General features: G+C 39.8%; 4 protein-coding genes and 1 long non-coding RNA gene across 6 annotated transcripts; 3 read left to right on the top strand and 2 right to left on the bottom strand.

The window, feature by feature from the left end:
• Positions 1–3,485: 3,485 nt before the first annotated feature.
• On the bottom strand, positions 3,486–14,478 carry LOC146371864 (single-minded homolog 1-like). The gene is made up of 12 exons (XM_084954205.1): positions 14,265–14,478; positions 13,124–13,598; positions 11,441–11,523; positions 11,232–11,321; positions 10,942–11,050; positions 10,560–10,645; positions 9,963–10,162; positions 9,609–9,715; positions 9,252–9,399; positions 6,711–6,867; positions 6,230–6,617; positions 3,486–5,855 (listed from the first exon to the last, which is right to left on the bottom strand). Exons 2-12 carry the CDS (start codon positions 13,296–13,298, stop codon positions 5,113–5,115), a joined length of 2,286 nt encoding a protein of 761 aa, XP_084810331.1. The 5' UTR covers positions 13,299–13,598; positions 14,265–14,478; the 3' UTR covers positions 3,486–5,112.
• A 4,876-nt stretch (positions 14,479–19,354) lies between these two features.
• Positions 19,355–47,509, top strand: LOC146371863 (uncharacterized). The gene is made up of 3 exons (XM_084953368.1): positions 19,355–19,487; positions 46,427–46,707; positions 46,841–47,509. Exons 1-3 carry the CDS (start codon positions 19,355–19,357, stop codon positions 47,507–47,509), a joined length of 1,083 nt encoding a protein of 360 aa, XP_084809494.1.
• Positions 47,510–57,626: 10,117 nt separating this feature from the next.
• Positions 57,627–64,758, top strand: muc5.7 (mucin5.7). The gene is made up of 9 exons (XM_084953367.1): positions 57,627–57,638; positions 58,571–58,604; positions 59,375–59,431; positions 60,707–60,757; positions 60,887–60,943; positions 62,541–62,712; positions 63,068–63,180; positions 63,337–63,505; positions 64,300–64,758. The coding sequence occupies exons 1-9, from the start codon at positions 57,627–57,629 to the stop codon at positions 64,397–64,399; spliced, it is 765 nt and encodes a 254-aa protein (XP_084809493.1). The 3' UTR covers positions 64,400–64,758.
• An 11,749-nt stretch (positions 64,759–76,507) lies between these two features.
• Positions 76,508–141,233, top strand: LOC146371860 (glutamate receptor ionotropic, kainate 2-like). Of its 2 annotated transcripts, none has more exons than XM_084954187.1 (16): positions 76,508–77,138; positions 97,448–97,615; positions 98,599–98,862; positions 101,289–101,470; positions 102,406–102,459; positions 103,922–104,095; positions 120,673–120,816; positions 121,659–121,766; positions 123,111–123,224; positions 123,348–123,554; positions 125,791–126,014; positions 129,406–129,524; positions 130,485–130,702; positions 132,405–132,630; positions 136,091–136,341; positions 140,962–141,233. In XM_084954187.1, the coding sequence occupies exons 1-16, from the start codon at positions 77,015–77,017 to the stop codon at positions 141,124–141,126; spliced, it is 2,742 nt and encodes a 913-aa protein (XP_084810313.1). In that variant the 5' UTR covers positions 76,508–77,014; the 3' UTR covers positions 141,127–141,233. The 2 variants fall into 2 exon arrangements, with proteins under 2 accessions (XP_084810313.1, XP_084810314.1); XM_084954188.1 differs by having other exon boundaries at positions 76,509–77,138; positions 98,599–98,856.
• LOC146371861 (uncharacterized) lies at positions 95,107–114,533 on the bottom strand. Its single transcript, XR_014802798.1, has 3 exons — positions 114,421–114,533; positions 113,360–113,424; positions 95,107–95,189 (listed from the first exon to the last, which is right to left on the bottom strand). It is a non-coding gene; the product is annotated as an uncharacterized LOC146371861 (long non-coding RNA).
• Positions 141,234–144,179: the final 2,946 nt, after the last annotated feature.

The following is a 144,179-nucleotide window of genomic DNA, read 5'->3' as shown; positions in this document are numbered from 1 at the left end:
CAAGATATTGTACTTGTAGTCTTTTTAATAGCCTCATTGCCGAGAGATTAGTGGGTTTTAAATTAAGAGTGAATTTTTTTGTTTTTGTTTTTATGACTTTCACATTCCTCTTTTTGTGTTTAAATGTTCTTATAGTTTTCTAACAATATAGGCACAAAGGAACTGTTCATATTGCAGTGTCACATGGTCCAGTTCTTTTACATAACACTGTAACTAATTGACAGTACACGGTTAACTATTGTACTGGTCTCCAGATTAATTTGTCACTTAGTTTTTAGCTACATTATTAAGGAAAAATGTAAAATACTCTATAAAGCAATTATAGAGGGAAAAACTAATTCATGAATTTTTAGACTCATTTATGACAGAGCGCTATATTGTTGTAATATTATATATTGCACTGTAGTGCATTCAGCATCCAGGTGCTCACACTAAAAGGACAGATTACAAAGCGATTAAAAGCAAAACTTCAGATTTTAACTAGGAATGGATATTCTTTTAAACTACTTGTTGAATTTTTTCTCTCATCATTTTATGTCTAACTTTTAAACTATCCAGCTTGATGACATTTACATCTAAATGAATGTAATGATCGCACTGTCGTCATGTAAAGTACATTGTGTACACTCTAATTGGGCACGATTTCCAAATCCAGGTGCCTCCACAGTGAAAAACCTATTTCCTCTCCTCTTTACAGAATGACCTCTCCACTTTTCTAGCTCAGCCAATCAGATCGACCAGATGACCTCAATATCCCGGTCCACCCAATCAGAACATCTAAATGTGTTGTTGGTGCAACGCGGTCTGCTGTAGAGGTGTCACTAAAAGTCCTGGTTGAGTGATTTTCCCAGGTCCTGTGCTACTTTGTCCTTCAATGACTCATTTGGAATCTCTGAATTGGGCGTTTTTCTTTTTTTTTTTATATTTTTTTTGGCTCCGTGGGAAATGTTTTTATGCACAGGACAACATTTGCATTTCTTACACTGTGCAGCTGTGTTTTGAGGCATGATATGTAAAAGTTATAAATTCCAAGCTGATTTCAGAGAAGGGCAGGAATTAAACAATTAGAAGATGTCAGTTCAAACTGGAAAGGTCGTAAAGTACACACGAACAGAAAACATGTTGAAACAGTTTCCTTTGTGCTGTTCTGAAGCTGTTTCATAAGGATGACTTTTCACGGAGCGCCACAATGAATTATGGTGGCACTGGTGAAGGAACAATTTAACTGATGCATGAATATGCAATTGTGCCTCAATCCCGGGCCTGAAATCAATCAAGTAGACAGTCAGTGGCTATTCTGAACCTTGCCACCTGCACTCTTGTATTCTGTGTTCGTTTGAGAAGTTAGGATCCATTTCTCCTTCACTGCAGTTGTGAAACCTTGGGGTCTTTCTCCTGTGGTTCTATGGTTTACCTCCACACAGAGGCAACCACATGACATAGGTGGCATCTTTATCTCCTCAAACTGCTAATGCCTTATGGTGCAAACGAAGCTAATTCACTTGTGTGTTTTATTAGCAGTAGCATATAGTTAAATTAACTGCAAATACTTTAATTTTGCAGCACTGCGATTCATTATGATGAGTTCCTAAGAGTGACTAAGCGATTAACGCAAGACATCTGTTTTTGTAGTGATGTCATACAATCCTTTGTTATATTTGTGATTGATTTGATTCTAGGAGTAACATCTGCTATTCTCCAGCATCTCCTTGAGTCACTTCTAAAAAATGTCTCTTCTGTTAGAGTTTAAGGATGAGCGCTTCTGTAATTGTGATAATTCCACACTTCTTGTCTTTCCCATTCTACAATGATGCAAAGTGACAAAAATACTTGAGTACATTTTTGACTAGTTCCCTTTTAACCAAACACTTCCTAGCTCTACTCTGATATTTTAGAGACAACCTTGACTGGGCAAACTAAAAGTTGTAGAGCATTAGTAAAGTATCTATTAAACATTACAAGAAGTTAAATGCACTGTAGAAAAGCTTATGTAAATTTATTGTGGTAAAGTGGTGCTTGCCTTAACTGCAGATGTACAAGCGAATCCATCCATCCATCCATCCATCCATCCATTCGCTACCGCTTATCCTTTTCAGGGTCGCGGGGGGCGCTGGAGCCAATCCCAGCTCGTACAAGCGAATGCATTATAAAAAAGTTAAATCCAGGTAGCTTTGATTCATGCATAATTTCATCAACAATAATTAAATAATGCAATGTAATTAAAAACGTAGCCGTTTTAGAGCCTTTCTACAGAACTTTTACTTAAAGACTGAGTGTAAAACTTTTGCAGAGCTCTGAAATCCTTGTTTTATGTTGGCATTGATTTTTCTTGACCTTTCTTCTCTCCACTGTTTCGACTTGTTACCTCTTTGGTTTCTTTTTCTTAAACTCTTTTTCCACTTGCACACAACCTTACAGTTTTCATCTTAACTTTTAGTCTGTCTACAGCGCTCTAACTTTCTATAGACTGAGAGGATCTTGGATGAGGAAGTATGAGGTAGTTGGGGAGGCGTATGCAAGAGTGCGAAGTCTGGGCAAAAGGCCCAGTGTTTGGCCACATTTGTAACCGACTCTACATGTGAAAGCCTTCGGGGCACATCAGGCAAAATTCCTAGTATTCAGGAGGAGAAAAAAAGGCCTCTGATTATTGCCGTATCTCAGCACTACACACACGCTCACTCACACAAATACACACACACACACACACACTGTTCATAAACCTTGATGATGTCAGCAGCTAAGCGGTATAAAGGTTTTGCCTCTTGGAATGACAGCACCACTGATATCTGGCAGACCATCAGTTAGTCACGTCAGCGTAACTGATGGAAGTTCTCCATTCAGGCCCAGGCTGTGTCCAGGTCCTTTGTCAGCTCAGACAGACAGAAAGACAGGCAGGCAACCTCTCCAACTACATTTAAACAACATACATTCATTAAAATACACCACAGAGGAATTCCCCCTGAGAAAAGGTTAGAGGCTAAATGTGCAAATTTAACTGCTCCAAACTGCAGTTACTTCACCATTGTAATGATGTGTTCAGGATTTTTTTATGCTAGCTGTTTGGAATAATTATCAGTCAAATCTTTTTTTCATTACAGTCATTGAATCTTATGGAAAAACTACATTGTCAGTGTAGCCAAAGACTGATACCGGGTATTCAAAGGGTGCAATAGAGCTTCATTGTTGTCTGAACACATCAGTGAACCGAGTCTTTGCACTACATGTATATACATTGATTCTTAACGGGTATACAGATGTTGTAATTTACTTTAAAATATACTACCCTTGTATTATGATTATTATAGTAAATTTAGCTTAAAAACTAAAATTCAGGATTTATAAGTTTATATTTTCACATTACTACTTTTGGTATCTTCCAGTGATTGCAAGAAAAGGGAGACAGAATAGCAGCACTTATTCTTTTATATTTTTTTCCTTATTTTCTTTTTCTAAAATATTAGAAGAAAACAAAGATGAAAGCCACATAAAAAATACACAGCAATTAATCTATTATGATCTACTATGTATCAGTACATTTCTGTATCTATTTTTTTTTTTGAGGCAGCAGCATTGTGTTTGTGTCTGCGTGTTTGAGTTTGTGTGTGAGTTCATTCAAAACAGATTTGACAGATACAACAAAACACCGACAAAAGATATATGTTTACAACTGTATTCGGATTTAAGGACTTTTTAAACCAATTAATAAATAATTTTGTCGTTTCCAGTTCAAAAAGTTCCTTGTTTGATATTTACATCATAAATTAAATAAGAAACTAAAGACTTTCAACTTATTTAAGATATGTTTGAAGCATTCAATACAACTCATAACAAATCAAAACAATTAAAAATTAAGGAAGAGGATTAGGGCCACTGGGAAAAACAATGACAATATGACTTTCTTTCTCCAGGATTTCATTTTTTCCCCTCGGAATTCTATCAGAATATTAGATTTTCTTTTTCTAGAGTTCTGAGAAAAAAAAAAGAATTCTAAGAAAAAAGTCTGCAGAAAAAGTTTTCATAGAATTCTAAAAAACAAACAAACAAACAATAAAACAGCCACAACCTGTGGCCTTAATCCACGGTTATTTTTACAACGCATGGAACAGAATTTAAAAACTTTTACTGCATATTTTACATATGCTAATAGGTCAGGTAAAAGTTAAGTGATGTAAAAACAGAAGAAATCATACTCTGATATGTAAGCATTAATAGCTAAAACTGCAAGTAAATATACAATGCCTATATTTAGAGGGCATGGGAAAATTAAAAATGAGTGAGTTTGGAAACATCTTTTTGCACACTAAATGAGGGCATTTCACATATTCCATAAACCAGTTTCAAGTTGACCTGGATATTTTGCACTTTTCCATATCAGAGGCATGTTTCTCTTTCTGTTTTTTCACTTCTTTTTTTTTTAAATAATGTAATAATGGTGCGATCCAAACACCAAAACTAATTTAATGCCACCAGTGAAATATTCTACTTGGACAGAAAATAATGACACATACAAAAAACAGCTCACTGACAAATAAATACCAGGAAACACTGACATCTTACAATAGGGAGTCAATAGCCTTTTCCATGTTGCACTTCACGTGTCAGACAGTATGGTCTGTGCTCTGGAGTTTTCAGGTGAAACGGCTATGGAACAACACATTTTCTTACTGCCTTTGGAAATCATGTACAGGTCAGGTTAACAAACATGGCCAATGGTGCATGAGAGGTTTGGAATAGAAACACTGGATTGATGTTTAACCAGCTTTTGCAGGGAGGGAAAGTTACTTTACTGCCATTAAGACAACTCTGTTATATTATGTAATGGAGCAAACTTTCTCCATTTGTCAGGCAGTATGCAAAAAGTCAGTTCCTGAACAGCTTCTTAGAGTCTTGGGGAAAAAAACTTCTCTAATGACAAAGAAAAGAGAAAGGCCTGACAAACACAAGTTGTGCTGAATGGATCACCAAGGGCAAGTCAGCCCCACACAGGTTCCTTGTATCCTTTTGTCAGTGTCTCAGCTTTTGTGTGGAGCACCTGGTTGCACATGCCTACAACCTCACTACGGATGGTAACGTCCTCTTTTAGACAGCTGGCTCAATCTTCACCAGATATCGTCAGCTTCCATTGGTTATGATAACTGAGGTGGTTTTATGTCCCTGTATTTGTTCAGCCTGCACTCTCACATGAGATGCCACATCATACTGCACTCCTCCACAGGCCAAGCTGGAGTAACTCCGCAAGCTCTCCGGATCATACAGATGCTCGAGGGAGTACCCAGTCAAGGCGTACGCCGCCTGCCTGTCCAGTGGCTGCCTCTCCTGTGCTGGATAGATCAGCGGACTTCCCTGGGGTTGTTGAGGGTGTGGGGACATATCTGTCTGCATGTAGTCTTTGGTGAGGGAGAGGCCTGATCTGGGGATTCCGTCAGAGCTGGGGCTGCTGAGACGAGACAAAGAAGCAGGACTCGTCGTGTTTTCATCATTTTCATTGGGGCCAAGAACTTTAATGCTGTCTCGGTGATGGAGGCGTTCAGTAAGGAGGTCGATGCTGGGGGCTCCGGGGCCACGGCATACCACGCTGGGCATAGTAAGCTGAGAATGATGGGGTAGGGAGGAGGTGAAACAGGGACCGTGAGTTTTGGTGAGGCCCGAGACATCCAGTGGCATCTTATGTTGCTGTAGACGGCTCTCCTCCTCTTTGATCATTTGCTGTGTGGCACGGATCAGGGTCTCCATCTTGCTGGGCTCTCGAGGGCTCGCTTGGAATTGGTCACCGTGGTAACGCTCACCTGAATCACTGGTGGACCCACCTCCGTCAGGTGAACTCACTACGCTGTCTTCGTCCCAGTGGCCCCGTCCTATAAATGCAAATCAGTGGTCAGATTTGATAACAATAGAATAAATGAATATCACATTGTTAACATGCTCATGCGGTTAATGGGCAAAATTCTGCCTTAAATGCATATATCATTATAGCATCATGGTCTGACTGGGTGTCTTGGCTGAAGCACAGTGGGGTTTTTTTGCTGTTTGAGGATGTGAAATGTGAAATAACTTGGCTTTCAGTTGCGGGCAATTTTTGAACAGATGGTAGCAATCGGCACACTGGCAAGAGACGGTGTAAACAACTTAGCATGTCCCATAATAACATTTGGAAAACAGCTACCAGGAGAAGCTAGGCCAGAACTATTTTCAGAGACAGATGGTTGTGGTCTCAACCCTAACACCTCACCGTGAATGGCGCCATGGTAGGATGTTATTTCGTAGCCTTCGCTGTTGTCCACTGAGAATTTTGGCAACGAGAGAACGGAGCGTGTGGTGTCCCACCACATCTCTCTTCCCGACTGGGGGGTTCCCAGGAAGTAGCGGCCACTCTGGCATCGAACACGATCACAGGTGGTGGTGTGAGGGTGCGTTTGGGCATGGGCAAGATCCTCTTCTGATAGACCCAGGCCGTAGCACAGGGAGCCTGATTCTGGATACAATCTGTAGGCACAAGAAGCCTCCGTAGCTTCACTGGGATCCAACAGCTGAGGAGAGGCAGAGTCTGTCAGTGGGCTCCCTCCCCACTGACTGTCTTGGTCAGACTCTGAACGCTCTGGATTGAAAGCTGAAAATTGCTGGACAGAAACAAGAAAATCACAGTTCTGGGAGTTTTTGATTTGAATCCACAGCAAGCTTCCCTAATTGACTTAGCTCTAAAAAACAATTACCTGTGGGTAGGGTGACACTCTGGCTTTGGCCTTGGACTGGGTCAGACGTGACTTGGTGCTCTTTCTTTCTTCATTGTGACTGTCAGCGTAGGGAAAGGCTGGCTTGCTGGGGCTCATTTGATCCAAAGACAGCTGCATTCCTTTATACTCAGTGTCCCTTTTAAAACACATAAAATGTATGTTAGAGATAAACAAAATAGTTTAACTTAAACTTCCATTTTGTGATGTTTTTTATAGTCTTGCAAGATCATGCTCAGAATAACATATCTATAACAGCGAATTGCTATGAAATTCATGGGCTCCACAGGACTCTGCCAAGTGATCCCTTTACTTATTTATCACCACCAAGCGCCACCAAAACCAAATTCATCACCACTCACCATGAGGTTTTCTTTTTAGTGCTGATATCATGTTAGTACTATTACTGCGAGTACCTTAGAATGCTGATGTCAGCATGTACAACCTCAGAGATCACCTCGGATCCCTAGCTTTCTTTTAACATGCATGCATCTTTGAACTTTGCTGTGGGTTCAAATTATTTTATGCACTATGAGCTGCAGGTTACTGAGGAGCTTCTTCACAGTGACCCACACAAACACACAGAACATTTTTGACCTAGTTTTACTTTCATTTTTTCAAGCTAGCTCATGTTTCTGTAGTTAATCCAGAATTCCCCAAACCTTTAGGCTATTTTCATCATATATACTTGGATCATGTTCTCTTTCTGACCATCTTGATTTTAGCATTGCTCGAGAAGCATAATTACTAATTAGTCTAAAGCACACTCCTTGGCTAATGTTGAATATAGATAGATGGTCAGACTTAAATTGAGTCAGGCTTTATAAAAAGGATTTAAGCACAACTTTAAGTGAATAAAGTATATAAGGGAACTTTAAGATTATGAGCTCTCAGCTTCTGAGATTATTAACAAACACCCAGAAAAAAGTTAATCATTCTTTTTTTTTTTTCTTTTTTCTTTTTTTAACCACAAACATTACGAGAATGTGGAAAGAATGCACCGAGAGTAAACACACACCAGAAACATATTTATACTTATAAGTATTATCTATGCAATCAATTTCCTCTAAATGTACCCAGTTTTTTAAAATTTACTTTTGAATGTTGCAGATTTCAAACATGCAACTTGTGTGCCATCTTTGACATTTTAACCCACTGTACTGCGGCTGAACTCAATGCAATTGTCACTGTCGAGGGAGTGAAAAAGGCTCCTGTGTCAAGTGTTCAGCAAACATGAGCCTATTCTTAACTTATCACATCAACAGTATGTAATAGCAGCTGTCTGGCATTTTAAACCTTGTGGCCCATCCCTGACCCTGTACAGCCAGCCTCTTCAATATGACTCTAAATATGACCCATTCCTTATGTACAACACTGCAGGCGAAAGGCTATGTTTGGATAGCCAGTGCACAGTCTGAGTGTTATTTGCTCTTGCAGGTATAGTTATGGTAGCCGGTTGTGCATCCTATCTGTGCCCTGGCTGACTTATGTCTGAGCCAATAATGTTGGGCCTTTGTGCAAACTCAGCTGTGTTAGCCGAATTCCACCTCAGGGGTCAATGTCAGAGCACCTCACATCTGAAATATGCCACCAGCCAACTTCCAAACATAATTTATTAATGGATTCTTGTTGGGCTGAAACGCTGCCATGCCAAGGTGATTGAATTGCTGTTTTTTTTTAAAGTAGTTGTTTGTTTTTTTCCACTTTTGCCTCTTGGACTTTCAGATACTTCTGTGTTGGACTTGATTATTCACTTGGAAATTCTCTGTCATTTTAATGTAGTTACTTTGTTTTTGCCTTACTGCATTGAAGAAATCAATAGGTGGAGTGCAGCCATATGCATACATGCACGTACAGACTTGCGCAAACTCTCCATCACATGCACTTACACACACACAGGAAAAAAACGACATGTGGATCAACCAAACAAGGAAAATCCAACATGTGTTACAGCTATGAGATAGCTATTGATTCCTAGTTCACCGTTTGATCGATTTTGCTTTCCTTAGACTGCAGATCGATGGTGGCAGTAGAGGTTTTTGATGGGGTTGAACCCTGATGTTTGTCTTGCTGTCTCAAAGGGCCTTAGTGTGCTTTGTTCTCTCATAACACACAGCTGCCTGAGTCCTGCAACCTCTGTATTTGGTGGATTTGTACAGAGAGACTACGGAGGGATAAAGAGAAGGATTTCTCCAGGAGAAAAAGACCCATTGTATCACAGAGTGAGCTTCAAGTACAGATCATAAGAGTGCATGATATGATTATACTAGTAAAATATTCAGTGTTATTCCCACAGTGCCATCTCTATTAAAAGGGCATTCTTATTTAGACCGGAGTAGTGCTGCAACCTTGTTTTACAATGACTGTGCAGCTACAGTATAATTGCAGCCATCAGCACAAATTATAGATTTAACTGTCTCAAAAGAGTATACTTTTTAAATTATTTTGAAATCAATTATGAAGTATCTGTTAAAACAAAAGTTTCCATCTGATTTTAGGATGGAAATCGTTATTTACACTTACGTGAGGACATAGTTGACGCTGACGATACAGTGAGGCCTTGAGGATCGGCTATTGTGGACGATAGTGGCATAACTTTGGACCCAGACCCAGCCGCCGTGTTTGGCAAGGAACCGATAGTACTTAGTTGTGACTTGGCCTTTTACCAGCACTGCAGGAGATAAAAGAAACACACAGACAGCAGAGATTAACATGTTTAACAAGTTTCACGTTTTCTTTTTTGTGTGTGTGCGTGCGTGTGGGAGACGTGTGATTGCCTGCACATGGTGGCTGCAGCAGGTTGCCTGAGCAGTTGCTGCATAACAAGAGAAGGTCAAGCTGCCTGTTGTAAAAGCATAAATGAACACACTTGTAACTCACAGAGGTGGTGTGCACAGCGGAGGTGGAAGATGTCACAGCTGTGGACATGATGGTACAGCGTTTTCTCAATGAGGTCCTGGGGCTCATAACCTGTCAGCTCAGCTACCCTGGGGAGAAATTCAGGAGTTAAAATAAGCAGCTAATTCAGGGATATTTCATTTTTCTGTGCTTCGGGTTTCACAGGCAATTTTAGCTCCAGGAGCTTCTTTTATAACTTGCTTCCCTTTTCTAATGAAAAATGCATAGACTTCACACAACGTTTGCCAACCACACACTACAATTAAAATAGAAACAAACTCAAAAACACCTAAAGGGAAAAGAATACAACACATAGAACAAAGTCTTGATTAGTACCTGGAGTCGAGGAAGATGAGCTTCATGTCCAAGCTGGCTCTGAACATGAACATGTTACTGTGCAGTTTGATCTCAGTCACGGCGCTGGGAGGCAGAGAGTGACCGACAGCCACCAAGCCCACATTCTGGTAGCATCCTTCAAAAGGTGACATGTCCAAACTGTACTGACGGATCTTCAGGTAGCCACTGCAGTGGATCACCTATAGTAAAGCATATACAAGATAATAGCTAAATCACTAATTACATTTAATAATGAAATTTCTTAAAATTCCATTTCATAAGAACAGTAGTCAGCTTTATGATTTATGTGATGCATTTCAGAAGCAGGCAGCATAGTGTAATTTATATCAAAATACAATATAATCAAATGATAATAGAACTGTTGGAACAGCCTGACACAATTACATTAAACTGCACGAATAAGCTAAAACTTTTCGTGGTTAGAAAAAAAGGTATAAAGTAATTTTAATGTTGGTGACCATTTTTTCTTATTCACTTCTTATATTTATTAATGTGAAATTATTTTTATAATACCATTATCGTTATTGTTAATAAATAAAAAGAACAAGACACTCTTTATTTACTAGCGCTGCCTACCTTGTATCCACCACTGGTAAGCCCCGCGTTTCTTTTTGCCAGCACACATTTCATCCGCAAAAAGAAAGAGCGTTCCACTTCATATTCTGAAAGAGGTCAAACACCTTGCTATTAAATTCTCGTATAATAATAACAACAATAATAATTGAAAAATAAAATAATAGGGTTTTACGGCGTTAAAATTTATCCTGCAAGGAAAAAACACAGGCACAGGCGCAAGCTATTGCGTAAATTCCATCCGCGTATATTACGCGCGTTCATTGCATTTTTTTTATCATATGCTAATTATGCTGACACTACACAGTGCAACACTAGGATTAAATAGAAAATGCTAAATGACATAACATGTGCATATGTGGAGCCTGAAGGCGTCGTTCTGTACCTTGCACGAAATGTGTGTGATAGGGCTGATGTGGGGTGAGGACAGCTGTCATCTCATCGTGGTCGGCAGGATGGACATATTCATAAATACTGTTCCCAGTCAACTCTACCTGTTGAGAATAACTCAGGTAATTAACGGGTAAAAGCTTCCTGGTGGATGATGTATTTTTATCTGCGCATGGGTATCGCGTTCATTTTCAGACGATGCTTTATGAATAACAAATACGGAGGAAAAAAAACGTATGAAAGGAAATATATATATGTATATATGTAATGATCACAAAAACGAACCTGAGACAGTCCTAAATGGACCGACGCTGTCTCTGAAATGTACATTATCTTCCCATCTGGGGCCACGACGAAGATGAATCCGTCCAACGTCTGCAAATAATAAACGACAGGCTGCCGTCACTTCTCCGTGTTAATTCACAAGCCCGGGTCGACCATGTTCTTTGGCTACAGATCAGTACCTTTAATAATATTAATAACAGCCTAAATACCTGCAGTAAATGTGATCCCAGCTCTCGTCCAATGTTGTCCAAGGATCTCGTTCGACTTGAGTGACCCCAAGCTTCACCCAGACCTGGAGAGAGAGCGAAATAACGGTGTTTGGCTGCTGCATGACTTTGAAATTAAATAGAAATATATATAGTATTTTTTTTAGTTGAGCTTAAATTATTATTATTATTATTATTATTATTCGTTTAGCATAAAGGAAAAAGTAGGACACACACACACACACACACAGAAATCAAAACGCTAGGAGCTCCTATTTAAAGGGCCAATTTACAGTTAAAGCATTTATTCCTCTCCACAGTACTGAAAATTTGTCCCTTCCTGCATGCTGTACAGTCTCCCTGGAGGCACAAACCCACACGTGCAGAGGTGTTATTATTATTATTATTATTATTATTATTATTATTATTATTATTATTATTGTTGTTGTTGTTGTTGTTGTTGTTGTTATTGCTGTTATTGTTGTTGATGATGATGTTTTTTTTTTTCCTCCCTAAAATGTGACAAAAAAATGTTCATTTGTGGATTTTTGCCTGGTATATCCCACGATAGCCTGGATGCTATCTTGTGCTACTCATCAAATTTATTCAGTTCCATCAGAAATTTCGTGGAGCTCGGGTATTATAAGTAAATTAGGTGTCCGTCTCCCCTGCTGTAAATGTGTAAATGAAAATGAAAATAGGTCTACGGTGTCGGTGGGACATGCAGACTAACATCAATCTACCAGATGAGGGGCTGTGTTAATTTTTTTTACATATCTATCTATCTATCTATCTATCTATCTATCTATCTATCTATCTATCTATCTATCTATCTATCTATCTATCTATCTATCTAAGTGTGTGTGTGTGTGTGTGTGTGTGTACATGTTCTTTCTTTCTTTTCATTTTATTTTTTAAGCTGCTTCCATCAAACAATGAAAAGATTAAAAAGAAAAACGCGAGCTGGGTATTTGGGAGACATTTTGCATCCAGCATTTTGTTATCACACCGCAGAAGCTGGGTAAGATTATATGTGCTTTAGGTGATTATAAGCCTTGCAGGTGCTTTTTCTAATTGGCGACTCTTCCTCTCAGTCACGCAGACTAGTGGACCTGCAGAGACGTTGGCAGATCGTCTCGTTTGGTTATACGGAATTAAAAAGCATCATAAAGCATCTGAACAGACTCCCTGACGACCCACGAGGAATTGTGGGAATATTCCTGTAACGTTTCTGTAGAACTTGAAGAGAACCTGTGTGTTCTAATTACACCCTACTTTCTAACTTATACTGAACACTAAGTTTTATATGTTTTTTTTTTTTGCATTAACCGACCGAGTGACAATCCTAAAAATATGCAGATTTTTAAAGTAGTCATGTTTATTTATTTTTTTCCTAAAATATAATAATATTAGGTTGTGTAGAAGTAATTCCAGTTTACTATTATTACTATTATATTACTATATTAGTAAAAATCTCCTCTCACTCCCCATGCGTTTCCCTTCATTCGTAAAATTCTGCAGATAAGTTGATCAAAGAAGAGATATAATTATTTTTAGTTAATGAAATAAAGTTAATGAAAAGATCGCAAAAACGTGTAGATGAAAAAAAAATCCAACACAAATAAATAAATAAATAAATAAATAAATAAATAAGCAGTGGAGAGTGCACGTTGGCTAGGTGCTCACCCTGGGGGAAAACAATTCTCATCTTCAGGTAACTTGTTGTCAGTCTTATTATGGAGGCTTTGTCTAACTGGGATGTGATGGCCGACGGTAAAGGCAACATTTTAGCCAGTTCATAGAATTCACTGTTTTCCTTTTCCCGTCTAGTCCTTGCAGCCGTTTTGGATTTCTCCTTCATGTCGGCGCCTTTTCTTTATATCCTTAACTTGTCGGATGGTTCGCTCGTTCAAATCAGCAGTATGACCGACTCCTCCCGCTTTGCTTCGTTTTTCATTGTATATTTTTTTCAACTGCAAAAAAAAAATGTTTTTGTTGTTGTTGTTGTTTTTTGGTTGTTGTTTTTTTTTTTTGTATGACAAGATGAATCCAAAGGGTGGGAATATCCCTGTGATCTCCCAAATGAGTGATCTGAGTCTGCGATAATTCAACTGGTTGTAGTTAAACCTCCTCGGTGTAGCCACTGGCCTTCATCCATGACCTGCAAAACAAAGAATGAGTGTGAATAACTGTGTTGTTTTTCTGAGGAAGGCTTGCATTGCACATAGAGGTGACTCTGGAATAACAGAAAAAAAAAAAAAAAAAAACCCGTATACGTCAATCATCAGTCAAAGTCAGATTTATGTTTTTAACAGATCTAGAGCCAGGGCACGATGCGTTTGCCACAGTATCACAAACAAAAACAACAACCTCTGAAAAAATGATATAAACAATACAGAAAAAAGGTAATGCAATATGAATGCGACGCTATTACATTACGTGTACGTGGTTTAATTTTCTGAAAAGATGACAAGATTTTGGTAAACAGCTGCTCAACAGAGATATCTGTACTGACCGCAACTAGACCATAACATTAAAAAAAAAATCTAACGGTAAGATGCAGTAAACTAATTCTGCACGTTGCATTTTCTGTTATTATTTTGGGAGTGATAAAACAAGCCGTTATGCTGCTGATCCCTGAAGGAGTATCGAGGAAATGACATTTGACCCAACACAATTCCTGAAACGTGTGCAACTGCGTTGGCAGAGACAACTCGGTGCTCGATTTTTTTTCCTCGTTTACTTCTTTAAAGAAAGTGTAAAAACATATTAAAAGGATCATTAATTTTCAGATTTGTTTAGATGCATGTATTTGTAGTGTTCCTACCCGAGCAGAGATACGCTGTTGGGTATTTCCCTACATCTGAATCGATCCTGAGTCTCAAAGCAGCCTGCTGGGAATTTCACCTGTCCTGAACCGGGTTCACCAGTCCTCCCAGTTAAAATTGTTCTCAGCTCCTCCTGGATTTCCACCTGGAAAGGCGAACGGGCCGTGCGCTGCATACACCTCTCCAAATTATAGGGACACGCAACGAGTGGCATTCATGCCCAGCAAACCTCCTCTCCTCAACTATCTCAATGTCCCTCTCTGGAGCAGCTCGAGACCCGCCCATTGTTTTCTTGCTTCCTCGTGATTGGGTGGAAGCGTTACAAGTCATTACGCGATTGGACACTTACAGTGGGCGACGATTTAGGTATGCGTAGCACTTGGCCGTGCCCGAAGTGAGCTTAAATGTGATCCTGTTGTGTTTTTGTCATTAGCCTGCAGATCATGGATCAAGCTGAAATAAATAAATAAACCTGCATAAATAGCAGGGGAATGTTAACAGGTGAGAGGGTAATTAAAAGCTTTAAAGAGTCTCACTCGGTGATGGAAAACAACAGAAAATAAAATAATCCTCCAGGAAGAACATGTATTATTTCCACAATTATGCTGCACAAATCACGAAACACCTTTCATTAGATGGTACAGAACAGAATGTATGGGGCAATTTGGGGGACAATGAAAATCAATACGGGTGTTAGTTTACTCAGAGGAACTGCAATTATTTCTTTTAGAAAATAATGGAGATATTCTTATTTTTTTCCCCAATCCGGCTGCATTTGTTTTCATTCAGTGGTCAAATTTTTTCACAATATGGATTTCGATTGGGGGGGGGGGTGTGTGCAGCAGATAAATAAAGCTTTTAGGTTTTAGCAATACAGGGAGCCACGGCAGAAAACAATAAACAAATATCACGGTATTGCTGTTTGACAGAATCACTTGATGTTCTGCTTGTGCTCATCCCGCTGTCTAATAAATAGACCCCACATTCTTACCATCGACCTTTTTTTTGTTTTAGCATCATAGGAATGCTCTTGATATATAATATATTCTTAGTTATATTTAAATCAACAGGCTAAATTATGCCCTCTCTCTTCAGGTTTTGTTTTTGACTAATTTCCCCCTAGCTGTCTGCTGGATTGTTTCCCTGCGGATGCAGATTTTTTTAGTTCTCTGCTTTAAGAGGTATACTTGCAATATTAACACAGGCATCGGCTACAAAAAAATAAAAAATAAACAAAGTAGTCCGCATGTCCCTCGGTGTAGTCAGTCGTGTACTCTAGATGCTAAATTTTAAGTATTTTGCACGAGTACGAGTTTTTGCACATAAACCAGTGGACTGGATGTTATTTATGATCTGTTAACCAGTTGTTTCGTGAGTTATTTCAGAGGCAAGATTATTATTATTTAAAAAAAAAGACAAAAAGACAGATACAAAACAGTTTACACCCGGCTGAGAGAGCGGTGCGACGCGTCCAGGGCTCGTGCAGTGGTTGGGTGTCTGTCAAACACGTTTATCTGAGGATTAATTTCCATGGTGTGAATCAGATGAAGACGCCGCGGCGCATGTAGTTTTTTAATTAGTTACCGGGCGCTCACATAGAGGAAGGAGAGATGGGGGTGTGAAAGGAAGGAGCGTGTGGATGGGGGGAGGTTGGTTAGAGCAGCGGGCTCGGTGTCGGGGGCGCGGACGCATGACGGTGAGCTCATTACGCACATAATTAGCCCTCAAATTGATGCTGCATCCTGCCGTAATTGGAGACTCTCCTGCTGCCTGGGAACAGATATATCTGTCTCCTTGCTTTTGTGCGTGGGGATGGGTGAGTGGGTGCTTGGAGGGTGACAACAGAGGATGGTGTTTCTATCTACCTGGCTTCTCCCGATCTCATTATCATCCCTACAAGGCCATACCTATTCTATTTCCCTCTCATTATGGCGCATCTCTTTAAACTAAACACAATTTCACTGCATCCTGTCCATCTTATAATAATAAAAACGAGGCGTTCCTTCAAAATACCCCCATCATTGGCTTTTCATTTTTTCCCCATTATTTGGATATCATCCAAAGGACAGAGATCACCATGGTGTAATCTCTTCACACTTCCATGGAAATTATGTCAATTCCACAGTTGTCTAATTTGGTGTTTAAACACATTGTTACAAACTGAAAACATTCAAAAAATATTCTATAAATCAAACACAAGGCACCTCTCTGTATGCTCCTCTGCAGTGACAACCTGTCAGGGATTGGGAATTTCTCCGAGTGTATGAGTTCTGAGCGGCTGGTAGAAGATTTACCCAGCCTGGACACCCTGTTAATGCCCCACCACAGGCCATCAGGGGAATCTCGCTTTGCTGTCAACAGGGGATCTCGCTTTGCTGTCCTTCCAACCCCTCCTCACTGCCACCCAAGTCTCACTCCCCTTTCCATTTTTATTGTGATTTTACAAATCATTCTTCTCTGTGGGAAGCCAGGCCTGAAGTTCTCCACTGCAGGAAAAAAAAACTGAGAGAGAGTGAGGGCAGGTTAGTGAAGGTTGTTTTGGAAAAAGGATTCCAGCAAAAGGTGGGAAGAAGGTGACTAGACAAGTGCTACCTGTCAGTATTTCTCAGTGAGGGCTTTGGTGCTTCATTTCATGTAGTCAAATCTATTGACACTGAGAACAGTTTCACTTTCACGATCGGGATCGGTTTTTGAGTAGGGCATCATAAACTATTGTCAATGCAAAGCACTCTCTCACTCAGCTCTTGAGATACCTGTAGCCATGCAGGTATAGATTTACCATGCGATCCTCCACTATCTGTTCAATATAATCTACTTTATCACAACCAATCCTGACCCAAGTGACATCTATTGAGACAATTTACTAAAGTTTGCACAGATGCTTTTGGTATAGAAGCCTGTTTTTGTCAACTGACAAAAAATGAATTCACATAGTAATTACTGACATGATATTTATTTATTATTATTTATAATATTAAAGCTTTTTATTGAATTACAAGTCAAAATTATGAATACATAACTCATTACTTTGAGAAAAAAGTTCCAATATTTATACACAAATATTTATGATGAAGAAGGAAAGACTTTGTATTATGTGATACAGAGCTTCTTAGGTTAATAAGGTTTCATATGTATGATGTGATATAGTTTATATAAAGGTAGGTCCTGGGTTCAAATCCACCATCTGGCCAGGGCCATTCTGTCTTGTCTGCATGGATTGTCTACAGATACTTCTTCCCACAGTGGAAAGACATGCAGTTTGTGGGGTTAGGTTATTCCAAATTGGCTGTAGGTGTGGTTATCTGCCCCTCTACCCCCTGAAAATACACTTTGGCATGCTCCTTAAAAGTCTTCAGATTTACATCAACATATCTTCTGAGAAAAACTAACTGCTCTGGATAATAGATGGATTTCACTGGGGACATTTTTTTTTCCTTTTAACAGCTTTCTGAAAATTGATTTTCAAATCAAGCGAGAAAATAACCTAAATCAAACCTGGAAGACAAACAGTTAGTAACCGCCGGGAGAAAATGAATTCATTAATTTTAATTTGGTCAAAACGTTGCTTAGTCTTGAGTTTTAAATGTTGTAATTTCTCTTTAAATGAATGGTAATTGTGTAGATAGACAATATTTTCAAAACAATATGAACCTAAAAGTTTACACCAGTCAAAAATATCTAAAAGGTTTGCCTCGAAAAATAATCTACAATAATATTTTTTAAAATGCTCGTTTAAACATTCGAAACTCCAACAAATTATTATTCAGAACCTAGTAATCTAATAGCAGCTTTATGCTGACTACAACTGTAACTTACATTTCTCCCATGCACAGCAGTTTGATTGATATATAATTGACACCGTAGAGCCAGAGTTTGGATTATTTATAGGGAATGAAAATGATAGAAGAGCTAACGTCTATTTGTGGGAGACATAAAAAAAAATACAAAGAAAATTCAGGAAATTATATGAAACCGCTAAGAAATGGGAAGCATGGCAACGAGACGTTAAAAAGAAAAAGGAGAGCTCAAAATAGTCAATTCTAAATGTGTTAGTAAAAGACTTCACAGAATGAGTGCAAGGCAATGAGACTTGGGCACCATGTTGAGTTACACTCTGTGCTCAGAGATTGAAACGGCTGGGCATATGTAAACAGGCTGCATGTTTGACCAAGATTTGCCAGTTGTGTTTTCTGTAAGCTATTACTGACTCTTTGTGTTCTGTTTTCCTTAAAAGACTGAAATGTTATTTAGTACTCCCCACCATCTCTAGCTGTTGGTTCTGAAGCAGCCATTTTATTTGGAGATAGATGGTGGCAAATTTTATATTTGATTCTTCTTCTCCCATTAACAGTGACTTTTTCTGATCAATTCTCCCTCTCTGTGTCTCTTTCTGCCAGGCCCTTCACTGAGCCCATCTGCTGTGTGCGAGCGTTAATTAACCATACTGCCATTTCCTCCGTGCGTGTTGCATTTGAAGGTGCTTAGAGTACACGAGTCAGCCCCACAAGTTCATCAAAATGCTAATTCAGCCCAAATTAAAGTTGTGATTAACATTACACAGTTTTCTGTGCAGATACATTGATCCTTCCATGAGCTCTCACTCTCTTTCTCTAGGTGATGAGTGTCTGGGGAAAGAAAGACTTTCCTCTTGGGCGTTCTTGTCATCATTGCCAAAGTGGAAGAAAAACAGAAACAACCCACAGATGGAGCTAATGGAGTGTGACTAGGATTTGATCTAAATGAAAACAACTTTCTTTATAGAATAAATAAACAAATTATTCCATTCTGTCTTATGGGAGCTATGCTTTCCCATCGTTTTGCCCTATCTCCATCTTATCTGTGCGTATGCTAGCTTTCTTTTGGCGTTCTCTTGGCAGCAGGTTCTGGATTTATTGTTTTACTAAGTTTTGGCAAAAGTTAATTTCACTACCTTTTTTAATCGGTTCTGAACACCTCTTTAAGCTTTTTTATTAAACTATTGTGTTTTTATTAAACTGTTAAAACTGGGAAATTAGTAATTTGACTATGAGACAGTCTGTGAAGCAACTTAACTTGTTTTTATTTTTGTTCTTAGCTTGATGGCTAGGCTATGTTGAATTACAACAAAGGATCTCCACCTTTCATCAGATTAAAGAAGGACAAACATCTCCTGGACTCTCTGGGACTGGGCTGCCTAATCGCATGCTTCAGCTCCATGGAGCACATTGAGACCAAAGGCTCAGGTAAGCACCACTTCTTCTTCTCCACTCACCTCTTGTAACTCCCCATGTGTTTCTAAAGTATACCACTGCAGCATGCCATTACAATTTTCTTCTCTGTCCCTTAGTCTGTGTTTTGTCCTGTCTCTCTATGTGCTCTCTCTTTGTTTTTACTTCTCTTTCTTCTTTTCCCCCTGGTCGTCATCTCCTAACCAGTTGCGGCAGATGGCCTCCCCGCCCTGAGCCTGTTTCTGCTGCAGGTTTTTTCCTGTTAAAAGGGAGTTTTTCCTTCCCACCGTCGCAAAGTGCTTGCTCATAGGGGGTCATTGGATTGTTGGAGTTATCTCCCAAATACTGTAGGGTCTTTACCTTACAGTATAAAGTGCCTCGAGTCAACTGTTGTTGTGGTTTGACACTATATAAATAAACCTGAATTGAATTGGCTTTCAGTAGTTTGCATTCATATGAATCTATATTTGTTTTTGTGCAGGAACTGTACCTAAGGGAACGCGCCTGCTTTGCCTCACAGTGTGCACATGCTGCATGCGAGGAATGAATAAGCTGCAGCTCTGATGCTGTGACACAGCTCACCGAATTTAACTGCCTGCCTCTACACCTCCCTGACACTGACGCCACATGGAAACAAGCCCTTAGGTGGTTGAATAACTTCACTTAACAAGCACATTCTATTTTTATCCCAATCAAAATTCACACGATCTCAAATTTTGAATCTGCTTCGGTTTTGTTTCTTGATTATCTTGCACAAGGCCTGAGCCTTCACTCGTGTATCTGCTGTCTGCAACCTGTAAAATGTTAAGCGCAGAGTAAATTTGTAATGCAGAAAGACAGATTAGTAGCAGCTTTATCGGGTTAGTTGTGCTAATTCATCAGCAAGACATATGGTTCTGGTACATCAAAGGCAGTGCCATTTGTATTTTTTTCCTTAAACAAAAGCAGCTTGAATTTCTCAATCAGTAAATGAAGGCAAAACATTTATTTAGCTACACACTGTAGTCTCTCTTTCACTCTCACACACACACGCACATACACAGACACAGGGAAAAAAAGCCTCTCGGGGTAATGAAAGCCCCTGGCGTTCATCACTCTGTCTTAAGCAGTGGTTATTGAGGCATTAAATATGTCTACACAGGGCTCAGTGAAAGGCTGCCAGATCAGTTTTCTCCTCTGAGGGGGCTCTGTTTGCATACAGACAGGTTGGGAGATTGGGAACGTGCACCGAATGGAGCCTGGGAGTCATAACTGGGTGCCCACCACTCTGGTGTTAGTGCCATTATGGGATGTCACTGTGGGAGAACTGCAGCTCTTCAGTGGGATTACTGAGATTCTTGCTGAAATTGAGCAGAATTGGAAATATGGCCAAAGGATTCTCTCCTGAGTGATGCGTGCACGTAGCTGGCACTCGTGCAGGCACACAGCCTTACATTCATGTTCAAACAAATGCAAATGTACATTTAAGGAAAGATTTTGCTACAGGTGGGATTCTGACGTTGAAGCTTGCGTGAAAGGAAAGCGTACAGTCAACTTTCTGCAATCAGCGATGACATTTCTAGTCTTTCTTTTCTTTTGATTTCTTCTCACAGCATGACAACAAATGCAAAGCAGCACTGGTGCATACCTCAGCAGTCCCTGCTGTCTTTGATGCATGTTTGCATAGTATAAAATATGGTGGTTTGTTCTGTTTGTTTTTAACCTTGCTTGCAAACCAAATTTTTATACCGGACAATAAATATTTGAATTGCATTTAAATGTGCTGAACCGAATCTTCAACAGAAATTACACACTGAATTCTTTATTCTGTGTTATAGCCATAGCAAAAATTATGGATAAAAAAATAGGGATTTTGTTTTTAAGCAACTCCTCTATTAAATAAAATGAAATAAAAATAGAAAGTCTGTATGTTTTTTTTTTCTTTTACAAGAGGTGAGTCATGTTCAGTACAACCTAGTGGGCACTTTTATTCATTTTACATCATAACACTGATTTTATTTGATTCACCTGAGCATTCTTAAGGGCTTTTTATTATCATGCTACTGCACTAGACAGAAGTCCTCTGCTGCTCTGGCCCAGACCAGTTAAACTACATGATTGGGCATAAGAACAGGGCCTTTACAGCTCAGTAGCCTCCTTTGTAATGCGCTTGGGGGTCAATGTGCTGAGGCCACACTCCCTTCTGAGGTCCCCTCTACCATGTCATAAAATAAACATGCTGGATGTGACCCTAGCAAGGGTGAACATTAACACCCCAGCCGCTGGCTCGGAGGTCAGCTTGAGGTCAGCACCCTGTGGTGGAGGGAAAGATGGAAATGATTCTTCCAGACTGACAGTGAAGCAGCATGGTGTCATATGCTTTACATTGTAAGACAGTCCCACCTTTTGCATATGATCTTCTGACACCATAAACTTCCACAACTAAAAGCTGCCTATCTTCAGTAAGTAAGGCTCAAAATTAGCATGTTGTTTCTTGCCACCTGATGAATTTAAGCCCAACTTCACAAAGCTCTGAGAGTGACAGATGCACTGCTTTGTTTACATATACTCTGACACTTACTTTTGCTGTCTGCTTATAGAGTTTTTTTTTTCTTTTAACAGCTGTTTCCTGTTATCAAAAACAATGCTAATGTTCACCATAAGAGTGAACCGAAACACTAAAATTCTAGCAAAGTATTCAAAAGATGCACCTCATATAGCAAAGAAGATCTAGATCCGAGTAGTAGCTTCTCACCACACATGTGACTGTTTCAGTGTTAATGTTACACATTAATTAAGTCTGCTTTGATTACCAAATAGTTTTTTCATAGGTGAGCTTTGAGAAAATTTGTGTTTTGGTGATTTCGATACGTCACAGATTCAGAAACCAGAAGAGGCAGAGCAGAGTGGCTCCTGCAGCCGAGTAGCTCTGGTACATTATTCAACCTTGCATTCAACCTGACCGTGGGGTGCCACAGATGTCAGACATGGCTAACCAGCTATTGTAGAGAGCAGACACGAATGCCAGACCTGCCCAGACTGGTCAGACTTGATAGGGAGCTACATATTCTATACTGACATTAAGAAAGCGAGAAAGAGAGAGGGAAACCTAATAAATAATTGCCAGCCGTTCAGACAGAGGTCAAACAGCACTTGTGAATTCTTACGCTTTGTATTCTGCAAAATTATGCTTTTTGATGTTCATTGTGCATTCCTTCGTGAAATGTAAATATAGGTTTTTTTGTCCTATAAAGAAGCCACAAAGAGTTATCTTCAAAGTTGTCCTTATCCTGCAGCAAGATTGCAATCCAGGAAACAGGATAGAATGTGAGGATTTATAAGCAAACCGCAAGCTGTAGGATTTATTTGTCCTTTTAGCCTATCCAGAATGTGCTTTTAAAACCTCCCCCTGCAACAATTAGAGGGTATAGATCACATTATTGCCTTTGCAGAGGCCAGATAACACCAAAAGGCTTTGGGACATCTCATTCGCATTGGGAACGGTCTGGAAGATGCTTTACTAGATGGATTTATATGTGGCCTGCGCTGCTTTCCAGTGATTGAATGTCTGTGTGCATGTGTTGAGCTGACTCTGTGTGGATCTGTCAAGGGACTCATAAGGGAGGTTTGAATTAGGCATGAGATAGAAGGAGGATGTGTGTGCGTGCGTGTGTGTTTGTCTTTGGGTACATGTGTGACTTGGAGTACTTTATGGTGAAAGAGCGTGTAAATAGTGACCGGAGACAGATGTGGGCTCATCCCTGAAAGACGGAGGATAAAAAATTATTAGGGCAAGACCTCAGGATCATAGCAGGGCAGGACATTTCTCAAAGTAACGTACTTCCAGGATGTTATGAGCGAAAAGGAAGCAAAGCATGTAAATGGCGCGCATACTCAAATATAACAAATCGTCTTTCTCTGTTTTATGGCATTGCTGGCTGATAATATCCAGTTGCACAAAGTGAAATCAAATCCGCGAAACATCCACACCAATCTTTTTCATCTATGAAACTGAAAGCTTTACCTAAGAGGTTAGCTTTAGCACTAAACACCACAAAGACTATAAAACATGAGCTGGAGAGTTGTGAGAGACATAAAAGCAGGTCCTTTTAATGTAATATTGATTTACAAACCACAAGTTAAAACACCTCCTGGTCACGGGTCATTACTTGCAACCCCAAGCGAATCAAGCTGGGTGCTGAATTAGAGCCATTGCACATGAGGCAGTGAAAGTTTTCAGAGCCACATGCACACGTTTTAAGTGTCCTCGCGTCTAGACGGTTACACCATGAAAGCATGGACGGTGGAGTAGGACAAAACATTACACAGACATGTGTAATGTGAAGTAAAGCAACAATTTGTGAAGACGTGCTGCTAACCATGCAGTTCGGGTATTAAAAGAGTTGGAGTGCTATTTTGTTTTATTTCGTTTCAACATAACTATTATTATGATATTTATATATTAATATATGTATTTTTTATACAGTTGCAGCCTGCATAGAGCATTGGGAGAACTGTAAGGATCTCTTAGCCCCTAATGTGTCTATTCACTGGTGACATCCAGGTATTTTTCAAGCTTGTGTTAATTAGCACTATTAAACAACAATTATGCAAAATTATTTTGTGTGCTTTGACCTCACACCACAAAGCTGTGATAATCGGGTATACAGCAGGGAGAAATTATAATAATTAACTGGTTTCAGACAGTTAATGTGTTGCTGGAGTCAATGTCAAAGTTAAAATGTTGTTTTTTTTTAAAGAGCACTACTTGTATATGCCAACTGGGAATCGTTCTTTTTACTTTGATTTTGTTCATAGACAGCCTTGCAAATGTTCTTTATTTATTAAAATATCAGATTTTTGTCTGGAATAGATGAATATCTTTGCCAACACCAGCATTTGCTGCCAAACAATAGTAGCAAACAAGCACAAAAAATTGAAAAGTGATTTACAAGAATGGTGAATGCAGTTGTTTCAGAAAGAAAACCATACAAAAAGTCACCAAATGAGACTTTAAATTATATATTTGTGAAAATATTTTTTTAAATTGCTTACTTTGAATGAAATAATACCAGTTACACTCATTATCCTTTACATTAGGATATAATCCATTATTTATACAATGTTACTGTAAAGCCAAGTGTGATAAGTATAAAAACTATACAACGTCTTACAGAAAGCTTCTTTTTCAATATAATATCTCCTCATATGTGTTTATTTTGCAGCATTATACTAACAGTGCAACACTTTTTTTGAGCAGAATGAGGTATAAGTGCAGAAAAGCAAAAATGTAATGCCGCCATAGAAGATATGGGATATTTATTAATGAATATTAGTCAACAGTTACAACCTTTTCTCTAAAAACACAGATTACACCTGTGTTTAATTTACATTCATTATACTTTTATACACCAGAGCTGATTAATCAGTGCCAGGAGGAAAAATGACTTATTGCTTAATTCAGCAAATGGACAATAATTCAAGTGAAGTAATTAGGCAACATTTAATCACCGCAATAAGCACAAAAATAATCAAAAAAGTTTTGCAACTTATTTAAAGTGGTTTGATTTTTATAATTGTCTAGGTAGTTATTTATGTTTCATGATTCCAGTCATTTTAAGTGTCTTTAAAGACCCGGAGAACTAATAAATAGAAAATAATTTCCATTCTTTTGCCTGACCTAAAATGTTACTTAAATGTTTATTGACAAAATTCCTACAATTATGTAGAAATATAAAAATATAAATGTAGCATGGAAACGTTACATACTCACTATGTTAAATCTCATGTGCAGCACGCAGATGAGATTTAACATACTTAACTTTAGAGCTTAAGTTCTTCTTTCCTTTCATCCTAAAAAGAACAAAACACAACAAAAAAAACACGGAAAAAAAAGAACAACTAACCTTTCCCCATTTTTATATATCACAGTAACCAGGCACTCTAAACATGCAGCTTGTGCTAAAGCAAATATGGCTCCCATTTACATTTTAATTCACCGTTTGGTAAATGCTTCCACATGAGACTTTACTCTCAGAGGAAAGTAATGCTTCTCATTATTAGCTGTATTAGTGTGGAGCCTAGCGCAGGACACACACACACACACACACACACACGCACACACACACACGCACACACACACGCACACACACACACGCACACACACACACATGTAAACATGCTATTTTCAAATCTGTATTTATAGGCAAGTGGCAAACAATAACAATGACAACAATTCACACAGCCTTTTCCATATCTGATGCAAATCTGGGGAGTTGCTCCCCTCCATGCTTTGTTTTTATGTGGTAACATTTACATTTCATAAACTCGCTCACCTTTTGTTCGTCCCTGAGCATTGACTGATGCTCTGCACCAGTCATTTCCAAGGAGGTTGCTTGCTGAATTGCTCTCCTCGCTGAAAATTTATATTTACAAGGCTGTTAACAGGTTGCGAGCAGCTTAATTGCGGTGATTACTCATTGCATGCGTAAAGGAAGAGGAGGTGTAAAGAATTATGTCGCTTTGGGCTGTCCCATTCCTGTGATCACGCGCCCCATGATATATCTGCGCATGTGTGCAATAATATGGTTCACTGTCAGCACTTATGTGTCTTAATATTCGTCAGTAATGATGTTTATACTGCTTGAAATCTGTGGACAGAAAAGTTGAGTTTTTATTGAGAACAGGTGAATAAATACTTGTTGTTTCATTGTTAAAATACTCACTGTAAAAGTAACTCTTGTTATATAGTTTTTAAAAGTTTGACCACTTTATTATAATCCAAAATGAGCCTCAAATCTCTGAGCTCATTTATAGGGGAAAAAAGGTTGATGCTTATTGAAGTGTGTAAACAGAAAATTAAGACATATTATCATGACATATTACAAATTAAAGAGAATAGATTTGTTAAGAAAATAGATTTGTTTCACAACAGCTTCTTTTTTTCCTATTCAGTGGAACGAAATTAGCTTTTCTTGTCGGTCTGACAGCCATGCAAATGTTAAAGCGCTGGAATGTTCCACAAACCAGAGCAGATGGACATGACAAAACCCCTCCCTTTCACTCTCAAAGAAGATGACATCCCCACATATGGTTGCTGTGATTGATCTGTCGTTAGAGAGCGATGGCTGGCTTAGAGGAGGGAATGGGGAAGGGATATGCACAGAGCAACAGCAAAGTGTCGGTGTAATGTTTTCCATGGCAAATCTCATACAGTCAAGAGGATGAATGTGTCAATGGTCAGGCTGTTTTAAATTGATTGCGTGTGGGAGAGAAAGAAACCAACATGGATGGTCTTCATTTCATACTTGTTTTTTTTTTGTTTGTTTCATCTTTGCCTGTTTGGAGTTCATTTGTGTTTCTCTCCCTTGAAATGGTGCATTGTGTCTGCATTTCTCATAACATTCTGAGTTTTTATTTTGCAAAAGATACTAAATGAGTTTTATTTATGAAGGAAAGGTACTAACCAGAATGCATTTACAAGGCAAGTGAAGAAAAAGTGCCTGAACACTTATCATTTAACACTTCAATACTGGAGATGGATATGTTTATGGTTTCTACTTCATCAAAAACAACTGTGTTACTTGGATATTACCTGGAATTTGATGTTTGTGTTTGTGTATTTTTTTCAGATTATAGTCAGCACCTATATTACCTTATAATCATTCATGGGGCAACTCATGCTAAGGGTGATAAACTGTATCTCTGATCAAAAAGTCAAACATTGTAACTAAAAATGCAAATGCTGTCTCATGGGGAGAGAGCAAGAACAAGAGAGAGAGAGAGAGAGAGAGAGAGAGAGAGAGAGAGAGAGAGAGAAATGATGATGATGTTGGAAAGAAAAGCAATAGGATGGATATGCAGCTCCAGAGGCAGAACAGAAGCTGGGAGCTTGTCTTGTCCTGCTGTGTGTCTGGCAGATTGCTATGGAGCCTGTCATTGCGAGCAGCAGGGTGTTCAGCCACTACATGGCGTTCAGCGGGGGAACGGAATAAATCACTGGAACACACACAGTCCAGCTTACAGTTTGCCTGGAAAAGCTAACATTGGCCTCTAGTCACACCTTAATTTTGTTTGTCCTGCAAAAGAGTCAGCATTATTCAGCCAAAGTATTCAACTGATTTTAGCCGAAGAAAGATTTCTGAGTAAAACAAATTGCATAGAAAATGTGTAAAAATTGTTAATAAACTTATATAATATAAAAGAAATACATTTTGCTTGTTTGCTACTTGTATTTTCTGCAACACCACGATAGTAATCTAACCACTGCATTTCACACCACTACATAATATATTTAATATTAAAATTAGATCCACTTTAGTAGCCAGTTCTGTCTCGCATACTTCGTAAAAATATTTAGGATGATATTAAAAATTCCTGCTTTTTTGTCTTTGTGAAAGGACAAATGCTTAAAATCAAGCCTGTGAAAATTGTATTGTTTGCAGGAGATAAATTAATGAATTGTACCAATCGTGTATTGTATATGTCCATTTGAGGTTAATATCAACACTACACAGCAAAATCTCCAGTGTTAAATTAACACTAGAGAGTGTCTATATGGGTCCACACCTCTGAGTGTTAAATACAACACTGTTGAGTGTTAAATTAACACTTTTGACAGTGTTATATGTTTAAAAGTAACCTAGTCAGTTTTGAAGATTAACAATGGCTAACACTGAGCAGTGCTGATTTTCTAACACTGGAAAATAACTCAAAATGTTAGAAATATTCCAGTGTTAGAAAATCAGCACTGCTCAGTGTTAGCCATTGTTAATCTTCAAAACTGACTAGGTTACTTTTAAACATATAACACTGTCAAAAGTGTTAATTTAACACTGGAGATTTTGCTGTGTACTGTAAGGGTAGTAACTACAGTACTGTTGAATGATCTGATTTCAAAACTCTGGCTTTGAAGCAGCTGCTTCTTTAACTTAACTTGTCACTGCCATATTCATGCTTAAAATAACCAATGTGTTTTTATGATGGTCTGCCTTCCTGTCAATCTAGTGAGAGTGGGATCAGGGCATTAGGGTAGCTGGTGTTAGACCTGGTGTTTCTTCACCTAAATTAACCAGCTGAAATGCTAAATGTCTGTCTCTGTGTCATTCAAGGTTCACTCCACAAACACACAAACTAACTACTGATGATTCTTACTACCACATTTCATGCTGCTTACTGGCCCTCCTCATGCATCTCATTATTTTTTCTTTCATAATGGGTTGATCAGCATAAGAATATGAAGACTTTAGGTTTGTGCTTGACTAGTATACATCTTAAGAAGCACACTATAGTGCAAATATGGAATTACAAAGAGTCAGTGTTTTACTTTACAGTAATGCTTATCCTGCAAAGATCGTTTCCAACATTTGCTTTTAACTGGGTGAAATTATTTTAAACAAGTATAGTTTTAGGGAAAGTATTTCTGCATTTGACTGCATTCATTCCTTCAATTGTTTAGAACATGCCAAATGTAAATGCTAAAAACCACATTAAAACAATACTTTGACAAGTCCTTTTAAGTGAGACCAGAGTTGTGTGGTCCCAAGTTCACACGCTTCATTTCAAAGACAGACTTATAGAAGACATCGGGATGTCAGTGTCACCTCGTTTCTTCCCAGAATGCAAAAAGAAAAGGCATGAAACCCTGCAATTGGGACAGAAAATAATAGACTATGCTCCTGGAAAGAGTTGCTCATTGGTTTGGATTTAGGAATGGCTGTGATGAGGAAGAAGACAAGCATATATTTACATGAGACACCCACACAGGCCTCCATAATCAATCTTGCAATCTCTCAGGGTGCAGACTCAGCCAAGAATCAGTGTGTGGGATGGAAGTCATGGTAAACAGCATGAATCTTTGCCAGCTGTCTATTTAAAGTCCTTGTTTATCCACAGAACTGTGAATCTTTTCCTGCAGTGTCATACTAAACATTAAAATATGCCCATGCTGGTATTATGGGAGATATGTTTGCCATCTTTCCCACAGTCATATGGCAAGATTTCCATCTCATCTCAGCAGCCACAGAGGTAAACAGAATTGGAAAATTTCACAACTTGCAACAACTATGAAGAATGTTAAATTTGTTTTATTTGTAGGCTTTGTCTTCTTTCTTCTTTCGGTGTTAGATCTATGAAGGTTCTATTTCTTTTTTTCATTTGACACCAACATTACTCTGCAGAGGACTAAAGCAATCACTGGGCCCAGCTGTTATGGTTCAGGAGAAAGTTCCAATATGGAAATTTCCTTTAAAAAAACAAAACAAAAAAACACAACACAACCATTTACACACATAAATGCAAAAGAATAATGCATAATGTAAAATACTGCAGGTGGAGTTGCTGGAAGGAACAGGGCAAGGCTTTAGGCCAAATACAGTTAGCACTATAAGCATTTGGCGATGTCACTTCAGCTTTAATTTAAGAGGTTTTTAAAATATATATATGTATTTTTAACTGGATAAACAAAAAGTGTGTAATTATAAGATTTGTTTTTAACACATGGATTAAAATCACTTGCAGTCTAGAACCCATACACATCATCAAACCCCTCTTGAGATGATCTGTCAGGCTTTTTCTGGAGCCACCTCCAGTTGCTGCTTGCTTGTGGGTGTTTCTGTGTTCAGTTTTGTCTCCAGTAACTGAGAAGCATGCTCTGTTGGACTGAGGTGAGTTTACTGAGTTGGCCATTGAAGAATATCTAATTTCTTTGCCATGAAAAACTCTTGGGTTGCTTTTGCTTTGGGTCCTTATCTGTTTGCACTGTGAAACAACACTAGTGACTCAGTTCCACTGTTCCACTCAGTCATACCCATTCTATATCACAGCTTCCAGTAGGTTTGGCAGAAAATTTGGTATCTTGGTTTTATTTGTCCTGAACTCTTCGGGCTCTTTTTGATGTTTTCCAGTAAATTTTTATCTGGCCTTGCTGTTTTTGACAGTAAACTGGTTTTTATCTTGTTGTAAAGCCTCTTTATTTCAATTCATGAAGGTTTTTCTTCATTGTAGACTTTGATACTACTTCCTTGAGAGTTTTCTACATTTGGCGAGACGTGATGAGGTTTTTCTTAACCATGCTATCATCCTAATGTGGTCCTTCTGGCCTTTTGGCTGTTGCTGAGCTGACCAATGCATTCATTCTTTTTAAGAATGTAGCAGATTGCTGATTTTGACACTCGTAGAGCTTTATCTCTCTGATAGGTTTATTTTGTTTTTCAGTCAAATTATGGCCTCCCTCACTTCAATCAACATCTTCTTGAACCTCATATTTATAGCTCCAGTGATGTTTAATATGTGGAATCAAATCCAGATCTTCTATCTGCTTAATTTGTCATGAAATAAGAAAGAAACAACCGTCACCTGGCCATGGAATTGCTTATCTGTCACTCGCCCAATTACAATTATCAGCCTCCCAAAAACATAAAACTGTTCAACCTCAATTCCAAAAAAGTTGGGAATTTTTGGGGAATTGGGTTATAAAACCATAATCTACTGATGGCACCAATCCTCAAGAGGTTTTAGTAGACACTCTGGGTCACCCAGACAGATAATAAGTAATTAAGTAAATACTGCTTTACCTAAATTTCGATCAGGACTTACTATTTATGTCAATTTATTTGGCAAATAACTGAAGGTTATAACCTTCTCTTACAAGTTGTCCATTTTTTTCAGGCAGCAAAATTAACATAAACATTTTTCCAGGATCAACTGAATGTAGTGTAAGAGCGATAAACCTACAACCTACACACCTACAAGAAATAAAGCTTCTTTTCTAGTCTTTCTTTATTAGATACTAGCCCTCGCCTTAAGATGTTCTTCAAATTCAGTAATATTTTTAAGTAATCCAAGTGCTTTCTGAAGGCATTCCTGCACCATGAACAACAATTGAGGTCACAAATGGCTGTGGTGTCACACTGTCAGATACTAGAGTGTAATTTTCAATATTTTTCAAGGCAGAGCTTTAACAGCACACTCAATTGGAAAGACCCAAAAGAAAAAAGAAACTAAAGAATGGGGGAAAATATGAGAGTCGGAGAAGCTAGTGGTCATTTAAAATGACCAGTCATGAACACTTTAGGGTGAATGGGTTCTATGGTGCAATCAAGCAGATCTCAGTGCTACTTACTAGAGATTAGCTTGCTGGTGCACTAATGGGCAACACGAGAGAATCAGGAGTGTTAATGTGTAAAAACTGAGTGCTATTTGGTTTCACAAAAGAAATAGATTATATCTAATATTCTCTCCAGCTCCATTTTCTATAATTCCTCTTTTTGTCTTCTCTTTCTTTTATTCTTTCCATCATTCCTTCCTTCTTTCCCAAACTTTAGATAGTGGCAGCTCAGTCGACCAGAGTGAATGCATGTTTTTACATAATCTCAAAGCCTAAGCAACAGATCTCCTGGTTGATACAAGGAGCTGCAAGCCAAACAGTTCTACCCAGATTTATGACTTGGCACAATTAACAGAGCTGGCAATGTAGTACCTGTTGCCCAATGCATCCAGCATCCAAATCCTTCCCTTTCCTTTCACAGTTGGCCAAATAGTATTGGCAAATATGACAGTGATTTGTTTTGGTAGTTTTACCTCCACGGAATAACAAAAACATATACGGAAATTTTTTAAAAAGTACAGATGACATTTGAAGAATACGTTAAGGGAAATTATAGGAAATCTTAGTAATATTAAACTCATGTTAACAGAAAAGGCATTATTAAAGCACTAAAGATTATACATCTTCTAAAAATCTCAAAGATTCTCTAATTAACTGAGTAATGAACTTTCCAATGACAATGTATAAAAATACAAGTACTAAATGTTGTCTTTAGATGAAATAATCTATCCTTCTTGTTTTTTCTGTCTTTTGCTGTTTTCTTGACCGTTTTAAACAGTGGTTTGCTTAAAAAAATACATATAACTAAATTTGACACTTTTTATTAGAACAAAAATGTTTAAATGCTACATTTTTAAGGTAACCGACTGTGACACTGTCAGTCACAGCTGTTTACTTTAAAATCAGATTCACGTTCATTCTTTATCTTGTTTACGGTTGGTGTTGACAGTTCGGTCCTCTCTCTCGCTCAGCAGTGGCAATGGTATCAACAGGCTCATTTCAGTTCAAATCAACTGATCTAATTTAGACATCTTTGTAAACCTTGACTTTTATGTTCTGAAAATAAATGGGCAGACATGCTGCAGGGTAATATGCAACTGACGACTTAAATCTACATCTTCCTCTTCAATTTGTGTGTTTACATTGCGAGTAAACAAAGGGTTCTTTTTTTTTCTTGCTTGAACTTAAAAAGTAATTTTGTACTTCCCCTCTGTGCTTTGGCAGTTTTATGACCTTAGGGACTATGCCTCATTTAACATCGTTTACACAAGGAAGTCATTATTGCTCACTAGCTGACACAGAAAAGGCCAGCTCATGAATATAAATAAAGCAAAATCAAACCCATTTGCAAAAGTTTTCCGACTACTTACTAAAACGTAGGAGAATGTCATTTAAACGTTTTGAAATGACTGTGAGCAATTTAATCACTCTCAAAAACATTTATGCTCCGGTTTTTAGAATAATTAACACCATCCATTTTTTAATTGTACTATAATTTTGATGCTGCTGATAGATTTTTTTAAACATAAACTGGCCACTAAATTAATTTGGATTTTCATTTTGTTTTTGATTAAAATAAATAAGCCCACTTTTTTTTATTTTAATTTGTCAAACATTTGTGTGTATGGCTGCTTCATTTCTTTGTATTTATTTATTTTTTACTATCACAAATGGACCACTGCCAGACAAGAAAGGTGTTCGCTACAAACCCAGCTGTGTAAATTGTTAATTTTGAATCAGTAAACAAAAAACCTGAGTCGTCTGCTGAGGCAAATATGATAATTGTTTGTGGATTATGGAGATCTGGCTGGCAACTTGGCAGAGGCTGTGAGTAAACGAGAAGAAAGCTCAGCTCAAACAAATGCACTTACTCAGTCAGTCCGGCATGATCCACATGGGAATATCCAGCCTGTGGACCCAGGAGGGTTTCTGCTTGGAAGATTGGTTCAATCAGTAAAACACACATGAACATCTAGAGATAACTGGATTCTGTTTGGTCCCTTCCACATATGTTACAACTTTAAAGCACAGCAAAAACCCTTCCACTTTCCATATCAAGATATGTTTCTATTAGACACTAGCAGCGCCTATGAAATGAAGGAGATATTCAACAATTGCTGTTGTTTTGTGCAACAGATTTTTTGGGGGGAGAGAGAAAGCGGGTTAAAAGCTGCCTTAAAATGTACCTTTAAGTCTCAGTCACACAAAGGAGTATTAATGCTACATTAGGAAAAGAATGAAAGAAAAACAAGTGAGTATGTATTTTCCTTTTGGCTTTACTAACAAGGAAATTACACAAGTAGTCATTTTGTACTGTGATGAAGCCATTTTTACCTTCAGAATCGCTTTAATTCTTCATTCCAACTCCATCATCTGAATGTTGCAGGATAAATCAAAACTCATGGGACCAAAAACATTTTTCCAATCTTCTGTTGTCCAATTTTGATGACTCATGTGAGTTGCAACCTTGGGTTCCTGTTGTTAGCTAACGGGAGCAGCACCTGGTGTGGTCTTCTGCTGCTGTAGCCCACGAAACCATTCCTCAGAGATTTTGATCCATATTGATATGATAGCATAAGTTGCAGCTGCAGACCGGCTGACTGTGGAGATGATGTGAATACAGTGAACTCATTGTAATGTTTAAGAAACTAGTCTGAGATGATTTGAGCTTTGGGACATAGTGTGTTACTCTACTGGAAGTAGCCATCAGATAATGGGTACGCTGAGGTTATAAATGGATGGACATAGACAACACCAGATACTCAGATATGCCGTGGTGTTTAAATGTTTTATAGTTTGCACTAAGGTGCCAAATGTTTGTCAAGAAAATATCCCCCACATGGTTATACCACCGCCAGCAGCCTGAACCTGTGATAGGAGGCAGGGTAGATCCATGCTTTCATGTTCGTTATGTAAATTCTGAGCCTGGCATCAGAACATTATATCAGAAGTCAACGCTCATCAGATCAGGCAACCCTTTCCACCTTCAGCTGTCGAGTTTTGGTGACCCTGTGTGAGTTGATGCCTCAGTTTCCTGTTTTTAGCTGACAGCAGTGGCACCCAGTGCGCTGTAGTCCATTTGTTTCTAGGTTCAGTGTGTTCTCTATTCAGAGATGCTCTTCTGCATACCTTGGTTGCAACGACTGGTTATTTGAGTTACTGTTGCTTTCCTATCAGCTCAAAGCACTCTATCTATTGGCCTCTGACCTCTGGCATCAACAAAGCATTTTCACCCTGAGAACTGCTGCTCACTGGATGTTTCCTGCTTTTCACACTGTTCTCTGTAAACCCTAGAGATAGTCATGCTAGAAAAATCCAGTAGATCAACAATTTCTGGAATATTTAAAGCAGCCTGCCTCGCGCCAATAACTATACCACATTCAGAGTAACTTAAATCAACCATTTACAGTTTCTCACTTTGAACTTTAGCAGGTTGTCTTGAACATGCCTAAATGCACTGAGTGACTGCCATGTGATCGATGAATAGATATTTGAATTACAACCAGTCTAATGGGTGTACCTAATAAAGTGGCTGGAGAATGTATTTCTGTATTTCTCTGCCTTTACGAACACACCATCCTAATCAGTTTAAGGGCTTTAAAGCTACTACTCAAGCTACTCAGTAGCTTCCATTTATATGGCAGAGCCATAACATAAGAATTTAGCTTGACCATTTCAGAAACTCATCTATGCTCCAACGATGTCCCTGCTGTAGCAGCAAGCGATCACTTTCCTAGCTTCACTTGATGGACTAAGAAAGGAAACCTTGTTATCAAAACATTGTTCTTGAAATCCAAAATAATAATAAAAAAATCCTTCCAATATAATTTTTTAATATGACCCAAATACACCTTTATACCCTGATAAACATTATATTCATCTAAAAGCTGCCACTGTCATTGCTATAATGATGTCAAGGCAGGTAGAATTATAGAATTATAACTTATTTAACAAGTATACAGACAATCATATCAATATTAATGTCAGGAAAAAAAGACAATATATCCCAAAACATGTAAATAAGTTTTACAAAGAGCAGCTCGCCTTTTTTTTTGTTCATTAGTTGCAATGGATGGATAGTTCACAATGGGAAAGAGAAAAAGGTTCTTTCTATTCCCCTGCTCTGTGTCCTCCTTATTGTATTTATTTATTTAAATGAACATGATGAGGGCATGTATATGTAATCACCAGCCAATCTTATAAAGGTTTGCTTACTATTTCTCAAAAAAAGTTTGATTTTTTTTAATTTAATTAAATTTTTTAAAGATTTTCTCCATTGATTCCATAATCCAGTTGTTAATCAGCCATCTATTTGTTGAGTGTTGCATCTCTCTATAAAGTCCCCCATCGTGGCATTTTCACCACTGGGTTGTTACTCAAGAAAAGAGATGTATTATATATTACTTGTTACTTTTCTTAAAAGTAATGCAGTACATTACTTAATTAGTCATTAAGTAGTTTGTTACAGTACTCCTTGCAGTACTTTCTCATTAGTACATAAAATTACCTTAAAAACATATTGTCTCATACTTACCAGTTAAAAATGTAAATCACAGGCCACAGCTCCACACAACAACACAAATCCCTATTCTAATAAGGGCATACGTAAGATCTTTATTTTAGCGTTTACATATGAACACGAAGCTGACATCACAAAGCGAAGATTCAAACCAGCTCAAAAAGACTTCAGAGCGATCACCACAGTTACTCTACTTTAGAAACATGAACAGGTAGAAATTGAAGCTATAAGCCTGACTGCTCATCACTGCCTTTGTAACTGCTGGTGTTCAGTTTCTGGATTCTATGGTAAGGTCACCATTCACTTAGCTTTAAAATCACTCTGGGTTCTTGGCTAGCTTTGCATTAGCATGCTGTTTATGCAGACCCTTGCAAAGAGTTGAAGTTGTGTTAGCAGTATAATCTGGTTGTTTCTGTCCTGGATGCAGTTCCCATTTTACTATCACATGCAATAAAAGTAAAAGTAATGTCCATATCATCACTCTTCAGTTGTATTGCTGTACCACTCCACCATTTCTCAACCATCCTCCTCAGCAAATGCATTTTGTTTTCTTTCTATCCACCCAGCATCCAGAGAAGTGATGAACCTTTGTAATGCAAGTAACCATATAACTGTAACTGTAATGTAACTATTGAATTTAGTATAGTAACAGGTTACATTATTGTGATTGCAGTAACATGTTGCTTTGTAATGTATGGCACCCAGTACCCAGCAATTTTCCCATCAAGTTTCAAAGTTATGACATCACAACAATATGATTTAGTAATGATGTTTGCAGGAGAATATCAATCATGATGTTGTAAGAATAATACCAACAGGAGGACTTCAGATGTGTTCCCTGGAGTGATTTGGAACATGATGAAGGATAAAACTGAGTTGGACCTGCTACCAGTGTGTTCTTAGGGTCTATTTCTTGCTCTTTTGACTAAATTGTATTTCTTGCATCTCACTGAAGTTTATTTTTAATATTCGTCATTCCGTCTCTTTTGTGTCTGCTGTCAAGGGTAGTGTAAGAAGCAAAGCATAAAAAATACCACATGCAAATTTGCCAGTTGGAAGGGAAGTTGCAGCATCACCCAACCGGCACTTGTGCATTTCTGTTTTAGCTACAGAATGTGGGCAAAGCAGTTTTGTGGTGAATATACTCTGCAACACACTGGAAGAATTGTCCCCTAATAACGTTTTCCCAGACATGTCATCTAAGTGCTGGGGCCTTGTAACGCTCCATGGGATTTATTATGAACGGGTCATGGCCAAGAGTTTAGCAGAAATGGGAACAAACTTTCCAGTGACATCAGCCTGCAGAAAAGGGTGCTTTAAAAATACAATGGCATAAAAAAAACGAAAAAATACCACAGGGAAAATTCAACAGTCTGTGATGTGCTGCTTATACAAACTTTGTCATTTTAAGTATGACTGACATCCTCCAGCGCAGCATCTATTAACCTTTAAAGTGGCTGTTGTAAGTAGCTGCTCTTTAAAGAACTGGTTATCTGATCTTTTTCTTTGTAAGAAAGGCAATAATTCTTTTTAGTCGTGAGATCATCTAATCTCTTCTCCACTGAGACCATGTATCCCAGTAAACCTTTAGATCAAAGCATGCCAGGGACTCCTCAACATGGTATCCCTTGATCGCCTTTTCTACTACAAAAACTAAATTCCAACAAAGAGTGTGTGAACTACCCACTCTGAGAAAAGTGAAAAAAGAGACTTTAATGTCTGAAACAACGTGAGTCGCTCGACACTCTTGTCATTGATACACACCCGCTGCTGCTGTGTCCCTTCGCTGTGTGAGGCAATGGTCTTCAAGGATGGGTGGTCCGTCTGGGACTCAAGTCGGACGTATGTGTAGGGGTGTGTGAGCTCCCTTTGTGTCAGGGGAGAGGGGCCTTTGTTCTCTTAACCAGGGAGGTGGGACCAACAGATTAAGCCTTTAGAAGTGCAACCGACCACCATGAGGGCACGCCACAAGGGAGAATGTGTTTTGTGTGTGTGTGTGTTTGAGTCTTTGCACGTATATAAGTCTGCGTTCATGCACAATGTGTACTGTGGAGTTTGAGTGAAAGTAGTAAAAACATGAAAAATGAAAAGAGAGCGAGAGAAAAGGAAAGAAATCAACGGAACAAGCGAAACAAAAACAGGAAAAAAAAGTCAGAGCAGGCATTTGTACCCATTTGCATCCAAATTAGGATGAGTTAGTGAGAATCTGATGCAGGTCACCAGGTCAATAGTTCTTATCCATCTGTCCTTCTGATGGCATGCCTCCCAGGTCAGTTTGATTCCTCTGTGAGAGAGCTAATCTCACCCCAGTGCTCAGTGAGCCTCTACAGCATCCTCTGATCTGCTCCTTCAAACCCCTTGCTCCCCACACACACAACAGAATGGGCTTGAGCTGAGGGGAAAGGAGGGGAGTGTCTCTCACACACACACACACACACACACACACACACACACACACACACACACACACACACACACACACACACACACACACACACACACACACGCAAATGGTTTAAGATGCAAACACACAGAAACAGATGGATAGCTGCCTTAAGTTCATTTTTACCAAAATATTCTCTTGAAATGCTTCAGAATGAAATATGTCAATTAAGTTAAAACTCAGCACCTATTAAATTAAGCGCTGAAATTTAATAGATGTTACTATTTCCAAAAAATTTTTTTTTTTTAAACCTGAGCAATTTGAAGGTAAATGTTCCACATAAGGACCCTTATAATAATGTTATAAACTTCTTAGTGATGTAGGTATTTCGTGTAGTCTTTTTTTTTTTTTAATGTAGGCAGGTTACAACATATGCTTAGAATTATTTTTAAATACTGTTTGACCCATCTCTGTGGAGAGTAAAGCTTTTGGGAACAGGACAAGCACACCATCTGTGATGTAAACCTCCATCAGTCCTGCAGCTCATGAAAAAGCATGACCTCCTCCTTCCCCTCCTCTCAGATTCTTGTTTCTCTCTCTCTCATTCCTTAGTTTTCTTCCTTCGCAGTGTTCCTCCGTCTGTCATGGCGGCTGTCTGAACAAACAAACACACAAGGGTCCATGGCAAGCCAGACGGCGTGATGAGGGATTGTTTGCTTTGGTTGCTCCCGTGCGGGCGAAAGTTTTCTTAAGAGGCACACAGAGGTCTGGAGCTGAACGGAGAGACCACAAAACAAATATTTACCCTCCTGCCTCCAGCGCCTGGGCCCTTTCCTTTCCTCCTTGGATGACAAACAAGAGGATGGACCCACTTTTGGTTCTGAAGAGAAAAAGAGATGTGGTTCAGTGATAAATAAAGATTTGACTCTTGATTTATGGGCTGTCATTGGTCGCTCAGATTAATAATTGAGAGTTAATGCTAAACTCAGTGTGTAATAATTGTACGACCATACAAACCAAACTTGCATTTCCGCTGTTACACACGTGGATCCGAAATCTGTTGCCCATCACTAGGTTCAGACTGTAGTTTATCACAGCCTAACCCTTCTCCTTCAGTGATGCCTCTTTGCCAGTTGTGCATTGCTCCTACTCTCCCCTTATAATCTCCACTCTCTTTGTGCTTTCCCGGTACCATCAAACTCAAATCAACAGACATCACTGTCCCTCCAATGCACCCATTAAGTCCAGCCTCTATCTGAATTTAAAATGTCTCTCCTGTCACTCTTCTGCCAGTAAATATGTACATGTTTGACTGTGGGGTCAGTGAAGGAGACAGGAACTGAGCAGAAATACCTACTTCCTGGAGGAGACAGCACAGCAGGCACTGCTCTCCCAATCATGTGTCAGCATGCTGTCACACATCTAAGATGAACAATAAAACAGAAGGTGAGAAAGAGGGCGTCCACAGGAAGTGGCTCATTCAACCTGCTGAAGAGAGAGAGAGAGGCCTGTGTTGGACAGATATGCAGGTGTTAATATTCTGTAGAAAGGAAATAGTTGTAAGCTTCACTAACCTTTAGTGAGCATGGGACTGTCCTCAGGCTGGGTACAGAATTCATAATGTCTGGTTCTCATTCAGTCCAGCTCCAGTGAAAGTGCTAACTACATTCTTAGATGTAGGTAGATTTAGAGAAATCGGTCCATATGCTTTAATTTTGAAAAAAATAAAATAAAATAAAATAAATATACATTTTACAGTTAGCACATTTACAGAACTTCCCTTGCAATACCTTTACAGATATACTCCTTTGTTTATGTTCAGCAGCATGGACAGTGTGGACTATTAACAAGATTATCCATAGGACTGTAGTGCCCCCTTGTGTTACATATTATTCATCATTTTTTTACTAGCTGCCGGCAGATTGAGCACATTGAAAACATGCAGGCAGACAGAAGGATTTAAGAAAAGTATTTAACAGAAATGTAAAGAATCGCCTGCTGACTGAAGAAAATCTGTATGTAGTTGACCGACCCTACCAGGGTTACAAAGCTTAAACAATATTTATCAAAAACTGATAAAATAAGACATATTTTTTGCAGGGTGGGAAACTATATAAGCCAGGCTGAATTTTGAAAAGGGACATTTTAATGAACTCATCCCTCCACTTTGAGTCCAGAGCAGAAACCAAGCCAAACAAACAAACAAAAAACCCAAATTAAATCTCAAGGAGTTGCTTTGACAATATAGGCAAGTTGTAAAAGATGTGAAAATATAAATGTCCCTGTTTGGTTTTAGGCATTTAATTTCTTTACTTCTGAAGTTGTCATAGCTTGCTTTGCTTCATTCTTGATTTTATGTATATCGATCAGTTTTCTCCAATCCAATTCAGGGTCATGGGGGTGCTGGAGCCTATCCCAGCTGTCATAGATAGTGAAACAGGGTATGCCATCTATATGTCTGCAGTATATGACAGGGCTAACACAGTGACACAGAAAGCAATGTCACAGAAAGCAACACACCTACGGATAATTTAGAATCATCGGTTAACCTGATATCCATAATTTTGGACCGTGGGAGGTAAGCTGGAGTACTTCCACCCACACAGGCCAGTGGAGACCCAGAACCCAGGGCCTTCTTCCAGCAAGGCAACAGAGCTAACCATGTCATTATTTATATGTGTGCTTATTGTGTGTAAATCATTATATGTGTGTAGTTCTGTTACCACTGGTGCTTAAAATGCTGCTCCTGGCCAGGACACTTCTGCAAAATACATTTAAAATCTCACTCAGATCTCACTATCTGTTGGTTATATAAAGGTAAATGAAATGAATCAATGGATCAATAAGTGGCTCATTAAATAGACAGGATCCAGGCATATGGAGCCTACCCCACCTGCCAAAAGGTAAAAGGCGGTGTACACCTTGGACAGACTACCAGTCCATCGCAGGGCAGTCATCCACACTGACATTCACACCTACGGCCAATTTAGAATCAATTATTACCCCATGCATGTTTTGAGGCTGAGGCAGGAAGCCAGAGTAGCCTGAAAAAACCCATAGAACATAGGGAGAACATGCAAACTCCACACAGAAAGGAGCTGGCCTAAATAAATAAATAACATCTGTTTTATCCTTTTGTCAGTCTGTTTTTATTGTTTCTATTTCTCCCATATTCGTTTGGGACACCCACATAAATTTGGGAAGGTCACAGAATTCTAGAGTGGCTCCATAACGTAGTGGTTAACATAATCACCAAAGCGAAAGACCCTGGGTTTGATCCTGGGAGGCGTCAGAAGTCCCTTTGGTGTCATCGGGAGGGGACTCTAGTGTTCTGGAACTTTTAAAACTAAAGACAACTAGTTATTGTATGCTGCTTGGATTCTTCACAAGACACATTTCAATCATTTCTAAACACATACTTAGACCTTTTAAATTAAAAAAGAAGTTCCAGTATCAATTTGTATAGTATGTGTAAAGGGATTTTTGAATTTAATCTGGATTCCTGGGCCTGTGTTTTATTGTCTCAGTGTTTATATCACTGGGCTGTGCTCATTTATCTTTCCACTAGAAGCTTGTTAGCTGCAAAGAGGCTGCTCTGTGATTAATCCTGACCACTGATCACCCTTGAGGATGGCAAACAATAGCAGAACTACTCTACTGGGATCAATAAAAAAACCTTAAGGTAAAAGCAGTACTATCAGTAGGTGAAAGCCGTTTCCTCCACTAGGTGTCAGTTTAGTTTTACCGTAAAACTGCAGAGGCGTAAACATGAGTCATAAAATTGTTGCTCTCTGAGATACAGAGTGAATAAAGAGTTGCACCCAGTGCAATAATGCACAGACATTAGTTGTTTGTTTATACAGCTCAAATAACATTTTCACTTTTTATGAGTTCTCACTTTCATTTGCTTCTTTCCCTCACGTCCTCCTTTCATCTTTCTCTCTTTGCTTCTCTGTGTCCTCAGTTAATCTGTGTATAATATTCCATGTTATGTCATGTAGTCTTTATTCAGTCTTTAGCATTTGCAAGATAAATGGTAACTCATTAGAATAAACAGGAAATGCTCAGCTACTGATTGCTACGTGACTTAATTTGAATTTATACTCTCCCATTCACAGTTAATTTAATTGACTGCTTTTGGCATGCAACAAAAAAGAACAAATTGTGTGTATTAACTTTGGCCTTCAGAGAAAAACTTACAAGAAACTATACATAACCAATACTGCATGACTAATATTACTGTTAATAAAAAAGAAGGCAAGATAGAATGACAGGAATTAAGACGAGCATGACGATCCTCCCCAACGACCTGTCTGGGATACACCCTCTTCTCATCCCACAACAGCTGGGATAAGCTGAGCTTAAAATAACATATTCTGAATGCTTTTCTTCTGCATCGTCTACTGCATTAACATATTGAACTGCCACAATTATATTTTCATTCATATCTCAAAGAGCTTCCCTCATTTAAGCCATGTTTCCAGCTATCGACTAAAAAGCGCCCGGGTGTTCTGTCATAGACTTCCCTCGATCCCCTAGGACTCAGGACCCGTCTGACCGTTTTTAGGCAACGAGGCTGCTAAGGAAGGACTGTCAGCGGATATGGATGCTTCCAGAGCTCATTAAATAGCTGTCTGCAGCATACCAGGCTCTGGGAGACAGAGCCGGAGATAGAAAGCAACATCATAAAGGAAATTCATCCATCATGTTCTTCCATGACATTAATATCTGTCACACACCTCTGACAATGCAATACTGCACCCCTGGAGTGAGACATCTTTCTATCAGAGTTGCAACGCAAGCCAAGAGGGGCACTCAAGTGTGCACGTTAGTGTTTATATGCATGTGTCCCTGTGTAATTTTGTTTGAAGGAGAGCTGGGATGGGGTTATGAATTTGGCAATTCTTCTGTCTTGTTCCTATTATAAAACACCAATGGTGATATTGCTAAAGGCGTATGTGCTTTTCCCTACCAGTATACCAACAGTCCTGCACAAAGGAGGCACTTTCAGCACATAGACTACCTAAGATTGTTGCACCAAAACTGAAATTTGAACCACTACTCTGGGATCTTTGCAATGATTTGTTTGTGGAGAAGTAACATTAGGGTAAAAAAAAAAAAAAAGAACCCAGAACATCATAGATATAAATGTGAATCTTTGCTGCAGGATGTCCCAGCCCCCTGTCCTATTTTCTTCCCCACAGAGCTCAGACACGTCCCCGAAGTTTTCTTGTAACTTACTAGTCACTGACAGGCTCTTGATTATCAGATGAGATAGTCATTTCTGTGTGACTTTCAGATTTAGACTCCACCTTACCTGGATACAGTGTCTTGCTTAAGGACACATATGGAGTAGGAACTTAAATCAGATATGGAGCTATGGATATTCTATGTTTGTTCACCTGGTACATGCACAACATTCATTCTTTTTTAGCATTGCTTTTGGGCTCTACTCACCTTTTTTCATATCCACCACTGTTGCATTTTTTGTATGAATAAATGCTATAATTTGGCACCAGACTACGAATAGGTCTGGAAAATATACTGTTTCATTTATTGCTATTTTGGTAAACAACAACAACTGCCACTGAAAGCTGTGCTTTGTCATGGCTGCAGAACCTCCTGTTTCTGTACCCAAGCTCATAATGTTATGTTCTGTTTCTATTACTCCCCAGACTGAAATCAACCAGTGAAGAATTCAGCTCACATTCATGTTATGGTATTATTGTTCAGATGCCTTATGTCTAGCATGAGGTCTCCATTTGCTCGCTCTCCCTCTTCACCTTCTCTCCCTGTGAATCATAACCAGACTCAGCAGTTTTAAAGTGAATAATTAGCCAGTAAAACTCTATATCAAGGCATTGTGGATGGATTTTCAATTGCACACTGCTTTTCCCTAAAGCAGATACCTTACACATAGCTTATAATGAAGCCAGAGTTTCGCGAGCTGTCACAGTCATTGCACATATGGCTTTCTGCTGCATGGTGATGCCGCATCCTTTCTTCCCAGTTTATCAGCTTATGTTTTAGACTGTTTTTTTGCAAATCCTTCAGAGACACCTGGAGGGTTGGGAGACTGTCAGAAACAAACAAATCCCACAGGTTGTTTGTGCAAGCAGTTCACTACAAACCATAGTTATGTTTCTTTGTGACACTACCCTCCAGTAGCCCAGCCTGCCTTTACTCAGATTGATGCAGCAGCACAGTGCTGACTGGCTCTGACAGGACTCTCCTTGGACCTCTACTCCAGGTCATTTGTCAGCAGGCAGGCTTTGCACAACAGAGTACAGATTGGCAGTTGACTGTAACAGCGTTCAACATGAACAAGCATAGGCACCATAGGGGCTGTGAATGAGAAATAATACAGAGCCAAGCTGAGTAAACATGATACTCCAGTGTAATGAATCAGCTCATAGCACTTCCTTGACAACAGAAGCCTGTCGGGTTTAAACAAAAACACATGCATAAATATTCTCCCTAGTTAATATTTTATCAGCTACACCAGCCCAGCTTTTACATGAAACACCACATTGTGATGAACCAGCATCCATCCGAGCCATGACCATATGCTGTTCCACATTTGTTGTTCACCGTTTGTGAGTTCGGTGTGAGGCGCAACCTGTGTACTACGAGTCTCTTCTTCCAAGGTGATTAATCATAATTTCAGACATATCCCTAAAGTGAATAACTCCTAATTCTCAGGAGTGTTATTTGCTGTTCAGCACCTGTGAAACTTATGCAACCAAAAGCTTTCGACAAACACTCATTTTGAAGCAGGTTAGTTAAATCCCAGCTGGTTTAAAAGAATAGGGGACTAGTGGGTTTTTTAAAGAAAAGAATGGAGACATGTGGTTCCAATTAGAACAGTGGCCATCTCTGCAGACTTACTGTCACTGCTTGTGCTCTAACCCTCTCTTTAATTACACAGAGACAAAAGAGGATGTCAAGTGAAAATAGCAAAATCGGCTCCATGTAAGACATTCTGTATGATTTCTGCTGTGGGGTAGCAGAGATTCAGAGTAGGCATAAATTCTTTAGACACTCAATCAATCACAAAGCACAAAATGCAGACTGAAACGATATATATGTTGAAATGGCTTTAAAACCCAAGAAGTCTATTACAGTTTTTCTCAAATGTTAAAACACAAAAGCCAATCCTGTAACCCAAATGACCAGTAGTCTAAACACATTTACTAAATGTAGCCACCATATTCCAGTACCATAAACACATGTCACATGAAGACACAATTCACAAAACACAACCCTCTGTACTCATAAATCTAAACACATTTTTCCTTGCTAAAACACATGTTGCAAAACAACTCTGCTCATATTCTCAAATGAAAGCCCATGTGATGCAAAATGCTTGCCACAGTCACCAATCTTTGAACACAGGGAACACACCTGGCGTCAGTCACTACACACAACGACTCAAAATTGAAGACACCTGTTGCTAATGATGTGACCCCACCTATAAAAGCATAGTTTGGTGAAGATGCCAAATAATCACAATGGATGAAGGCATTCGAGCGTGCGGAAGGAGAAGAGCTGCAGGCCAAAGAGGAAGAGGGGTTGAGATCAGAGGAGGAAGAGGTGAAGGCCTAAGAAGAAGAGGAGTTCGGAGTAGAGGAGGAAGAGAAGGAGGCCAACAAGAGAGAGGAGAAGGTCCAGGTGGGAGAAGAAGACAACCTCGCACCATCATAACAGATGATATGCGAGCAACAGTAATTGATCATGTCATTGGCCATGGCATGACAATGGCTGAAGCGGGACGAAGAGTACATCCAAACCTGAGTAGGTTCACCGTGGCCACCATTATCAAGGCATTTAGACAACACAACAGGTATAGTATGCTATTGCTTTCTTTGTCACACTACAGTTTTACAGGCCTGTGAAAGTGGTCTGTTACTTTGCATGTAGTTTTACATATAAATCAGTCAATTGACAACACATGTTTCTTTCTTTAGAGCTGAAAGGATGCCACAGAGGTGGGAGGGTTGCCATATTCACAGCGGCACAAGAAACCCTCATTGCAGATATGGTCCGTGAGAACAACTGCATTAGACTCCGAGAGATCAGAGACAAAGTCATTGCAGATAATGTAAACTTTGAGAACATTGATGCTGTCAGCGTGTCCACAATAGACCGAGTTCTCCGGCGCCAACAGATGAGGATGAAACAGGTCTACAGGGTTCCCTTTGAGCGCAACTCTGCGCGACACATAGAACAACGTTACGAGTATGTGCAAGTACGTATACATCCATGTCCACAGTACAGTTAGTGGACATACTGTGTTGCTTAGTGGCCTACATTACTTCTGGACAATACTGTGCTACCTGATTGACCGTTCTGAACACCTGTACGCTTTTCCATGTTCACAGAGGATAATGCAGTTGGACGCGATGGCCAGACCCCATGAGTACCTCTTCCTGGATGAGGCTGGCTTCAACCTCCAGAAACTAAGGCGACGAGGCCGTAACATCATTGGCCAAAGAGCCATCACTGAGGTTCCTGGCCAACGGGGGGGTAATATTACTCTTTGTGCAGCTATGGGTACGGAGGGGCTTGTCCACCGGCATGCTGTCCTTGGGTCTTACAACACCCAACGTCTCCTCACCTTCCTAGAGGAGCTAAAAGACATCCTCCTGGACCGTCAACAACACCATCCTAGGCTAGCACATCACATGTATGTGATCATTTGGGACAACGTCCGCTTCCACAAAATACACCAAATCAGAGAGTGGTTCACCACCAACAGTGACCACTTTTTAAACGTCTGTCTGCCACCCTACTCCCCTTTCCTGAACCCTATAGAGGAGTTCTTCTCATCATGGAGATGGAAGGTGTATGACAGACAGCCATACACAAGAGAGAACCTCGTACGGGCAATGGAGCTGGCCTGTGCTGACATCCCAGTGGAGGCCTTCCAGGGATGGATTCGCCATTCCAGGGCGTTTTTCCCGCGGTGCCTAGCAAGGGACAATATAGCCTGTGATGTGGATGAGGTGATGTGGCCCAATGCAGCTCGGCGACATGATGCCGCACAGTGACTGTGTGTAATACTGTAAAAAGACCGTGTAGACAATAAAAAAGACTTCACACCCTGATCATGTTTCCGAGAGTACTGTTGTGTGCGATAGATTCTGTTTTTGCATGGAGTTGTGTTACAGTAGTGTACGTACATGCAGGATGTTTTTATAGATTTATAGTCTTCATGTGAAACTCACAAATCTAAATGCCTAATCCTCTGCAGGGTTCTATGACGATCCGTTACTGTACAGTTTATAAAAATATGCATTGGCAGTTATGAACCAAAGAACCTTCTCACAAATTGAGCATTGTGTTTTCAATTGTTTTGCTGTAGTGTGTAATGCTGTGTATAGTGTTTACAGTTTTGACAGCTTCGAGCTGCTCTCTTGGTGTGGGAGTTTGAGTTTTGCAGTGGGAAGGTGTGGTTGTGTTTATGTAGCTTTAGAGAAGGGTGTTGTGTTTGGACATTGGGGGACCTGGTGGTAACGTTTGTGACATGTGTTTTAGCATTTGAGAAAAACTGTAAACAACAGCTTGCAACTTTAAAGATGAATTATTTTAATGTTATTTATTTTATTTTATGAGATTCTTGGATACCAATCTTAGTTAGGTAACACATAGGCTGACATGTCGCAAGATATTTCAGCCTATGGCATACCTACTAGGAAATTAGCCACATTGTTGAAACCACCTGCCTCATTATGTGTGGGCATGCTGCAAAAATAACTCCTGGAAACAGGACATGCACATACTCTGTGGTGTCTGGTTACTTTTGGTCCTAAGGCTACTTGGGTGGGGCCTCTGTGCATGGGGTTTGTAGTGACACATCACCAAGATGCTCAGCTGGATTTGGATGTAAGGTGTTTGGAGGCCAAGTCATAGCTTTGAGCTCTTTTTTTGTGTTCTTCAACCCATTCTTGAGCAGTCTGGTGGGGCACATTGTCCTGACAGGGAAGGATGCTGCCAGTGGGGGAACACCATTGGGATGGAGGACCACGTGGTTTGCAAATGGGTAAAACTGTGCATGTCAAAACCTCTGCAAATTTGCCTGGAGTCAGTATTTCCAGAACACTGTTTTATAATTAGATGATTAATGTTTCTCACTTCACCTGTGAGTGTTTTTAATAATGTGGCTGATTGATTTAGTATGAACATTAATGGTACTCAAAGGATAAGTCTGTAACCTGTGAAAAACACAACATAAACTAACCTAATTAAACTAAAAATTTAAGCCAGGTAGCAAAAACTGATATAGAAACTGGTGCCGCCTTTTCTGTTTACAGTTTTTCTCAAATGTTAAAACACAAAAGCCAATCCTGTAACCCAAATGACCAGTAGTCTAAACACATTTACTAAATGTAGCCACCATATTCCAGTACCATAAACACATGTCACATGAAGACACAATTCACAAAACACAACCCTCTGTACTCATAAATCTAAACACATTTTTCCTTGCTAAAACACATGTTGCAAAACAACTCTGCTCATATTCTCAAATGAAAGCCCATGTGATGCAAAATGCTTGCCACAGTCACCAATCTTTGAACACAGGGAACACACCTGGCGTCAGTCACTACACACAACGACTCAAAATTGAAGACATGATGTGACCCCACCTATAAAAGCATAGTTTGGTGAAGATGCCAAACAATCACAATGGATGAAGGCATTCGAGCGTGCGGAAGGAGAAGAGCTGCAGGCCAAAGAGGAAGAGGGGTTGAGATCAGAGGAGGAAGAGGTGAAGGCCTAAGAAGAAGAGGAGTTCGGAGTAGAGGAGGAAGAGAAGGAGGCCAACAAGAGAGAGGAGAAGGTCCAGGTGGGAGAAGAAGACAACCTCGCACCATCATAACAGATGATATGCGAGCAACAGTAATTGATCATGTCATTGGCCATGGCATGACAATGGCTGAAGCGGGACGAAGAGTACATCCAAACCTGAGTAGGTTCACCGTGGCCACCATTATCAAGGCATTTAGACAACACAACAGGTATAGTACGCTATTGCTTTCTTTGTCACACTACAGTTTTACAGGCCTGTGAAAGTGGTCTGTTACTTTACATGTAGTTTTACATATAAATCAGTCAATTGACAACACATGTTTCTTTCTTTAGAGCTGAAAGGATGCCACATAGAGGTGGGAGGGTTGCCATATTCACAGCGGCACAAGAAACCCTCATTGCAGATATGGTCCGTGAGAACAACTGCATTAGACTCCGAGAGATCAGAGACAAAGTCATTGCAGATAATGTAAACATTGAGAACATTGATGCTGTCAGCGTGTCCACAATAGACCGAGTTCTCCGGCGCCAACAGATGAGGATGAAACAGGTCTACAGGGTTCCCTTTGAGCGCAACTCTGCGCGACACATAGAACAACGTTACGAGTATGTGCAAGTACGTATACATCCATGTCCACAGTACAGTTAGTGGACATACTGTGTTGCTTAGTGGCCTACATTACTTCTGGACAATACTGTGCTACCTGATTGACCGTTCTGAACACCTGTACGCTTTTCCATGTTCACAGAGGATAATGCAGTTGGACGCGATGGCCAGACCCCATGAGTACCTCTTCCTGGATGAGGCTGGCTTCAACCTCCAGAAACGAAGGCGAAGAGGCCGTAACATCATTGGCCAAAGAGCCATCACTGAGGTTCCTGGCCAACGGGGGGGTAATATTACTCTTTGTGCAGCTATGGGTACGGAGGGGCTTGTCCACCGGCATGCTGTCCTTGGGTCTTACAACACCCAACGTCTCCTCACCTTCCTAGAGGAGCTAAAAGACATCCTCCTGGACCGTCAACAACACCATCCTAGGCTAGCACATCACATGTATGTGATCATTTGGGACAACGTCCGCTTCCACAAAACACACCAAATCAGAGAGTGGTTCACCACCAACAGTGACCACTTTTTAAACGTCTGTCTGCCACCCTACTCCCCTTTCCTGAACCCTATAGAGGAGTTCTTCTCATCATGGAGATGGAAAGTGTATGACAGACAGCCATACACAAGAGAGAACCTCGTACGGGCAATGGAGCTGGCCTGTGCTGACATCCCAGTGGAGGCCTTCCAGGGATGGATTCGCCATTCCAGGGCGTTTTTCCCGCGGTGCCTAGCAAGGGACAATATAGCCTGTGATGTGGATGAGGTGATGTGGCCCAAAGCAGCTCGGCGACATGATGCCGCACAGTGACTGTGTGTAATACTGTAAAAAGACCGTGTAGACAATAAAAAAGACTTCACACCCTGATCATGTTTCCGAGAGTACTGTTGTGTGCGATAGATTCTGTTTTTGCATTGAGTTGTGTTACAGTAGTGTACGTACATGCAGGATGTTTTTATAGATTTATAGTCTTCATGTGAAACTCACAAATCTAAATGCCTAATCCTCTGCAGGGTTCTATGACGATCCGTTACTGTACAGTTTATAAAAATATGCATTGGCAGTTATGAACCAAAGAACCTTCTCACAAATTGAGCATTGTGTTTTCAATTGTTTTGCTGTAGTGTGTAATGCTGTGTATAGTGTTTACAGTTTTGACAGCTTCGAGCTGCTCTCTTGGTGTGGGAGTTTGAGTTTTGCAGTGGGAAGGTGTGGTTGTGTTTATGTAGCTTTAGAGAAGGGTGTTGTGTTTGGACATTGGGGGACCTGGTGGTAACGTTTGTGACATGTGTTTTAGCATTTGAGAAAAACTGTAAATTAGTCATAAACATAGTGACTAATTCAACCTTAAACTAACTTCTAATAACCTTCTTGAGAATTGCAGGCACTCTCATATTAAGCCAGGTGCAAACTTAATACCAAATGTAGCATGAATTTATTATCTCTAAAATGTCATTACCGTGCTGCCTAGCTCCATCTTGACATGATGCTGTACCAGTGTTGTGAAGGAAAACTAGTTTCAGATTTTCCAGGCTGACAACTGATGGGGAAATCCAAGTATCCTGACACCTATGGCATATCACAATTACCCACAAGCTTCAGGGCTGTAACTAAGAGCGGGGAGGTATGTGCTTCTCCCACATGGGAAAAAGCAAGAGAGAAGGAAACAGGAGGAGACAGATACACAAACACAAAGTTGGTGTTTTCTCAGCGAAAAACAAACCCAAACAAAACAACACTGCATTCTCTGGCTTGCTGGTGGGTCGCACACCTACACAGTTACCATAGTAACAGCCGTCCCTGTGGAAAAGGGTTTTGGCTCAATCCTGGAGGCCAGTGTTTGATTGAATGGTTGTCAGGAAGCAAGATGAATGATGACGTGTAAGAGCCCCGCTGACAGACACACTTCACACAGAGGCACACTTAAGAGCAATACAAGGTTTGTGTGTATGCACATGTGTGTGTGTGTGTGTGTGTGTGCGTGTGTTCGGGCAGTGTAAGTGTGTAAGTGTTTTTACAGCATGTATTAAATAGCGGGTCAGTGGAAGGTCTGAAAGGATTTTTGAAGGCCTGAGAAAAATATAAATGAGCCCCAAAACTTTTCACTCACTGCTCATCCTTGAAAACAACGTCTTTTCTTATCTCTTAAATTCTGTTAGAATTAATGACTTCAACCGTAAAATAACCCAGCAGAGTATGTGCAGAGACACAGTAGCATATTTTACCAATACCGTGCAAAGGTTCCAAAAACTACATTCTACATTCTACAGATTGGAAAAGGATTGATGCAATTTGTGGTAATAGTCTGCACCATTATCCTGTTTCTTTCCTGCTTCTTCCTTGCACTCACTAATAAGCAGCACCAACAAATAACCAGCAAGATATCAGTAGCCCAACATTTCGTGTGACCTGAAAGTGTCGCAGTCACTGGGAGCTGCATTCGAAAGGAATATTACCAAAATCTGCATTTCATAAGTGCTGTGTCTTCCCTGCCTTCATGCGATGTGAAGTTCATTCCCAGTGATAATTAAACCCTTAGCACATTTTCATCTTCTTACCTCTACTTTACATAATTATCCTCAGGCCACTTTCTCTTGCAAGAGATATTAACTGCTAGATATAGAAGGCAAAGATAATCCCAAAGGATATAATGTGTATACAGGAAAACATTCTCTCTCTCTTTCCCTCTCTCACTTTCTGCTTGTATCTCAGAATTGCAAGATTTTAAATTAACAGATATTCCTATATCAACCAAAGATGTGTAGCATTAGGGAGGAGCTGGGAGCAGCAAAAGCTCCTGCCAATAGCAGGACTAATTCGCTTTGTTATAGTTACATTTATATGTCACTTCATGCCCCCTTCGACCATCTGTTTCATTAAAAAAAAACAGGCATACAGCAGTTACACTTTATGCACTGTGTCAGTGTGAACATTGCATCGCAGCATCGAGCCACTACAGATGACTGTACTAATGCATTTTGCACTGAAGGAGCTGAGATTCTCAGTAATATTTATATAGATACAAAGGTGTGAGGTCTTTGTGCTTTAGCTTCATTCAGATGGGATGCAATGAATAAATTTGTCAAATGTGGTCAGGGTCTATACTCTTCTAAGGAGTAAGTGGTGGTTTAAGTGGTTCTTAAATAATGAATATATATAAATACCTTATTTTCAATTTTACATTTACATGACAGGTGTTCAGCTGACTCTCTGCGATCAAGTGACGGCTTAAGAATCAAGTCTGTGTTGTTTGCAAACTGAGATTTTACACAGTTTCCTGGAACTTTTCTGCGAGAGGTCAGATGGCCCAGTGAAAACAGAATATAAGATAACACACGCTGATAGGCAACGTGACGTGAAACCAAAATTGGGGTTTCCCCCCGATTTACTCACAGCTACCTCCATCATCTGGCTTGAGTTGTCAAAATGAAATGTTTTTATTAAGCAAATAAATGCAGACTACCGAAGTATACCCTCATCAATCATTTATCCTCGAGATGTGTTGCTCAGCGCGTCATATCATCACCACATTACTTCCCACATGGTGGTGAAAGTCAAATATGTAAATGGGCAAATGGGGCTGATGGTCAAAACAAACCCTCCTTCATTAGAGGAGCATGGAGACACCATGGAGACAAGGAGTTTGGGGGGTAGAGAGATAGAGAGGGTGGTATGTGCATGTTTGATGGGGGGGTGGTGGGATGATGAATGAGTGTACACCATGCTGTCATTTGTACTTTGGCATCCAGTCCAAAGCACAATTTAGTGTAAAATATTGCACCAGCCCCTTCAGATGACAAAGTGTAATGCTGATGTATGAATAGACAGAAACCATCCCCAGCTGCTATTGAACAGTGGGAGGTAGATATTCTTCTCAAAGGGCATTTAATTAGCGTACACACAGCCACTGCAGAGGGTGAATACTGAAAAAAGGCCAGTCATACTCTGGTCCTTAAGTGCAACAAACAAACATGACTAGAAAATAAAACAGGTAAGGTAAATAAGTTTGTTGCTCTGTTCATAGATGTGTCACATATTAATAGATTTAAAATCTTTCTTTTGTTGTTGTTGTTGTTTTTTTTTAGAAATTGTTCCCATTTCCTTAAAAGTGACTCATATTATTCTTTGCTGCTTTATGTCTTCAAGCACTGCCTTTCAGCTATTTCAGAGAATACTATTTACACAAAAACTATCTTTTAAATTTTGTTCATCAACTTAGAGATTATCACATAAATGTGAAGAACATCCATCTTAATAATTATCTTGTAGAAGAACTTAATGATTTGTGACATGATGAAAATATCATGTGTGTTCCTTTTTCTGCAACTTTTATTTTCATTTTTTTAAGCAAGAGAGTTCTGCATTAATAATATTTCATATTAATAGCGCATAATGTGTCACTTGCCACAAATCTAAATAAAATAATTTCTTACGCATTTCCTTCAGCCTATGTGGGTTCTTTCAGCATCAAATCTTTTAACTTGTTGAATTGTTTTTAGATCTGCAACTTTAGCCACTGCTAGTTTTGTATGAAAAAATGAAAGTTAGATTGTCCTTAATATCTCTCAAATTGTTCAACTTTGATAGCTTGCTCAGTATAATTTCATAAACAGCTAGGCTAGTTTGACGTAAATCTGGGGAATGCACTTGGAGTACATGGGAGAGCTTTCCAAAACAGTTTAGTTTAACCTCATTTAGAATAAAACTTAATGTTCCCACACATGGTTCCTGAGAAAGATTACCAACCTTAAATACCCACAACAGTGAAACTGTATCCAAAATAACACTATTACTGCTTCTGACTTAGGGTACAGGTGCTATGCACAAATTCCTATCAGCCACTTGCACCTGAATCATCCTTTTATATTTGCAAAGATAGCATGACAGCTGCCTTTAACTGTAAGAGTGAGCCAAGTTTCTGCCTGGATTATGGGATTCAGTGCAGCTGTGCAGTTTCAGATGCCACACAACCTTCTCTAAAGGACAAGAAGGTAAATAAAACGTTCTATCTATAACGGAGGATAGTTATGACATTTTAAAAATAGCAAACAGTTAATTATTAATCAATGGCACTTAGGTTATGTGAATTTGAGCCTACGTTACTTTGTTTTTTACAATATACGATGCTTAAACCCCCTTGAATTTGTCTACATGAAACAGCAGCAAAATTTGTTTTAACATGACTATGAGAAGAATGGTGAAGCTGTCGACCTCTAACTAATATATTCTAATTTCCTTCTATTGGGATTTATGGAATAAGGAAATAAGTGAAATGACTATTGGCAAATATTCTCAAATTACATTTGAGAATTAGTTTCCTTGGGTGTGTTCTGGATGACATAATTGCAGCAAGTGGTTTTCTTTACCCCCTACAGGTAACTAGATATGTTCCTGATTGTGGGCTGTATATAAGAGGAGAAGCTGTGAGAAAGGTTGCTCATTTAGCCAAACAGTACTTCATACAAACAAACTGACGACTGAGAACTCCTGTCCTGGGTCTCTTCTGGTTTGGCAGGTAAAGGATTTTGTCTTTTAAATTTGTTTGGTTTTGAGCGTGATGCTTCTTGGTACTTATATTTAAAACAATACTTAAGAAACCTTTCAAAAAATAAATTTAATATACGTAGTACTATAATTTAGTAGCATTTTGATGTGGCATTATGTTTTTAATACAGCTAACTTCAATCGATATACAGTGGTGTGAAAGATTGTTTGTCCCCTGCCCATTCATCTTTGCATAATTTTTGTAATCCAGCCACATTGGAGGGTTTACAAGCATGAAATACCTTTTTATGGTCATGCTACAGCATCTCCATGGGATTCAGGTCAGGACCTCGACTAGGTCACTGAGTAAGCCTTCATTTGGTTTTTCTTAAGTCATTCAGAGGTGGACTTGCTGGTGTGTTTTGGAACATTGCCCTTCTGGAAAAACCAAGTGCGCTTCAGCTTGAGGTCAAAAACTGGACTGGACATTCTCCTTCGGGATGTTTTGGTAGACAGCAGAATTCTTGATTCCATTTACCACACCAAGTCTTCCAGGTCCCGAGGAAGAAAAACAGCCCCAGGCCATCACACTACCATGACCATATTTTACTGTTGGTATGATGTTCCTTGTCTGCAACGCTGTTAGTTTTTATGCCAGATGTAACAGGACTCAAACCTTCCAAAAAGTTCAACTTCTATGCATAAAATAATGTTTTACCAGATGTCTTGGGGAGATGTTTTTGGCAATTGTGAGATGAGCCTTTGAGTTATTTTTGGTCAGCAGATGTTTTCTCCTAGAAATCTCCCATTTTTGCTCATTCCTTTTCTTATTGTTGAATCATGAAGTCTGATCTTAACTGAGACATGTGAATCCTGAGGTTCTTTAATGTTTTCTGGGTTATTTTGTGACCTCTTGGATGAGTTGTTGATGTGCTCTTGGAGTAACTTTGGTAAGCCAGTCAAGCCTGGAAAGCTTCACCACTGTTCCAGATTTACTCCATTGGTGTATAATGGCTCTCACTTTGGTTCACTGGAGTCCCAAAGCCTTGCAAATAGCTTTGTAAACCTTTCCAGACTGATAGATGTCAGTGACTTTATTTCTCAAGTGTTTCTTTAGATCCTGGCAAGATGTGTTGCTTTCTGAGATCTTTTATCCTGCTTCACTTTGTCAGACAGCTTCTATTTAAGTGATTTCTTGATTCAACAGGTCAGCCAGCAATGTAGGGACTACGTTATTATTGTGGTAACGAGCATGGTAACGAGTTATTATGCCAAAATCAAGAACGCGTTAATTGTTACTGGGATTTAGATAGGGTCGTTATTCGTTACTTCTTGCGGTGGCTATCACGGAGCTTCCACAGATTCAGTAACATTAGCAAGTGGTGGAGACCAGCAGGTAGATGAGGGAAAGGGGAGGCCAATTTTTTGTCCCAGTCTAGCCGTGTATGCAGCTCATCTGCAGTCTGGTGTTGCCTACATCTTCCTATTCAGAAGGCAGAATTTCCGAGTTCTGAGTACAATCGAAAGCACCACGACTGCAGTTTTCATGTTAGATGTAAAAAGCGCACATGACACTGTGACGTAGGCTAGAATCATGGCGGCGGTCAATGACAGTCAAGGCGTGGGATTGCTCTCGTGGAAATATGCACATTATTTTTTACTTTCTATTGGTAGGTGGCACAGTGCACTTGTGGCAAGTAAGCAAGCTAGAAGACTGGCAATCTGGCTGGGTATCCAGTTACGGAAGCAACACATTAACAAGAGAATTCTGTGTAAAACCAATGTTACTTTCCCTAGTAAATAGTTACTTTGAAAGTAACGAGTAACTTGAAGTAACTCAGTTACTTTTGATAGAAGTAACTAGTAATGTAACTAAGTTACTAATTTAAAGTAACTTACCCAACACTGTCGACCAGTAATCAGGCCTGAGTGTGTTTGCTTAAAATATGGTTAATTCATCATTTAACAAGAGGGGCAATTACTTTTTCATACAGGAAAAGGTAGGTTTGGATAACGTTTCTCCCTTAATCACTGAAATCATCATTTAAAAACAGAATTATCTTGGGATATCTTTGTCTAATATTAAAATTAGTTTGATGATCTGAAACATGTAAGTGTGAAAAATATGCAAAAGACTGGAAAATCAGGAAGGGGCAAACACTTTCACATCACTGTATTAAAAACTAAAATATTGATCTCATGTGATGCACCTCTTGAAAGTTCAGTTTTCATTGTCATTTTGTTTTAAGGTTCCTCTACAATCATGATGCGACTGGTAATGTATAACTTTAAATACATTTTAAGTTCAATTAAAATTGAATTTCCTTTTGTTCTGTAATACACGTTTTCACATTACAAGCTCAATTCCGAAAATGTTGGGATTCTGCATAAAATCTAAATAAAAACAGAATGATATGATTTGCAAATTTTGCAAACGAACATTTTATTCACAATATAAAATACGTGAAATAAGTTTAAACTTATTAGTGGCTGATTTAAAATAGTATCAAATAGTAAAAGTTCTGGACTGCAGGGAAACAAGTTCAGCATCTATACACTTCAACTTTAATATTGTCTTGTCTTGGTGAAATATGTAAGGCCTTGACCAAAAGAAACATAATATGGATGGGAGCACATGTTGCTCTAAAACCTGTTCACAGCTTTCAGCACTGATGGTGCTTTTCCAGATGTGGGAGATTTAAAATTATCTGACTGTAGAAGTACACGCCAGAAACGATGGTTCTGCACACTGTTATTGTTTTTTATTGAGAGTTATGCACACAAAGAAGGCAGTCCATTTCAGTCTAGCTCTCTCCTCCTCCCCGCTCGACTCTGCCTTCACCATAGAGACACGGAAAAGAGACACCGTCATCAGACAATCGCCTGTGGCTCACCTGCCTCCCGGTGCCGCCCCCTTAAGCTAACTGCACCACTCCTCCCTTGCAGCTGAGCCAGGGACCACACCACCACCACACTGATATATTTCATGAAATAGCAAAATGACTCAGTTTAAATGTTTTTAATGTTCTACTGAGAATAAAGTGTCAGTTTATGAAATTTGCAAATCATTGTATTCCGGTTTCAGTTGCATTTTACAGAATTTCCCAACATTATCAGAATGGATTTTATACATTCAATACAATATGTACAAGCAGAATGCAGTTTTATGTGATTCCAACATATTTATTTTTCTATTTTTTCTTGCAGTTGGTTGTTGCCATTATTGCGGGATTACTTTTTGGTGGGTTGTTCTCAATAACTATTAAATTTTAACAATTCTGCAATTTATAAGCAGTGCATTTAATCAAAAAATATGCAATTAAAGCATTATTAGCAAAACAAAATGTTATGATTGTGTTTACCAGAAAACACATACAAGGTGGACAGTGCGCCCAGCTCTGAAAAACAAAAAGATAAAAATGGTAAGACCCTTCACAGTAGGGTGCTACATTTCATGACCAATGTCCTGTATCTTAGCTAATGTAGAAAAACATTGTAACATGTTACTTGTATATTCAGATTTGACAATCTTAAAATAGTAACATCCTTCATCACAAGTTGATTAATGTTACATACAATGTACGTTATTTCAGTCTCAGATGAAGAACTTTGTATCTACTTCTAAAGTTAATAGCTTCTGACAAGACTATAATATCTCAGAAGTGTTGGCAATTGCAAAAATACAACATTATTCTTCTTACTAGGAAGTGAAAATCAGGCTTCCAGTGGCCCCAGTTCTAAGAACCCAAAGGATAAAAATGGTGAGATCCTTCATTACAACTTGAATAATGTTGTAATTAGTTTTATGTGTGTACATAAAAGGTGTATATTTTCTTCTGAAGAGCTTTGTATCTTCTTGTAAAGTTGTTTTTTGGCAATTATGTCAACTGGCAGAACTGTATACAGTCACAAAAAACAATAGAAATAGTTAGATCTTTCATAACAATTTCATTAATGTCAATACAGTGTGTATTATTTCAGTCAAAATCACAACATTATTCTTCTTACTAGGAAGCGACCAGCAGGCTCCCAGTGGCTCCAGTCCTAATGACCCAAAGGATAAAAAAGGTAGATCCTTCATTGCAATATGATTAATGTCACATAAAATGCATATTATTTCAATCACTGCAGAAGAGCTTTGTAGCATTTTGTAAAGTTATTCAGTTTTGACCGCTGTGCCATCATAACTGTGCACAATCACAACAGACATCATTTTTTCATTATATATTTACTAGAAAACTCCACTGACTCCAGTCCTAAGGACCAAAAGGATAAAAAAGGTAGATCCTTCATTACAACCTAATGAATGTCACATAAAATATATATATTTTCAGTCTGTGCTACAGAGTTTTGTATCTTCGTGTAAAGTTGTTCATTTTTGAAAATTACCTAAATTGGCAGAACTGTAAAAATAGAAATATTGAGATCCTTCATAACAATTTCATTAATATCAATACAGTGTGTATTATTTCAGTCACTGGTAGAACTGTACAACATCACAACATTATTCTTCTTACTAGGAAGCGACCAGCAGGCTCCCAGTGGATCTAGTTCTAAGGACCCAAAGGATAAAAAAGGTAGATCCTTCATTGTAATATGATTAGTGTCACATAAAATGCGTATTATTTCAATCACTGCAGAAGAGCTTCGTAGCATTTTGTAAAGTTATTCAGTTTTGACAGCTGTGCCATCATAACTGTGCACAATCACAACAGACATCATTTTTTGATTATATTTACTAGAAAACTCCCCTGACACCAGTCCTAAGGACCAAAAGGATAAAAAAGGTAGATCCTTAATGAGAATTTGATTAATGCCAGTACAGTGTGTATCATTTTAATCACTGCAGAAGAGTTTAGTAAAAGTTACTCATTTTTGACAATTTTCACAATCACCGTGCACAATCACAACAGACATCATTTTCTTATTATATTTACTAGAAAACTCCACTGACTCCAGTGCTAAGGACCAAAAGGATAAAAAAGGTCAGATCCTTCATTACAACTTGATTTATGTCACAAATGTGTATGTACATAAAATGTGCTGAAGAACTTTTCAGCTTCTTGTAAATGTATTCAATTTTGACAATTTTGTAAACTCCCAGAACTGTACACAATCACAAAAGATATTTTTATTCATTTTAACTAGAAAAGTCAAGAGGCTCCAGTTCTAAGAAACAAAAAGATAAAAATGGTGAAATCCTTCATTATAACTTGATTAATACCATGTAAAATGTGTATATCTTCAGTCTCTGTTGAAGAGCTTTGCATCTTCTTGTAAAATTATTCAAATTTGACAAGAATTGTACACTGTAACAAAATACAACATTATCCCACTTAATAGGAAGCAAAGAGCAGGACTCCAGTGAATCTAGTTCAAAGGAAGAAAAAGACGGTAAGAGCCTTCAACACTGTGTATCAGTATCACATACAGTGTGGTGTATTTTAATCACGGTGGAAGAACTTTGTAACGCCTTGGAACTCCATAAACTGTAAGGACTGTTATTCTTCTTATGTTTACTAGAAAGGAAACAGCAGGACTCCGGTGAATCTAGTTCAAAGGAAGAAAAGGATGAAAATGGTAAGACCCTTCACTATGTGTCACACCCAACGTGTAGTCAGTGGCATACTTTGAAATGAGAGAAATATTTGCTTATATTGTGATGTCAAACAATGCCCCCAAAATGATGATGTATTATTCTATACATTTACATCTATATTCTACATTTTTTAATTGGTTGCTAAAGCTTGGTTGCTAAATGCACATTAAACTGTTTACTGGATTATGTGTTAAATGTGTTGATGTGACAGTGGAAATTCAGATTTTTTCTTATCTTATCTTATCTTATCTTATCTTATCTTATCTTATCTTATCTTTTAAGGTGTATTTAATTTAATTAAATACATTTAATTAAATAACTTTGACAGGTACACAAAGCCATTAGCACTGTACACCATCACAAATAAAATAACATTATAGCATTTATATTTACTAGAAAGCAACCTACTGAGTGTCTGTCTGATTTTAAGGAACAAAAGAAGACCCTTCACTTTAATATAACCCAAAGTGAAGTGAAGTTTCTAAGTTCCTAAGGTGGAAAATTTAATGTTTCATTTGTCACACAGGAGTAGCTATTTTATCCTTTTTATCAGTTTCCTGATAAAATAGGACATTCCTCTTTTTTTTGGTAATCACACAGTATTAACGCTCATTTTCTCACCGTCTAAAGTATCGAATTCATTGTATTTGAAAAACAATGGATGCATTTTAATTGATCAGTTTGTGCAATTTTTAAAGTCTCACTTTCTGCTGTTTCTTCATTTTCTTCATTTCAGGAAAGCCCTGCTACTATCCCACCAACATTCGTAAGGAGATCACATTTTGTTTTCTCATTTGCAGTTACAGTGCGAAAAAGTGTTTGCCCCCCTGATTTCCTAGTGTTTTGCATGTTTTTTTCATACTTACATATTTCAGATCATCAAACAATTTTTAATATTAGACAAAGATAACCCAAGTTAATATGAAATTCAGTTTTTAAATGAGGATTTCAGTGATTAAGGGAGAAAGTAAGGCTTTGGGACTCCAGTGAACCAGAGTAGTAGCCATTATATACAAAATGAGAATACTTGGAACAACGGTAAAGCTTCCCAAGAGTGACCAAAATTACTCCAAGAGCACATTGATGACGGCTTAAGAAAAACAAAATGAAGACTTTGGAGTGGCCTAATCAAAGTCGTGACCTGAATCCGAAGGAGATGCTGTGGTATGACCTTAAAAAGCCGTTTCATGCTTGAAAACCCTACAATGTGGCAAAGTTGCAACAATTATGCAAAGATGATTGAAAAATTCCTCTTGATTCCAGTTTTTGCTGCTAAGGGTTGGCCCAACCAGTTATTAGGTTTAGGGGGCAATCACGTTTTCACACAGAGCCATGTAGGTTTGGATTTATTTCCCTTAAATCATAAACACCTTCATTTAGAAACTGCATTTTTTGTTTACTTATGTTATCTTTGTCTAATATTTAAGTTTCTTTGATGATCTGAAACCTAATACTTTTTCACACCACTGTACATCACAGCCATCTTTTTTAACATTCACAATTTGTCTTAGTCAAATGAAAACATTTACAGAAAAGCTTTCAAAGTTGCTAAATTATCTGAATTTGACCCTTTTCCAGGATGCTGGACAGAATGGTTCGATAGAGACGACCCTTCTGCATCTGGAGACTGGGAAACTCTTTGCAGGCTCCGCAAAGAGAACCCTGGAAAGATCTGCCCTAGACCAGCAGCTATCGAAGCCAAGACTCTATCTGGGCTCACTGTGGCTGCAGCAGGGGACGTAATTTACAAGTAAGAACAGTACAAGAAAAAATATGTGAAAAAGTGTGTGTGAGTGATATATTCTATGGAATTGGCAGCATTTGCATTTTCACTGTTTAAGTTGGACACAGTTTGAGGATTCACCAAAGTGTGACATGAACCATATGCCATAGCAATCCATCCAGTGTTTTGGAGATATTGCAGCCTGTACCACAGTGGTGACAAATCAACAGACAGACAGATGGGCTGACAGAGTTTGATTGCCATGCCTTTAACCATGCATTAACATGTCTAAAAAATGCAAATACACTTAACTGGTTACAGCCATTAGGCTGCTCTTAGTCAATGTCATGCTGGTCTCCTTCTTTTCTTTTTTCTTTTTTAGAAATGACATAACTTCAGGATTCATCTGCAGAAACAAAGACCAGATCAACAATAAGAAGTGCAACGATTATCGTGTTCGCTTCAGCTGCTATCCCCCCTTTTGTGAAAGAGGAGGTATCACTACATTCTGCATGTGGAATATTAAGCTCCTAATGCAAACTGATTTCTTGCTTTTTTTTTATTGCATAAAGTATAGACAGTCATTTAAAATGTTGCTTTGGTTCTGTAGTTTTCTAACAGATATGCTTTGTCTGTATTTACTCGCTGCAGTGTGTTGGACCAGCTGGTTTAATCGCGATGATCCTGGTACAACAGGAGACTGGGAGGTTTTAAGTGAATTGAAGAAACAAAACAAAATTTGTGACAACCCTCTGTATGTGGACGCTGTTACCACTGACACGATGACCCCAGCCATCTACACAGGGGAGACCTTTTACATGTAAGCTGCCTCCTAATAAAACAATCAAAGCTTCACGTGTGGTACAAACAACCCAATGATCAAACACAGTGTTCAGCAACAACGCCTCTTGCCTCAAGTTTCCAAATTTTAGATATGTTCTGCCAGAAGATACTTCCTAAACAACGAATGGGAATTCAGTTATATTTGTAAGGGTGATCGTTTTTCCTGAGGGAACTGCATAATGTCGAAATTCATTCTTGTATTACTGGGTTTGACTAGAACAATATGTGTGTTATGAGAAAGAAAAAGTAATACATGACAGGAAATGATTTACATGTGATTATTTTATTTTATTTAAATAGGATGTTTGAGACATTTCGCATTTACACTTATAAAAAAACAAATTACACAAGACATTTTGAAGAGTAAAATTCATTTTTATTGGACCTGCCAACAGCACTATTGCGAAACCAGGTCATCTATTTTTATCATTAAAAAAAAGACAACTGCAACAACAAAAGTAAGTATGGTTTAACCAACATGCCTCATTAAACAGTGGAAATGAACTGACATTTACATATTACTTTACCAGTCTTATTGACTGTGGAGTAAAGTGCTGGAGAATACAAGGTACATTTAACCATACATCTAAATGGTGCTTTACTCTGTGCACTTTAATTATTTTATGGTGGGCAAATTAGACCTACTAACTAAATATGTATGTCTTTGTACAATAAACACAAGTTCCTGTTTTAGATTATTATCAACATAATAATAAAATAAAATAAAAACATTAAGCATATTTGTAGCTTACTTTGTGCTCATTTTTTCAGGTACAATCCAACTGACGGATTTGTTTGCCGCAATAAGGACCAGACTACTGGCAAGTGCAGTGACTACAAAGTTCGCTTTGGATGCCCATGTAACAACTGAGCCCCGATCGAGTCCACCACGCTTAGAATTGTGGGGAGAAAAGAAGTTCCTCTTCATATCACTTTAATTTTCCTCTGCTATTTCTTTTGTTTAATAATTCATTTTTTACTGGGCGTAATATCGGGAAGAATTTGTAATGGGCCCCCTTCGCAGACATCTTCACTTAGCGGCGTTGCAAAAGCACAGGTGTTGCTAAATTAAAGATGATCTTGTTTCACTGAAGCGACCATGGTGATGTGAACGACACAAAAGCAGCTAAAAATGAAGATTTAGTATTAAATATGTACGCAAATGTTTTCAGTGGTACAGGAGGAAGTTTTTCTGCTTTAACTTTCTTTTCTTTTCAGTGATTATGAAAGCATGACATTGTTTGACTAATGAACCAAACGACTAAAACGAATAAAACCACTAATGAACAGCAAGTCGGTTTCTTCTCTTGAGCTTACATGAAACTATGACTTGATGTGAGTTATGCAGATGTACAGTATATGTTTTCAGCAGATGGTGGGGACTAATGTGATATGCATGCTGTGTTGTTTGACAGGAAAGTGAAAGTGTGGAAAAGCACAACTCAGTAAATCTGAATTTTATATCAAAATAATTGGCAACACTAACAAGCAAACACACAGGTAGAACTAATGTCTATTTATAGAAAAAAAGACAGTTTGTTTTTTTAGTGCAGGATTAGTGTATTTACAGCTTCCCTTTCTCGCTGACCTACATAAGACCTTCGCCACATTTCCTTTAAAATCAAGTATTCTTGATGCAAGCCTATACGTGCACATAACCCCCTGCAAACCCAGAATGTACACATATAGGCACACAGATACATATATACATGCACACACATACACACAGGCACTACGGAGAGCAGGGAGATACAAGGTGATTCCATAACACCGCCAACAATTCCTCGGGAGATGAGCACTTGTGATAGGCGCTGAAAAGAAACTGCAGGGCACTGTACGGAATATAAAATAAGGAACTTTTCCACAGTCTGCTCTTGGAAACGAATCTGTTCTTTGGAGGGTTTTGCTAATGCTTGCATGTTTGCATTGCATCAACAGTTCTGTACTTGGTGCCATTTGGCTTTGAGCATGAACGCCTGTCTTCCAGAAGGCTGAAGACTGTGTTGAAATAGGCAACATATCAAAAGATGAAAAAGAAAGAAAAAAACAACCGAGAAGGACGGATGCAATCTGTTAAATTTTTCCTCTCAACTTCTCATGATAAAACTAAAGAGGAAAAATTCTGACACTGGTGGCAAAATAAAATGAAATTTGCATTATTGAAGTGCAACATAAGTGTTGAAGCTTTGCAGCACTATGGCGTTCCATTCTCTTCCATTAATCTACCAATATTCCATGGCTGTGAAGGCCTATTTATAGACCAGGGGATGATTAAGTGGTGAAGCTCTGTGCCACAAAGGGAACCAAGCTCATTTTCTTTTTCCTTCCTCTCTCTTCTTTGTGTATTCTCTTCCTACTTCTCCCTCTCTCTTTCTATCCCTCTGTGCCCTAGTCTTCTTTCCTATCGTCTCATTCTTTCTCTCTGCGCTCCTCTTTTCCATGAGCTTATATATTATATACCCAACTTTCATTCATATACTTTAGTTTAGCTGTCATTAAAATTATGTTAGACTCAAGGGGTAAGGATAAGTCCTTTAATTTCTTTTTTTTTTTTTCATTGGGCATTTGACAAAAGGATTTACAGCAGTGTTAATTGTTATGAGGCTTCACAGCAAAGACTGACAGGCTTAACAAGAGAGGATGGAGCTCAGTTCTATATGTTTCCATTGCTAAGGCAAGCTGGCTCAAGAATGAAAAGTGTTTTTAGTTAAAAGTAGAGGAAGAACATTTGTGCAGAGAGCTGCTTGCAAGGTGTCCTTGAGTGGAAGTAGAGCAATGCACAGGGTAAAGGGTTAAGCTCATTTTCATGTGTGCAGACATGATTAATGGAGGAAAGGAAAGGAAAGGAAAGGAAAGGAAAGGAAAGGAAAGGAAAGGAAAGGAAAGGAAAGGAAAGGAAAGGAAAGGGAATGACCTCACCCAGTTTAGGACCAGCCTCGTTTCATCGTTTCCAGAAGAGCAAGGACATAAATGAGCTCAAACCCTCCTCCGTGCTTCCACACACTCCAGCTACTGGTCCATATCCAGATTTTTCCCTGCATTTACAGAGGCTTGGATAACAGCATTTTTGTGAAGAGTGGGCTTAGTGCAGAGCTGTAAATACTGATGACCTCAATAACACCCATTTGCCTATTAAAACCACTCAAAATATTTGTAGAAGGAGGTGAAAATGGACTATTTGAATATGCTGAAATGATACTTATTATGCCAGAAGTAGATTTATTTTTAATGCAATAAAAATGGATTCTGTGTTAGAAATTAACCATAAAAAGTGCAGTCATTTATATCATACATATTGAATATCAAAGCTTATGTGACAGAAACAAGACATCATATTTGTCCTCATCAGAAATGTCTTTTTCTCACTAACTGCAAGAGTTTGGGACTGAAAATAGCAACATTTAATGCATCTGAAAGCATCTCAGCATCCTTAAATCTAGAACAGCTCTTTGCAATCACCTAACAGCCGGAGCTTGTATTTAAAGACCAATTTGTTACACTATTTAGAATTTCTGTTTATTTGTCTAATATATTTTGGTATAGCTGCAGTCTTGGCAACCCATGAAAACACTTTAGCTGTACAAGGCAGTCCATGTACGTTGAGTTATTTTTAATAAATCCTTAACCAGGCAATTTGATAATTCCCAAATCCATCTGTCAAATAGCATTTAATTTAAAGACACAAATTTATCACATTCATGGCGGTGTAAATTTGATTAGTCCTGAATTATGTATAAATGAATAGCTCTGCCTCCATCCCTAGACTCCTTGGGATGTCAGACCCCAACTTTAAATCCCTCTCACCAAAGCAATATGAGCCTGAAAAGCTATTAGAGCATGACTCCTGAGAGATGAACAAGACAAAAGCGTTATGCCTGTACCTCCACGTAAGGTGCGAACAATACCAGGCTATTTTCACTCTGACAAGCCATATTAGTCGTGCCAGCTTTTGCCTGCTGGCAACTCCGACGTGATAGCTGTCTGGGACATTTTGTTTCCAGTCACAGTAGCTGATCCCTTGATTAAAAACATTGAATGCTGAGAGCGTGTTATCCCTGTTTGGAGTTTCTGATCCTGGGTGTCTCAGGCGACTGCTGGGCTTTCTCATCCCCAGCGGCAACAGCTGATCCCAGGAACTTTAAGGACGCAGAGTGGATTGCATTACTGAGGTGGAAGTCAAAACATACCAGAAGTGTTTGCCTGTCATAACCCTTCGCTGAAAAAAAAAGAAAAATTCTGGTGTGTAAGCTGATTTCTAATGAGGAAATAGATGCATTGTTACCCAACTTTCACTGCAGTATCTTTAAGACAGCAAACGGTCTTTGTAAAAGTTATTTTTTCCCCCGCATCACACCCTATGGCCTGAAACAGATTTATATTATGTGGTGACATAATGTTAGCTTGGTGGCATTCATGTTCATGGGTGGTTTCCGTGTCTCTTTTGTCAATGGCTTATAAAATGGCAAGAATTACACCGCTCCCCAATGAGTTACGACTAGGCACCAAGAGAGCTCATTAACAAAGGCCCAGATGCACACGACTCACCAATGTGTGTCCAATCTTTGTTTACACTATCACATTTGGCTTTGAAAGGCCCTCCACTTACACCCATTCATGGGCATCAGAGATGGAGATGTCTTTGGAGAAAGGGAAGTTTATTGGAGGCTTTCCTGTAACAGAATGCAAAGCCTTATGAGTTCCTCTCATATTCTCCAGTCTCCTTCTCTGCAGGCAAACCCTTGGCACTGACTAGCCCAATAGGGAAAGTCACTTTTTGCAAGCATTGCCAAGATTTCTATTTGAAAGCCAAAATGTGTAGGCAGACAGATGCATCTGTCCACATTCTGTCTGTTCCTCTCTTTCAAACTTTCCTCACTGGCTCTCACTATCTCTCTCTCTCTCACACACACATGCATATGCACACACATCCACTCGCTCACACAGGGGGCTGTTTCCTCATCGTTCACACTGAGAAATGCCCTGTAAGGATGTCCTTATCCTGCAAACCAGACTCTGCTGGATGCTATATAATAACAACTCCAGCCATCCACCATCCAATCAGCCAGGCTCACTGCTGTGGGTGCGCGCGTGTGTCTGTGAATATGCATGATTTTTTTTCTCTCCCTAAGATCTGAAACCACAGCGCACAGAAAGGATTTATTTTTCCTGACAAGATATAAACAACTCATACAAAATCAATTTTAAAAAGGAAAATATTTATTCATTTACAATTGTTTGTGGTCGGATAGAGGCTACTGTGTGAGGAATTTCAGCTGAGAACCATAAATATTACCACAATGATACATTAAAAAACAGTCCATGGTGAGCACAAGGATGGATAGAGGTGGATTATGCAGCAGGAGAAGTCTGAGAATTTTCTGTGGACATTTGGACTTTCTTGCTCTGGAAAAAGTGGGGCATCTTTTCCACTAATTATGGGATGAATCCAAGCTGACTACAACTGCTACAAACCAATATTTCAAACCAAAAATGTGTTAAATAAACTGTATTTGAGTTATTAATGAAGCATTCCTTTTAAGTGGCACAATGAATCATAATCTGTAATGTTTCAATGGATATTAAATCTCTATGGCAATATGAACTATAATGTTTCATTAGTATAGCCTTGATTAATCTTTTCTGCACTTATGATGTTTTTTTTTTTTTTAAATAAACATGTGAAGCATATGGATCCAGAGTTATATTTAATATATTATGTTTTAAGCCTCTTTAAAGGTCTAATCAGGCACATGTGATTCAACACTGGGTGCGCACTGGAAGACTACAGTCAGGTGCTCATTAATCCAAACATCTAATCAAACGTGGTACCGGCTCAGTGGATTCGGGCATGTAGACATGGTCAAGAGGATCTTCTGAAGGAAGGAGCTGAGCATTAGAATGAACTGGGATTTAATTAACTGTGAATGGGACATGCTTGATAGTGCTAGACAGGCTGGTCTAAGTATTATAAAAACTGCTGATCTACTGGGATTGTTCCACACAGCCAGAGAGTGGTGTGAAAAAGAGAACCTATCCAGCGAGTAGCAGTTTTCTGTGAGAAAATGTCCTGATGATGTCAAAGGTCAGTGGAGAATGGCCAGGCTGCTTGGAGCTAATAAGAAGGCAACAGTAACTCAAATAACCATTCATTACAACCAAGGCATTCAGAAGAGCTAAAAACATCAAACCTTGGAGCAGAAAGTGAACACTGGGTGCTGTTCCTGCCAGCTAAGAACAGGAAACTGAGACTACAATTCACACTGACTCACCAAAACTGGCCAACAGAAGATTGGAAAACCATTGCTTGGTCTGATGAGTCTTGATTTCTACAGCATCATTTAGATGGTAGGGTCAGAATTTGATGTAAACTATGTGAAAGGATGGCTCCATCCTGCCTTTTCTCAATGGTTCAAGGTACTAGTGTTGATGTAATGGAGTTGGGGATATTTTCTTGGCACACTTAGTACAAAATGAGCATTGTTTATACACCATAGCCTACCTGACTATTGCTGCTGAAGATGTCTTTCCCTTTATAACCACAGTGGGAATCATCTCAAAATGACACTGGTACTCAGATCGTCTCCACAGTCATCAGATCTCAATCCACTAGAGCACATTTGGGATGTGGTAGAATGGGAAGATTGACATCCTGGATGTGTAGTCGACACATCTGCAGTAACTTTGTGATGTTATGATATCAATATGGAGCAAAATCTCTGAGGAATGTTTCCAGCATCTTTGTATAATCTACAAAAAAAAAAATCAAAGCCCCAAATAAAAAAAAAAACATCTGAAGGCAAAAAGAGGTCCAACCCAGTACTACCAAGGTGTACCTAATAAAGTGACTGTTAAATGTATACACCACAGTGAATGTATGCTGGTGAATGTGTACATTATATTTTGAGTTACTTTAAAAGAAAGTAAGAACATTTCTAATGCCTCAGTCACAATTAAGTGACTCAGTAGGCCGTGACTGTGAACCAGTGTGCACGAGAGCACAGCCCCGGAGCTGCTGAGCTAAACAAAAATGTTTCTGTTAATGTTTCTGATTACACCTGCGCTTTTCCTTATCTTAAGTCATCTTCTCTATAAAAGACCCATATTGTGAAAATCAAGGTTACAATCACAATGGAGGTGTAGAGGCTGAAATTATTGTGGCAATAACCTCTATTGATTACGACTGTCATTTTACATTGCAGTATAAATGCACTAATATGGTAGGACTGCATTACTACAAAAGCACTGTTTAAATCATTGCATTTGAACCACTGTAAAAAGAAATCAATAAATAGGAAAAAAAATGCATGATTCAAAACATAGCATCATACACCAGAACTGAGAAAAAATAAATGCAGAAATGGAGCTTTGATTTTAAAATTTCTTTATTGTTTATATTTCAGCAACAGCAGCTCTTAGATATTGTGACTTTCATTCTAATGGGTTTCTTGGGGTGGTGGTTAACAGATTCACCTTACACTTTGTCTCGTCTCTGGTTTGAGACCAGAATGACACACAAACCAAGATTCAGAGGGTTTAAGCTACTATACTCCTTGTGCCAATCCCAAGTTTGGATAAATGGGAGAGCTGTGTCAGGAAAGGCATCTGTGTCAAATCAAATATGCATATCCATCCACTGTGGCGACCCCTTGGGAAATAAGGGTGCAGCCGAAAGGACCCAGATAATGTGTTTCTTAACCTCTACCAGGACTCTTTAAGAGTGGTGCACTCAGTGCTTATTGGGTATTTGACATTTCTTCAAACTACTTTTAAGGTTGAACAGCACCAAATAATTATTATTGATCACACCATCATTAGGGTAACTTCTAACACAGACTACCATTTTGTGCCTGGTAATTCAGCATTTATGGACGGGTAACAAATTCAAGGAAAAGCCTGAGTGCTTAAAACCCACAGTGAGGTGATTCACTTATTCTGTTATGCTGGAGGGAGCACCGTGCTGACATGTTTGGGGTCCACTAGTCACTCAGTACAAAGTTGTTCTGAGTGATCACCTTCATCCTGAAATGAAACATTTCCATTCTGATAAGAGGGGTCTGTGCTAGGATGACACAGTGCTCATTCATAGGATAAGAGGGGGAGTAACAGAAGGGTTTGATGAGTTGGAAAATGATGTGAATCGTATGCTGTGGTCTTTGCCCTCATCAGGTCTCAGCTCAGTGAAAAGCTTTAAGGGTGATTTCGGACAGACATGTTAGACAGCCCTCTCTCCACCACCTTCATAGAAACACCAGTGACTTAGAAAAATGGTATTCTATTCCTCCTGTGAAGCTCTACCTAAACTGTGGTGGTGGCATGTGGTGACCTAACACATCGATTAGACACTTGATTTTTCCTTCAATTTGCCACATGTCTACAAATATTGTTAGGCTGTTAGCTTCTTTTATCAATTTAATAACAGAACCACTATTGTCACCTAAGATAGTCAAGTATCCATACTATACCAAGACAGTTTTGGGGTCCAGTGGTTACAAAATAAGACGCTAAATGGCCTGCGTATAATAACCTGACTGGGCAGTGGCACTGTCTGCTACTTATGACTAACTAAGGAGACTTCCTCATGCCTACTTTATTTTCATTAACCAATAATGAAATAACTTTAATGTTGACTCACAGATAATATGTAATATGACTCATAATTGGACATTAAATGTTACTTGGTTTTAGCTTCAGTACTTGCACAATAAAATTGTGTCTTAAATAGGCTCAAATATATCATCAAGCCTTTGGGTTATAACCCAAGTGCTATGTGCTTTTGTTTACAAATGTTCTCTAGCTTCATACAAATAGCTTTGGCAGTTGTTTATGTTGTTACGTGATACTTTTGACAACTGATTTTGCACTTCATATAATCCTTACATGATTATCAGCATATTAAATTAAATAGTTTATTATATATTATGCATGGCATACGCTACTTATGAAATTGCCTACCTTTGCAATCAATTACCTGCAAATAGAAGAATCTTGCCTCCCAGGTTTTTGCCAGACAGTTTGAACAATAACATTTTTAAATGATCATGCTCTAAAGTTAAACTAGTCATGCAGCAGTTTTGTCTCTTATTCTAACGAAACTGCGACTGAAACTGAACACCTTAGGGTGCGCATCACCTTCATGAAGTGCACCCAACAGGGCAGGCGGGCTAATGTCAGGATCACTGCTCTGTGTGCAGTTCAGTTTAATGGAATCAAAATTTAATTAACGCTGCCTATTTAAAATATTTTGAGCAAAAATTGAGCATACAATATATAATTCATGAAGGCACTACTCACACAGTCTAACTGCATGAAAATTCATGCAGTCTAACTTCATTAGGGTGCATTAATTTTAGTTTCTATAAAGGTATTGAATAGAGTGGCGGATGAGTACAAATTTGATTTTCAAATTATTCTGAGCTGCTGTACCATTAGTTATTCTACAGGGTACAGAGCATTTAGTTATTTGTGACGATCTATCATGGCACATTACCACAACGGGCACAAATTGACCATAGTTCTCAACTATAGTTGCACTGAGTAAATTACCATGCCATTATTGAAAGTAATATGGCAGATAGAAGTTACAGATGGCTGTCACATTATAAAGTCAGAGCGCAGTACCAGAAGTAAGTCTGCCTGAGTCTAGTTGCCGTGGGGGGGGATTTGTGGGCATCCATCAGCACTAACTGGAAGTGACAGTGTGCAGAGAGGTCCTAATTACTGTCTCACTTGACTAATTGTCGCCTCTGAAGAATGTATTCCCCACTGAGATCCCACCTCATTGACAATACTGCTCAAGACATATAGACCAGGGCTGGCTTCCCCGCGCTCAAAGGAAGTGGCCACAAATGGGAAATGTAAACACAGTACACAGCAAACTCAGTGCTACTGTCGCTGACAAAAAAAGAACAGGTTCAAATCATCTTTGTGAGTTCCAATGAAGAAAGAGTATGTGTTCCTTGTAGGGGCCCTTGTGTGGCTCGCCAGAGTGTTAGTTACAGTCATCAATTGAGACCATTGTTGCCTTTCTGGAGCCAACCATGTTAAAATAACTTGGGGTATTCAAAATAATGCAGTAGAGATGAGTCTTTAGTGCTGGGCTACTAAACTGAATGAATGTCTTCTCTTTCAAGGTCTTACCATTCAAAGTGCATCAGCTTCTCGTTTCCATGGTTTCCCCTCTCTGCGCCAATGCTATCTTTCCACCACTATGCCTGCGCGGGAGAGAGCGAGAGGGGGAGAGAGAAAGCGAGGGAGAGAGAGAGAGAAAGAGAGAGAGAATGACAGAGGGCTTTCAGCAGTGGTTATCTCTCCTTTGCATAAAGTCCCCTTTGCATTACTCAGTGCATGAATGGCGTTTGAATAAACACACCAGCCAGCTCATATGGAACCCTCCACGGGTTACAAGCGAGTGGGTGTGTATAAACTCATCTAATTTGTGGTCTTCTTCAAAAATGACAAGGTTTGATCATAGATGGAAGAAAGTACATTTCCCAAATGGCACAAGGGTATTTTCCTATTAGTCACAACAAGCTAAAGGAGCAAGAGTCATTTAACATCATAATGTGGCAATTATTTGATATTCCCATCTCCTTTCCCCTTTTATAACTGGTTCACACACAGTTATCTCCACCTGAGCGGCTTTCAGGGAAGTGAAAAAGGGTGTTAACCTGAGACATCTAATTGAAAACGAAGATCAAGATCAACACAGAACGCATTAATCTAGTGCAGTGAAAATTGTATGTTTGCCCATGCATTCCCTGTGTTCGGGCTTAAAATATTATTTATATTCTTGATTAGAAAATTAAGTCGCAATCATTTCTTGCTGCATTAATTTGCATGCATTGAGTGAGGAGGTACCTGAGGACTTAACGCATTTGCAACGCCTTAGTATTAGGCCAGAGGGCGCTTTAATTTTAAAAGGAAAACAGCGTGCCTGTCAGTTGATGTCTTCTCTGGGAGCTCAATAAGCATTCCTTTCATGCTGTGTGAAGCTCTACTGACTTATATGGAAACCCTGAATTTCTCCATAATTATGCTAATGGTCCAGATGGTAGCATCACGAGTGCCATTCTCTTTGATATTCTCACACTGCAGAGGGCTGGTGTGCAGACCCACGCAAACCAACACACGCTCAAAGTCAGTGTTCACACCACCTACTTGAGCCCATGTAAATTAATTCGCGGATCCTTTAGCTGAAAAAAGCCCACTCGTCACTATTAAATGCATGTGCTTGTATTTGTTTTGGGGATTTGGCAATTCTTGTAAAGTACAATAGAGTCGCACTTCAACAAAAGGCGGGTGTAGGTGTCAGTATGCTTTATTTATCTACACATTTGCTCATGATTTACTACGATTTTTACAGTCTAATAAAAAGAACAATAAACGGCGATGTGAGTGCACTTCAAGAACATTTCAGTGACATTTGTGAAGGTTGAAAAAAAAAGCATGCCAAGGTCATACACTGTAGGGCCATGCATAAATATTCTAGCGAATTTTATTTTAGAGTCCCCCCCTTTAACCACACACTCGCGCACAAACATACACATACGCGCGCACAGGCCAGCCATTCACTCACTCGAGCCACACAATAACTGTGTTCATCCAGGCTTGGACTCTGGTGGCGCCCATCAAAGAGCTCCTTTCACATCTCCGTGGGGATTAAATGGGACCTCCACCCTTTCTGGGCGGCTGTGCGCCGTTCTACCTATACCTCCAGCTGATGCACTGGCCCATGAAGAACTGCCCATTTGGGGCGGATGCTGATAAGGTGCATGTAGTGTTAAATCAACAGCACAGGCCTATACGCAAGAGCTGCAGATATCCATCTTCTCGGTGCAATGCATAGCATAGGATAGAGGCTGTTTTGAACCCGTTAATCAGATAGAAACGCGATATGCTCAGCAGATATTGGATGTCTTTCCCCGTGAAATTTAACCAGCGGTGGAGTCTTTGTGTGTATGACGCACACACCTTCACTTCGGAGGATGGCTCGCACTTGAGAACAGTCTGTTGCTGGAAGGCTTTCAAGTCTAAAGTGGAGTTATTTGCATAGGTTAAATATTCGTGCCTTTCAGCAGCTTCTGTCGATATTACGGATTTGCTGTTCTGCCAATTTTAATTCCTTTCATTCCACTCCTCCCACATTTCTGGAATGATGGTGAAAATTGTCGGAAGGTTGATGCTTGAAATCCCGTAAAAGAGCTTCTGAAAGGGAAGTCACGAATGACAAAACACAAAGTGGGCCCACATATCCCACTGGGGTGCAAAGGAGGAGGGGGGGGGGGGAATCAGTGCAAAGCTATCCTGCTGACATCACATCGCTTGTGCACGGTGCATGGCCATTTAGAGCGGTGTATAAGCTTTACAGTGTTTTCTTTATCTGCCGAATTCAGCAAAAATACCTGAAGTGCTAAATCACTGCTGGTTGTTTGAACCCCGAGTAAGATTGCTGCTTATTTCTTTGACTAGACTGTCTCTGGCCGTGGTGCTGAAGAGAGATCAAGCGGAAACGTACTAATCGAGTGTTAAATAGAGTTAACATTTGCCCTTTATCACATGCCACTTCGGTTACAAGATAATTTAATTTGATCAGTGGCATAACTTTGTTTGATAATTATATAGTCCAGAGCCTCCTGTCTCAGATTTACTTTGCCTTTATGCGTGCATTCAAACCTGGTAGTGATTTGAACTGGTTGCAAAAGTTAGCTACCATTACCGTGTGCACTTTAACGATTGCACATTTATAGACACACCTATAAATGCCTGCGAACTTGGTGGGCAAGTTATGAGAGGAAACTGGGAAACAGCTGCCCAGAAACGTGGTACGAAGAGAGAATTAAAGTTTTACACTGCTAGCTTTCAATTATTTTTCTCCCTTATTCCGCCATTCCATCCCTCGCTCTATCTCCCTCCTCCCTGCTCGGCATGTCTCTCCGTCTTTCTATCTGTAGTCTATCTCCATCTCCCCTTTCTCCCCTTCTCTCTCAGTCGCGCTCACTCTCTCTCGCTCTCTGTTGCGCGTTCACAATACTAACCTTGGCTCGACGTCAGAGCCTGTGCAGCAGTGCAGTATAATGGGAGCGCAAGGAACCCAGAGCGCCTCATAGGGGGGTGCATATCGCTGCTGTATCCTCTGCTTGGCGCTGTCTAGCTCCTTTCCAACCCACTCCAGTTCCTCACCTATAGCCCATGCTTGGGCTCCCTCCTCCCCACTGGATCCGTACCCTTCGACATGGATGTCCCGCCGTCCCGCGACCCCGAGGATTGCTGTTTCTTGGCGCAGTGAAGAAGGAAGAGGAGAACGGGAAGGGGAAGGAATCATGCCGGGACTGCTAATGGATTTAGGGAAAGCGCAAGTGACCATGCCGTGATCTTGCGCATCCAGGGCCGCCGTTACCCTGCCTTGCCCAACAACCGTAGAAGAATTACGAGGGAATCGAACCCGCGCACCGAGGGGAATAACCACTGTGCATTTTTTTAAAACAACATGAAGATTACCTCCCATCATCTGATGATAACCAGTCTTGCTTTCAGGTCCAACCTCAGGCTGATCCCGCTTCTGCTGCTGTTTCTTGGTTACTCTCGCGGGATGCCACACGTTTTAAGATTTGGTAAGTAATCTGTTTATAACAATGTATCATCGACGTTACGATGTCTAATCACAACAACTACTCATAAGATTGGCCACAGCGGCACGACACATTGGCGGGATGCAGGCTGTGGAGATATTTTTTGTCCCACTTTTGTCACGTTTTCCGTTAAGAGTTTGCAAATAATATCGTCTGCACTTTGAAAATCGCGTTTAGCCAGGCGAATATTTTATAGTGTGCCTTTATAATGTCACTGTATTTCGTAACAGTGTCTTCGTGGGGTTTTACTCAGTGCTTCATACGATCAGCGACGAATGACGCTTTCCAATGAACTTGAAATCACCGTTACAGTAACTCTGGACGCTTAAAGGCAGGAGTAGTCTATGCAACAGTTCACGGCTATGAAGCTCACCACCAGAGCCTCCGCTTAAATCTCCTCACCCTGCATCCTGAATCATCCCGTAGGTCTTTTAAACTGCTGACTCTCCAGCACATCCTCTGCAGTGAATGTTTACATGTAACCATTAGCTTGCTTTCCGAGAGTGGATCAATTATTGATCTGTGAAAAGTGTCGATCAATGCGCCGGGAAACGGGCTACTTTATATCCGAAATCAGAGCGAAGAGCTTCCCATCAAGGAATTCCCACGGTTTTGCTTAATTCACACGGTTATTGCCATTTAAACAGATACTTGCTTGTTTCCAGTGCTCACTGGATGTGCCCTTACCCAACACCGTGTCTCAGATTAGCTGTGTAATTCGGTAGTCTAAAAGTTGAGGCACTCCTTTAAAAAAAATCTCCCGGTGAGTTAATTAGACACTTTAAAAGGATTAAAGAAGTAATTCTTCAACACTTGCCACTACGGCGAATTTTCCCCGGTACATAACTTCAAAACAGTGCCATTAACGCCTGTGTTCCTGTCTGAAAGTCACTAAATCGCAGCCTCCCATGGCTTCCTCTGATGCTTAATTAGATCCGTCTCAGGGTGGCTCTTTCTGCCGCTCTCTGTTGCATTTACAGAGAACATCTTGGAGTGACAGGGGAGCCGCCACGACAGCGGATGTCATCAAGTGTTGACAACACATCCTTACAATCCCCAGTTCTCCTGAGGGTCCTGTTTAAGAGTCAGGCCGCGTCCGCAAGAGCCGCCGCTATGGCAACGGGATGTGCTTGTCTTCCTGCTTCTTCCTTAGCAAGACGCGCGATTTCCCGTCTCGCGTGTTCCCTGACAGACGCCGGGCGTCTATTCAGTAATCCTCGGAGGACGGTAAAGTCCTTGCACTGGCTAATAGCAAAGTTTTCAAGGCGGCAAATAATATCGAACATTCCCAAGAGACAAAATCCAGATATCATTCTGACCATGGTTACCGCTTTATGCATATTTATAGTTCGTGTGTGCGTGTTTTATCAGTGCAAAGGTTAGACGTGTACCTCCCCATACCAAAGATGTCGCCTGTGCTGACAAGCTGGATCTGTAAGGCATCTGGTATCAGCAAGACAGACAGAACCATGTAAGATAAGAGGTGTTTCGTGTCACTGGGATCTTTTGCCCTGGGTGAACCAATGCTTGATATTTTCTCCTTCTTCTGGTGGAAGTGACAGTCAGAGCGCCTGGCACGCGTCTACGAGCCGGGGCTCTGTCCGTGGTCCTGAACAAGCGCTTGTTTAGTCGCACGGACTTGGCAGCACGGCCGCCTGTTGCTGAACAACTCTTCCTTTTCACAACACACTGATACACCTTCTATAAACAACTTAGTCTTTGTTTTTTGTTTTTTTTGTTTGTTTTTTTATGCACTATAATATCTGTCATTCAAGCGCCACACACTCTCTATTGTAAAATGGCTCCATTTTCTGCACTGTAATTCATTCTCCTTAGAAAAATAAGTTTATGTGTCTGTATTTGCTTCTGAAAGAGTCGAGTTTCCTAAAGAGAAATGTAGTTAAAAATAGAGATTTATGTATCAGCTTATATAAAAAATAACACAACATGTCAGTCATGCATGCACACGGGAGAATTACAAATCCCTTTAAAGACATTAGAGTCCATCCAGTACATTTCTTGTCCTGGAGGATGTGCTTACTCAGCAGATAATCCCAGCTGCTCCTGCAGAAGGCTGGCTAAATGAGGAGGTCAGCTCCCCTGGGTCCGTCTGTTCCTTTCCTGCCCCAAGATCCCTTTTGCCCAGACAGGCGGCTCACATTGTAAAAACCACTGTTCTCCTGTCAGGCTGAGACCTCTACACAAAGACACACTGTAACACTACGGCATAGTCAACCTTTTGCATTCATAGCTCCAGTCTCACCATGTAGAGCGACAAGTGTCGGAGGAGAAAGAAAAAAAAAAAACAGTGTTCAGGCCACCAGCTGCAGGCAAATATGCTGAGCCCATTCCCATACTGAGTTGAGTTATTATGTTCAGTGTTCCTCATTTATAAATCTTACAGGTAATTTATTTAGGTAGATGCAGAAAATAGAGCCAGCCCATACAAGTTGTAATAAAAAACCTCTTGAGGAAAGATTCTCTCTTCATTACTACTTCACATTTGCCTTCTGGGAGCACTGAATTACACTTTTTTTTAGCTACTGATGTTGCTAAGGGTCTTTGGGATAGAGAACAAAATGTTTCTGTCGTTTAATTTTCTTTTTCCACCCTTACAATGAAGGCTGCGCACATAAATATGCAAAATGCCCGTTTTGAATATAATCTGAAACACAACTGCTTAAAATACATAAAATTCCAATTGTGTAGAAACATCTGAACCAGCTTCCTGAAATAATTAAATAGCTTAGTGTCAGACGCTTCTAAAGCTCAGTTTTTCTCACTCACAGATGGCCTGTTAAAATTCAGTGAAGTGGAAATTCAATGTTTTCTTTCAAATCTGTCCCATAACCCGAAGGATCTCATTTTATTTTTTTATTTTTTCCATGCAAATAACATTTTGTGCATGATCCTATTTAGCTGCCCCCAAATGTTCTGTCACACAAGCAGTGAGTCATCACATCTGCTATTCCAACCCAGATGACTTTGACTTACAGACCCGCATGTTATTCTAAAAATAAAGAAATTCAATTGGAGAAATATCAACAGTGAAACTGAGACCGCCTTTTAATTCTGATGGGTCGGTCTGTGACTGTGAGGTTGAGTGATAACCTTATCACTGCCATTTGGAAGCAGCGCTGGCAGATGCAGTGTGTCCCTGGGCTGTCAACTCCTGCTGAAAGCATTGTTGACTCAGAGATACTCATTTCATTTGTTTATTTCCTGCTTATACTTATATTTCCCCAGTACAGACGTGTGGGAATATTTATGACTAAAACACAACATTCTTTTTCATTTTGGAAAGGAAATCAAGCTTTTTTTTTTCCAGTCCACTGGCAAAAGACACAATCCCCTCGGGTAGAAGAGAAGTTTATCTAACTCCTTCCACAATGCTGTGCCAGAATATAGGCTCTTTTTTGGGTGTCTAATATTTAAACCGCTTTATCCCCTCATGGTGGTAAAATTAGAAGGTTGTTGAAAACGAGCAAGGATAGAGAGAACACATTCAATGGGAGTTTGTGGTTAATTGACTTTATTTGCTTTTGCTTTCTGCCAGCCTGAATTATCAGCATACTGGAGTTTAGTTTAGGATTGCAGGAATTATGGCTAACACCCTGTGCCCTGGCCCACTGCCAGCATGTTCACAGCAAACATATTTAAAATGGGCACAAAGCTGCTTAAAATATTCACGTGTCACTTGACCCCCATCAAAGCTTATAGAAATATGAAACTATCTCTGCTCGCAAATGATTTCCATGGTATAAAAATACCCACCGTGGGTTTCAAGAACAAAGAGGAGATCTGTCTTACATTAGCATGCAGCACCACACATGGGCTTGAAGCAGAGAACTATCTAGATGGATTTCTAAAACATGTTTACAGTCCAGAGTCTTTGAAGGTCTTGCTGTCATGCCTCAGTTACAAAAGGCTCAATGGTGATTAATTCAGGGTACATATTTCTTGCCATTTTGAAATGGCAAATATCTTTGAGGTATGAAATTAGTTTTTTTTTTCTTAGCATTAAGTCCTTTTCTTTTTCTTTTTCTTTTTTTGAGGTTTACCAGCAACTTTTGAAAAGATTATTTACATTGAAGGAGGCTTTAGCTGATTGACCTTGTTTGCAATGTAATCCTTTCTTGCATAACAGCCTCTTTTAACACAGTCTGCTTTTATTTATTTATTTTTTTGTTGAAAATCAAACAGAATAAATCTGAGACCTGTGCTCCTTTACTTCCCAGCGCAAGGCTTGCCTTATGTATCGGCTTTCATTATTCACAGTCTGTCACTCTTTGTCGTTGTCACTCAGGGATTTTGCTGGGTATCAGAAGGGTTAGAGGTTATATGTGCAATTGCTCTGTGAAACTGTCCCTTGAGAAGAGCCTACAGCACGTCTTGCTGCTGTGGCTCGGAGCTGACTGAAGGTCGGAGCTGAAAGCACTCACAGGGAATAATTTTTTCTTTTGCATCTTTTAATACATGTGGGACTGTCCTTCTCGCTATCTCACCAAGGGAGCTGGAAGTAAATTTGAAGTCACTGAGAGGTGTAAGAAAAACAAGAGTGTTTGTTAGAGAGGAAAAGAGAGAGAAAGAGAGAGTCTGTGTAAAGTGTGAGTGAGATGAAAAAACAGTGAGTGTTGAGGCGTATACAGAGTAAAGATAGATTAGTTTGCCTCAGAGCGGTCCACTCTCAGCCCACTCTCAGTTGTGGTCTTTTATTATGGTTTTTTGATGGCTTCTATGAAGAGAGACGGAAAGGACAGTAGAGTATGTGGAAATGTAGTGGGAGGCCAGGAGTCATGCACTGCATCTCTGAATAAATGTCAGCAGTATCATATTAGCAAGTTGAAAATTTGCCTGGGACTGCAGATATGCATGAAATAGCTTTTATAGGAGTGAAAAACTGAAAATAGGTTGGTAACACAAATGTCCTTGTAGTTCCTTAGAAGAACTAAAACCCAAAATGTGTTTTCATTAGCCAGTCGTGTGGACATGTTGGGTTTGTCTCCACTTCAAATAGACTATAAAATAGTGTGAATCAATAAAAATCAGCATGCTGGGTTGCTTCGTTGAATATTGATAAAGGAAGGAAAACTGGCAGCATAGCAAATAAGGAGTGCCAAATCCCGGATGTCCCCTTTTCGTGTATCACAGGTTACCATCTGTGAGAAATCAAACATGAATATTACAAAATAAAAAGCAAATGTGTGCTCAAAGCAGAATATGAGGGATTGTGCTAATATTGCATTGTGCTGGGAACTAATGACTTAAACAGCCACAAGCAGCAGCAGCTTGAGCAGGACCACATGGTTTTGAAGTGTTCCACGCTTCTGAACTGGCTGTACTTCCAGTGTTGTCACAGGAGACCACTCAGGAGCAGGAACAACATGTCATGTTTTGTGTTTTACTGTAACAGGAGGTAAAAGGTGCAAGATCTTTACCTTTATACTAGCTCAAGTGCACTAATTGCCTTTTAAGTGATTGCTTAATAGAAAGAAAATAAAACCTGGCTTGTCACCTGTTTATTATGGTAAGATGGCAACGGGGCTAATTGAGAGTAAATGTTTACAGTGTATTTGTTGTATGATTAATGCATTAAGACAGTCTCTGATTACCTTTTGTTGGTCGTGGTTTTTTTGTTTTTTTGCTGAAGGGCTTGTTTACCAATATGTACTCATAGTTTTAGTGTTTTAAAGCTGTGCCTTAAGTTGAGGCAGTCAGATGTGAATTTCAAACACACAGATCAGGTAAACATTTCTGAAGGCATATATGCCATAAACGATAGCATTGACGTCCAAACTACATGGGATTCTGAAGTCAATCGATTGCAGAAAGCCCTCCGGCTGTGTTGGCTATGATGCAAGGCACCGAACAGGTCAGGATGTGGTGATTCACCTTCATTTCCAGCCAGCTGAATAAAGGAATAAAAGAAGGAGCGGAGCTATGGGTTGAAGGAGAGAAAGCAAAATTCGGGCTCCCATTGATAGCATAGAATGTCAGATGTATGAACATTTCTCTGTGTGAACCAAGGACACAGGGGGAAATGGGCTCTGTGGGAGGACATATTGAGGCAGGCTTACTTAAAATCATGTTCTTTGAACCAGCATGACGCTCCATTGTCAAGGCTGCACAAGGGCTATGCAAAATGCCTCCCCCTGCAATGTTGAATTTATTTTTTCTCTGCTTTCACTCAGAGGGTTTGTAAGTGTTTGGTTAGCTTTCTGATGTTGTTTTGATGACAGTTTTGAATGAAAAGATGAGATTAGACATATGTGAGGGGGGAAAAAACCACAACAGTATAGGAGAGCCTAAGAATTATTAAATAAAGCAAAATAAACCACAGAGTTTGCAAAAGCATTTGATGAGGCTTTAATAAGATAAGATAAGGCTTTAATGCTACCTGGCTTGGCTGCAGTAGGTTTTGATTGTGTTCTGCTGTTTGTCATCCACGCTCAGAGACAATCCAATTGAAATGACCTACTAAATCTGGCCCTTCTCCAAACATAACAGTGGACTGGAATAGGCTTGGTTTGATATTCCCATCTTGCGCAATTTATTTTAAGAGCCTGAAGAGACATAATGAAGCCAATTGCTTCCATTTCTCTTACACAGCTTCCCATGAGATATACCCACAGCTTTTTAAAAATGACAAAGAACCCTGAATTTGCTACCCAACAGAGTTCGATTGAATGTGGGAAATGGTGAAATTACCTTAAAAAAAAGAAGCAGCAGATCAGGAGAAAGATTAAAGCAGGAGCCTTCATTTTTCACCCATTTCACCTCTTTAGCCTTTTTGCTTTTATCCTGAAAAGATGTTTTCTTATTTAGTTTGAAAAACTACACAACTGCACATATTTGAGGAGCTTTGCTTTTTAATCTGCTTTTTTTTTTATCACTTGCCCTCTGGCTATTTTCCTGCTAAAGTCAGTGTGCGAGTCTCTTTCATTTCTTTCTCTCTTTGCTACTGCGCAGCTGCCTGTGTTTGCAGAACAAGCAAGACAAATTGACACACCTTTGCAGCAAAGTGTACCTGTAGCTCTGATTATCAGCTAGCTTGTGTACAACAGTGGCTGATGGGAGGCTGATGAACCCAAACTAGGAGCTGACATTTTCCTGCCCTGTGGCTGAGGGAGAGAGGAGGGGTGCAGGTGTCCGTTCGGGTCTAATGCACCATCCATTCAGTCGTTTAATTGAGTGTCTTTTATCTGCCTCCGGTGACCTCTTTTATTCTCAATTTCTCCCTCTTCGTTTCCTTCCCTCATCTATTTTTTCTGTGCCCCACTCAGCTCTCTCTTCTTCTGTCTCTCTCTTTTCTTCCCAAGTCAAAATTCCTCTTTTTGCTTGTTTGACAGCACACCGATCTACCTGCATCTAGCTCTGACTTTAGACATAATGGCCTGCTGTTTTCTAAACCAATCTGATGGGCTGTGAGGAGACAGTATCATGCTGAGGTGCACTTTCAGCATCGAATTAATATCCAGAAAATAGACTTTTCTGTCCATTTTCCTGTTATTTTCTCCATTTCTTTCCTTTTGTCCTTCACTGCCCTTCCTCTCCATGTCGTCTTTGTTTCCCCTTTGGCTTTCAGCTTGTCTGCTTGTCATTCCTCTACTTTGTTCTGTCTCACTGCGATCAAACCTTACTTCTCCCTGTCTCCTGATCTCAGCGTCCTTGCACACAATGATGAAAATCCCCGTACTTTGGCATACAAAGTCGAAACCTCAATTTCAAAGCAAGGAATACCTTTTCAGTCTAATATTTTTATTTTCGTACACCCAGTCTGGAAAAAGAACATTGTATTTGGGCTTTTATCACCATTTAAATTGTGCCCAACATATAGAGCATATGCTATCATTATTACCTCTACACTCTCCATTTCATTTTCACAGCAGAAATAGCTCTGGTTAACTAATATAGATATACTGCAGAGGAAAAACACTCTTGTTTTAACGCATTGCAACCCAATAGCTGTTAGTGCTGTTAATGCAATCTTTGTCCGAACATCCACTTATCCACTGCACGTGTGTTTTTCTTTCTTTTTTTCCCTCAATATCTTTTTGGCTTGTTAAAGTTTCCAGGCATCCATGTCATTATCTCCCTGAAAACAATAATGCCCTTCTTTGCAAAGATCTCTAAATTTATGAAGATTAAAAATTATTATAATTAGATTCAGTAAATCCAGCGAACGGGCTCTTTTTTCTACCCTTCTCCATCGCCCTGTGAAAGCCCAACTGTTAGAATTAAAGAGCTGCCTCCTGAATTAATTCTTGACCTTTGCCTCTAACGGGAGATAACATCTGCCCTTCTACAAGAAAGAAAGTCTAATTTACTAGCCATTTTGTTCAAAATTACATTGGTAAGGGTGTAATACAGGGCCATTTTGATGAACAAGAGAACAGTGCGAATTAGAATGAGTGCAGCAAAAGGAGCAAGGAGGACAATAGACTCTCATATAATTTGCCGAGACTTAATTGCTGCATTATAAATTGAACTTCTTTTTGGCTCTGCACCAGGGCTGGATACATATGATAAGTGTTATATGTGTTGTAAGTTAAGGCTATCCTGTTAAAATATTCTCCCTATATCGGAGTGTTTTTAGCGCCTGAAATGAAATGTTAAGAAATGGTGCGATAGTGAGATGAGTGTCTTAACACCCTGCTTTTTGGCAAGTATGCTGGAGACAGTTAGAAATCCCTATGCTTAACTTTTAAGACTGTGAGATTACTGTTAGTCAAGTTCTTATCTATATTTATTTTGTTGAGCAATACAGCTTGAGGGCTGAAGTATCCAGGGACGCTCAACACACCCAATCCATCCTGCATTACGCTTCCCAGTTGCGATGCCGTAAATGGCGATATTATCACAGTGGGGAAAATTAATATAAACCAAGGATGCACATGCATGGTCACAATGTTCTCCAGGCTTGACTCCTTTAGCCTGCAGTGGATAATTAGCATCTCTCACACGTGCTTAGGCTTGATTAAAACTCAGTTTACAGTGAGCAGTGCTGTGAGGTCGCCATCTGTCACCTGCCGAGGCCACCATGAAATGTACTCTAGTCTGAGGGAGTGAGAAAGACCCTGTGTGTGTGTTTGTGTGGGTTTGTTTCATAGAGTAGAGAAAAAGATGAGGCATACGAAGAGAAATGGCAAAGACAGGTGAGGCATGAAGCAGCAGGAAACATTCTATTAAATAAGTTGCGCTGCTCAGTCCCTATGGCCTGTATATTAGACACAAATCACATATTTTCTGTGTGGGCAGAAAAAGTGTCTGACTGCACTTTTGAGATTTGTATTATTTACGTGAACTGCATAACCTTGTGACTGCAGTTTTAGGAATGCTCATGTTTATACATGGAATTCAGATGGGAAGTCTGAGAGCTCTAAGGCTCATAAAACCTACAGTGTGTGAAAGCCACTGTATTTTTCCCCAAATGCATGTGCATTAGTCAAATAAGACTTTTTGTTTTACCCCCCTCTAAAATACAGAATAAAAATACAATGCTGCAGCTGTAATATAAAGTACATCACAACTGCAAAGTGTATTATTGTTCTGATGATGATGAACCGAAGACATTTACATACCTCACCACAAAATGTGGAAACAATGCACATAGACTTTTTTTCCCCCACAAATAAATAAATAAATCTTATTTCCATAGTATCCTGAATATTTCATGGTATACCCTGGAACAGTTGGGCAGGTGGGAAGAATGCATTAAAAAATCATGCTGCAGCAATGAGGGGGCCAAGCACCTCACCGAGACATAGTTTTCACAACCTTGGTAAGGGTTGCCGAGTCTGTACACCAAGTTTGGTGTTAACACACTTGCTGAGATATGATCTTCTTTCTTGGGATGTACTGCTCCGATTTTTTCCATTTCTGATACGATACAGAAACCTTGGCTTCAGGTAGCTGCTGATACCACGTACTGCTCCGGAACCAGTGTTAAATTAGTAAGCTTTTCTCCTCACTGTGAGGCTGGGAATCTTTTATATGTAAGGCAGCATCCGAGCTCAACATGAAGATTGCATTGCAAACTTTATAAAATATAATAAAATAAAATACGACAAATAAGTACATGAAAGAATGTAAATTTACTGAATTGGTATTCATTAGTGAAATGCTAAATTACACAAGCCAATGAAAAGTTACAAAAGAAAATTACCAGTGTAATTAAAGCTTCTCATTGGTGCATCCCTACATATCTTTACAGATTTTGATTGGCTGTAATGCTTGGTAATGTAATGTTTAAAATCCAGATACTCCATTTAAAAAAAAAAAAAAAAAGGATTTGAAAATAATCCTCTACTTGATCCAAGGAGACCAGTGACCATATTTTGTCAATTTAGCATAGGTAACCAAAGTTATGTGCATAAGTGCACCTCCAACTTTGGCTTGTTCATGGCCCTCAAAGCACAGACGTTAAGATAGTAGACAGTTCCCAGTAAGGATGGTGAATTTCACAATGTTTTGCCATGACAGAACTGACTCCAATGGCAGCAAAAGAGGAAGATGTGATCATGTACATAAGAAAACGTAGAAGCCCAATTTAATCCAAAGCACTGTTGCCTGTCACCCAATAAACTCCCAGTCTCTGTATCTGTCACAGAGGCGAGAAAAAAAAAAGCCTTTCAATGTTCCCCACAGAGAAACAACATAAAGACAACTGAAAGCTATTTGCCTGCGAAGAGTGAAAATGACTCCTCTTCCCGAGGCACCACTGAATGATGCCTCAGCAAGAGCTCAAAGGTGTTACCACCTGTGTACATCTCATATTACAACAACCATAATGTCTTTTGTTGTGTACCTCTGATGATTTGTGTGTAGCAGAAGTGTCAGCAGATATTTTTTGAAATACCTCTCATCTAACCATCCCCATGGAAAATAGGGAATTGTCATTAGATTGTTTTAAACCATTTTTAATATGTTCTGATATACATACAGTTCTGATAATATATAAAATATTAATGTAGCCCAAAATGTAATTATCTCCTCTTGTTCTGTAATGTTAATAAATCATTTTGGGGTAAAAAATGATTTCTCTGCATGCCTGTTTGGGAAGAGATTCTCACTGGGGGTGTGAGTGTGCAGTGTGGGAAACAGATTTGTGATACTAACTGAAATTTTAAAGCAATTTAAAAAAAATAAAGTAACCATTATTAGTATTAAACTCCTTTGTGACCTTTTTATGGGTTTATAAGGAGCTTTTTAACAAGCTTCGTAGCATGTATCTATGTGAGCGTGTTTGGTCATACAGCAAAACATCCACAGAACGTGTTTCTTTAGGGAGGTTGTGCAATCTCAAGTGCAGGCACATATTTTCTGTGAATAGTCAGAATGTGTGTGTGCACCCTTATATGCCTATGTGTGCAGGCGAGTGTGAGCACTTAGTGCTTATACATCTTATTTTCACAGTAGTTGGTATTTCTTTTCAGTTGCTTTCACAATTCGAGAGCAGTGAAGAGGCTGGAAACCGCTAGCAGACAGAAGTCATTTAGGAATTCAGCAATTCAAGGCCTGTGGAAGTGTACTCACAGTTTGGCACAATTAGTACCAAAAGGGGTCCCTGCTTGACAAATTAGCACACAAAATGTCAGCCGGTAGTTTAGCACATCCACAATAAGCCCTTGCAAATTAGCACATACTTTGAGGAGGGAGCTGGCACATTATTATGAATAGAGAGAGCCTAGCAAATTAGCACATCTGTTGCCAGCGCCTGGAATTAATACATGTTATATGATCACTGGTTTCCCACTTGGAGCCGGGTCAGGGATGAGGGCCATGGCACACATTCTAATTGAAGACAGTATGTGCTCATTATAAGAGATTGATGAAATTGATCTTTTTGCAATGGATAAGCTCATTATTACTCTGAGTTCAGCTCAAGTTAGGCATCTATGCTGCAGGCGGGAGCTATAAATTCTCTCATCAGCCACATTTTCCTTGTACTCAGTGGATTCTTGCATGACAGCTTTGTTTAGTTTCAATCTTCGAAGTGCGTGATTGTGTCTGTTTGCACTTGTATGTTCAAGTGTGTGACTCACTCTGAGTCTTAGCATCCAGCAGTGGCAGGTGACAGTCCAGCCCAGTGTCAAGAGGCTTTAAGGTGACAGGAGTGATTCTATTCTGGAGAAAACAGCAACAAGCCAGACAAGCTAGATAAAAACTGTTGTTCACACACAATACCTCCTATGGGTTTCATCTTCAGCTTCGAACGGGTTAGCTGATTATAGATTTGTTTTTTATTGATTGGTAGTACTTGTTTTTTTCCCTTATTTTTCATGCTGTATATCATATTCTGTTTTAACTATGCTTGGTACTTTTGCAGTGAATGTGCATTCCTGATTTTGTGCCACCAGTGACGAACGTCACAGTTATTTTGATTCACCTAAACGTATTGACTTATCAATCTCTGGCAACCCCTCATCATCTAGTCCTTGATTCGGAGTTATATTTAGGAGCTGCTCATTAACAGCTCGTTAATTATCAGGTCGCTGCTGATTCCTTCCTCATTTGTTCCTCAGCTACATTTCACATGTTGCCTGCATCACACTCTAAAGTGCTACTCTTGGGCTCACTAGACACAACCAAAAATGTATTGAGCATCTTTCTAAACACAATATTGTTTTATTAGCTAGTTTTACAGTTGTCCTCTGTCTTGCTCTTTCAGTATTAATGCTCATCAAGATAATAAGACCATAAAGGATGTAGTTGCCAAACAATGCATTGGCATGTATAGTCTTGGCTACAAAATGTTTAAACACAGCATGCACACAGACTAAAATAGTGAAGAATGTCACACCTCCAAAAGCAATGAATATTTACAAGAAGTATTTGACAAATAAGCCGACATCCTGCAGTGATCCAAATAGTTATAATTTTTGTACAGACTGCAGAAGATTTTTTGTATGATAGGCTGTCATAACACGAGAGCGCTTCCTGCAGAGTTTGAGTATCCTGTGTGCTGGTCAGATTTTCAGGGATCTTCAGGTCGAGATAGAATTGGCTCTTGTGTGGCATAGGAAGGTCAGTCATCAGCTCTAAGAAGGGGAGCTTCAGATTAATGACCAGGGGCGGCGAATCTCTGCAGGCCTTCATGCATCATCTCCCATTCACCGCCAAACATGTCAGGGTGCGCTCCCACTGGGAATTTCAGGGATATTTATGGAGCGTTTCCATCACTTTTGCCTCCTGCCTGTTGCACTGATCAGCTCTGGCTGAAAGATGGAGGAAGGAAGAAACGGGCCAGCGGGTTAGGGTGTGGTAGATGTTGGGGTGTGGTGGGTGGAGGTCTTGCAGCCAGACTGAAGGCTTTCATGCGCATACCTGGGCCATTTGCCTTAGCAACGCGGTTGCTCGCATGTTGCCATGGCAGCCACCCGACTGCCCACTGCCATCCTGCAGCTGCACTGCTGGTCATTAGTCACAGAGACAGGTCGTACACACTATCACAATGCCCTTCCTCCACCAATCAGCTCCTCACATGCCAAAAGTGCCGGTGCCTCTCAGCCATAGCATAGCTGCATGAGTCGCCATGGCAACATATCTAACTCCCATCTCTCATTGTACAAGAGCATCCTTCAGTAGAGAGAGCTAATTGTGCTAAATGTATTTTCAATCACAGTTTGCAATGCTTCACAAGTGCTCACAATTCAACAAAATAATAAAAAAAAGAAGTCTTAGCTTTAATCTTTGTTCTGAACAGCATGTGATCAGCAGATAGACTTTACTGAATGTGATTTTCAAGGTTGTCTGTTACTAGTGTTTTTCAAGTATGCCCTTCAGATGTACTTTTTCTGTGTACAGAAGTTAATTTAGAACAAACTTAACTTCTGAGAGATATTAAGCCAGTGAGCAAGTTATTGCATGAATTGTAATCCAAAATACACTTCATTAACAGTGATAAAACATTAAAAGGGAGGAAAGTATACAGACACCCTCCCGCATTACGCTTTGGTCTTGACTTTCCACTCAGTCTTTCTCTCTTTCTTTCAGTGACACACAGGCACACACATATCCAAGCACACTGAAACACTCCGATCAGCGGGCCCTGTTTTCTCGTCAGAGTGATTATCCAGCTCATAACTCACTCAGAGCTTTCATTTGCACCATAATTCAAACCAATCCCAGTGATGGAAGCTCTATAATTCTTACATGCACACACACGCACACACGCACACACACAGGCTGATTATCTCAGCTGCAACTCACACACCTGCAGTCACACGGACCACAAAAACAAGAGAAAGGAGAAGATAAATGCAAATATAATAGGTAGAGTGTTATTAGACTTTAAACAAGGTAAATATACATTAACTCGTATGGGTTTTAATGTCACTTATGTCTCTTGAAAGATGCATAACATCTACTTTGGGAAGGAGCATGAGATGGATTAGTCTCTATAATCAATAGTGCAAATGAAAACCAAGGATTCATGTAGCACATTAGATTCAAAGGAGCACTAACGCAAACGATAACCATTGCTATTCCATTTATTAGCATTTTGAAATTTAACTGTAAATATTTTATGTTATCCTCTGCAGACTTTTATTTAATGTTTCTTCTCTGAGTTCTTAAGGTACATGATTTCTATCAAACCAGCATGCCCAAGACATACAGCTTGCCAGGGAAATCAGATGTGCATAACCTAAAGCCCTTATGCTAATTTTCAACAGCCCAGTGGAGCTCAGCCTGCTCCCTCGGGGCTATACTGTAATAATTATCTATTAGGTCAGACTGACATGATTTCTATCATCTTTAATGGTGATTTTTGGGTATTCGCCCCTTTGAAGATTAATGTGTCATTTCAGTAAAATGAAAAGCCATGAATAGCAACATGTTCACATCACATCGCTGTATAGGAGGAGGATTTACACATGAAAAAATCATTAACTCAGCTCACTGAGTGACACAGTGACGCTCAGAATGTGTGCTTCATTGCCTTCTTAACTTTGTACATATCTCTTATCACAAACTGCAATGCTGGACTGGGCTATATATAAATGAAAATTCCATAAAATAAAGTAAGAACCCCCAATATATGGCTGTACTGTGGTGACAGTGACAAAGCTCCCTTCCCCGGGTTAATGACATCTTCTTTGCCCTCCTGCTCTCATTTTCTATCACTGCCTGCCATGGCCAGATGCTATTTATAGCCGCTATCTGTTACTGTAAAGCTCTCTTTCTTTCTGTACTCTTTCAAAAAATGTGCCACTCTTTCAGTTTTACTTCCCCCTTTGCTCCGTATAATTGAATCAATAAACAGGCTTTAAAGTTTTTCATTTTGGATTCAGTCAAACTGACTCTCTGTCCTCCAAGAGGATGGGATCCATAGAAGGACTCGTGAACTCTGCTCTCGTCTTCTGGAGTGTTTCTCAGAGCTCCTTTCACAACACCCTTTCATCTTTCCCCCCTCATGCATTCTCTTTTAAGTTTGATTTTTGTATAGCCTTCATGGGATTTAGACCACTTTCAAAGGTGTATCAGCTGTTGAAATGTGTTGTCTTCCTATGTTTTTATTTTCATAGCTGAAAGTGGCTGATTGACTCCAAAGCTGTTTCACCACAGGCACATTCAAATATTGTTGGTGTGATTTAATATATTAAGAAGAAGAATAACTGTATATGTATAGCACTTAAAAAAAACAACACACAGTGACAAAGTGCTTTGCAGTTGGGATAAAAACACATTAAAAGCAAGTGTCCATATTTATAAATGCAAACACAGAGTAATATGCTACATAATGCTGCATATCAGCGGTTTGATGGATGTGTGAAAATTCTCTCTGACCCCAGTTACACCTGAAATTGCATATGTGCTGAGTGGCTGGCTTGTGGATTAGATGATGTGAACACTGATATATTTTCATAAATGTTCCTAAAACCCATTAAAAACAAAACAAAACAGAACATGCAAATTTGGTGCAATTTTTTATACCCAATTCCAGGAAAACATTTTAAAAGTTCCTATGATTCAAAGTTCAAAATGATCCTTTTTTATTCTCCTCTTTGGTGCATTCCCTCAGTTTATCCACTTTGCGAATCAAGCTTTTATGGGCAGAAATCTGTGCCATCAGAAACTGAATTTGAATAAGTTAAATTTGAATTTGAATTGCTCAGATTGAATCTGAATTGTAACTTGAATAAATGCTTTTGAAAACTGAATTTGAATTAGTCTAATTTGAAATTGAATTTATGGTTTGAAAATGATCATCACTAAATTGAAATTGAATTTTATATTTTGAAAATGAATTGATTTGCTTTGAAACTGCATTTTATCCTTTAAAAATTCAGCTCTCGAATAATTTCAGTTTCACTTCTCACCATTCAGTTTCAGTTCTACAATTCAATTTCAGTTCCAAAATTCAGTTTTTTGGAACTTACATCCGGTTCCGGTTCAAGCGCAGATTAATAGAACTACGTTTTACTAGCGGACCGAAAGTGTTACTGACGGGAATCTACAGCGTCTTGAGCTGAATTAAGACTTCAGAAGTCATTCGTCATGTCGAATGACCAGCGGATAAACTCTCAGGTTGGTAATAAATGTATTACATGTATAAGAACAAGCGTCATGTTAACAAATGATAGCCGTAAGGTAACTTTTATGCTTATTGTAGCTGTTAGCTAAAAACGCTAATTTAGCGTAGTTTGCCCTGAATTCAGCTTTGACAAACAAATATGATCGACTGTTTCTAGTAGAATTCCAGAGTTGTCATCTTGTACCCTCTCAGAGTACCCCCTCTGTATGCTTGCAGAGACCCCTACAGTAGGGAAACATGCAAAACAGTGTCCAAACCTTTGTATTTTAGCTTTATTTATGTCTTACACAGCATCCCAACTCTTTAGCTAACTTAATAACTTTAGCTAAAGTGAATAGTTAGTCTAATTCAATAGTGCAGCATTACTGGATCACCTCTGTTTGAAGTGATATAATATGATATACAACTATCACTGAAACAGCAAACTTTGTAAATAAACAAACAACACTTCTCATTCTCTAAACGTTTGGCCACAGCTGTAGATTACACTATCAGTGCTTGTTCACTCTTGACAATAATTACATTTCTAAATTTACTTTGTGCATTTACAGGTAAACAATATCTAATATTTTATCTAAATGACTGCTTTGTCTTTGAAAAGGGTGAAGAGCCTGAGGCCGGTGACAGTCCAGTTCTACTCTAAGTACATCCTTACAGTGGCTCACAGGACAAGGCCACATTCCTGTCCTGCTGAAGAGAAGAGAAACTTCAGAGTCTTCATGCAGTTCAACCACACCTGTCATATTCCATATGACGGGGGTCTCAAACTCCAGTCCTCAAGGGCCAGTGTCATGCAACTTTTCCATGCCCTCGAGGACTGAAGTTTGAGACGCCTGCCGTATGGTGTTCATGCTGTTTTCTACCCCACAGTTACAGCATGTCTGACTGCCTGTTCAGCATATGCAAAAATATATGATGAGTTTAAGCATGTGATGACTAAGGCCTTCCATTATGGTGTTTGTCATCACATGCCACAGACATCTGGATGATCATTTGGAATAAACAAAAAACTAAAAACTTGTTACTTCATCTTTTATCTTTATTATTATTATTGTTCTTATTTTACATTTTTCATTGTTAGGCATTAGGTTTGTTTGTAGTAGTCCTTTCCAACGTCTTTCCCTCTTCCATGTTACTGTGTCAGCTTGTCAGCATCTATTTGGGTTTGGAAGTGGAACAGAAAGTAAAGAAATCCAAAGTGCCATTAAAACCAGGAGAGGTTCTTAAATTTCAGAAGAAGGGATTAATTCAAAAGAAATGACCTCAATGCCATATTTTATTTAGGAACCCTGGAGAGCACTTTGCAAAATAACACATTCTTATAATTTCACCCTCAGATGAGCCAAGCTACGACTGTCAGGGAAGGTGATGTAGGTACAGAGCATATGAGAGTGGTTAAGTTAATGTCTCTTGTCTAGATGAAGGCACAAGAGGGATCAATGGCAAGGCGTAGAGATTCAGTCTTCAGTGGACACTCCATTTCTGGCACAAAACACCTGTAAGAGATGGTCGATTTAGGAGGTGACCCGACAACTTCAGCATGTCAAACATAGTAATGGAGCAGTATGTTTTTAAAAAAAAAAATAATAATTAAGCATGCACTCAGTACCCTAAGAATTATTATGGTAGTTAAACACAGTGATAGTTGTATATCATATTATATCACTTCAAACAGAGGTGATCCAGTAATGCTGCACTAATGAATTAGACTAACTATTCACTTTAGCTAAAGTTATTAAGTTAGCTAAAGAGTTGGGATGCTGTGTAAGACATAAATAAAGCTAAAATACAAAGGTTTGGACACTGTTTTGCATGTTTCCCTACTGTAGGGGTCTCTGCAAGCATACAGAGGGGGTACTCTGAGAGGGTACAAGATGACAACTCTGGAATTCTACTAGAAACAGTCGACTATATTTGTTTGTCAAAGCTGAATTCAGGGCAAACTACGCTAAATTAGCGTTTTTAGCTAACAGCTACAATAAGCATAAAAGTTACCTTACGGCTATCATTTGTTAACATGACGCTTGTTCTTATACATGTAATACATTTATTAACAACCTGAGAGTTTATCCGCTGGTCATTCGACATGACGAATGACTTCTGAAGTCTTAATTCAGCTCAAGACGCTGTAGATTCCCGTCAGTAACACTTTCGGTCCGCTAGTAAAACGTAGTTCTATTAATCTGCGCTTGAACCGGAACCGGATGTAAGTTCCAAAAAACTGAATTTTGGAACTGAAATTGAATTGTAGAACTGAAACTGAATGGTGAGAAGTGAAACTGAAATTATTCGAGAGCTGAATTTTTAAAGGATAAAATGCAGTTTCAAAGCAAATCAATTCATTTTCAAAATATAAAATTCAATTTCAATTTAGTGATGATCATTTTCAAACCATAAATTCAATTTCAAATTAGACTAATTCAAATTCAGTTTTCAAAAGCATTTATTCAAGTTACAATTCAGATTCAATCTGAGCAATTCAAATTCAAATTTAACTTATTCAAATTCAGTTTCTGATGGCACAGATTTCTGCCCATACAAGCTCCTCTTCCTTTAAGCCAGCTTTCCTCAAAATGGCTTGCAAACAGAAGGTTGGGTCAAAGCCAGAGCAACTACTGTAGGGATAGCTGCTCTAATTGACATCCTAAAGATCCAAGACTTGTGTGAGATGGGTGTTTATAGCAGTCTAAGAATGACTTGCATCACCTGTGTTTAACGGGACCATCTACAATTTCAACAGGATCCCAAAGACAGAAAATATGAGAAAGCATACCAAGTCCAGTGTAAATACATGCAGATAAATTATGCTTGACATAATCAGAAAACAAGACACATTTGTAGTGGCTCACTTTAAACATTGATATTCTTTGTCTCGGATCCTGAAGTGCATAAATAGACCAGCTGGAGCATTAATTGTCCCTGTTGTGCTCAGAATAACTGACAGTTCTGAAGGATGCTATTTTAAACTGACAACACCTTTCTTTGCAGCAGTAATTATAGTGTCTGCGCAAATAGTTTGGTTATGTAAAAGTTTTTATTTCATCAGTTACAGACACCAAAAAGGTAACAAGATTTGCCGGACAGCAACAGAACCAACCGAGTAAACAGTGAGATATACAGTTAGGTTCATATGTTTTTAATTAGTATTGTTAAAAATGCCCCAATGGCATCTTAATTTCTGATTTGATTGACCTTCTCGTTATCTGTCTTTCTGACTTGCCTCTATTTATACCCACTTTAAATATGTTTCTGATTTCCCCCGTGGCTCTTATTCTCTCATCTACCTTTTCACTTTAATTTCCCTCTGCTCTTGCCCGGCTTTCTTTGCTCGCATCTCATTTGAGAATCATTTAAATCAATGGGACAACTGGTAGAGTGAACCTTTCTGTCAAGGCTGAGCGAGGGAGTTAAAGAAGGGCAACCACCCCTGAACTCACCTCCCAATGCAACTAATTGCCTATAATTACGCCGACGACTGCCACAGAATGCAAATCAGCAGGGATCCAAATGCCTACTCCGCATTGTAAATCTGTTTCATGTCAGCATGAGACTGAGCTGTGAAAAGCATTGAACACAGCAGCATCAATAATATGAGTACAAATACTTAAAAAATGATGCACTGCTTGAGCTGTAATTGCCTGCATCATATCCATCATTTACTTGAAGGTTTCTTGTGTTAAGGAATCTATGGCAATTACAGGAGGCTGGACTCGCCATTCAAACGTCTTGTTCTCTCCTGCTTTTTATCCCTCAGGAGGAATATTTGAATCCATTGAGAGCGGCCCCTCGGGAGCAGAGGAACTAGCCTTTAAATTTGCCTTGAACACAATCAACAGGAACCGAACATTGCTCCCCAACACCACGCTGACCTATGACATCCAGAGAATAAACATCTTTGACAGCTTTGAGGCTTCCCGGAAAGGTGAGTCAAGAGGAATGGAAAGGACATTTAGCTGAATCTCACTGTGAGTGCTTTTATGTTTTTGTTCTTACATGAATTAGTATTTTACAGGTAGCCATTCAGACAAACGCTGCACACTCTACTTTCCTATTTGAGTGTCAAATCGATTCATGTTTTGTCAGTTAAAAGGATAAAAGTAATGTCCATGTATTGCTTGTATTTTTATGCTGTAAATCCCATGTGTAATGCATGAACCTTTTGTAGAGGAAACCTAAAACCTGCCCTGTTGGTCACTGATGATGGACAAGCATTTGTGTTCACGGTGTCTGAAATCTCAATTTACTGCTCACAGTAAAGAAGATTATTGCATCATTATTATTATTATGAACGTGTAAACCGGGCAGTGATTCCAGATAAAACCACAGAGTAAATCGTAGAATATTTTCTGTTATTCGCCCCATCTAACCACTAATGCAGTTTACATCCACAAATGACTTGACATTTATTTGTTAAAATGGGCTACTAATTGACAGAGTTTAAAGAGAGTTGAGCTAACGAAGGGGAGAAAAATGACCAAAGATACCTTGTGGAGTCCTCACAGTTGCGAGGCTTATTAATTTGCTATTTTTTTCCCCGAGTGTTCCCATCTTTTTTTCCCCCTCTCTTTGTTTGCCCACATCAATCACAACCACAGTGGAACAGTGTGAAAGATGTTCTCCTTCCTACCCAAACAGAGGTCCAGCTTGTATAAACAACGCTCCGAACCGCTAGCGGCTATAAAAGAAAATTCCACAGTCGGAATTAAGATTATCTGCTGGGCTGAGGAAATTATTAAGCACCGGTTCTGTTTATTTTTTGGTTGCTTCGGGTGACATGTGGACAAAAAAAAGAAAAAAATTGAGCAGAGAATATGAGATATAGTGAAACTTAAAAGCATAACCGAAACATGAAACTAACTGTCTTTTTGTTTTCTTTTGTTTTATTTTTCCTTGCTACCCCGTCAGCATGTGACCAGCTTTCCTTAGGTGTGGCGGCCATTTTTGGCCCCTCACACAGCTCGTCAGCTAACGCGGTCCAGTCCATCTGCAATGCTTTGGGAGTGCCCCACATCCAGACCAAGTGGAAGCATCAGGTGTCAGACAACAGGGACTCGTACTATGTCAGCCTATACCCTGACTTCTCCTCCCTCAGCAGAGCCATTCTCGACCTGGTGCACTTCTTCAAGTGGAGAACAGTCACCGTGGTCTATGACGACAGCACAGGTACAGGTACAGTCGGTGTCTGTCTTCATTTTCCACTGGTGCGTGTTTTGTGTGATGATGGATGTGACAATTCTTAAAACCAACCAAAAAACAATGTCCAGTAAGAAAGAAGTACCAGGTGATCTACAAAAAGCAGCAGTGCTGCTCAGAGTTCAGAGAGTGCTTTGTAACCTGTCAAGTTAATTCAGAAATCAATAGCTTACTGTTCTGCCTTAGTCCTCCAGGTGCTGCCCATGTCAGTCTTCCAGGAGAGTGAGCAGCAGCACGGAAAAAAAACGAGAACCACATTACCCAGAATGACCCTGTGTCTCTTCAGATTAATGCAATGCAGAATTGTAGTATGTGGGCGCTGACAACAGCCATTAATAACACACAAAGACACTTGATCTCTGAGGGTGGCAATCAAATGAGTCTCTGAGCCATTTTGTCTATCCTGTGACTTTGCGGAGTGCCTCGTAACGTGCTTTTTAAAAGGCGAGTCGTATTTTAGCTGGAGTACAGTGAGAGTTTTACAAGGTAAAGTATAATCACTCTAGAGAAGATAACAATATTCAAATGCGTATTCACAAGTTATGAGCTTTTTGGCATGACGTGGTTGACAAGTAAATGTAAGTAAATTACAGAGCAGAGAGGAGGATTAAATTTTCAGGTTGCCTAATGAATTCAATTTCTTCTCTCCACCAGTCTATATAGTCTTGTAGTTGACATCCTATGCAGCGCCTCTAAATAGATACGAGAGCCCTTTTGTTCCTTTTGAAAGCATCACTTTTACAGCCATTTGACTTCTTCAAGTGTCTCTTCTTCCACATCTGTGATATATTGTAAATAGCCAATCCTGCAGCGTTCTAGCACTCATACATTAACCTCAGCTGATATCCCATTGGCTTGTCCCACTTGCCACATTATTTTGACTCATCTCCTTGACCTCCCCTCTCTTCCTACCTTGGAGCTCAGTATGTTAACACCCTCACTCTCCTGCAAACTGTCCCGGAGAGATGCCAAACGGGGTGATCTCTCACCTCTCTCTGCATCAGATAGGAGCTGCTTGGGCCTCCTCTGTGGTACGTATAGGCTGTAACGCACCTGACGCCCTGAAAAGTGTGACAGCTGCACAGCCATGTTGTTTACCCCCTCCGTTTCCACCCGGTCTCAGGCTGTAATCACACAGCTTCATGCTCCAGAGCCCCGCGCTGCTGATTGGAGCCTATCTGATGGCTGACAGGAAAAACTATCAGAGGGGATAAAATATTCACACACAGCCGTTAGAAGATCCAGGGGGAAAGTCTGAAGGAATTAGCCAGAGCCCACAAACATCTACAATGACAGTGTTTCCCAAACGTTGAGCTCCCTTGACAGATTTTTTTTCCTAGCTTAACACCTCCCAAAGTGTCAGTTCGAACAAAAACAGGGAGACGCAGACATGCCCTAGAGTAGGGATCTATTGGGATTACCTGAGGAAAGCTGTATAGGTTCAGTATTCCTCCCTACAATGGTACTTTTCAAGGCGAGACCTGCATGTTCCTATTTCACACCAATCTTTCTATAGGCCTCAGGGAGACCCAGCCCCACTCACAGTAAGACCATTAAACTGCTCACACAGCACTTCATTTCAAAATAAAAAATAGGCTGAGCTATCTTAAAGTGGTTGAAAAAAAAAATCCTATCTCTCTCCAGTTCCCTCTCAAACTATCCTTGCTGCTCCATCCATTTTTATACCCATGACAAGTAATCATCTCTCCCATCAATCCAGCCTCTTTCATCCCTGGACTCTGAAGTTCTTTACTGAGGGAGAAACTCATTGTAATCTCATCACAGTATCTCCCGGAGAGCTTTCTACCTGAGCGTGTGGTCGAGAAATGAAAGGTGAAGATTGTAGCTCAATGTGTGACGAAGGCGCCGGGCTCCCTGGGGGCAAGTACAAGCTGGGCAAACAGAGCCTCTCTCATCAGAACACGTCTGAAGTGTATGTGAGAGAGGCAGAAGAGGCAGGATTGACCACGGCTTTCCATCTGGATAAAAATTGAACCTATTCCGCGCTATTCTATGGTATCATGGAAGACAAGAGCAAATCACCATTTGGGAAGCTTCTTTCAGGATGGGACTTTCTGTAGGAGGTTGCAAAATGAGGCGCTCTCTGTATTGTGGTTTTTGTTATGAAAGAGTGCAATGTGCTGGCTTGGTGTAACATTCTCTTGATAAGTCTGTAGCTGTCTGTTTGCTTGCCAAGCATGAGTAGGAGGATCAATAGACTGCGGATTAGGAAGACATGCATATGAGCATATTTTTTCTGCTGAGAATACATGACTCCAATTGGTCTTCGTGGCCTCCTTAGAATCAGAGATACTTCAAAATGGTGGCACATCAAACACACCATATTGCTGCATCTTTAAAATGGTCCTTTCACACTATATATGTATCCTCTTTGTCTGCAGGTCTCATTCGACTGCAGGAGCTGATCAAGGCACCTTCACGATACAACATTCGTTTGAAGATCCGACAGCTGCCCACAGAGACCAAGGACGCCAAGCCACTTCTGAAGGAGATGAAGAAGGCAAAGGAGTTCCATGTCATATTTGATTGTGGACATGAGATGGCTGCCTGGATCCTGAAACAGGTATCAACTCACCTTAATGAGCCCTGATACTCTCTTAGACTCACGGATGTCTGCAGCATTTGTGAACAGCATAAGTAATTTTATCACACCGTTTCCTGAATTTAGTTAAAAGTAAGTTAGCTACTGTATAAAATTTACATAATTTCCCCTTAAAGAAATTTTCACATGCTACTGAGTACCCAGACTCATATATATACACATATATATGTGCTAAAATAATAAACATAAGTCCATGTGTGATCCCTATCTTATTCTTTCTCTCTTTAAGAACTGCTGCAGATCTGTACATCTTTAATCTTTGTGTGTTAGATATCTACTCGTGGCCCATCATAATGGATGCTTTCCATTGTACATATTTTTTTTCTTTTAAATTATAAAGTCTAATTCTGCTCACAGGCATGTTCAATTCATTTAGCAGAGGCGCATTATTAATGAGAACCGTGGGGGTTGTTGTTGAGCTCAAGTCTTCTCACAAGCATATTGCACAGTTGGAGTTCTCTCTATAGCTGTGTGTCAAAACTAATGATTCTTTATTGTGGCGCATATTTTGTTTGTTATTTATCGTTGCATGCACAATGCAGTGCCGAGCCCGCATGGACTTAGGATATAATGTACAGCGTATTGGGAGAAACGTGAGCAATGTGGACGCATAGACTGATTTTTTCAAGTCAAATTACTGTCAGTGTCATGATACCGTCTCGGCTCTGAGTGTAATAATAACCGAATAAGTCTGTTCATCAGTCATCAGGACAATTAAAAATGCCTTGGCAGGCCCCCACTTTCACATTTTTTCCAGTCTCAGGTGCCTTTCTGACAGGTGTCAGGGTGGCAATATGTATTAAATAACAGGTCAATTAGTAATTCTAATACCGCAATTCATTAAGCTATTTGTAATTGACTTTTAGTTACTGCTTGCTTTTTATTTCTCCCTGTAGGCCCTGGCAATGGGTATGATGACGGAGTACTATCATTATATATTTACAACCCTGGTGAGTACCCTGGGACTTTTTTGTTGTTGACAAGATGTGATGATAGACTGTGTTTTGTTACTTTTTTTCTTTTTGCACAGCCCCGTCCACTTGATAACGTGCTGTTTGGAGATATTTCTTCTTCTGAGCCCATTGTAGTGCAAACATTAATCTGTTTTTTTTCCTTGTTGCAATGAAAAATTACCTGTCACTTTTTCATTTCTGAGAATACAATTTAATACCGCTAACCGAGAACTAGTCAAAGAAAAACATCCCATTATTTTCATTTTATGTGAGGCGTTTTGAACCCGAAGTGCAAGTTGACTTTGTGATCACAGAAACCGATGCCCTTGAAAGGCTGAGTCATTGTTATGCAGTCTATTATAAATATACCCTTTGCATTCCACTGCGTCTGTTGAGAAAGTTTAACTTTAATTTATTTTCTAAATTCTGAACAACCTTCTCACCTCACCTGGCTGACCACTACCCAGAGTTTAGGAAACAAAAGCAGTTGGAGGTATTTTATTCTCACTCCAGCAGCGATTGAAGTTTGCTAAATTTCTTTGATCTAGCCGCTACAAAGATTGCTTCTCACACTCCAGATGAAAAGCAGCACATCTTCACTGAGCCCAGAGAACAGAAGACTGAGAGCTTAGATAATAGCCCTGAGCAGATGAGACTGTCACCCATTTGGTCCATTATAGCTCTAACAAACAAATAGCCCGCTGTGTTGTTTGGAACACAGTTGGAAAGGGTGAAGAAAAGGTTAGAGAAAACTGACCTGAAAAGACATTTACCATTGCAGAGGACATGTAACTATCCCTAGTGCATCCACATACAGTAAGAACCTGCCTAGATGAAAGGGGAGTGAGTGACAGCAGGTATGTCATTGGGAAAGGGAAGAGAATAGTGATTATAGGCCTCTTTCGGTGGCATGCTGTTTCTTGCCGGGATGGAAGCATGCCTACTTTAACATCAGTCAGTGTTTGGCAGAATTGGAAGCCAGTGTGCTGGCCCGAGATGCTGCACACTGGTACCAAGCCATTCATGCTGCTCTCGGAATAGGACAGCAAACATTGACCACGGCAGCCCCATTCTGCGTCCATCACCCGCTGTTTCTCTGTCAACTGTGTTGTTGCATCCCAGAGACATCTGCCTGGTGAGATGCCAGACATGCTGCATGCGGGACAATTGGGTCGTCCTTTTCCGTCCACATGATAGATGGCAGTCCACCAAAAGCATGCCGGTAACCTTGAAAGGCTTGCCTTTATCAAGGCTACTGTCTCAGCATAAGATGAAATAGCTCCTGAAATCCCTTCAACTGCACCCTTTTGCGCTCCCTCATTTGGCAGTGGCTGCCGCTCAAACGTCGACTTGTAATTATGAAAATGAGCGATGTATAGCAGTGGAGGAGGGAAGATGAGAAAATCATGATTTTTTTTTCAGATCAAACGCAGTTACATTTTGATCTTTGCGCCTCTAGGACCTTTTCGCCCTTGACATGGAACCATATCGCTACAGTGGAGTCAACATGACCGGTTTCCGCATACTCAACACAGAAAACTCTCAGGTGTCGTCGATCATCGAGAAGTGGTCAATGGAGAGATTACAAGCCCCTCCCAAGCCAGACTCGGGCCTGCTGGATGGATTCATGACGGTAGGCCCAAACCTTTTTATCTAAGATGTGTACGTCTTACTGTCCACATAAAAATAAAAACTGCCCAAATAATTTGGATGCCATGCATAAAGTTTTCTGTTTTTGTTTTTTTGTTGGTTTTTTTTGATTGATGAAACAAAATGAGTGTTTTGAAATAGAGCGTAGCTGTGGAGGAAAAGAACTGTAACTGAGTACCAGTTGTCAATCACAAACTCAATTGTGAGGGGCTCCTGGGGTGGGTACCGCGTGGAGCTTTTGAGTTGGTGCTCCTGGGTCTAAATGCTCCGTAATGAGCTGGTGTGAATGGTAATAGCCGTTTATCTGCCCTCCTGCCTCTCACAACTCTCCTCTGGGAGCGTGGCCAAAATATGACAATCTGTCAGTGTTCATGCAGAGAGAGGGAGCAAATTGGATGGAAATTATGGCCCAGGTTTTTTAGGATGGCATCCAAAAAAGCATGGGATAAGGTGATTTGAAAGTGAAAACGGAATGGAGCTCGTCATGGACATTCAAGGTCCCTTTCTGGGTCTGTTGTTGTAAACAGTCAATTTACTCCACCTCCCTCACAACACCTTCCTTTGAGACAAACACCTTTTTTTTTCTTCTTTTAGCCTGCCTCTCTTTGTTCTTGGCAGACTTAAGATATGGTTTCTAAAATCTGTGCAATGAAAGAAGAATCTTTTCATTAGAGACTTAAAGACAAGCCTTTGAATTAGCCACAGTGCATGGTGTCTATTCATATCAATCACAGCCTTAATTCAAGCTTACACATGATCAAAAATGAACACACACAGTTTGTGATGAATTTAAATGTGTGTGTTTTTAAATGTATCTACATATATTACAGCCCAAGTTATGTCAGAAATATTCAGCATGCACGGCTTTAAAACAGAAATGTAATATTCTATTTCCCTCAAGCATCGGCATGATGCACTTGATTTTTTTTGTTTTTTTACATCAGTGGAAATTAATTGATTTCAGTGGAGATGGCTGAAGTGATTAATTAGCATTGCATGAATCATTTTGTCAGATTCTATCCTATGTATTGACGTATCTCATTGGATTAGAATCACTGGGCTGAATAATAAATAATGCATCCAATAGCATGCTCGACGGAGTGCATGCTAGTCTTGGGTATTTTCGTTTCACCTTAAGACAGGTCTTTGTAATGAGCGAATGCAGAGAGTGCAGCCTGAATGTACAAACACTGCCATTTTGATGTTATATTAAATACATAATGGAGAAACGGTTTTGCTGCTCATATAAAATTATTCTGTACTTAGACGGAATATGAACGCGTTTTAAATAACAATCTGCTTTTCCGTAACGCAAATACAATTCATTTTTTCTTTTTTTTAGTCATTCCATAGATTTTCCTGATACTTCATCTATACCGCCTCGGGTTAAAGGTGACACCTATAAGGGTGTCATTAAATAAAGCGGTAGAGTGCTGCAGCGGCCAGCGTGTGACCTTCCACCCCCGACCTTGCCTCTAGCCTTTTATTTCTCCTCTCTGGTGCCGTGTTCCTTTTCTGTGCAGTACAGAAGCCTTGCTGGGCTCTGGGCTTGTTTGTGCTCGGTGACCAGGCAACAGTTGTGTAGAGATGGTTACCAGGACAACGCCATCTGTGTCACCTTGTGATTGACTGAGATGAGAGGAGGTAGGGAAGGGGAGGGGTGAGGTGAAATGGGTTGCGGCAAAAAGGGGTGGTGGTGGGGGGGTGTTTGATGAGGAGGAGGGGTGAGAGAAGATTGGACAGGAAAGATGGGGGAGAGGGTGTTACAAATATTGAGAGGTGCATCTGATGTTTGCTTACGCCACTAGCCCGGTGTTGCAGGGTAGTGAATAATCACACAGACACTTGGTGCTTTGGGTGAGGCCAAGTGTCTGAGGAAAGGACGCATAATGAGAAGCCCTTCCTCAGACTAGGCAAGCTCGAAGCCGCAGACACACTGAGCCCCTGCCTCCTAACCCTGTTTGGCAGAGGTATCTCTGACATGGAAGGACACATAATCAAAGTAGCAGGGCTAATTAGTCCAGTTATTTTTGCGTGCGTGTGTGAGTGCGCTGTTGATCTTGCTTGTTTGTGTCGACTCTTTGACAATATCCCCCAAGTAATGTGAAGCTCAAGTTGTTTTAACCCTGCATCGTGAGGTGAATTTACAGCAACTAAAGACCCGCAGCCCGTGTACTGAGAAATGCACCCAGCAGATTTATTAGATATCTCGTGTCTAATCTGATTATTATTTTGTCCCATCTGTTTCTAATTATTGCCTTCAGCTAATGAGATATTTGCTTTTAATGCTTTGTTTTAATTTGAATTATTTTAAATCCCCGATCGCTGAGCTAAGTATATACCAGGATTTAACTAAGGAGAAGGAAAATAGGGAAAAAAAGATCTTCCCAGTTGTACGCCTCGCTGAGGTTTTAGGCCTGGATATTTTCTGCATCTCCACCATTTCATTTATGTCTGCATTTCATTGAGCTATAATTACCACCACAGAGCTGGATGTTCTCCAGTGTCATCAAAACAATTGAAAATTCTGGTGTAATAGCTCATAATTATCACTCTCTTATTAGTAGAGAGCAGTTGTTTGGATAATATGTTGGCTATGACATGGGTGTTGCTGCTCCTTTCGATCACATGGGACAAAAATAAGACACATGGGTGAAATTAATTGAAAACAACAAACACTACACAGAAATGCTCCTCAACAAAGGCCACTGTAATCATTATAATAATAATAAGGATAAAATAGTTAGAGTTAGATTTGTAATTAATATGCACAGAGTGGTTGGATAGCTCCCTTTTAGGTCCCTTTTAGGTAGGTAGTACACAAGAAAGTGCTAAATCTTTGGAAATCCTGAAGCTGTTCATATTTAACAGTGTATATGGTGATCATTTTTAGCTATTCAGTGTAATTGCATTGCATTACTGCTTTGATGTGTAATTGTTAGTGGCAGCCTGGTGTTCCCCCGTGGGATAAAAATTACACGCCTAACAGAAAATGTTACATGCATATACCGGGTCCCATTTGCCAGATTTGCAACTTGCAAGCTGTGATTTGCAATATGAGATGATCTCCTGCATCCTAATTTTAACACATTTCATTAGGCTAAACAAACGGCTCGCACGTCGTGCCTGAGCATGCGAGAGCCCTTTAGCACTCGCACATGTACTAGTGAGTAAAATTGACTTGTGAAACGCGGCGCTGCCAAGTGCACACACCAGTTGTTTTTGTAACACGTGCCTCTGGATGCTATTCTGAAAACCAAATGTGGAGCACGCATGCATTTAAACAATGCGAAATGCAACATTTAATCGTTTTCTTCATTAGACTTCTCTCTTAATGCCGCATGACACGATGAATCCTCTGTGCCCCAGTTCCAGTCGAGACGTGTTTGCTTTCTCCGGTGGTTAACGCGTTTAAACGAAATAATTGCATGCGTATTATTGGAATGATCTCGTCATTACCACCAGTAACTACCAGATCAACAACGACTCAAATTCTATCAGCGGATTTAAATGCAGTGTTTGTGTGTGTCACAGATTGTGCCTTTTAAAATAATTTGTGATAAGTATACTTCATTTCTGTTTGGGTTCAAATTAGGGATAATGGGAGCAGAAAATGAATTAGGAAGAGAAAGAGGAGGAAGCAGTTTTGCCCAGAAATGGTGCACAGGGGGTAAAGAGCAGCAGGGAGAGAGATGAGAACAGATACCTAGCTGCATTAACGAGCACTGCTGGGAGTAAAGTGGGAGACACCCACACAGTGAGAGCAGAATGAAGGAGCTTGCTAGGTGGCTGCTACATGCCATTAACAATGGGTTTACCATGGATGTTTACATTTAAATGTGTGTTTGTGGCGCACAGCATGTATGTTTGAAACAGCTACAGGAGGATTCAGTTGCCTGTTCCAAGAGGGGAGGACTTGGCTCAGATTTGGCATCACTACTGGGTTTGATACAGAGGATGACTGCCTGGAAACTGACAATAGGAAGACAATATTGACACACGAATCCCTCTCCCAGTGAGCTTCATTCATACAATATTCCAGCCAAATGAAGGTCCTCGGTGTGGGTGTTGAGCCAAATGTGGTGCTCCCCAGTGAGAATACTATTAAATGCATACTGTAATTTTGCTTGACATGAGTCACACAAAAAAAAAACTTGCTAGAAATTAAACTGAGCAGTTGAGGGAATCCTTTTATTTGTTCAAACTGACTTCTACCCCACAGCTGAAAGTTCAGCAGTATCATAAATATTCACATATTTGTTTCATCATTTATTATTTAGTGGGATTTTTTTATAATTCTGTTTTGTACAGAGTTCAGCTGATACATATTACTTTGAAATGTAAAATATCTCCTTCTTACCATCTCTGATAACAGCATTTATAGATTTTCTCAAACCTCCTCCAGTATCAGTCATTTTCTAATCAGTTGTCATTACAACCTGGTCTGCTTTATATCGACAAACCGCTTTTCTTTGCGCGGAATCACAAGGCGCTTAGTTATTGTATTTGATATAGTACAGACAGAGCTAGCAGAACAAATGCCACATAGGTTCGCAGGTTGGTTGCGTCCATTAGAGCAATGTGATCCCCCCTTCCTCTGATCCCAGTTGGCAGAGGAGAGAGCCTTTTAAAGACAGCGACTGTGGAGAGCAGACACTCGATGCCCTGTGCCGGGCACCACCAGCTGGGCTTGGCACAGTATCAACATTATTAGCACCAGTGCTCCCTTGGTCCATAGAAGCCTTTTGTGAGTGAGAACAGCCAGGGAGAGAGGGGGAATTAAAAGGCAGATTTATTATCCTGCTTTCCTTTGGTTTTACTTTCTCAAACACATTTTACTTCACTGTCTTGTTTGCTTGTTGTGTTTACCTTTGTGTTAATAAAGCAAATCAAATTAAGCACAGCACGGACACGTTTTTACCTTTATATACATGCGTAAAGATTAAACGCAGACCACACTACACATGCAAGGCAGAGATTCCTCTGCAGTAATGTAAGCACACCCCCGCTGGTGTTATGTATAGGACAATAAGGGAATTTGCAATCAGAGACTGCAACCATCATCAGATCCCTATCATCCAAATAGCCCCTGGAGGCCAGTGCAAGCAAAAGAAGCTGTGTATTATGGTTGCACTTAAGCTCAGGAATATTGGGTGGCCTTGGGATCACTTGGCAAGCTATCATCTTTCAAGAAGCCATCCCTCCCACCTACACTCACAATCACATGGATACTCAATATACATATATACATAATTCTTTTGCAAAAATGTATAAACTGCCATTTCTTACTAATAACTATATTAAGCTAAAATAAATATCCTAAAAAAATAAGAGAGAAATCCAGTAATCTTCTATAAGCAAGAGCTTTCAGACACATAAACACACAAACATACACAGATGTATACAAATGAGATATTAAAGAAAAAAAATAAAGAAAAAACATCGACCACAGGTCACTGTAGCGTCAGCAATGATTCTGACACATAGCTGTTTATTTGGTTGACTACTAACAAAGAATATGATTCAAGTCATTTTCATTCTAATCAGAACATTCAAAGACCCCCTCAGGATAAAGCTGATCACTCAGATTTCGTATTGATTTGCAGTGACGCAAACCATCGCGAGAAAAATAGCCCACAGCATTCTGGCAACCCCGAGTGCAGGGTAAGAACCTGAAAAAGGCTCAGGTTCTTTCATTAAATATGAACATATCTTGGATCTTGTGCTGTTTACTTCTACTTTACTTTATTTCCAAATACCAGTTACTAATTTAGTTTCTAATTTCCAATGTGCATAATTGGACAACTTTTAATATTTGTCCAGATGATTAAAATTCTTGTGTAAATATAATGCGTGTGAAAACTTTTGATAAAAGTATGTCTCTTGTATGCACCCATGAAAACCAAGGAGTATTTCATGTCATTCTGCAAACCAGTTATTGCAGTTCATACACAAAAAACCCTCATCGCATAAACAACAGAGTTTCTTGTTGTTGTTGTTGTTTTTAATTGATACCATCTTGCTACTCTGGTAATCTGGGGAGAGACCCCCTAACAGTAAAATGGCCACTGTTAGCATTAACCCAGACGTAATTAACACTGCCTGTGTTGTTTAGACAGTGGATCAAGTGTGGACTCCTACATCCTCCATTTTCACTCTTCTCTCCTCTCTGGGCATGCGAGTCCAACAGATGGTAGGGAATTAAGAAGGACTGTTCAGTCCTTTAACAACCCTCCTCTCCTCCTTCACCACACTGCCGTTTAGATCTAGCATTCTGTCATAGCTGAAGCGTAGCTTTAAATGACCCCCTCATTTAATCATAAAACATGTTTTTTCTTCTTTCCGAGAGGTTGAATAGTAAAAGCTTTGTCACTGGAAATTTTGGAAGGCATTTGACATGAACTGAGGGAGATAAAAATCTTCAGAACGGGCACCTACTAGCCTCTTTAGCAAAACCTGGCTGGATGCTGATTAAATACGAGAAAAGGCCATCATATTAAACAGGCACTTAATCAGGTGAGGGTTAGGCTGCATGGTGTTAATTAAGGCGGACTCTGAAATGGACCGTGCTGCCAGAAGCATGCTGTTGCCTGAAGGGTCTGGTGGGACACCACTGCTCTGAGCAATCACGGTCTCTTTTTGTCAGACTTGATAAAGTAGTCAGGCACGGCATCATATTTGATATTTCGTGCAGTCGCAAGCTGTGATATTTTTAACCATGCTCGTATCTTGGCTCCAGAGATGGCGGGCAGTGTGTCACTTGGCTGGTTCGTCGCGTTGTGGTTTTGAGTGAACATTTTTTTGGATGGGACTGTCAGACATTTTTTGCTACAGTCATTTCCAATTTAGGTTCTTGGTCTTGTTATGTGCTGAATTTTTAAAAATGGAGGGGAAAGTAAAACAAATCTTTGTAGGTAAACCCTAGCATTCTGGCAGCAATACCAGTAGTTTGTTTGGAGCAAACAGAAGATGGACTAGATAGTTGGCACGCGCTGCCTGGGCATATTTGAACTGCTTCACCAATTTAGCTGTGTAAACCAACTGTTTACAAAATCTGACTGGGATATAAACCTCTTGCTCTCTCCCCTTCTGCCTTGAGATTACAATTCATCAGCATTAAAGGGTTAAACAAGAAAATAGCATGAGCGGAGGTTAGCAATAAAAGAAGTCTTTGAAGCAAAAAGATCACTTAGACATTAATAAAAGCACTATGTAAGGTCAAAATGGAGGTTTTGTCAACATTAAAGCATCTGTCAATGTATGATAAGGGCACCTTAATAATTCTACATCAGTACTAAATCAATATATATAGACATCAAACAGAGTTCTGCTCGCATTCTCATGATTCCCAGTGGACCCTCTCTTTCAAACCAAAAACCTCTGCAGTGTAGTCCTTTATTCCCCTTTAAAGTGTGCTTAAATCTACAATAAAACCATGAATGTGCTTTCACATAAATCCAGCCACCATCAATGAATCAGTTACCCAGGGGTCCTTGTTGGAAGAAGCGAGTTTTACTTCCCTGTGACAAAAAACCTCATTTAAAAAAAATAAAAATTCCACACGGCTGCTGCTCTGTTGCTTCAGCATGTGGAAATGCAATGTGAGAAAGGGATTAAACCTCTAATGCACAAAAGAAAAAGGGGGAAAAAATAGCAGTGACGGCACTGGCAAAGCCCTCATACATTCATACTCTGAGCAATACTCACACACGGCTCTGTGAAATACTTAAGAGAGCAACTGGGGAAGGCAGAGGGACGACAAAGGGGATGAAAGGGAGGAAGAGCCAGGCTGAAGGGGGGAGGGATCGGGGCAGAGCACAGGCAGGCAGAAAGCGAGGAAGAGACACGGAGTGGAAAAGTTACGGACGGAGAGAGAGACGGCAGTACACTGAGTCGCAGTCACCCAAGGGTTTTTTTTCCTCCCCAAAATGATGTGAATGCCTGCTCTTCCCTCTCTGCTAGGGAACCCAGAAAAGCCATAATATGCCCCATAAATCACATATGTCACATTTCTGTGTTTTTTCCACTCTAGTCTTTTTCTTTCAAGAGCCGAACATTTGCACAATTCTCAGTGCAGTGACTTTCATCACCCAGGGTCTCATGTAAGACGCCACTGCAAGAAATACAGCACAGTGCAAAAGTTTTTGGCACCAACTTTTAGAAAGATGGTTTCAAATGCTACTGGGATTTTTTCATATTCAAAAACACTAAACACTTACTCAGTGTTTTAGTGGCCACTGTTTCACAGGATCACCTTTCTCGAGTACACTTGCTGAGAATTTCTCACTGAACTTGGCATTTAGGTTGTTAATAGCAACTTACCACAGTTTCTTGTGGATTTAGGCAGCATTAGTGTCTTTTTTCCTCACTTCATGCAGTCTCACGCTGACTCAAAGATGCTGAAATCTGGGCTCTGTGGGACCCATACCATCTGCTCTGGGATTCCTTGTTATTCTTATTGCTGAAAATACTCCCATCAAGTCTGGCTGCATGTTTAGTGTTATAATATTAAATTAATATCAGGCGTCTACCTAATGGTAGCGCATGATGAATGAGAGCAGAACTGCAGCACATGCTATATTGCGATTTATTTGTCAGTGTACTAAAACTAGCAAAAACATGACAATGTAGACAGATTTTCTTAGGCATCAGAAACATCTGTAAACTGTTTTCTTCTTGGAAATGTTGGAAACGTCTGTTATTTGTCACTTGTTGGAATACATTTGCATTATTTTAACTCCAAAATCTGGCTAATGTGTCTCTGCTTTTGTGCAAGAACACAGAAAAAGAATTTGTAAAAACAAAAAAGTTTCTAATGTGAAACTTTAGCTTTAACAGGGGGATCTAGTTAGCCCGTCTCCAAGGTAGCATTATCTTCATACCAGCTTGTCAAAATATGACCAGTTGGTTATTTTTGTGCAAAACCACAGTTTTTATTACCTCTTCTATCTGCTAGCTGAATGCATCATAGGTGTTGGTGCCAGACGGGCTGGTCTGACTATTTTAGAAACTGATGATCTACTGGGATTTTCTCATACAACCATTTCTAGGAATGATAGAGAATAGTCTGAAAAAGAAAAAATCCAGTAAGTGCCAGTTCTCTGGGCAAACATGAAAGCATGGATCCATTCTGCCTTGCCTCAGTGCTTCAGTCTGCTGCTGCTGCTGCTGGTGGTGGGGGGTATTTTCTTGGCAGAGTTTGGGCCCTTTAATACCAACTGAACAGTGGTTAAATGCCACAGCCTACCTGGGTGTTGTTGCTGACCACGTGCATCCCTTTACGACCACAGTGTACCCATCTTCAGATGACCGCTACCAGAAGGATAAAACGGCATGTCACAAAGCTCGGATCATCTCAAACTGTGGCAGTGAGTTCACTGTACTCAAATGGCCTCCACAGTCACCAGATTTAAATCCAATAGGGCACCTTTAGGTTGTGGTGGAACCACGATTCAATTCATGGATCTGCAGCTGACAAATCTGCAACAACTCTGTGATGCTGTCATATCAATATGGACAAGATTTCTTAGTAGCGTTTCCAGCACCTTGCTGAATTTATGCCATGAAGAATTAATCTCCTCTGAAGGCACAAGAGGGATCAATCCAGTACAAAGTGTACCTTAAAAAAGCGCTTTGTATGTTTAAGCCACTAAGCGTGAACATGTTGAAAGATTGTGGCTACTGGGTTTAACTGTGTGGTTCTGAGTTAACATGCCTAGAGGAGTCTCCTTTTGTGTCTTGTTTTCGAAAAGGAAAAGCGCTTGCTCCAGTGTTTCAATCAACAAACGGTGGAAAGTGGTATTGATCTTCTGAGTCTCATCAAGTAATTAAACATCGAGCAATTAAGTATATTTTTCTAAATTGTTATTCTAAGTAATGGAGCTGGAAGTGACAGAGATGCTCAGCCATTGTCAGTGAGCTCATATTTGTCTGAGCAGGCAGCTCGCTTTTGTTTTCCATACTGGTTGGAATTCAACGAACAATTATGTACAGACATTTCCCATCAGTGTCCATACTTTACACGAGAATTTAAATCTCGGCAGATTAAAAATAAATGCGATATCTCAGTGAGCGGGCCTGTGAGTGAGATCGCACGCCCTGATTGAAGTTTAAATTATAAACCATTCTGGGGATTTTTTTTAATAACAAAAGAAAAATCAAGAGACGATGTGGAGACGTAATTGTTAAAAAGTTTAGAAATGCCGCCATTTATCTGACAGCAGAATCTGAGACTCTAATGCTTCCACAGACGGTGCAGTCAAGCAGCACAAATACATATAAAAAAAAATGAAAGAAATGAATAATTACCTCCTTCTTCTATCAAATCATCAAACCCCATGGGTCCGCGTGTGATCCGAGGGCAGAGTGACTTCAGCTCCAAGAAAACAAAGAGCTTCCCTCTCTCCTGCTGACATTGTGACTCTGATGCTGACGGCAATGCTGTGGGGATGTGTGTTTGTTGGGGTGCATATTTTTACATGTTGTGTGCGTGTGTGTTGTTGATCTGTACCTGGCATCTGCAGTGCAGTGATGCATGATAAATAACAGGTCATTGCAAATCTCATTAAGCCTAATCAGATGTATATGATATATATAAATAGTGGAGTTTCACTGTCCATAAGCAGCCGTGGTGATTGTGAGCGTGTGTGTGTGTGTTTATGTGTGTTTTGTTTATAGGAATGCTGTAAAGAGGATAGCTGATAGCTGAGGTGAGAAGAGAAAGAGAGATGTCGTTTTTCATGGCGCTACATTATCAGAGGAATTATGGCATTATGCACAGGTGGAGAGCCGGTGTGAATACTGATGCAGCGAAAATGAATATATTTGTATAAACACACACACAGAGACAGACATGCACTCGGCAGCTTGCTCGGTGGAGTTTGCAGTCCACCTGATTGAAATGAGGAAACTGCATGAAACTACGGCAAACCAGGCTTGCCTGTAGGAAGCTTGCACATTGAGGTCGGTCACTGTCTGAGAGCGATCTCCTTCATGTGTGTATTTGGTGTCCGCACGTCTCACTAATTGGTTCTCGCATGCATCTTAATATATTTGCATGTTACTCACGTATCAAGTTTATGAGAGGGGAGATATGCAGAGATGAACTAAGATATAAAGGACTGGAAAGGAAGATGTACTGTGCAGAGGTAAAATGCAAGTTGTAAATTGAAAGACAATTGTTTCTGGACTGGTACATTTAGTGATGGTAATGAGCAGTGTTTGATTTCAGATGGTTATGTGGGTGTTTGAGTGAAAGAGAGCGAGAGAGAGAGGAGTGGGGAGAGAAAAGAGAAGGACAAGGAAACAAAGGTTTTGGGCATCTTCTTTGAAACCCTTTCTCTGCTGTATCTGAGTGTCCCAGGGGTTTGAGATTGGTTCCACTTAAAGCACTTAAAACACCCCACAGGACCTGTGCTTGGCTCTGTAATAAATATCAAGATCGCTCTTGGATTGTTTTTAAATTGAATGCAATCTGCCAGAACTATGAGCCATCATTTCATATTTTTTCCTCCTTGATCTTTGCTTCCACTTGATGCCAGCCTCGTTTTGCTTCCATCATAAAGGGATTTTCAGGAATAGTTCTGTTTCCGAGTCACAAAAAGATCTTTGACTTATAAATCATTTTAGCCAGAAAATATCTGATATATCACAGAGATGAAAAGTTAAGAGATGTGGGAAATATCTCCACGAATGATTTTAAGAATGCTACCCATACATTCAGGGACCACTTCATTAGGTACACCTGTTCAACTGCTCATTAGTGCAAATACCTAATTAGCCAATCATCTGGCAGCAACTAAATACACTGAGGATTGTAGACATGGTCAAGATGACCTGTTAAAGTCCAAGCTAAAATAAAAAAGAGGAGGGGGCGATTAAAGTGACTTTGAACATGGCATAGTTGATGGTGCCAGATGGGCTTATCTGAGTATCTGCAGAACTACTGATGTAGTGGATTTTTTCCCACACAACTATCTCCAGGGTTAACAGAGAATGGTCTAAAAAATAGAAGATATCCTGGAAGCAGCAGTTCTCACTGCTTGAAGGCAACAACAACTTAAATAACCACTCATTACAACCAAGGTATGCAGAAGAGTTGAAGCACTGAAGCATTAATGGGCTACAGCAGCAGAAGATCACACTTAGGTGCCACTCTGGTCGTTTAGGAGCTTTAAACTAAGGCTTCACACGGACCAAAACTAGATAACATGGGAAAAGTTTCTGCTGCAGCATTCGGATAGTAGGGTCAGAATTTGGTCTAAACAACATGAAAGCATCAATCCATCTTGAATCAACACTTCAGGCTGCTGGAGGTGGTGTAATTGTGTGTTGAATATTTCCTTGGCTCAGGCCAACTGAGCACTGTTTAAACACCACAGCCTACATGAGTGTTGTTGCTTACTGTGTCCACCCCTTTATAACCACAGTGTATCTATATGTTGATGGCTGCCTGCAGCAGGATAATGTACCATGGCACAAAACTCTAATCATCTCAAACTGGTTTCTCGAACATGACAATGACTTCACTGTACTCAAATAGCCTCCACAGTCACCAGACCTAAATTCAACAGGGAAGAAGAACAAGAGATTCACAACACGGGTGTGCAGGGGACAAATCTGCAGCAACTGTGTGATGCTATCATGGCACTGACTGTTTCAAGCATTCTGTTGCCACAAAGAATTAAGGGAGTTCTGAAAGCAAAGGGGATCCAACTGGTACTAGAAAAAATCTACCTAATAAAGTGGTTCAAATAAAGGGGTGGATGGAGAAGTCAAAAGTGCAAACACAGCAGCATGGAGAACTGTGTTTATACTATAATACATGAAATATCCCATTGTTACTTAAACAATACCTCATGTAGACAAACCTGTCTTCTGTGACCGCAAATAAATACCTGTTGCCGATAATGTTTTGGGGTTTTTTTTTATCTAATTTTGCCATGGATGTGTACAGACAGCTCATCATAAAGTAGTCTGGCATTTATTCTACTATCTTAGCTGCTGTTTGTCAATTGTACTCATACTACATGGATTTCACCGTAGCAAGTCTTCCTTGCCTATTATCACATTTACTTGTAAAGCAGACATAATAACATCACAAATAACAATCAAAAACCCTGTGTAAATTCAGAGGTCAGTCATAGCAATTATCATGTGAATGTGCGACTCCACTCGGCTGTGCGGAGCTTTATGGAGAGTTTCAGCTCAGTAAAACAGCAAAACAGAGCAACTGTACTCTTTTGGTTCAGTCTCACCCCCCTCGTCGCAGCATTGACTGACACTGCTGCTCTGTATTAGCAGGAGGTATAAAATGCAACTGTTTACTAAAGGTTTATGATATCAACTGGAAATGGGGCACAATTTCACAGCTCATTTCAGCTGCCCCGTAAGTCAGCAAAGAGTCTTTTACTGTTTATGCAGGTTTAAAACCTTTCATATTTCAAAGCTTAGAAAATATTTGCCACTGAGGAAGATACCCTGCTTGTCTCCAGTGCATATTTATGTATTTGTGCTTAAGAAACTCTCCATATTTTTTTAAAAGGAAATAAATAATTTGGATGAGAATAAAATCTTTATGGGTAGCACTTTCTAAGACAGCTTGGTAATCAGATGGACAGAAGGTAATAATAACGAAATAATGTGTTATTACCACTTAGTTACAAAGTACTAATAATCAAGTACTGTAATAGCTTGTATTGACAGTGGCTATTGTGGTTATATATGTCTAGCTGGGGGTTTTCTTGTGTGTTTGTTTGTTTGTTGGCTTGTTTTTAAATATACTGACTTTCAAGTGGTCGTAACCTGATGTGCTGCGATAGGTCTAGGCTGCTGAGGGCCTTCCCATGATGCATTGAGTGTTTCTTCTTCACTCACCTTTTGTAATCACTGTGTGCTTACACACCACTCTGCATTTAATCATTAGTTACTATTAATCTCTGGCTCTCTTCCAGGCCTGTTTTCCTTCCTTCCGTCACCCCCAACCGGTCATGGCAGATGGCTGCTTCTGCCAGAGGTTTCTTCCTGTTAAATGAGCCTTTTTTTTTTCTTCCTATTGTCGTCAAGTGCTTCCGCAAAGTTTAATTGTTGAAGTGTTCTTTGTATAATTGTAGGATCTTTGCCTTACAATATAAAGCACCTTGAGGTAATTGCTGTTGTGATTTGGTGCTATTTAAATAAAATTTAATAAAATTTAATTTTATTGATCATTATTAAGCCTACTTTCTGGCCCTTATTGCACAGTTAAATATAGTCCAATGTCACTTAGCTATAACCATTGTTGAGGCAAGATGTCATTTGGTAATTATTTAGATATTACTTCATAATTTAGTGTTATAACATTCTGTTTCCATATAGTACCTTCTTGTGTCCTTAATTCAATATTACCACATTATTACCAAGCTCTAATAGAAAAGTCTTCCTCTTTATGCTACAAATAGCTTAGGAATAAACAAGCAGCTCAAAATCTGGCATTTCTTGAAGGTAAAGGCACAAGTTCATCTGTTAAGCTTTTCTAAAAATGAATCATCACTCTCCTGTCACACATCAAGCTTGTGCTTAAGCACTCCAATTTCCCTTCACATGCAAAGCTATGAAAAGTGAACTAAAAATAGACTTCCAAGTAGAGAATTTTGATAGATTTTAGAAAACAAGATGTAAGGCTGTTATTCCCAGAAGTGTAAAGAAAAGACAGACTGAAAAGACAGTGCGCACCGCAGTTTGACCCAAAAGAATAAAGAGTTTGTCAATGGAGGAGTTGAAATGTGATATTGACTGATTTTGGAATGGGGGAAAAAATCAAGTAGTTTAGAGGAAAGTTAAAAGGTCAGTGGCAAAATTTAAATGAAAAGGTATTTAAAAAAGAAATAGCAGGCTTGGAGATTTAATTTGAATTTCATAAATTCTGCAATGCCACAGCCAAACTAAAATCAATCAAAGAATATTATCCATGGAATAAATGCATTCAGAATGTGTTACATACTTTTGAAATTCAGTGCAGTGGACGGGGATTGAATGTGAATAATACTTATATAACTTCTTTTTTTTTTTTTTTTTACATAAATTGCTAAAATAACTTGATTCAGTCCAACAGCAAGTCTTAGTCGGCCAGCAAACGAATGATTGGACGTGACAAACTTTCCGTTCAAAGGAAGGAAAATAGTACTGACTGTGTTTAAAACTCCTCCTCGCTATTCAAGAAATAGAGTAGTGCAGTGACAGAGTCTTTTCCTAGTGAGTATTTGTCACGAACACCACACACACACACACACACACACACACTCGCACACTGCTGCCACTGGGAGAGCAGATATGGCCCTAGCTGTTCCCTTTTCCAGGAAAGCATTGGGGATGAAAGAGCGCAGAGATAGGTCTCCCATTCTCTGATCTACTGCTGCCTTTGACATCAGCAGTCATCAACTCCAAAAGAAGAGGAGAAAAGGGGGGAAAGAAAAAAATCATCAATCTTCCCTTCACTGCAACCACACATGAACTCCATCAACTCTGTCTATTTTTCATTCCATTTCTGCTACCAGGAAACTCTCTCTCTCTTTTTTTTTCCTTTGCTGTTAGAAGTAAGATGCATTCCTTTACCTGACCTCTCACCATTTATAAGGCTTGGTATAAAGTGCACAGAGAGCACACGCTTTCTCCTGCTTCTTGCCCTCATGTATGAAGTGGATGCTTCACAGCGCCTATAGAGCAAATATAGGGAACCAGCAGCTCGGCAGCCTCCTGCTACGTGTCGAGCTGCACTGAAGGCCAGCTCATTTTCTCTGGCAGCAAGCACATTCACAAAGATTCTATAGCTGCAAATACTTTGCGGTCTCAGAGTAACTCCTCTCACTTCCTCGCAGTTTGGTCATCCACGACTTGTCAAATAAGATCACCATAGTGTATTTCAGCCTGTGTGGGACCGTGGAAAGTGGATCTGCGATGAGCTGAGCGTGGAGTGTGTCAAACTGCGCGGACTGACGGCATGAAAAGAATTCATGTGTGCCAACTGGAGCAGTGGAGATAAATCACAGCTTGTCAGTGTGTGAGAAATTTCAGCTCCAGCGTTTACGCCCTTTGATGACTTATTATGAGGGTTATATGCATAGCTGTCTTAGGTGTTTTTCAGTGCAACCCTTTGTCCTTTGTACTTAGCATGTTACACTGAGTGTGTCAGAGAGAGAGTCGTCCTGTCTGCACCGGTGCCCGTTTTGCGCTCCCTCTCTCTGGGGGAACAGGCACACCCATCAGGAACCATTAGTCTTCACACTGACGTGGCGCCCTTCCACTGAGAGACTTTCCCTGGCAGAGCTTTCTGATTGCCTCAGACAGTGGTTGGATATTTTTACTAACAAGCTGAGACACTGTGCCATTTGTGTGGGGCATTTACTGCTGGCTCTACTCCTAATTCATGTTGTACTGACTTATGACTAAAGCAAGTCATCTGAGACTTCACACAGTTTCTTATGTCCCTGCACAGGTGAATTAATGGGGAGATGAAAGGTTGTGTGGACAGAAGTATCAAGTGGTCTTATAAAATGTCTAATAGTATTACCCTCCTGTTTGCAGACCGATGCAGCCCTGATGTATGATGCCGTGCATGTGGTGGCGGTGGCAGTGCAGCAGTCGCAGCAGATCACTGTGAGCTCTCTGCAGTGTAATCGCCACAAGCCGTGGCGCTTTGGAGGGCGTTTCATCAACCTTATCAAAGAGGTATAAGGTCACTGTTTTCAGTGTGCACTCCAGCTTGACCTTTGACCTGTGGGATCTACTGAACATTGTACCTTTCTTATTGTGTTATATGGATTAGTGCAGTCATGTTTGCAAGCATTTTATGTGTGCATCTCTGTAATTATTTAGTTAACGCATGTGATACAGTTTCAGTGCAGCTTTCCAATCAGCCTTTGTTGGTCCAGAAAGCTGTGGTCATTTATCACAGAAACCATATAAGCATCTTAAATAAGTTTATTATCTAATCATTAAGTCTAAAAAAATGAATCCGCAGCATTATCCACAGTAACTACATTTTTTGTTGTTTGTGCCATTGTCTTTCAACCACACTTTCTCAGTGCATATCTCCACCCGTGTTTATATCAAAGGCTCTGCATGCCTCCTTAACTCTAGTCAGGGTCAGCCATTTGCTTTGTTCTACAAAGCTCTTTCATTCTCTGGATGGTATCATTGCAGGTAATTTTCAGAATGAGCCATTGTAGTAGCTGGTGCTTCCTCCCCCTCCTGTGTCTGCTATCACTCCCCATGCCCGTCTGTTCCTCCAATGGCTTTGAAGTGAAACTTCAAGCACAATGAACCACATGCATAATGAACTCTTACCTGTCAAACCTGCTTCTGTTCTCGCTGCTTTATTGTTTCTTGTTATGTTGTTGAGATAGACAGTAAGGGGAGAGCCAGATGGAATTCATAATTGGGAAAGAAAAACTTTTATGGTTAGGGGTTGGATTGATATTGCTGAGAAAGGCAATGTCTTAAGGTTAATGGAATGACTGCGCTCAGAGCTGAGGATTTTAGTTCATTGTGCTGTGTATTTCTATCTTTAGGCACACTGGGATGGTTTGACAGGACGTGTCCTTTTTAACAAGACCAATGGACTGAGAACTGATTTTGACCTAGATGTCATCAGTCTGAAGGAGGAGGGGCTGGAAAAGGTGTGTCACTCGTTGGTGTAGCTCATGCTTGCAGTCATGGCAAAAATAAAGTAAACCGTCTTTCGATTCTGAGGAATCGCGTTATAAAAAAATACACATAGTTAAAAAATAACTTAAAAGTCTTAAAATGATACAACATCAGATGATCTACAAAACATTAAATATTACACAGTGTTATTATTTAATTTTAAAATTAAGCCAAAATGCAAAAGTAGTGTGTGAAAAACTAAGTACATTGTTACTGCTTCCACAGGGATTAAGAGGGTAAGGAGCAGCCAAGTGCTGATAATCAAATGGACTTGATTAATTGATCATCAGTAAGTGTGAGCACCTCTATAAAAGAAGAAGTTTTGGTTGTTTGCTGTTCTGGAGCTTTCGCCGTGAAGAAAAGACATTAGGAATAATCCTAACGAAGCAGTTGGTGCTGCCCATCAATCTGGGCCATTTCCAAACGATTTGGAGTCTATCATTCTTGAATGAGAGAGATTATTTGCAAGTGGAAAACATTCAAAACAGTTGCCAGTCTTCCCAGGAGTGAACGTTCCAACAAATCCACACAGAGAGATCACACCATGCAATGCTCAGAGAAAATAAAAAAACCCAAGAGCTACATCTTAGACTCTACACACCACAGTTATCATGTTAAATCCTAAAGTTCATGACGTTACAATTAGAGAAAGACTAAACAGACTAAATGGCTTGGTTTAAAGGGATTTCAGGGGAAAGTCTCCTCTTTCTAAAATTAACATGGCAGCACAGCTTAGGTTTACAAAGTTGCATCTGAACAAACTGCAAGATTTTTGGAGCGATGTCCTTCGGACAGATCAGATAAAAGTGGAGATGTCTGGGCATAATGTAGATCTCCATGTTTGTTGAAAACCAAACACAGCATATCAGCACAAACACCTCACACCAGCTGTCGAGTCCAGTAGCGGAGGGGTGATGATTTGGGCTTGTTTTGCAGCCACGGGACCTGGGCACTTTGCAGTCACTTAGTCGACCATGAGTTCCCTTGTGTATCAAATTATTCTAGAGTCAAATGTGAGGCCATCTGTCCAACAGCTAAAGCTTGGTTGAAATTGGGTCATCCAACAGGCCAATATCCCAAGCACAGCTGCAGATCTACACCAGAGTGGCTAAAAAAGAGAAGAACTGAGGTTTTGCAATAGCTCGGTCCTTTTTATATATATGTTGTTGTTTTTTTAAAAAGTTAGAACTGAAAGAGGGTGTACTTTCTTTTTAGTATGACCATAAGTACCAAATGTAAGTGGGGGTGATTTGAAGTGTTTCATTTCCCATCTGTAGACAAGAGGATATAAACTTGACTCTGAATTGTTTCAACAGATTGGAACATGGGATCCTCCCAGCGGTTTAAATATGACAGAGACTCACAAAAGCAAGACGTCCAACATCACTGATTCTCTGGCTAACAAATCCCTGCGTGTATCCACCATACTGGTAGACACTGCCGAATGAAAACACTAACAGCAGACACTCACAGTCTCAACTGCACCTGAAAAATATATAATACAAAACTCACAGACTTCTGGACTCCTACAGCAGTTTGTTTTCCCTGTACAGGAGGAGCCATATGTGATGTTTAAGAAGTCAGACAAGCCTCTATATGGGAACGATCGCTTTGAGGGCTACTGTATCGACCTGCTGAGGGAACTCTCCTCCATCCTAGGCTTCCGCTATGAGGTTCGATTAGTTGAAGATGGGAAGTACGGTGCGCTGGATGAGAGCACAGGCCAGTGGAACGGCATGGTGCGGGAGCTCATGGACCACGTGAGTCGGCACTCACCAGGGAGAAGACAATACTCAGTCATTAGAATAAAAAATTATAATAATTAAAGTGAAACACTTTCTGCTTTCTATTAATCATATTTTATAATGGTCCACTAATTTTTCTTCATGTATTTTAATAAAGCTACTCCACATTGCAAGCTGATTCAAAACAATAAGAATTGCATCTCTAAATGCTCAAATGGGACTTCTTTTTTTTTTTAAAAAATCTTCTCATTATTAAGACATTTGTGTCTTCATCTGCTGGTACAGTCGGAATATTTTATTTCTAAAAGCCAAAATTTATTTTCCACTTAGGCACAGCAGTCTGCCATATTCCTTCTTGTCCTTCTTTGTCTGAATGAATAAATCTTTGAAATTCTTCAATACCGATTTGAAATGGAAACAGGCTGAAATATTGCTACTAAACAAGCATATGTCTTTAATATGAGATTACAGTGTTAACAAAAAAGGACCTCTTACTGTGTCGAGTTTCTTTGTGGCATCTGAAACTTTGAGAGACCAAATTATGTAGTCTTTCAGTTTCAAATATAAGGGTAAAAAAAATGTTAACTCCTGGGTTTTGCTGGTGCTGCAGCCTCAAGATTGATTTATACTTTTGCATTCAAAGCTACAGCACAGCTTAAAATGCTTCTCCTCAGAAATGCAACTACGTGTTGCGTCGACACAGACCTCGACAACCGCGCTTGGTCTGCTTAGTGGAAAGACAGGATATTGATCAGATAAAGCCTCTGTGAAACAAAATGTAATAGGCTGTAAAAGCAAGTAACCTGCCAATGTAGCTATGTGCCGTTTTCTCGTTTTCGGAGTGCTGCCAATCCTTTTATAGACTCAGTTCGTATATCTTCTTTCCTTCCTGCCTTTCAGTAACTATCAATATTTATTAGCTCTAAGTTAAACATACTTAGAGCTGTTTAAGCACACAAAGTAGCTCAGCACAGTAAAAAGAAATGTCAGCGAAGCGAAGACGCACCAGCACACAAGTATGCTTCCAATGCTGTCTGCTCTTAGTGTAGGCTAGACAGTGGGAGTATAAAAAGATAAAGTTTTACTTGGCCTGATATGACCAGTAGCCTACAGTGGCTACCCTTAGGTCATATTCACAAGTTAACTGCTATTGTTTGATGAATAAACTTCTGGGTCCAGTGATCAATGTTTCCCGGCTTCCACTGCAGCCTGCAAGAATTAGGAAAAGGGATAACTGATACCGAGGGAATGTGCATTTTAATGCATTTTTAAAATCCAGCAATAGACTATGTCATTATCACCAGTGAGTTTAACATTTTATCAGGCAAGTCCTTTTGTTTGCCTTCATGCAGCCAAAGCAGGCTGGCTGCAGCCAAAGCTGTGATTGGTCAGCGCTAATCGAACTACAAATGAACTACAAATGGAAACCAGAAGCCTTTTAGCACCAAAAATTGTGTCTCTCACTTATAGATTCTTTGTCCTCATATGCAAATATATCTGTGTTTACAGAGAAGCAATTTAGCAGTTGCTGGAGTTTAATTGACTTGCTTGATTTTCGTTGTTTATTACGGTTTATTTATTTATTGTGACCGTTTGTATTATTTATTACAGTTCTGCTTCCACACTGTGTATTACCATAGAAAGCTATCTGACAATTATGACATTTGGTGCTGTATAGGAAGCTTTTCTAAGCCTCAGATATATAGATGACTTCTTATGAGGAAAAATTATAGCAAAAAGCCCTGAAATCTTTCCCCCTGCTAAGATTGGTCGCTTGCTAGTTTGCAAAAGCGACTTTGGCTGCTTGAAACAGAATCTTCAAAAAATCTAGAAACTGTAAAAAATAAATAAATACATTTTTACATCAAGTTACAGCTTGGAGCAATTATGCAAAAATACTACAGAGCAGGTGCTGAACTGTGCAGAAGGCTAATTTTCTATTCTGAGGCAACTTGAGGTTGATTTGTTGAAAATTAATCTAATCCTAAGATTGTTGCCCCTTATAAAAAAGGATCAGACATATAACCTGTAATTTCCAGACCAACTCAGCCTCCCACCTAATAATCTAGTCGAAGTAATGATCCTAGCTACGTTTTTTCCCTCATGTCATGTCTCTGCCTCCTGTACATATTGAGCAGAGCAGCTGCTGACAGGAATCAGATCTTAATTGAATTGGCTGGGATTTTTTTTTTCTACTGGTGAACAAACACCCATCCCCCTACTTGACGTCGCCGTTGTTTTCTCATTGCAGAAAGCAGACCTTGCAGTTGCTCCTCTGGCCATCACTTACGTCAGAGAGAAGGTCATCGACTTCTCCAAGCCCTTCATGACGCTGGGGATAAGTATCCTGTACCGCAAGCCCAACGGCACCAATCCTGGGGTCTTCTCCTTCCTCAACCCCCTCTCGCCTGATATCTGGATGTATATTCTGCTGGCTTGCTTGGGTGTCAGTTGTGTGCTGTTTGTCATAGCCAGGTAACATGTCAACCCCCCTGTTTGCTTCCGTTGCTTGACTTCACTCTCCCCCTCCTGCTTGCTTCCTTTGACTAACATGCAGCAGTTGATGACTTCTGTGATATGAAGATGTGTGCTGAAACAAAAGGATATGAAATCTGCAGTAAACATATAAGAAAGGACCGTGGCAGCATTTTTGCCAACATTAGAATGTTTTGGAAAAGTTCACATTTTACCAAAATATAATTGCAATAATGGATTTAAACATGGTCCGCATCCTACTATGGTCCTGATAAGTATAGAGCAATATTTCAGGCATATTTGCACAAGCATCAGCAACTGTAAAACCAGCAAACTGATATTTATTGTAAGAAATGTGCAGTAATCTAAGGTACACTGCTGATACTGTACAAATACATTTCCTACAATATTTTAATCGACCTATCCCCCAAAGAAAAAAAAAAAACCCAGATGCATGACCAACGCATTATGATGTGTGTGTGGGCTTTTCTTCTTCTTCTTTGATCCTGAGAGGTTTTGGTTTAACACACATTTCATCAAATGTTACTGGCAAAATGATCACATGAGAGGAAAGCAGCAACTGTCACCTAAGTTAGTTCAGAATATGCAAATTAAACCCATAGTTATTTGCTCCCACATTTATCCATGGTAAGTAAAAAGCATGCAATCCTATTGATATTCTTCTGGTTGCGATAAAAATGACCTTGAGATCTGATATTTCTAATTTTGCTTCTATGAAATTATAATGCGTATATCTGCATCATGCCATTTTTGCACACAATAGCAATACAGAGTCCTTTGCGTCACTCTATGTGACAAAAATATCCAGCAAAGTTTAAATCTTAAGCATGGTGTTCTCTACAGCTTGCTGATCTGGTTCCCTCATAATTACAGTATTGATTGCGCGGCCACCGGATGATTGGCCGATCCTCCAAATGCAGAGTATATTATTTTCTTTCTCAAATATAGCAGGAGTTGTGAGCTTATGAAGTCCAAGTTTGCACAATAAAACACTAAACAGTACATCGTTGAACTGCATCCCACACGTTAACACACTTTTTTCTTTTTCCTAAATAAGCTATCGTATTTCAGGCTCCAGAGAAATACATATCACTCAGTGCATCCTCCCAGCTCTGTTTGCGGTTGAATTGATTTCTCCCTTTATTAACAAAACAAATGGTATTATTTCAGCTCGCAAAACCCTTTTTCATGGTAGAAAATGTCCACTTGCAAACAAGAATAGATTATATAAATTGTATTAGACCGTGTTTACATGAATTGCAGGCTCTTGTAATTTTACATTCCAACTTCCAGATGTCTGTGATTTTTTAAGACACCAAACACAACCTCTTCACTTGGCCTGAGACAAGAAAGGCAACAGATCTATAAAGCCGGGCAAAGTAATTGAATTGAACAGACAGCTAATGGAGGGCGCGTGTTTTGTGTTATTGTGGCCGGGGACAAGCGAAGGGGAAGAGGGACAGGAGTAGGGGAACGGAGAGGGAGAGAGAGGGAAAGCGTCTTTTTAGAATTCCGTGTGCAATTCGACATGTCCCCTGTGCTGGATGTGAGGAGGTGACCTTACGTCCTCGTGTTCCACATCCTCTTCCTCCTGCTGATCGGTGTGCAGAACACGGCCTGCAGGAATACGGGCCAGCTGCAGACAAAGGTCATACAGAGGAGCCATCAAACCTGGTACATACAGAATACACATGTAGACACTGGGAGAAACAAACACTGTCCAATCAAATCTGCACCAGCGACCTACATACATCTGTTGTGTTCTACGATCGGCTGCGGGCTACAGCAATTACGTGCATTGTCAGTGTACAAAAACATAACGAAATAATCAGAAAACATGTTTGACTTTGAGATGCAATCGGTGCAGCCAATGCAAATACCCAGTTGCTACCACATGAAAAACTCACCCACACAGATGTAAAGGCATATTTATGCGCCAGACGCTTGATGCACGCAGGCATAAGTGCATGCGACCACATAAAAACATGCGAGCGCGCTCACTGCATTCTGAACAGCTCTGCAAGGCCATTGTGTTGTTTCAGTTGCCTGTGATACCAAGGAGACAGAGCTCGTTGACATTCCAATAAATCAGGCATCCTGATGGTGTTGACATGAAGAATTATAGCGTGCCATCACAGCCATGTCCACACAGATGATTTTCACTGAATGGAAAATAGCTGTAAAGGAAGGGCATTGTGACAAAAATGTTGCCATGTTCCCAGTGCTTGTAAAATAAGAACAGTAATTAGCGTGCTCCAAATGGCACTCATATGTACAGACGGAAAGCAAATTGTAGGAAAACCAAAGTCTTTGGCTATTACAGTGGGATATTTTTTTGGCATAGTTTGGGTCCCCTAAGAGCATATGGTCACTTTAAATCTATACAAATCTGTTCTGACACATATACGATATATGCTATATAAACACATTTATTCCCTTTCTGTGTCTAAGAGGCACAGCTGACAAATGGCATCACATGTTCACACAGTATAAAACCTTAAGACTCTGCCTACAGGCTTATTAGCATGCAGTATATCGGGGAAAGGCTTCTCAACACCATTACCTGTCAGGCCCCTCAACTCTGCATAAGCAATGTTCCCTCTATCAGCCACTTCAGCACAAACTCAATCAGTTCCTGATGCTTAACACTAACCCAATCACCTTGTGCTAATGCCATGCCACTTTTGCTTAGGATAATAAATGAGAAATGTCCACAAGTGACCCGAAGACACTGACAATCAGCCAAGGCGGGCAGCGTGTTCAGCAGGAGGAGGTTCATGGGGGAAGCAAAACAATCTGGAGAAAAAAAAATGAAGCGTGGGTTGCCGGGAAGAGAATGGTATAGGAGGATGTGAGGGGATGTGATGTGGGGGATTGCGAGAAAAAGGGAAAAGGAGAGGAACAGAGATTGCTGTTGGGAAACCAGAAGAAAAAAAGGAGAGCACAAGTCCCACGTTGGGGTGTTAAAATAAAATGGTATCCGCAGAGTAACGATAATTGTAGCTGCTGGGGGAAACACTTAAAGGCTCCTGACTAAGTGAATTGAAATGAGCTCCAAAGATCATTACACACAGGGACATTATCACCAGTGACAGCGTTATTCCAGTCTATTGATCCATTCTTACAATAAACTGATATCACTTGAATATGCCAATAAGTCTCGGCAAAATCTCAGCAAGCTGAAACGATTTGCTTTCGTCTCCGCAGAAGCGCTGATCCACAAAACAGGTTTTCGACACATTCACACTCTTTCTTCCTGCTGATAATGTTTTGAGATTCATGTCTTATCAGCCATTTAATCTGTACCACTGAAAACACTTTTCTGTCCTTTTGTGCTGACATGTGTGTCTTTCTGCTCTTTCCCTTATAGGTTTAGTCCTTATGAGTGGTACAACCCGCATCCATGCAACCCTGACTCAGATGTAGTGGAAAACAATTTTACGCTGCTCAATAGTTTCTGGTTTGGAGTTGGGGCACTCATGCAGCAAGGTAGTTGCCTCAGCCTGTGGCTACAGTTGCTTTGTGGAGCTGGAGCTCTCTACACCCCACTGTCCCTAAGGGTTGGGTTTTTTTGTTTTTTTTTTAAACTAAGCCAGAGGCAATAGAGAGAGACCTCTAAAAGACCACACAGAAATTAGAATAAATGTGCATATATTTTAAAATAAATGTAACAGACTTAGGCTCATGGGAGCATGGGCTAAACCCGAATATGTAAACTAGGAACATGTTTCTAAAAACAACAGTTTTACAGCCTTTAGTCCACTTGAGTTAAATTAATGAGAGTGAGAGTGATTCTTGTATAAAATGCATAAAGCGATTCTGTTTGCGAACAGACGTGTTGTTGAGCTCATTAGCTGAAAAAGACTTAAAAATAACATTCGCTTAAAACTATGCATTCTGTAAATATGTTACTGTAGCAATGCCACTAATATCCGAGTGTCCTCTTCTCTTGCCTCTGGCCTATCAGCACCTAGAGATCAGTGGGGTGTGGAGTCAGGATGTGAGGTTACCTTGGGTACATGACTCTCTGGCCTAACCAGCCTGTTACCTCTCCACACAGTACTGCACCATCGATGTTGATGTGTTTAATTTGATATATGAGATTTATGCAAACACCTTGTTCTCTTTGAATGGCACTTTCCAGTAACTCTTGCATTATTTAAAGCACTCCCTTGTGACTGAGACGAGATAATTTCACTTGTTTGAGATCCAACAATCTGCTTGTTTTGAGAGCTCTCTCGAGTGATTTAATCTTGATGCGAGTGGCACATCTGCCTGCGCTGAGAACTTGATGAGTTCTCGAAACAAGCCCGTTTCTAAAGGCGTTAGTCCTCTCTGGCTTTTGCATGTTAAAAATAAACATAATGAGAAGATTGGAATGATAATGACTTGTTGAAATGAATGCATCTTGCTGTTTAACTTTCACTCTTGCCGCCTCCTTCACCCCAGGGTCAGAGCTCATGCCCAAGGCCCTGTCGACTCGAATAGTGGGAGGCATCTGGTGGTTCTTCACCCTCATCATCATTTCCTCCTATACAGCCAATTTGGCTGCTTTTCTCACTGTGGAGAGGATGGAATCGCCCATAGATTCAGCCGATGACCTGGCCAAACAAACTAAAATCCCATATGGGGTGGTGGAGGACGGTGCCACAATGACATTCTTCAAGGTAGCTGGATCTACGACGATGTTTGTGCAGTGGCTCTGTGAATAATGTTATTTTCTCACACATCAAATTTATAATCCTTTTAAGATTTCTCTCCTGGTTGATTTTCCATCACCTGTGTTTGCTGTGCAAATAGCAAACACTCCATGTGCAGTTAATTTGTCAGAAAAATGCAGAAGAGCAACTGGTGTTGAAAGTGCAGCCATTTTTTTTTTTTAAAGTAGTCAAAGTAATCCACTGAATATTGCACCTGCAGACATCATGCATGGGTTGCAACTCCAGAGAACAGTGGAGTTTATTGTCTTCCTAAGAAGTAGTGCCACATTTATAACCGATTTGCTGGTAAAAATGCAGGAAAATTACTTTCCTAGCCATACAGTTTGTCGTTGCAAACATTTGTGAAAGAATGGTCCGTTCTAAGAGGTCACTGAATTCGACTGTGGTAGTGTAATAGGATGTCACCTTTAGAAGCCTTTGTGAAATTTCTTTTCTCCTAGACATTCAGCATTCAACTGTAAGTGGCAGCACTCTGGAACCACAGCAACTCAGCCACAAAGTGTTAGACCACATAAAGTTACAGCTCGCAGAGTGCTAAGACGCATAGTGCTTAAAAGTTGCCAACACCCTGCTAACTCAGTAATGGCAGAGCTCCATACCTCCTGTGGCAATAACATCAGTACAAAAACTGTGTGCCGGTAGCTTCTTGACATGGGTTTCCAAGGCTGAGCCATTGCAGTAGGTAACATGTAGTTGGCCCAGTCCTTGTGCCCATGTCGTACATATATCTGTTTTAAATTATAAATGCAACATTCATCAAAAAGATGTGACTGTTTCACAGCAAAAAACATACAGTAATTCCCTGGTTGAAAGCGCCTGATGCAGCAGCATTAGGAAGTGTCTGGTAACAATAAATTAAACATAAACCAGATTATATGAATTGCCTCCAGTGAATCATTTGTGCAAAGCTAGGCAATTTCAATTTAGCATGAAGAGCCTCCACCATTTAAAAAAAAAACACTCTGAAAGGTACTTATATAATGTGAGAATGAAAAATACAAGCTATAAAAAACAGCTTGATTTATAACAAAAGAAAAGTCGTATTTATGGCTCATCTAAATCGCCAGGATTCAAACTTTGAGTTCTTTTCATCATAGAAATATTAATATCATCATTTCATCATATTGTTTTTCAGACATTAAAATGGACCTATGATGCTTTTCCTGAGTTTCTGTGACAGTGTTAGATGATCATTGTAACATGGCCAAAATTGTACACAAACAGCTAAAAAGCTCAAGGTTCATGCTTTGCTACAGACAGGGTTTTTTTTTATCTTGGACATGCGTAATGTCTCAGAGAAGAGATACCCTTGATGGTCATTTCAGGCACCCGGCTTCGAGCACAGCAGCCTCATCAATTTGCAGTCTTCTGTTTGTGACGGGAAGCCAATAAAAACCTTAAACAGAAGGTGGCCGTAAAGGGGGAGGACCGTAAGAACTTAGCAGCTCCTCAAAGCCTCAGAAGAAAATAAATAGGGTTTATTTTTGAACTGTGAGTCATGTAAAGCTATTATAGTCTAGGAATAAGAAAAAATGTGCAGCTGAAAATGAACATAATAGGTCCCAAACACTGTGCAAACGATGATATGATATTTTCTCCTAATACTTCTTGGAGTCTCATTCAGATCCCACTCTCTGGTTACTTGCAGAAGACAAAAATCTCTACCTATGACAAGATGTGGGAGTTTATGAACAGCAGGAGGCAATCTGTGATGGTAAAGAACGTGGAGGAAGGCATCCAGCGTGTCCTTACCTCAGATTATGCCTTCCTCATGGAGTCCACTACCATTGAGTTTGTCACCCAGCGCAACTGCAACCTCACGCAGATTGGAGGCCTCATAGATTCCAGAGCCTACGGCGTGGGAACACCTATGGGTAAACGACCTCTGCATCCCTCTGTGTTATAAGCCACTCGGATTAAGTCTGCAGATACTGCAGATACTGTGTGACGCATTAAGGTGTGTTGTGGGAATGATGGAAAGCTTTGAAAAGGGAAAGGTTGATCTTTATCAGCGAGGTCACGGGTATAATGGTTAGACACAGTGAGGTGTAAAAGGTGTAGCTTAATGAAAAGTGAAATGCCTAGAAGGTTGAGTTTATGGATGAGGTTAAAATGACTCACTGCTTCGGCAAGATCTTTCTATTCATGGTGATTTTCTCACAAGATTGTTTCAGAGGCAGGAATCGTGTATCAAACTCTCTTCACAAATACTTTTAATGGTCTGTTTTCATTTTATTTTATGTTCACGTAAGGCAACACTGTGAGTGTCAGTTCAGTGCAATTCCCTTTGACTTACTTGACACCGGCATTAATTTCAGCACTAAACCACAACTAAAAAGCACTTCAGAGAGTATAAAACAAACTCTAGGAGCTTGTTTTCAGAAGCCGCTTTGACCCAGCTCCCATCAAAAATTTTGTATTCTGACTTTTTATACCATCATTATCCAGGAATGAGGCAGATGAGCTAAAAGTATCACAAAAACAAGTACAATCATAAGAGGTTTGGTGCATTAAAAGCATTGTTTGTCAGGGTTAATCAATGCACAGCTCACAGCTCTAGCGTTCCCAAGGACCCTGACTGAAAGCTGTTGATGGTTCCCATTCAAGTGTCACAGAGGTTAGAGTGGTCCTGACGAGGCCACAGAGAACTCTGCTACCAGCTGTAATGGTCACATCTATCATGAATGATATGAAGGCCATCAAAATACGGAGGATTAATTTTGGCCATCCGCATCTGGACCGGGCTGCCGCTGATGAGTATGGGGCGGTTATGAATCTGCAGGGATGCCGTGATTGCCGTGGCTATAACAAAGCTGAGGGGCTGCTGTGAAATATAGGCCCACTGTGGCTCCCTAAGTGCTGAAGTACTTAGACTGATGTCCTTGAAATGGACACATAGAGACTGGAGCATGGATCACTTCTTTTTTCTTTTTTATTCATGCAGTAGTATACTTTATATTTTTTATATATACATATATATATATATATATAGATAGATAGATAGATAAAATAGGAACGCATCACTTTAATTCAGCAATAAATGGTTCTGCATTTATATAGAGATAAATATTCACTCTGAAGAATATTACTTCCCACTTTCTTCTTTCTGTCTAATCCTTATATTATTAAAGAAATAAAGCCGATTATGGCCTGCAAAAAGATCTTGAGATCGGAATCTCGATGACTTTATTAGTTCAGAAGTAGTTTTGGCAGAATATAAAAATTAGTATTTTTTTTTATTATTATTTTTGATGGTGGCCCTCTCCTTGTGTCCTTTTTCAAAACCATGTGAGCTCTTCAGCTATCATGTTAGCCACCGGCTCATACCTTTTGGCCTCCTGAACAATGTTTAGCAGCTTATTCCCTATAGGGCTTTTACAGCAATAAAGCAGAGCAAGACATAATAACATTTTAACCTTTTAGTGCTTGATGGTTTCCCAAATCACAAATGCTTCATCCACTGCTATCGACTTAAACTGTGATCGCATTAATACTTGAGGCCAGACAGTGTAGGAGTGATGGATGATCTCTGGTGTTGAACATCTGTCAGGTAGTTGTGTATGCACAGTGTGTCAAGCACAGCGCTTTTCCCATTCGCCCAGGCCCCGCTCTCCATATCCTCCTCTCTAAGGACCCATCCTATTAGCATTTATCCAAGGCCCGTTTTGTTAAGCCATCATTAATCATTTGAAATATGAGAGGAGCCTGAATCAGGGGACCCAGATACTAGAGAGATCTCTGATTTTTCAAATGAAGCAGGCATATGTTTCCCACATACATAGTCAATTGCATCTAAGGGGCTGTGCTTTACGCGCTTTGCATATCGACTGTATGAAATGCACGAAATATACCGTGTGTTGCAAGTCTGCTCTGGTTTATCATGTCAGTGTACTCATAAGCTCAGCACGGGGAGAAAAACACAAGGTTACAAAATAAGAGAAGAAGAAAAAACAGGCAGGGATAGCTCAGTAGGTAGAGTGGTGGCCCCATGATCGGAAGGTCGGGGGTTCGACTCCACTGAACGGCTACCCTGAGGTACCCCTGAGCAAGGTACCGTCCTTACACACTGCTCCCCGGGTGCTGCATTGGTGGCTGCCCACTGCTTCACTGGGTGAATGGGTTAAATGCAGAGGAACTATTTCCCTATGGGGACATACACACACACTTTACTTTACAGATGCTGCTCCAAAGTCAGTGGCATTGTGTAATTTTCAGTTTTCTAGTAATGTCTCTTTTGTTAGTCTAAACACAGAGATTTGGAGATGAAAGGATGATGGATGGCATTAGATTAATGATAGATGAGACAGAGGAAGACTCAACTAACGGGGCTGACAGGCAAAACTGTATGAGATCAACAAACAGCATGATGGTACTTGTTACCTGGAGCCTGACTCCGTTCATTTCCTTTGGAGTTCTGGCACGAAATGTTCTCTTCCTTTTTAAAACCATTTCTATTATCCTTGAATTATTTTTTTTTTAACATTTCTTTTGTTTCTTTTAAGTCACTCTTAATTTGCACACGAGCCAAATGCCTGAAATGAATATGTGCACCCAGGCTTCATTATGCATGAGTCCCATAATCGCATAAATACACTAACAAGCTCTTAAAGCAGTGAAAACATGAAACATGAACGCTCACAGTAAGAATTAATCTTTCTTGGCCCGGTTGAAGCAAAGTGTGTGTGCGCTGCTCCTGGATCAACCCAGCCGTGTGTTGTGTCGCACACGCTGTGGATGGGAGAGGAACATGACCCCACTCGGCTACCCTGCAACGATTATTCCCGCTTTGATCAGGCCAGCGCCCGCTGCGCCTTAATGCCTCGTCGCTAATTCTGGCGCCTTCCCACTTTCTGTGGATTTGAGTTTGCTCAACATGCATCAAAAAACAGCAATGCAGAAACCCTATCATCAATATACACGTATAATCCCAAACACATATGCATCCATATAATGTACCCCTCACTGGGCTCCTCTGTTCATCGGGACTATTTCTGTCATATGAAAGCGTGTGCAAACAGCAGCTAAATTGTGAGAATCGACAGCAGCTCTGCTCCCCCAAGCCAAGTTATTGTTGCCAACTCCCTGTGCATTATAATAAACACACTGCAGAGAGGAGTGAGAATTTTGGAATAGCTCTGTGAATATGGCGGATTAGTGGGATTTGAAGAAGGACTTACAAAAAAACTCTCTCTAAGCGGCTAACAATAACATGACAGGTTATATGATCACATGCAAGCCTGAATGTGTTTCTTACACCCACTAACACAACAATGACGATCCACATGAGTATTATCCGTGTTTCCCAGTTTCACGATACGCTTTTTGTATTCGCAGGATCTCCATACAGAGACAAGATCACGATAGCTATTCTGCAGCTGCAAGAGGAAGGCAAGCTGCACATGATGAAGGAGAAGTGGTGGAGAGGCAACGGGTGTCCCGAGGAGGAGAGCAAAGAGGCCAGCGCTCTGGGAGTACAGAACATCGGTGGGATCTTCATCGTGCTGGCTGCGGGACTTGTGCTGTCAGTGTTTGTGGCTGTGGGGGAGGTCCTTTACAAGTCTAAGCAGAACGCCCAGCTGGAAAAGGTACAGGCGCTATTAGAGACGAGATTTTAGGCTTCTGCTGTAGCGTGTTTGTGTCAAGGTATGGCTGTGTGGCAGGCAGGATGGGGATCTAAATGAAGGACTCGGGGAGTCATAAGTGATCTCAAAACACAGTCTTAATGCTGATAATTCACAAAGAAAGAGAATAAGATCCAAATCTCATGGAACACAGAGCCAAGGAAACGCACAAGCATGAGGGGTGACGCAAAAACGAACAGAGGGAGGCTCAGACAATATCAACATACACCAGAAGAATAGAAATGGGGAACGGGTGGAAACAGAGCTGAGGACAACTAACATGACTAACACTTAAAAGGAAGTAAAACTGAAAAATAGAGCACATGAGACAAAAGATTATCGAATTAAAAACAGGAGGTAACACATGCAGAAACACAAGGGAGGCAGGAATACACAGGAACTCACAGAATTAAATACGACCCAAATAATAACCACGAACAGAAGTAGGTAGGAAACTAAAACCTGAGAATATAAATATAAAGAAAAAATGAAGAAAAATACAAAACCAAAACTCAAAAGCGGTCTACCTCTCTTGCTCTGCCATTTTAGGAATCAAACTGTAAAAACAAGACACCAAACCCAAGAGACATCAAATGAAAGTGAAATGAAAATTTGTCTTATAGCCCTAAAGTGCATTTTTACAGACCAAGCTTGTTTTTATTTTAACAATTGGCTACTTAAATTGCTTTCACTCTTCATAATGGCTATAGACCTGTGGTGTGGAGACAGAAATCCCCCAGTGCTTTAACCTGTGTGAGTTTTTAGCAGTCAATATTTGCTAAACCAAGCAGGCATTTTCCGAAACTAACTTCTGTCTATGCATGGATAATTTTCTTGCTGATTTTAAATGGGGAAAAATGTTTTACTTGTTTGTTGTTTTTTAGTCATATATTATATTGAATCATCATTTCAATAAATTAACAATTACAGCAACTCCTTCATCACAAACACCAGCATAATAGTATTATACAAATAGTCGCACAAGATGACATCTATTTTAATTCACCGTGTATACATAGAGTGCACTGTATCCACAGCTTCTTTATCCCCCTGGTTACGTTTCTGAATATTTTTCAGGCTGTTCTGTTTGTGCTCTATTTTCGTACTGAGCGCACATGATTCATCACACAGTGTGGAGTATGTATTTTAGTGCACTTTAACTCGTGCAGTGATGTTTCCCGATAATTGTGAGAGTCCTTTTGATAGCGTATGTTAATTATTTACGTCTATAGAATTAGCACAGCGCAGCAGCGTGTTACTTTATTGCAACAGTAATTAGTTTCTTGCTTTTTTTAAGGGCTGCAAAAGTTTCACAGCACATCTTAGCTATCATTAATCAAGAGCTGCAAGACTGGGTCACAATATTCAGATAATTTGCAAATGCCAGAGTCTCTAGGCTGACAAGGTGCTAGTAATTTGCATGCTGACAGCAAGCCTCTCCTTTTTTTACTCCCTGCCAGAGTCCTTCACCCTAACATCACGAGCTTTTTCTCTCTCTTTTTTTTAAACCCTCCTTCTCATTGTTTTTCAAAATTTATTTTCTGTTATCCTTCTTGCCTGTCTGCTTTTGTAATCAGTCTTCCTTCAGACTCTAGAAAATATTTCATTCATATGGCAGACAAATATATGTAAAAAAATGTTGCAAAAAAAACACACCCTAAGCCACCTACAGATATCCATCTCGCACACCTACACACATACACAAACAGAAAAATAATAGCTTCATACTTTAATGCTCCCCCTCCTCTTTTTATCTTCTCCCCTCCTACACTCTTTGAATTTGAATTACATTTTGCATAATCAGAAAAGGAATGTATGAGAATTTGACTTGGCAAAGTTGGTGCCCGGGCATATTGACATTTTATAGGATTTTACACCACATACATAATGCAGGGACAACAGAAGCTCACATTACACAAGTTGCATAAGACTGTGATGTTTTAAAGTGGGTAGCAGTATATTTGGATTTAATCTGCCGAAGTGGATGCTTTGTCCTTTATGCTGTCTCTTTAGGTTTTTCACTTTTATGCCAAATTACAAGTGTTTAATGTTTCTCCCAGAATCCCGTTCTTGGCAGGGTGCAAATGGCTGTGAAACGCTATTTAGACGTTTGTGTGACAGTGACGATTTAAAGGGGGAATCTAGGACATATCAAACCCTTTAAATGAAGGCTTGTTTTCCCAAAATATTCTGTCGAAAAAAGCAAATGAATAGATGCTTCATGTTCTGTTGCGCAGTTACACGATATCAACTGACTCAATGGTTTATTTTATCGCATGTACACATAAAATAAAACTGAACACGTTGACCTTTGTTTTCCCAGAATAGTACCACAAGATCCTTTTTTTATTATTTATTTATATCCTTACAAATTATGTTACAGTACTGTGCAAAAGTCATGAGTCCCCCCTTATTTTATATAGTTTAAACTATATAAAATAAGGGGGGACTCATTGCTTCTAAGAAGCCAGACTTTCATGTGGCTTCCAAGTAATCTTGAACAATAGCACTCTGGGCTTTCTGAAGGTCTTTCAAGTTTTTCTTTCGACAGTGGTTGCTTTTTCACTTAACACTGACTTATGAATCCTACAAGCAGAAAAGAGGCACCTAACCAGTGTTGTGTCTACATATAACAGATAACTTAGCAAAGAACCAAATTTAAATTGCATCTTTAGGCACTTTGGCATTTCTATAGTTGAATTTATGAAAAATACAAAACGTAACACAGTCTGACAGGCATAAAACAGTATTTTTGCACCAACGAGGTTATTCCCAAAGAACTGTTAGCTGAAAACTTGGCATATCAAAGGAAGGTCCAAAGGAAACAGGACAAAATCTACACCAGTACCTAAGAGATGTATGTGGCACTAAATCCTCATCAGAAATGGTCACAGTAAATGGGCAGCTGTCAAGAAGCCATTCTTAAAGAAGAAAAACAAGGAGAAAAGGTTAAGGTTTGCCAAATTACACACAATGCGACTGAAAATCAGTGGCAACGGGTCTTACAGAGTGATGAATACAAATTTGAAATTTTTGGTTCAGACATCAGTAGGTAGAGATAGAACAATAATAGTCTACACGGTGAAAAAGAATGTCCTTCAAGAGGCTATACATGAAGACTGCATAAAGAAATTAAAAAACAGCTTGCCTAAGAGAGTTCAGGCTGTGTGAAGAATAACGGTGATCATACCAAATATTGACTTTCACATTTTTCAATAAATCACCGCACCTATTTCCCATTTTCGTAGCAAACTTTGAAGAAATGAGGGGCAGCTTAAGACTTTTGCGCAGTACTGTACATACATATGCTTGTCGTAAAACCAACATAAAGCCAATAAATACAAAAGAAGGAGGAGAAACAGTTCAGTTTGGCTAATTTTTTCAAGCTTAAAATAGAATAGAGAAGCCCAGCAATTCCCCTTTGAGTGTATGTGGTGACAGTGGGAAGGAAAAAAAGAGAAAAAATGAACACTGAGAAACAACCAATAATAACAATTGCTGCTTGGTGGGTTTAGTAACCCCAGATCCAAAATCTGAATGCCAGAGACAGATGGCGAAGGATACACAGACAGAGAGGAGAGCGGGGAAACTACCAGGGCAAAAAGACACACAGTTGATCACACGCAGTTGTCATCTATATGCATGGGGAGTTAAAGTGAAAGGAGGAGTTCAGTAGAGGATGGAAGAGCAGCCTGGGGTCTGTAGCAGCATAACTAAGCGAGGGTCACCTGACCCAACCCCACCTATAAGCTTTATCAAGGAGGACCTGTTTTTTTTAATCGTGTAAAAAGGCTGTGTGACTTTGAACTCAAACTGGAAGCTGGTTTTACATCTGAAGGTCAGACCTCCTGCTGTACTTTTGGAACCACAAGTAAGAAAAAGGCAGAAAAGGAAACATATTGTACAGCATATAAAAAAGTATTTTCATGTTACACAACATATTAAGGTGAGAGGATGCGCATGGTAAAGCAGTGAAATTGAATTTATGTAGAAATCGACTGATTCTGGTAGAATTAAAGTCACTAAATTTAGAATATCCCAGTGATGGTGCCACCTGGTGGTGAAAAAAGGACACTGTGGCAATTACCCAAGAATACTGAAATGTAATGGACAGGTCCATTACAAAAACATGAGTGGAAAATAAAAAACAACAACAATACCTTGGAGATACTCAGAAAGGACCTCATGCCACCATTAAGAAGACACTGGTTAAAAGAGAATATGCGGCACAAAGACCATCACCAGCCCTCCCTCATTAAACAACCCTGTAGGTCATTTGTGCAAGCTGTTCAAATGACCTGCAGCAGCACTTTAAAGTTAACTAACCTCTGTCGCCCATGTAAATAAATGCATGTAAAATGTGCACTGGTGTCATCAGCGTTTTGCCACACCAGGCTTACGCTCAAGTCTCCTGGCTAAAAGCCAGCGGTTTCATTGTGCCAAAACCACTCTGCCCGCCTCCTAATGCAAATACTTTTCCCTCTCTTTTAGACAGTAAGAACAAATGATCCACTATGACTGTATATCTCAAGAATGTGTTGAACTTTTTTTTTTTCCTTCTTCTTTTCTATTTCCTTCTCGCAGCGATCATTCTGCAGTGCCATGATGGACGAGCTGCGCGTGTCTCTAAAGTGCCAACGCCGTCTCAAACAAAAGCCTCAGCCACCTGTCATCGTTAAGACAGAGGAGGTTATTAACATGCACACGTTTAACGACAGGAGACTCCCAGGAAAGGAAACCATGGCATGAACACTGAATACACCTGGACTACACCCCTCAGTAAAAACCACGAGTGGGGAGACAGGGTTGAATTAATGCTGGCTTAGTTACAGACTGAGTTTAGCCGGGGGGGGGGGGGGAACAAAAATTTAAAAAAATACAAAGAAACAAACAGGATTCCTTTCGAACCCACTTGCTTATGTAGACAGATGTTTCCTGTGGAAATATAGATACCTGAGCAGTGTCACCTCACTGTGACATTCACTTTTTGAAGGGAGATGTAATCGAAGGACTTACGGGTTTGGTTGGTAATATATGTAAAATGACAGAAGAGCCGAGCAATTTTATGACACAACATTTAACTAGTCCACAGTAGAAGTGGACTTAAACATACGCATACACACAAAAAAAAACTAATGAAAAAAAATGTATGCACACACACACACACACTGACACACACACTCTCTCATCTGACACACTTGACAACTGTGCAGAAGGGAAAACTATTGTGACACTTACACCAGATGTAGTTTTTCTGTTGATGTCAATACCCTTTCGTCTTACCTCCATGTGTGTGTGACCCAATCGGTCCCCTCTCCTTGGTGGCTTGAGTTTCTCTCAGATAATTTGAACAAACACTAATCTTACACCAACAAAGGGAACAGTAGTCAGTGCCAAATGGTTTGTTATGAACTGATGTATAAAAGTGATATTTAGTTTTGAGAACCATCTATGCCGACTTTGTCAAATATCCATCATTTTCTTCTATAATGCCTTTCTCGTGCCAAAGTTCTGCCATTGTAAAGAACTTTCTGCCATGCCTATTATTATGTTCAAAGCCTCTACAAGAAATGTATACTGTCAGAGTCCTTATCCATGTCGGTCCTTGCGCACAGTCTGCAGTTTTCACTCTGTATCAGTTGTTGTTTAAAATGCAGGATTTCTACAAAAATGTTTGTTTTTGTACAAGAACAAAAAGTTTTGTAGTACTTTGTATCATGGTAGCCCCTTCTGTGGACAAAATATGTAGCAGATACCAACTCAGCCCTCAAACTCTGACAACTGGTGGCTATGGGGCTTCAAACTCTGCTGTGTAGGGTTCATCATTCTCATCTTTCAGAGATTCAGTCTTTTGTCTTGCCAGTCTCACGGGGCCAGCTGTATATACTATCTGGAGACGATGTAGTGGATTTTGGCAGGTAAGAAACAATAAAACCAGAAAATGCAACCGTTCTGCTGTCAGTGAGAGTTGGGTAGTCACCATAATGAGTCACCATGAACGATGTAGTAAAACATGCAAATGCTCTACGTCTAGAAGGTGTTCATAACTGTGGTTGTGTAGCACCAATATACAGCAAAATTGTTATTTTTATTATGAGTTGTTTTATTTTTGTTTGTTTTGTTTTTCTTATACCAGAATCAAGTCCTAAAAGTATTATTTCAAAACTAGGGGAAATATTTACAGCCAAAAGTAACACAGATATTGATCTTGAAGAGCCAAAGGAAAAAATACCCTGCAGTAATTTCTTTAACATAAACAAACAAGCTTGATATTGATCTCTTGGATGTGTACACTAACCGAGGCATTTTACAGTTGAAAATTCCCCTTTTCTTTGCTGTCTAGTAGACATGCAGTATAATGTGGAATGACTGTTTCTAAATTACCTCACACTGACTATAGCTTTTTTTCCCCCTTCCTGCAAATCCTTGCAGCTTATCAGTATGGATCCATACTGGTAAATCTGCTACAAGCCTGATTGAGTTGGCATGATTGATTGATTGATTGATTGCTCTATAAATAATCTGACACTGCGTGAAAGACATTCTCAGTCTCAGTATGGCCACGTTTCCAATTCGTTCCAAGGGTTTGTTAAAATTTCGTGTTGGTATCAGTAAGTTTGATTTATTAATGCATATTCCTGCACCAGAAGGTGAAAAAAATATTGAAATGAGTCAATTTGCATTTTGAAACTGGTTGAAATAATCTCACGGCACTGTTGGATATTTTTCAGTGCTTTCAGAAAATATTACTTTTAGGACTCACTAACAGACAAAGATGACCTCAGTCAAAGGGGAACCTCACTGATGGGCAGCTTTTGAATGTATAAAACTGTGCATTTGCAGTAATTCTGATGTTGGCGTAATTAGAGCTTTGAGACACTCGTGTGCTACATAGTAAATCTCTCACCTCTGCTCAAATGCCAGGTGTTGCTTCACTCACGGTGCCTAAAAGGGACTTGATCAACCTTGGGGCGCAATTTTCGAGGATAACTCGTGGGCCGAGCGAATCATTTATCCACTAATTGTCTCCAGATGCGTGTTCTCTTCGCCAAGCGACACATCACATTTGGCCCCACAACACTTCTGTGTCTGTTAACTCTGTTCCGTGTTGTGAAATGACAAGCATATCTGATAGGTTACTCCACCAGTGCCCCTGTCTTCCTACACTATTCGGTTAATCATCTGATCTGATATTCCAGGGATGATTTCAAAGACAAAAAAAATGAAAAAAAAAAATCAAATACGCCCACACACCTGTGTTGTACACGAGTGGCTCCCCTATATTTAATGACTTCTTTAAAACAACCGCATCTACGCTTTTATGAGAAATGACAGGGAAGACATGCTCCTTTAACTTGTCAGCTATCTACCAGTGTGGCTTGTCATTTTTTTTCTTTTTTTTTTCTACACACGGCTAAATCTAGCAGTGTGAGCTCAAGTGGTTGAATAGTTTGGGAACATTGCTGTGGGAAACTGATGTGTGCTCGTGGAATTTGACATCCATGCAAGGTTTTACAAATAATGTCATTAAAAATGGTCATAATTGTAGATTTGCCTCTTAGCTTTACTCCAGACTTTGTGGTTCTTTTCCACCCAAATGAGGAAGCAACAGGATATGCCAAGTGAACCAGATGCCATCTAGCCCAGTGTGTATCTAGCCATGTCTTGCATTGTTATAAAACATCTGAATATAAAATACGAAAAGGGTTGATTTATGTAATCAAATCAAATCAAAGCAAGGACTGTAGGGAGGCTTAACCAATTATTTTTCCAGCTTGCTCACCAGCTATTACTGCATCCGC

Source organism: Perissodus microlepis, chromosome 15, assembly GCF_051167445.1.
Source record: "Perissodus microlepis isolate ML-2025 ecotype Zambia chromosome 15, ASM5116744v1, whole genome shotgun sequence".
NCBI lineage: Eukaryota > Metazoa > Chordata > Actinopteri > Cichliformes > Cichlidae > Perissodus > Perissodus microlepis.
Note: the sequence above shows the minus strand (reverse complement) of the source record. Positions and strands in the feature narration are given on the sequence as shown.

Excerpts from the sequence above, each read along its gene's own strand:
- LOC146371864 (XM_084954205.1), bottom strand. The coding sequence starts at position 13,298 with ATGAAGGAGAAATCCAAAACGGCTGCAAGGACTAGACGGGAAAAGGAA. Across the intron at positions 6,618-6,710 it reads GAGTGTCACCCTACCCACAG|CAATTTTCAGCTTTCAATCC; the intron begins GTAATTGTTTTT and ends GTTTCTGTCCAG. Across the intron at positions 5,856-6,229 it reads CTACCATGGCGCCATTCACG|GACGGGGCCACTGGGACGAA; the intron begins GTGAGGTGTTAG and ends TTGCATTTATAG.
- LOC146371863 (XM_084953368.1), top strand. The coding sequence starts at position 19,355 with ATGTTGAATTACAACAAAGGATCTCCACCTTTCATCAGATTAAAGAAG. Across the intron at positions 19,488-46,426 it reads CATTGAGACCAAAGGCTCAG|AGCTGAAAGGATGCCACAGA; the intron begins GTAAGCACCACT and ends TTCTTTCTTTAG. Across the intron at positions 46,708-46,840 it reads AACGTTACGAGTATGTGCAA|AGGATAATGCAGTTGGACGC; the intron begins GTACGTATACAT and ends CCATGTTCACAG.
- muc5.7 (XM_084953367.1), top strand. Across the intron at positions 59,432-60,706 it reads TGACCCAAAGGATAAAAAAG|GAAGCAAAGAGCAGGACTCC; the intron begins GTAGATCCTTCA and ends CCCACTTAATAG. Across the intron at positions 60,758-60,886 it reads TTCAAAGGAAGAAAAAGACG|AAAGGAAACAGCAGGACTCC; the intron begins GTAAGAGCCTTC and ends TATGTTTACTAG.
- LOC146371860 (XM_084954187.1), top strand. The coding sequence starts at position 77,015 with ATGAAGATTACCTCCCATCATCTGATGATAACCAGTCTTGCTTTCAGG. Across the intron at positions 98,863-101,288 it reads TGACGACAGCACAGGTACAG|GTCTCATTCGACTGCAGGAG; the intron begins GTACAGTCGGTG and ends CTTTGTCTGCAG. Across the intron at positions 129,525-130,484 it reads TGGGGCACTCATGCAGCAAG|GGTCAGAGCTCATGCCCAAG; the intron begins GTAGTTGCCTCA and ends CCTTCACCCCAG.